At 40.6% G+C, this 121,383-nt stretch overlaps 3 protein-coding genes across 5 annotated transcripts in view; 2 read left to right on the top strand and 1 right to left on the bottom strand.

The window, feature by feature from the left end:
* amd1 (adenosylmethionine decarboxylase 1) overlaps positions 1–3,449 on the bottom strand; it is a 12,680-nt gene extending 9,231 nt beyond the window's left edge. The window contains exon 1 of one of the 2 annotated variants that reach the window (XM_035143774.1): positions 3,114–3,449. In XM_035143774.1, the coding sequence (XP_034999665.1) occupies positions 3,114–3,226 (113 nt within the window). In that variant the 5' untranslated portion in view covers positions 3,227–3,449. Of the gene's footprint in view, positions 1–1,872; positions 3,063–3,113 lie in introns of those variants that run through there. The other variant, XM_035143773.2, reaches the window with a different exon arrangement.
* A 1,325-nt stretch (positions 3,450–4,774) lies between these two features.
* On the top strand, positions 4,775–62,382 carry cdk19 (cyclin-dependent kinase 19). The gene is made up of 13 exons (XM_035143994.2): positions 4,775–5,033; positions 10,494–10,569; positions 26,519–26,629; positions 28,242–28,382; positions 42,269–42,326; positions 43,580–43,711; positions 44,461–44,604; positions 45,001–45,070; positions 45,157–45,229; positions 46,236–46,333; positions 47,014–47,092; positions 53,621–53,857; positions 57,515–62,382. The coding sequence occupies exons 1-13, from the start codon at positions 4,906–4,908 to the stop codon at positions 57,638–57,640; spliced, it is 1,473 nt and encodes a 490-aa protein (XP_034999885.1). The 5' UTR covers positions 4,775–4,905; the 3' UTR covers positions 57,641–62,382.
* A 10,269-nt stretch (positions 62,383–72,651) lies between these two features.
* Positions 72,652–120,413, top strand: tab2 (TGF-beta activated kinase 1 (MAP3K7) binding protein 2). Of its 2 annotated transcripts, none has more exons than XM_035143490.2 (7): positions 72,652–73,033; positions 106,327–106,516; positions 109,576–111,262; positions 114,359–114,519; positions 115,333–115,426; positions 116,146–116,226; positions 118,163–120,413. In XM_035143490.2, the coding sequence occupies exons 2-7, from the start codon at positions 106,415–106,417 to the stop codon at positions 118,300–118,302; spliced, it is 2,265 nt and encodes a 754-aa protein (XP_034999381.1). In that variant the 5' UTR covers positions 72,652–73,033; positions 106,327–106,414; the 3' UTR covers positions 118,303–120,413. The 2 variants fall into 2 exon arrangements, with proteins under 2 accessions (XP_034999381.1, XP_034999380.1); XM_035143489.2 differs by having other exon boundaries at positions 72,655–73,033; positions 116,146–116,241.
* Positions 120,414–121,383: the final 970 nt, after the last annotated feature.

Genomic DNA, 121,383 nt, shown 5'->3' with positions numbered 1-121,383 from the left:
TGGCGTCAATTCTATCTTAATGGATATTGTGGAGCTATAGTTTCTTTATTTGCAAAATGTTAAATATGAAGACCTTTTTGGATGTTGTCGTTAACACCAAATTTGGTATACTGCCTTTGAGACAGAAATTAACATTTCTATCAAAAATGAGCAAGATCGTTTTGAAAACATGGCCACCATCAATCAAAATATCTTGGTTGGGGCTAAGCGACGATGAAGAATTATTTAAGTAGCTGCAATGACTGTTTGGCCTTTTCAAACCTGAATGTTGCCATTTGTGGTTTAATTTTGGCTGAGCCGCATCTTTTGAAGACAAAAAGGACTGGAATCCCTAAATGACAGCATTCGACTACAAAACAGCTAGTTTTGGTTTCGTAATTTCAAGGGACTAAATGTAAACTTTTATTATACAATCTTGTGCTGCACAATGATCATTAAAAGTGTATATGATTCAACACCAGTCATCATAACTTGTGCTTTGTGCCACCATTAAGACATATCATTGAGATGATATTGATAAATGGCAAATATATTTTCTGCTCCAGTTTGTGAAAACAGTAAATCAAGCCAATTCTTCCCCTTTTCATTTTACAACTGCCTAAGAAAAACTTAGCAAAAGCCTGGGCCAATGTTTGACTTCTTCTGGTCAAAATGTGTACATGATACAAATTTGCCTGAGAAACTGATGAAGCTTCAACTCTGGTAGAATGGAAGTTTTGCCCTCATGTATTTTATCTGAGCTGATATGACAAACACATTACCCCTTTATATGAACAGAAAGATGCACCACTAGTTAGGATTATGGAGTTTAGAATCTTATGAATCACATTTTTCCCAATGCAAAGTGACTTCATAGCTGTTGCAACATGCAGAGGGACAGCGTTACTGGAGACCTGGGTCAGCTCCCGTTGCAGAGTGAAATGCACACCACAGGCTATTTCTGGTCACTTAGCAGGATCAGATTTTCCTCAAAGAAAGCGTGATCTCCAGGAAAGGACCAGATCAGACTGCTAAATACTACTGAGTTTATCCATACACATACGAAAGGGACACATGGTTAACCAAGAAGATAGAGATTCCTAGAATTTTGGTCATAGTTGTCATTAAAATAAAAGCAACCAGTAACGCAGACACGTTAGACCACTTGACATGTGCAGATGTTTAAACACTGACAGGCCTTCAGGACTAGTTGCTTGACAAATACTAGAAGATGCAAGCCTCTGTTGAGCCCTAAGACAGGGACAGCGAAGGTAATGCGAGTGAGCGCCACATTTGTGAATCAGATGCCCTTGTGGACTTATTTGGACATTGGCTGACGGCCAGTGAGCCCGGTTCACCGACGGTGTCCCTCTGAGCCTTTAATCTGCCCTCTGGCTGTAAATTAATGCCGCTCCTCATTCATCCAACTGGCCAGACATACGTCTTAAATTGACCTCAGTGATCTGCTTGGTTGGTGATGAGAAAAGTCACTCACAGTGCCGTCAGATTGGGCAGCAGGACTACTACAACAACAGGTGGCAGAACAAAGTGGTAGACATTTCCAAAAAGCTAAACCTAAGGCAATTTAACAGAACATGAAGATGACAAGTTTTTAAACCCAAGAGAGGAGGGATGTGTTGGGGGGATTGATTTCTAACCAGCTGTTGTCATCGTAAATCATTCTGGACATTTTTCAAACATCTCCAGTTGCACAAAGTTAAACCACCTATTTTATCCCGTGCAAAACCGTGACATGATGACTCACCTAAATAATTGTAATCCATTCACTCATGACTAAATGCTCGGCTTGGTACAAGCTCCTTGGTGCTTAAAGCACAGTAATAAATGGATTCTGTGGTGCTGAACGAGGGCAAAGGTCTTTAGACCACTCACCTCCATTTCTCTGAATGTCCTCTTACCCAGATGGACCCTTTTCTTTGAATGCAGCCAAGTGCCTCTAAGCACAGAAGGGAGATCCTCTGACCAATCAGAGTAACTGGGAGGGGAGTGCCTGCATGGCTGGGAAACGTGACCGGAACAACGACCACTAGCAATTTTAGTGAAGAAGCAGCTCTTGGGGCTGCCATGCTATAGAGGGAATAGCTCTGGAAGGACATCTCGTCACCGACCATGGCATCTGCTCCCATGCACTCAATAATAACTCCGCGTCTCTAGCAACATTCATGTCAAACCGGTCTGGTAGCATTTGACCTCGACTCTTCCCTGCCATCAACACGCTCTCATTAAAAAGGGAGAAAGAAATCCTATCATGGTTGACTGGACATTGAGCTTCCAGTTGTCTGATTTGAATGTGTGCGTGTAGCTGGAGCCGAGGCAACACGCGGTGACTACGGGCGACCACATGCTTGACATCCACAGTGAAGTCCCCACGTAGTTGATTTACGCAGATAAAAACACATGTACAGCGAATCTTAAAGACACCACAGCTCCATTGAACCCAGTCTGCCCACGTTAAACAGGTCGTTAAGTACATTTTTGACACATACGTGGAATTTAATCAAACGACATTCCCAAACGGATGTGGGTGGTAATAAAACGTCTACGCACCAATAAGGGGTTAAAACAAGGGATCGAGCCTGGCTAATCGAAGCATTTAAGTTGAGTCACACACACACACCGACCAATAGAACAGCCTGAGACAGATGGATATTTCTTCCAGGAACTAGCTAGAGTTAGCTAGCTAGAAACGGCCTGCCAACTTGCAGCCAAGGCGGCTTTTAAACAGTTTGCCCACTTCGCTGTCGCCCTCCGAACACAAGTGAGGGGTCGTAGTCACACAAGATTATTTGCACTTCTACACATTTCCAGGGTGAAGAATGAATTACCGACCTCAGGAGGGAAAGGGGGAGGTGGCCATTTTTGACTGACGATGTTAGCTAGCTTACTAATAATGTGCTCTGGTGTCAGAAATGTGAGTGCCCGGCTAGCTAGCTTTTGGATGAATGGGTGCTCACAGCGAGGAAACTACCCATCGAAAACCGGAGTTAACCGCGTTTAGACGGTTACATGTCACGTACGAGCGGAGGGGAAAGAGGGCAAGCATGTGGCCGACAGCGTTTCGATATGCTGCCGACTGAGACCGAGGGCAGCCTAGCCGTCCAAATGACACGAACCTTGGGATGGTACGGAGGTCCCCGGTTCCTTTGGTCTCATCCTGCCGAGAGAACCACACCTCCAACAGCTTCTCGGTCCCCTCAAAGAAATGTGCACCGTTTTCTTCCATCATGAGACAACAGACACCCAACAAAAATATTAAACGTCGCTTGTAACGTTTACAGCTTAATAATCCTTCCTCGATCAGTAATAGTGAATTGAGGTACAGTCCTTTAAACAATCCAGGTGTTGATTTTCTTGAGTTGCCGTCTTCCCTTTTGCAGAGAATACCGTGAGCGAGTGCTAGCTAATATCGCCGGCCATACTGTGTAAAGCGCTGAATGCAGATGGCGCGGGGCTTTTATATAGCAGCCGCGGCTACGTCAGCCTTACGTTGAGCCGACCCATTCGCCAGTCTCTGTCTTGTGACATTTGTTTGGCCCGGAGAGCCGTCAGTCATGGCAAAAACAAACCTCGCCTCACGTGACTTTTTGTTTTACGGTCTGCACGGGACGTTGTTGATAAGAATGAGAGAACGGTGTCGTAAATTACATTTTAAAAGTATTACATAATTACATCACAGTTATTCATTTTCATTCAACTCACCGGTTTCAAAATGTGGGACTATTGTATCTGCTTGTCGCGTAAGAAAAGAACCAATCATATTGGAGCGATAACATACAATATTTATGCATCTGTCCATATGGGTTACATGTAACTATATGTTATCACTACCACCACCAGTACATGGTCACTATGCATTCATTTATTGTCTGTACTTTACGCGGACATAAACTAATACACAAGTTTTACTCAAACATACGTGAAAATAATTTCACTACACATAGAATACAACGTTATATCATATTTGTAAAGAGTAAATTAGGACGGGTTTCAGTAAAGGAAAAGAGAAATCTGAATGCATTGTATGAAACACAAGCCGGAAATTCAATTCAGTGACCAAATGTAAAAATATAATAATGATAATACAAACATTTGTATTTGTTAAATTGCTATTATTATTATTATTAAATAACAACAATAATATCAATCATCAGTCGTAAAAATATTATAAATACATATATATATACATAAAATGAAGAAATTGTACTTTCTTGATTCTTGTTGTTCTGGGTTTGTACCCTCGTGGTTGAATGCACTTATTGTAAGTCGCTTTGGATAAAAGCGTCAGCTAAATGAAATGTAATGTTATGTAAAAAATGTAGGTGCCATGCCAGCTGCAGCAATTTGGCTGTCTATTTACACTTTGTGTGACAATAAAACAAAACGGTATATTTTATAGAAACCTTCGTTTATATTTTTCTGTGAGGACCGATTTCATTTATTGTATTACTTTGATTATAATTGGGGTGTGTGCTATAAAATCACTACCAATAAAGGTTTAGGGATCATTTCAGCATTTCTGAAGAATGTATTTTTTGTCCATAGCTATTAACTTTGAAGGAACAGCTCTGGACTCCATGAAATTCAAACCACCGATGCCTGCATGTTTGAAGAGCGTTCATGAGTACGCACAGCGCAACAAACCGCAGCGAGAAACGCGCGTTGTAGTTTCCTTCATCTCGGCTGCCAAGCTGGCGAAGCAAGGCGCCTGCTCAGAAAGAACTACACTACCCAGCGAGCCCTGCGCGCCAATTAGAAACGTCAACGAGCCAGTGAACATTAAGCGGAGCAGACCAAAATCCCAAACAAGGAAATGGTGGGGGAATAAAACGAGCAGATTATTTAATTAATGCATGTAATAATTAATATTTTATTTTATTGTAAATTAAGACGTATTTATGGGTTAAAATGGATTACGACTTCAAAACAAAGCTGGCGGCCGAGAGAGAGAGAGTAGAAGATCTGTTCGAATATGAAGGTTGCAAAGTGGGTCGAGGCACCTACGGGCACGTTTATAAAGCTAAACGCAAAGACGGGTAAGATAACCGTGGACCTTATTGTTTGTGCTCTCATCTCACTGACCACAGGCTGCATGTGCTCAACTCACGGCTCGGCGGTGTTTAGAACGGGGCTTTAGATCGAACCCTGGCCGAAGCGCTAACCCGTGTTTCTGTGTTTTTGTTTTCATGTAACGCACTCACTCACTCACCAACGGTCCCCCCACCCCCACCACCACACTCCTCGTCCTCCTCCTCCTCCTCCTCCCCCCCCCCTTAAACAACACACTAAAGCAGCGGCGGTGGGTTTAATGTTTGGACAAGTGTCTTCTTTACCGTCGCCAGTGAATGCAGCCTGATGTTGATGCACGTAAACCGAAGCCACCGCACGTCACTTCGAGCGATAGTGACAGTTCAGCGCCTTTTGCGTGGACAAGCTGCCCCCTCCCCCCTCATTTTAACACGGTGCACTGCCAAACTTTTTTCCCCTCACGCTCACAGTGGGTAGTGATCGGTTTTTTCGGACACTGTCAAGCATCTTACAGTCCAACGCATGTGCATATAATGTGCAGTGCATGTTCTGAGATGTCCCGCATGCTGTGCCAGCAGTTTCACTCTGTGCTGCTGGCTTCAAGCTCCCTATTCACAATAATACTTGACAGTGCGATTTTCTTTTTTATAGCGAAAGTGAAATGTGTAAGTTTGCCAAAAGTTTAATCACTGTGCCCTGACAGATTGGAAAGAACGTGTCATTCAAGACCTGCTTGGGCCACCGTGCATGAAAAGTTACCTTTTTACAGTGATATGATATTGGCTATGTAGAAACACTCCTTTTTAGTTGTTGTTGCTACACAATTGCAGCAATGCAATATAATTGCCATTTGCGCTAGCCGAAAAGACTATTACAGGGATCGGGCTAGATGTGACAGATGTATATGACCCCCATGAAATAAACACTCTTAAACACTCTTGGCTTTTCAGCAATATAATCAGGCGCTACCTTCTAGAACAACATAATTCAAATGATACAGGGAATGGGTACGAGCCTATGTGGCTGATGATCGGATGGGATTGAAGAGGTGATGATGTGTAGTTATAGCCTCATGTGATATTGAATATTGTGTGATGTAACATGGAAAAGAAAAAAGAGCTGATAGTGGATCAGTGCTCAGCATTGACCAAAAGCCTCAGTTTCACTCTTTGTGTTAGGATATTAAAGTGGGATTGATGCAGCCATGAATCTGTGTTTTGCATTTGCTATAACCAGCCGAGGAATCAGAATAGCCTTTGCTTCATTCAGCATTGACTCATCGAGTTGTAAAGCTGAGTCAGGCAGTGGCCTGTTACCTTCTGGATGGATAATAGAGATGTGACGTGAGGTCAAAAGGTGATCACAGGCAGGTCATGGGCAGCCTCTCTGCAGCAGTAATACCTGGCAGCGTATGTAATGCTGCAAAGTAACACAATCCTAGAGGGTGTTTGATACATTATCAATATACGTGTATAGATTTTATATAGGGTAGCTTACCTGTGGGGTTTCTTAAAAAATCACGGTTGTCAATGTTGTCTTGTTTACTCCACCTAATTATTGTTAAATGGACCCAGTGATTGAGCCCTCATGTCCACCAGATGTGAGTGGACCCTGGTCCTTGTGATGGCAGACAAGGAGTTCCTTCAAAGGTTCCTAGTTCCTGGGGAAAGTTTCTGCATCGGTACCACAGCATTTCATTTTCATATGTGATGATTTAGTCAGACAACTTTGAGGTTGTAAAATCATGATTTTAGCAGAGTAGAGCAGCAGTGTGTGACTGCTGGCTAACACGTTACACATCAGTCACTATTTCATACGGCTTTTATCGTCTGACAATTGACAAAGAAAAACATGCCAATAGGAACAGCTTAAATTGTATTAAAATACTGTAAATGTGAGAACAGAGAGTAAGAGATGAAATATAAAAGGTATGAAACCACCCTTACATTAGGCAGAATGCAACATGATGAGGTAAGCTAATCATCACATTGTGTAGCAGTTTTCAACTACGTCCTCAGCTTTGCACATTGACAGTACACAGTCCGGCCACACAGTGGGTTTTGTCCTAGTCTTATAAAGTTTTCAGAGCCATGGCATTTACAGCTAAATTGCTTTAGATCGATACTGTGATACAATAATACAGCTTGTAGTATGTGCTACTGTGGTTGTTTCCCTAAAAATAAACAACACCACTGAAACGGGAACCTGAATCTGAACTGCTGTACAATAGCTACATTATATTCTCATAGGCCTAATAAAAAGCATTTGTTTCCTGGCTAGGAGAAAGTATGCCCTTGATAGTGTGTGAAGATATATTGTTAAATAGATAGACTCTGTTCATGTATTTCCTCTGGAATTGTGCCTGTAGGAGCCTGGATTCTAACTGTATGGCTCCAACTGTGCATCTGTCTCCTGCAGACATGATGTACATTTCCACTTGACTTACTGCGTGTTGTCGTTTTGCACCTTTATCAGGAAAGGTTCTTTCCTGTCACTTATACACTAGCAAATGGTGAAAATTTCCCAAATCTCCAATCACTTTCAAATGTAACATTCACTCGACAGAATGAATGGCATATTATTATGATATTATCTGAACGGTTTCATTCAGTTCTTAGAATTTTAGCCCTGTCCAGTCATGTTAGGTCTACTATGGGTGTACGATGACAAAAATTGCAAAAGGTTCCAAAGAAAACTGTGTTCAGACATTTGCAGTGCTGCTTGTCTCTGGTGGTTTTTAAGCATAGGGTTATGATGCTGGCATTGAATAGTACTCACCGAAAGCCAGTCACCAGTGCATCCGCAGACCACAGTCTTCCGAACTTTAAAAGAGACACGATGGGACTGTGCGCAAACCACACTGGCGTCATTGCTGATTCTGGCACTGGCATTGAAGACACACACTAACCAGCACAAAACGCTACGCAGAGACCCCAAGGGCCCTCACCAACAGAACTGATAGTGTTGCTTGGTCATGTGTGGCCTATCATTGGTATTAGATTTTGTGATGCGTCTCACAAAATCTGATGGAATCTATTTGTAGCTGTTTTGGCATGTTATGGAAGTACTCTTGATTGGCTGGCTATTTATGAGGTAAAAACAACTGTGCCAAATGAAACATTTTGTTCAGCATGGTCTAAATTTGGATTCTGAGCTTTGAATGTGAGACTCCATCAGATTCACACTGACAACAAAAGAGTTGACAAGCCTTTGGTCATATTTCCCAGATGTTCTTCGGAGTACTAGTAATTCCATGTCAGGAACATACAAAACAGGCCTGTGTTGTTGTGGTCAGCCAATGCCACTGGCTGCAGTGTTTAAATACATTGTGCAGTCATAAAGCAGATGTGATGCAACACAGCCATCTGTCTTTGGTGGTGTTGTGAGGTTGACCTGGTTTGTCAGTGCCTTAAAAGTGCAGAACCAGACCTGTTGCAAAGATATTTTCCCCTGGAAAACACTGGAGAAACCTAATGTTATGTCTTTTTGGAGAAAAAAGTTAAAAATGACAAGAAAATATTTAGCTTTAGATGTTTCTCCCACCATGTTTTCTTTGCTGTTGAATAAACCTTTAGAACTGACAGCTTTAATAATATATTTGTTTACAGACCAAATTATTAGATGTAATGTGCTGCTTTGAGTGCATGTGCAGCTAACCTAGTATTAGATATGTGTGCCTGACAGTTCCACTTAATCCACTCTCCAATGACAATAAGCCTGAAGGGGGTTAGATCTTAAAACCATGACATCTTGTTTGATCTGTGCTAACTGCTATCTGAATGAAGTACTTGATGTCGTCCAAAGACAACTGTGCCTTTTTGCTGTGTTTTAAATAGAATGTGCTTCCTATTAGTCCTTCTTTTCTCCACTGCTCTATGATTAAAAAGGATTTCATACACTGGTACACCGCATATCTCAAATAATACATTTTCATCTGCTGAAAGTGCTAATTCCTGAATAATCATTTTTCACTTATTAGCTGTTTTTAATGCACAAATGGGATTCACAAGGACAAATGACTCCTTAAAATGCAGAGGGGGAAACAACAACAGAGTAATGGCAGGGTAATGTGTCCTGGAAAACCTGGAAAACAGTTGACCAAGTTTTAAAGGTGTAACTCTCCTCCAGTCATGGATCATTTTAGCTCTCGCTCTTTGAGACATAGTTTTTCATACCCCCCACCACCCCCGAAAATATTTCCAGTGTCAGGGTTATTATCTTGAGTGAATTAAACTAACTTTAATCAAAGACCGGACCACTCGATCATGATTGGGCCTAAACTGTCATGACATATGCAGACATGGAAGACAATATCTAATACATACAAAATTACTGTAGCTTGTTCTAACTCTATGTAGAAAAATTATTCGATGATTCACATGTGTTATAGTGTTGATTATGAAATGAAAAAAATGTTTTGCTACATTAGTAAAGTGATTAGAGCTCAACAGGCTGCACCTACAGCGATGGCAGTGGGTTGGGTTTAGTTAGGGTATCAGGGCTCTGTAATCCATTATTATCATATGTAATTGTGGATGTTTTAATCACAGTTTCGGCCTCAGATTCACCATAGTTTCCTTCCTGCAGGCATGAAAACACATGGGGAATAAAGAGAAAGTAGAAAATGTTGCATTGCTGTTGTCAACTAGTGCCGTTTCCGTCTACATACATGTTTTTTACAGATTCATGTAAGGTCACTGTGACCTTTGACCTCTGGAATTGTTTCAGGTGATCTTTGAGCCCAAGTGACAACTGATCAAAAGTTGTAGAAATTTCCTCAAGGCAGTCTTGAGATATGATATTGAAGAGGCAAAAAAACTGTTTTGTGAGACCACCATGACCTTGCCATTGAACTTTGACCACCAAAATCAATTCACTTAATCCATTAATCCAACTCCCAAGACACATTGAGATCTGATCATTTAGGCCACTGTTATATCCAAGTTGAATTTTAGTGAATTTCTAGAATTTCTCTTATATCAAAACATCTAATGCTCATTCCTGTGAACTGAAATGTTTCTATAACACTATGACAGTGCAAGCATGTAAGAGGTGATTTCATTCATAAGTTATATACTGCATGTCTTTTAAATCAGACTTCAACATAGAGGAGCCTTGCAGGAAATGGTACATGGACTTTTACATAGAGCTTTGCAAGTCTTATCGACCACTGAAAGTGCTTTACAGTACAAGTCACATTCACATATTCATGTACACATTCATATAGTGCTCTATACGCAGTGCTTTATCTATCACACACTATTCATACACTGTCAGCACAGCCGTCAGGGGTAGTTGGGGTAGAGTATCTTCCCCAAGGAGCCCGGGATTGAACCACCGACCTTCTGGCGATCCCTGGCTGTTCAGCTACATCATCCAAGAACACAATCTCCAGAAAAGAGTGGGAACCCTGAAAATGTTTGGGTGTTTTCTGACGATGCATCTATTTTCTCTGTTTGTCCCTGCAGGAAAGATGAGAAGGAGTATGCACTGAAACAAATAGAAGGCACTGGAATATCGATGTCTGCCTGCAGGGAAATTGCTGTAAGTTGATTGCACATTTATGCATATGTGTTTATTGCTGGGGCAGGTCACTTTATGAAAAATGCTACTTTACTTTCTTTTTGAGATACACACGCGCGCACACACACACACACACTAACACACAGACTGGCTAAAGTCAACATAATTTGGTCTTCGTGAACAGAATTTATTTGTTTGGAGTTTATTTGCCCACAGAGCAGGGAAGTGAGATCTGATCACTGCAGACACATCCAGGATGCATTCTAATACTAGGTGTGGACTAACATACTTAGGTCTCACCACTTGAGATTGGATCTAGGTCTGAACGGGGCCACTGCCGTATGCTGACACGACAAAAGATTATTACTTACAATTAGTTATAGACAAAAATGTCATGTCTTCCATAGCAGTTTTGAGTTTGCCACATGCACTACTCAGCAGGAAATTCTCCACTCAGACGCGTTCACAACAACACTGACATTTTGAAAGGCAGAATGTAATGTATTACTCTGGAGATCACGTTTTTGTTTACAGCACATCAACACTGGCATCAAAAACTCTCTTGACATCTTCGCATGTGTCTTTTATGTGTGTGGCTCTGCTTTTTCATCCTGAGATATTTGTATTTCTTTCTTTGTTTGTTTTTTATTTTTGTGTCTGCCGTGTGATAGAAACTTGATCCACACGCCCACTCACTAGGGGTGTTTCCTACGGAGGATCTCCTGCCGGGTTGTCACATCAGCTCATTCGAACTTTCTGCAGAGTTTTAACAAGAGGGCTGGCTGGAGAAAGTCCAGAGGCTCGCACATTTGCATTCTCCCCTCTGGTTAATGTCAGGAGATTATCCCATGTTCAGTGTATGTCTGAAAGCATGAAGCTCAAGTTTGAAAAGGGCTTCTCTCTGCTTATTTTCATAATTAACCATCTATAAGACTTGTTGGACGGACGCAGCCAGTCACATGGTTTCCAGCCAGAACTTTTGAGCCAATAGTATTTGTGTTGGAGACGGTGCGGCCTGAGGGTGAGTGAGTGTGCCACTCAGCCAGTCCTCAGAGAGGCTGCAGATATAGAAAGCATGTGGCCCTTCCCTTAATAGGGTGGCTGGCTGTTATGTAAGGGGCTCTGATCTCCACTATAACATGTTTACCTGGACTGGGAGGGATATGCCATATGGTGCAAACACTGTCTGTGACACTATGCAAACACTTGCAGTAATATTGAGCAAACTCGTGGCAGTGCAATTGCATGACCTTTTACAGAATTTTTTTTGTTTGCACCCACCTTTAGCTGCAAATTGAACAGTTGAAAAGATGTTACCTGCTCACAGTAGAGGGTGGTGGGTAACTAGGGGGGTAGAGCTTTTGTTTCCTTGAAATCTTCCTACAGAGAAAAGTGTAAGGCACACACAACACAGAATGAGATTATCATCTTCTTTTCCACATCATTCCTCAAGTCGGCAAGCTGCTTCTCTAAGTGTACATAAAATATACATATACAAAACATGTAACCTACATATTACATAACATTTAATGTGAATCTAGTAAATGGGTTAAGTTAGCATTCAAAAGCTACTGAAAAGCATTGACAACAGGCTGACCATACATCAGCCAACAGGTGCTGGCTACATCTGCAAAGCTGCTTTCATACATGCACTGAACTCTGCAGTTCCCCCTTATTTTCTGTCAAGGAGGTGCATGTCGCAAATGTCCAAGACACTCCGCAGTTTGTGCGGACTTTCTCCGCCTGGCCTCCTAGTATAAAGTCTGTAGAAATCCAGGAGAAGTTGACGTGAGAACACCACATCCCCCTCTGGTTTCATGGCGAGCGAGTTGGGGGAGTTGATAACGTCTCAAACATGCAACAGACGCAAAAATTAAAAAAACAAAACAAAAAATCTCCCGGTGAAAAAGCAGTGACACACACCTAGAAGATGTCAAGAGGTGTTGTCATTGAAGGAAGGCCTCATGACTCTTCTTCAGACACTGTTATAGTACATATATATTATATATATTACATATAGTACAATATAGTGTATAAATTGTGTCAATTATTATTTCAATAATGCAAGTAAAAGCCTGCATCTCTGATTGGCTGTGGTGATTTGCGCCACTATTTATCCTTTGAACAGCCAGGTTTCCATCAAATTGTATTTCTAGGTGAACATCAAAATAAAGAGGTTAATGTACATTTCTATTCTCTACTGTTTTGAAAATTAAAGACTTTTCATTTGTCTCTTAACATGCTATACATGAGTAAGTAATTATTAAAAACATGTGAGAAGAATGCGAAGTATGTAACGTTTTACAGCTTTCCTTGGTTCCTGATTTTTCGGAGAGTCTAAAAAGTGGACCGCAGATCGTTATCATAAACTTTATATGTCCACATTCATGACGACTTGCCCCCCTCATTAGCATAGCCCATCCCTAAAACTACATAAGATTAAGGTTTGGCGATGTAAAGTTATTTGGCCTGTGACGTTGTATGTAGTACCCCGGCCCATACCGTTTGATCGCTGGAGAGGGAAGTAATGCCTTTGGGGAAATTCCCGCAAACAAGTTATGAATATATTTTTTGTACGTTATAGTAGACACCGACATTACAGGCTGCACTCCTTTGCCAGTATCCAACTTGGGGGCCACAATGTTGGCTGTCAATCATCTTAGATAGACGAGCTCAACCCTACTTAAAAGAGGCAGGACCTTTCCTGTGACTGGGCGTGGCTTCCACGGCTGACAAGCCTGGACCAGCTCTAACTATAAGCTTTATCGTAAAGGAAGGTTTTAAGTCTGAAAGTGGGAGATGATTCCACAGGAGAGGAGCTTGATAGCTGAAAGCTCTGGCTCTACTCTACTTTTAGAGACTTTAGGGACGACAAGTAAGCCTGAATTCTGGGAGCGCAGTGCTCTAGTGGGTTGATATGGTACTATCAGCTCTTTGAGGTGTAATGGTGCCATATTATTAAGGGCCTTGAAGGTGAGGAGGAGAATTTTAAATTATATTCTAGATTTAACTGGAAGCCAGTGAAGTGAAGCTAATATGGAGAAATGTGGTCTCTTTTCTTGGTTCTTGTCAGGACACATGCTGCAGCATTTTGGACAAGCTGCAGAGTCTTTAACAACTTACTGCTGGAGCCTGATAATAATGATAATCTTTTTGAGAAAGGACATGTCAGATTTTTGAGATGTTACGCAAGTGGAAGAAGGCGGTCCTAGAAATTAGTTTTAAGTGAGAATTAAAGGACAAATCGGGATCGAAGATCACTCCCAAGTTCCTGACTGTTTCATTGGAAGCAAGGGCAATGTCGTCTAGCGCAGCTATATCATTAGATAATGTATCTCTAAGGTGTTTAGGGCCAAGTATTAGAACCTCTGTTTTATCTGAGTTTAATAAGAGAAAGTTGCGGGTCATCCAGGTTTTTATGTCCTTGAGACATGCTTGGAGTTTAGATAATTGATTACACTTTTCTGGTTTTAGTATAAATGGGTGTCACCCGCATAGCAGTGGCAATTTACAGAGTGTGTCCTGATAATGTTTCCTAGTGGAAGTATATATAATGTGAATACATTTGGGCCGAGCACAGAACCCTGTGGAACACCGTGGTTAACTTTGGTGTGCACAGATGACTCATCATTAATTTGCACAAATTGGAATCGATCTGAAAAATATGATTTAAACCAGTTTAGGGCGGTTTCTTTAATGCTAATTAACTGTTCTAGTCTCTGTTATAAAATTTGATGGTCAATTGTGTCGAATGCTGCACTAAGATGTAACAGGACGAGGACAGACACAAATCCCTGATCTGAAGCTATTAGAAGGTCATTGGTGACTTTTGCCAAGGCTGTCTCTGTACTATGATTAGCTCTAAACCCTGACTGAAAGTCTTCATTTACATTACTTTCCTGGAAACTCACACAGCTGATTGGCTACAACCTTCTCGAGGATTTTGGAAAGGAAGGGGAGGTTGGATATCGGTCTGTAGTTGGCTAAAACCTCCGGGTCCAGGGTGGATTCTTTTGAGAAGGGGTTTGATTACAGATAGTTTAAAGGACTGGGGTACATATCCTGATGATAATGAGAGATTGATTGTGTTCAGTAACGTACTATCAAGAAGATCATAAAGATATTGCTATTCAGGGATCGAGGAATACTGGGTTCGGTGGAGGTGTGACACTCTGTCAGCCTGGCTACAGTGCTGAAGAGAAACCTGGGGTTGTTTTTATTTTCTTCTATTAATGTGGAGTAGTAGGCAGCTTTTGCTTTGTGGAGGGCCTCCTTATATGCTTTAACACTATCTTTCCAGGCTAGGTGATTTTCAACACAGTTGTTGGAGCGCCACTTCCTTTCTAGGATTCTCGACGGTTGTTTTAATTCATGTGTGATGGAATTATACATTAAGAAAGGAAGAGAGAAAACACAAAAACTAAGTTTGAAAATTAACGCACTTTTAAATTTAATAAAGACCAAAAAATCTAGTTACCCAGGACACTTCAGTCCCGTAAGCCTTCGCATTTTTGTTGTCTAAACAGAGCAACTGGCTCACAGATCGCTACAATATGGTGTAGTAGTGCATTAATGTCTCCAACCAATAACATTAGAGACAACATTTTTATTGTAGATTAACATCTTTGCTGACATCTTTGATTAACCAAGCATAATCAATATATTATAAATGATGGCATTATTTCCTTAGTTAACAATGTCTGATTGAGGTTTATACAGCAAATGCAGGTTATTGTTGTGCTACAAAATGTTATGCCTTCGCAAAGGTGATAGCCAGTGGCCGGAGGCATTATGTTTTCGGGTTTGTCCGTCCATCCGACCGTCTGTATGTTCGTCCCATTCCTGTGAACGCGATATCTCAAGAATGCCTTGAGGGAATTTCCTCAAATTTGGTACAAATATTCACTTGGACTCAAGGATGACCTGAAAACAACCTTGTGAATGCAGTATCACTTCGACTCACTGATAAATTTATTAGATTTCACTGGTCAAAGGTCAAGGTCACTGTGGCTTCAAAAATAATAACAGCACGTCTCCCCCTTTGGAGAGGCAAAGTGTTGGCAAAGGGGAGCGCACCTTTGACCAGAATGTCCAATAACTCCAAGGAATTCACAGCCCTAAGCCACATCAACTGGTTACATGTGCAGGTTTAATAACATAACATCTATCTACCAATCTACTTAACTAAGAAAAGTTTCAATATCCTTCATGTAAACATTAGTCACTGCTGGCTGGTGTCAGTGGTGCTTTTTATTAGGTTTATAGATTCACATGGCTTTCTAGCTAAATTGTTTTACATGGTTGATTATTTTGTGATTGTTTAAAGGTTGGTTCAGCTGGTTTCACATGTGTGTTTAACATTGTTTGCAGAATTGGATAATATTGAAAGAGAACTGGAGTTAAAGTAAATAATGAGAGTCCAACCATTTTTGGTTTCATTGTTGTGGTTTAATGTCGTATTGTTGTAGTCTTAATATGGTTGATCATTTTGCAACTGCATTCTTCACCTCGATGAATCTGAAGACCGTATGTAGCAGCGACGGTGATCTCCCAGCAGAGTAAGGCCTCGCTTTACTTGTCTCTTAAACATTACAACCAGAAGATTTTGATCTTGCTTTAAAAAATCTTCTAGACTTGCCCAACAGAACAATGGAGTGTTTATGCCTCCCAAACCACCACCTCGCTTCGTTTAGCAAACTATGCAGTTGGGCAGATGGCATGCCACATGCGGTGGAGTTGAGGCGGGAAGGGCGGAAAGAGGTTGGTTTGGCTGCAGCATGTTTTTTTGTTTTAAAATATTTCCACATTAATGATATTCTGCTTTATGATTGGATAGATGAGAAAGAAAACACTTTATTGGTTGCCAACAGTCTGTTGATCTGATGATTTTAACAGACATCAAATTGTATATTATCCAATAAGACACAATCAAGTGCTCTGTGATGCAAGTAGTGTGTGAGCACCATCAGATAAAATGGAAAAACTAGTAAGTGAATTATTTGGAATCATGTCTATGCTTCTGAAACAGGCGTCATTGTCTTTGGATTTCATTTTTTGGGGGAAACGTTTGGAATGAATATCCCAAGTTTGTTGCTTTGTTGTTGCCACACATTCATGTGTGAATTATATAGTTTCTCTCTGTGTTTTGATGATAATCATGATTATCTCATACCTTGTATCCCCCCCAAAAAATGTACAATTCTTATTGATAAAGGTGATGACATGTAATTTGTCTCTCCTCCCCTTCATATGGAGGTCTTATTTGCACCTCAGCAGGGTCCTTGTGCATGTTTTTTTTCCTTCTATTTTTTGTCACACCACACTGCTTCTTTTCTCCAATATCCAGGCAGTCAAAGCCCCACTGCAGTCTATATGTCAGCTCAACATTGGCTGCAGATTGCATAACAAGGCCTGTAGCCTTTAAACCCCTTTGGCAGTTGTCTTTGTTTAGATAATTCTTAAGAACTTGTGTAAATCCTCAACTGACGTCTAAACGAGGTGAGCTGACCTCTGTAGGAGGAGTTCATCAGCATAGAGCAGTGTTTCGCTGACTTGTTTTTGATCAACTGACAGAGTCCCTCACAGAGACACATATGTTACATATTATTTGGATGGGGATGAGGCTTCCTGTGTGTAAAGAGGAGAATGTTGTGTTTCAGATAAGTTGTGTTCATGAAGTGCGTAGTCCCCCAAAACGGCCCTGCCTCAACTCTCCATTGCCAGTAGCAAAGATGACAAGATGACAAACCAGATTTGAATACAAATACAAATTGCCTCATATCAGGGGTCTCTGCTTATCATCAAGGGGCCCTGAAATCCTTCAGTGTCTCAAGTTTGTATTGAATTGTGTCAGTCATTTTACACATGAGTCCCAAGTCCCTGTTTGATACAATGGCTTTTGTTTCGTTAAATGTCCTGACCTCTTAAGTATTCCCCTTTTTTCCCTGTCTGCCATAGAAGAACACGTGGGTAGATACAGTGTAAGCACTAGCTCAAATAAATGAAGGGTGTTGTTTTTCCATGTGAGGATAAGTGTGCACTCACTCCCCCAGTCACACTGATCTGCTTAAACTAGATGACACAGTCATAAATTGTGTGAGCGATCCTTTCATCTCTAAAAGTCGAAACTTAAAGTTCTGCTCCAGCTTTGAGATGAGCCCTCATGTTTGTTTTCTCACCAGTCTCCACGAGACAACCTTCTCTGGCTCAATCAGCTGCTCATTCCCAGCCTGCTGATCGCTGTGTAAACAGGAACATGTTTTTGTTGTTTGTCCAGGGTGGACGTTTAAAAGCTCAAACACATGGTTGCTAGGGATTGAATGAGCATCAGTTAAATGGAGGAGTTAACTTTCTTCATCCTCAGATTACTAAAGTCAAGTCAAACTAACTCTAGCAAATTTTAAAAACCATTTAAAGCAATGCCCAATGCGCCAGTGGAAGTCTATATATAGTGTATATATATATATATATATCATATATTGAAGTGTGATTTAATGTATATTAATAGATGGCCTAAAATATTATAACTATTTTCTTTATATTTATATTATATTTGTAATTAATACCAATAAAACCATAATGTTGTTGAAATTAACTTAGGAGGCTTGTCAGTGAGTGCATGTGTGTTTCATCAATAACAATAGAGTAATAGGTTGGGTAATTCCTAAATGTGTTTTGGTAATTACAAGTATAATTAAATGTGATTAAAGTAATAGGGTGTAGCTAGCTATATAGCTAATTTGCATCTGCAGTCCTTGGGCAAGAAAATGTAAGAGCTTATACAGTACAATACAACAAATAATGCCAACATTAAAAATAGGAAATATGAAAAAGAATATGAATTTGTTTACAGATGCCTGTATGTATGTATGTATGTGTGTGTGTGTGTGTGTGTGTGTGTGTGTGTGTGTGTGTGTGTGTGTGTGTGTGTGTGTGTGTGTGTGTGTGTGTGTGTGTGTGTGTGTGTGTGTGTGTGTACGTGTGTACGTGTGTACGTGTATACGTGTATACATTAAATATGTGATTATAAATGGAAATAGGGTAATATGCTAGATGATGCCATAGACATATAACATGCTAATGAATACAGTATTACAATAAAAAGTACAGTGAATATGCTTACAAATGTTTTATATATGCATTCCTATTTTTATACGTGTATATAGTGTACATGTACATTAAAATAGATTGTGAATATAAAATAATTTTGTCAGTAATACATTACTGATTGATGTCATGTTTTAGTTTTTTTGTTTTGTGTGACCCCAGCAAACAATCGCAGACGCTCAACATCTAACAGGGAATACTAATAATGTCCCAAATATGACAAAATATAATACAATAAAAACCATACAATATGTGTATACAGTAAATGCATGAGTAAATCTGCTAGTTTATGTGTTGAGGTAAAATAAATGTAACTACTGTTTAATCTGCTTCAGATCTGAAACATCATTGTGTTAGTTCTTTAGGATCCTGCTCTTAACTCACCCTTAGAGCTGCAGCCTGCAGTCCGTCAAAGACACAGCCGAGTCAGCAGTATATGTCTGTGAATACCACCGAGTGGCTGCTGCTGTGGGCGCACTCACGTCTCCCTGAGCCAGTGGCCGTCACTTTATTCATTCTGCAGGGAGACGGCTTGGCGTATATATGGCCCTGCAGACAGAGCAGCAGTGTTTGTTTCTCGCCAGTGGCAGGCGGGCCCTGCACACAGCATCCTGGAGTCAGTGTAGTGGATTTATCGACCTGCTGCTTGCTAGGAGTCATTAATAAATCCCCGGGAGCTGGATGATACAGGGCAGCGCTGCTCTCCTTGTTTCTCCTTATCCTTGTCTCCTTGCCTTTTTGCTTATGAAACCTTTGTCAGCCTAATATTTGAATTTTTTTGAATTTTGAAACATATACCTATACACTGGTCATGTGCTGTTTTATAGCTCTAAAAAACCTGTTAAACCTGTTAATTTTGACTTGATTTTGATTCAGTGCAGTATTCGTATATATATATTTTTTTACATATGATGATTGTAAGTTTTAGACTTATTATAATCAACACACAAAAAAAAGGATTGCATATTTAAACCTGTTATACTTTCTAAAACAAAGATTTCATGCAGTTTTTGTAGACTGACGGAATTTATTGGCTGAAATTGGCCAGTGTATTAGAGATTCATTGGTATCAGCATACAGTATATGCTGTCCAATATAACACCATACAAAAATAGTTTAATTAAAAATGCCTAATTTAAATGCACTGACTCAATTGGGGATACTCTGATCTTATTTTTTCAGTATATCTCTAAAACCCAGCTTATGTACAGTAGGGTTCATTATTTACATTGTATACACACATGCACATACATACTGTGTATAGATAGGTGGATATTACCCATCCAGACCTGAGTATGAGACATAAGCTGCTGTAGCACATGCACTTGCACTGCTACCCTGAATTTTTCATCAACCAGAGGAGCTATATGTGTGAATGCAAACAGACTTTAATGCCTGTTAAGATGACAGGTCATTCTACACATTTTATCGTGATTCATGCTCATTAATCATTGAAAATCTCAAATCCACAGCATAACACAGGCATGCAAAGTTCTGGTTCAAAGACCAAGCTTCACTCACTCAGTAATATCCACATTGGTTCCTACAAGATGTTCCATTGCTTTCAGCTTTTTAAACTTAGAGGTGGCATCAGATGTTTTCAGTCCTCAACATAAAACCATGTTTGCTTCATGTCTTCTTTCCAATCCCTTCTTGCCAATCCCTGCTGCAACCCAAGTTTAAAGCTTCTCACAAGTGATAAGTTACTTCAGTGACCCTGAAAGCACATTTGAGTCTTAAGTAGCCTGTGTAGAGGTAGACTGGCAGCCTGGGCCGGACTCAGTCGTAGCTGTGAATATTTGGAGGCTGTCCAGTGCTTTTCTCTGAGGCCTTTACAAAAACATGACCTATTTTACTCAGAAGGGGGAGAAGCTGCCTGTTCTTTTGTTCTTGGTATGTTCATATTCTTGCCATGCCATTCTAACCACCAGTTTACAGATAGTAATCCGTTTTTCTTTGCTGTTTGGCGCTTTTTGTGTTAAAACACTTTGATATTTTGATAGAAAAGTGGGGTATTCATAGCAAAGTTTGATTTTAAACTTTAAATTCTATTCAGTCTCTTTAGTCTCATTGATGATCAGCATCTCAGCAGCAGAAAACAGAACAACAACATTTGCTGATTTGGTCACAGCTTGCCCTCTCTCCCTGCACATGTTGAAGCATGGCCTAAATGGCCTTTGCCTAATAGGGCATGAAAATGAGTCACAAGATTTTCTGCACATGGAAATGTTTCCCACAGGACACCCGGCTTTCTGTGGCTAAGGCTGGATTACAGATGTGTGATTATGGCCTGCTGCAGGATTTTCCCAGGAGTTTTTTTACGTTTTTTTAATGCATCCTGCTAACTTCCAAAAAAAACTATGTAAATCCTTTAAAAATGTATTTGTTTGCAGCCGAGATAATTATATGTTTTTCATACAGGACTGCTTGGTCTCACAACTTTCAAGTGAGACCAAGCAGTGTAGTGTTAATATTTGCAATACAGGGAAAAGAGATGCTCATTTTGAATGTGTTTTTCTTACTAAGAGCTGATGCCCCAAATATTAACCATAACTGACAAGAATTATAGGTAACGACATGTAAAACAGCACCAACACATTTTAGATGTTAGAGGTTCACTTTTACATGTGCAAATAGCAGCATAAACGATAAAACCTGAGGAATCACACATCATCGCCCACCATCAGCGCTGCTGTGAACAGACTTCATAAAGCAGACCAATAGGCCTACACAGTGTTTCCCATTTATTTCATAGACTGTGGCAAACCGCCGTTGTTTAATTTGTCCGACCACAGTTTCATAATGACCCAGGAAATAGAAATCACCCAGACTTGAACAGTAAATTTGATTATATTAAAGGTTAAATGGTTATGAACAGGGCAACAGGGAAAAATTTTGATTAATTTAACAGAGAGCACACAATGCTGTAAATTCGAGTTTGCCAAGAGGCTTTTTTTCATCTGAAGTTCTCTGGAGAGTTGTTCCAAATTCATCCTCGAAGTAAAAAGTATAACATTTAAATGACAAATTTAATCATCATTTATAAGAATGCAGAACAATAATAAAAACTAAAGATAACTAATGGAAAGATCGTTCTGGAGACATGTGACACTTTATATTAATAATGACAAGTGCAGATATAAAAAGCATGTGCAGTATAAAAACACTTATTAGTCTGATATTGACACCACAGCACAATTAAAGACATGAGTGTATGTGTTGTCATTTTGTTTTACCTTTGATAACTGCTCATAGGAAGACTGCCATGTTTACCCTATCAGTCATTTTCCAGCGTGACTTCTACGCTTCACAACATACTATTGCAATTCTCAGTTTGAGCTGATAAAAGCTTCAGAAAAACAGTGAGTCAACTAATCTGTTCAGTCAATACACAATTATTTGAATCATTTTGTGTTACAGTAGCAGTGTGTTTGTGTTGTGGTGTGAAACTGCTGAGTCAGACCCAAGTCTAATGTGAACAGAAACAATCAGGAATTAACTTGCGATCCTGTGCACAGAAAATGGGTTAAACACTGCTCATTAACCAGCATCAAGCACTGGGCTTGTGTGTGAAAGTGGTATTTGGGCCACATTGAGTCAGTGATCACACGAGGTCTCAGTGGGTCTGTCTCGTCCGGCCTATGGTCGTCAGAATTCAAAGTGGTGCCACAGAGCTGTGGGTTTACAAGCCCTAAGCCCAGGGCTCATTGACACAATGCACTTTTATATCCTGTGGATTAAGGTTGTGATTAAATACAAACCTCATTTCCTCATCCAAAGGCCAAATCAAAAAGCTTGCATATGATTCCTGAATTATTCCCCACAGTTTGCCCCCACTACCCTCTCTGCCCCCATTTCTCACTTCTCCAACTGATTTGTAGCAATACAGTACTTTTGCTGCACGGTTCATTCAATTCTCACAATGTATCTATTGTGTATTTTTTCTGACTGTTCTGGTTGTTTATCTTAGTTCACCAAAATTCACTGGCTTCAGGCAGTGGTGTCCAGATCTATTTTCTATGCTGTAACTGAAAGGGTGTCTCCAAGTTAAGAAGCAGGTTCCTTTGTCTTGAACTCAGTAAAACCATCACAAGTGCTCAGATCAGTATTTACTCTTGTTGGAAATTATTTCAACTTTACACAGTAACTCGCTTGGTCTTTTGGCTCAATCTGTCAGACCATCTAAGTAAAGGTCAGTGTCAAATCCAGTAACATAAATTGGATTTGTGTGTCATTCGTCTCAATACAATACAAATGTTCAACATGGGAAGAGAGAAGCTTTTTGTTTGATTGAGTTGTGCAGTATGCTTAAAGGGATAGTTCAAACAAGGGTTTGAGTCCACAAAACACTTCTGGAGTTTCAGGGGTAAACAGTGTTGCAGCCAAATGCAATACCATTGAAGTAAATGGTGACTACTTCTTCAAACGTAAAAAAAACAACTGAAAAACCCCATGAAATGCCTCCATACTGCTCCTATGGTGTGATCCAAGTGTCTTTAAGCCCCGACATTCAAATATGGCTCAAAACTTCGTGATTTACACCACCAGCCTAAATGTCCTCTGATATCCTCCTCTGGAGCTGCTCATGTTCACACGCACACACTGCACACACTGCACACACCGCACACACCGCACACACCACACACACCGCACACACCACACACCGCACACACTGCACACACCGCACACACCACACACACCGCACACACTGCACACACCGCACACACTGCACACAAGCTCTCACCCAAGGGTGCGCACAGGGTGCGCAGTAGCACCGCTACTTCTGCTATCATTGCTACAGACATTTAGAATAAAAACATGGTGTAAATCACGCAGTTTCGAGTCGAATTTGAATGTCGGGGCTTGGATGACACCACACGAGCAGTATGGAGGCATTTTATGTTTTTTTCTGTTGTTTTTTTGTTTGAAGAATTGATCCCCATTTTCTTCAATTGTATTGAATTTGGCTGCAACGCTGTTTACCCCTGAGAATCCAGAAGTGTTTTGTGGACTCAAACACTTCACCCACCCCTTCACCGGCAAAGTGGTGATTAGATGATGAGTGAATTTTCATTTTTTCGGTGAACTATCCCTTTAAGCACTATGAGACAACTTGTGATTTGTGAATATGAGCTATACAAATAACATTTGATTGATTCATTTTGTGATCATATTGAAACATTATTGTCATTATGTATTATAGCGAAAGGACAACAAAGGTTTTCTTTCACAGACACTAGCAAGAAGAAAAGCAAATCATGTTTGCCCACTGATGAAGTGAACACTATGTCCTTTTGTAATCCTTCACATTCCTGTGAGTGATCGCACTGTGCACCACACAAAATAACACTGATAAAACAAGACTCGTATTGAATTGATTTGAGCTACAATTTTCTCATCCTCCCATAACCATCTGACAAACATTTGGCTGCTTACCAACATTTCAGTTTGTTTGGACGTCTGCAGACAGCTCACTGTGTCACTAGTCAGCTGACTGAGTTACTATCATGCGTCTCTCACTCTCATTCCTCTGGCATGATTATTTTCTCTGACATTTATAATTTTTAACACTCAAGTCTTTCTGAAGCTCATCATCTGTGACCAATCTATCTTTGGCTTAGAGATTTTCTTGCAGTGTCCCTGAGGGTCAAAACACAACATTTCTCTAAACACGACAACATTTCACCTCACGACAACATTTGAGAAAAGCCATTAACATTTCAGATAACGCAACATTTTCGAAACCACAGTGACATTTCATATTACGCAAACAGTACAACAACACCATTTGTTTGTGATTTGACAGAATACGATTTTGAGTTTATTTAGTGGATGTGTAGAGGTGGGTGGCCTCTTTAAACTCTCATTGTCAGGTAACTGATGATGCTTTGGTTATGTGTTGACTTTGAATGGTCAACTCCACAGAAGTCCCTTGAAAGCTTAACTTGCCATCTATAACATATATCAACCAAGTCAACCACATAGTTTCAAATCCAAATATCTGTCCAGGTCTGTAGTATGAAGCAGGACAGTTAATGAGGAAAGTCCAGGTTCACTTCTACCTGTGTTCATCACCATGGTAACAAGCTGAACCAGAGCAACTTAGTTCACGATACAGATCTGAACCTGTCAACAGACCAACTCCTGACTAATCAGATCACTGGAAACCAGAGTCCCTGTCAGGATCTACAAAAGAGTAACGCGAGAAATAATATAGAGCAGCAGATATTTTTTATAGCTGAGTGGAATGGTTTTACTCTTCCACACTTTTCATATGCCCACTCTGGTTTTAAAACAGAGCATCAATTTATCACAATAAATAAATCCCTCACAGCCATTAAAGCTTAATTTGAATTTAACAAAGATTCTTTGATCGTTACAGAATTCATGATTTTGGATAGAAATTATTTAAGACATCTGAACACTTTCTAGATTCCACTGGAAATGATAGTGTCATGAAAGAATATTGAAAAGTACATAATTTGAATGTCCTTAGTTATATATATCCCTATGATTATAACCTATATTATTAAAAAGTCAAACAGAAAATAACACTGGGTGCATTCTGCCCAAGAACTGTTGTCTCCACCTTGTGTATTAAATGAAATGTTATATTTGGACTAATGTATACATGTTTAAAAAATCTGCATATGTGCTCTGGTTTTGGGGTAACATTGTGTTACTATAGGTGAAGTACAGAAACATGACAGCCTGTATGAATGAATAATTCATCCAGTCAGTGGGATTCACTGTTTCAGTTCTGTCTCCCCCTGAATGCAGCGCCCTGTAGACACAGAGGCCTGTTTTAAGGGCATGATTGATTATGGATTGCCTGTGGTGGGTCAGCAAATAGAACAGTGTGAATGGGAGTGGGTGAAACCAATGAACCAGTGACTAAGACAGAAATAAAAGGAGTGGTTGAACGATACGACACAGCGTGTAGCATTACACAGGGTTGAAGTTCTCCATTATGCATCTGCCTCTCTGCTAACCTCCACGAGGCCTTCAGCAGCTGGTCTAACCAGGGGCTCAATGATAAATGAAAAGAAAACATCCGAAGTTTCTGTACAGTTCGTCTGAAAATGGCTCAGTGGAATTAATGGATTCTAAATTTGAAAACCTAGATTCTGTAGCTGGGATGGTTCGATATAACACGGTGTTTATTGTTATCTTATTTGAGGTACTTTGTTGGAGTGAAGATGTCAATGTCTGGAGTGCGCAAAACAAACCTACTGTAGTGAAAGGGACAGTTGAATGCTGGGAAGTTAGTTATTGTTGTTTTGCCCTAATGTCGAGAGAATTTTGTGTTGTGCTCCAAGGCAGAAGTCAGTAAGACGCAGCACTGTAGTGATCCACCTATTAATTCTACGAACCTCTGTCTGTCTGTATGTGTAAGGCATATCTTGTGAACCATTCATCTTATCAGCCTTACACTTGGCATGTATCATGGCTCAAGGAAGTAAAGTGCCTCCTTTGGTGCGATTTGGACACGCGATATGTTTAATATTAATAAATATGGCAACAACACTCTGTAGTAGCGAGTGCTGGTGGAGCAGTGTGCCTTCAGTTTGCAGACCCGCCGGTCCGAGCTGAATCTTCTTCTACCTCCTCAGATACACCACAGCAACTGGCAGCCTGCGGCCCATTATATCTGGCCCACCAGATCATTTTGATTATTTGACTATTTTCATTTCACAATATCGGACTGAGATTCAGTCACGGTTGTCGCAGATGCGGATATTCGTCATGGCAGCAATATTCATAGAAATCCTCTTCAGCAAGTTTTCAGTACATTCAAATGTTATCATATCTTTTCCTAAAATGATCCCTTTCCAAGTTATTCACACAGTCTTCTGTCTTCCAGCTCCTACGAGAACTGAAACATCCAAATGTGATCGCCCTGCAGAAAGTGTTCTTGTCCCACAGCGACAGAAAGGTCTGGCTCCTTTTCGACTATGCTGAACATGATCTTTGGGTGAGTCTCTCTGAACGATTGATATGTGTCTCAAAAAGTTGAACTGAAACAAATGCTCATTAACCAGTTTTGTGTTTGGACCATGTAAAGGTTATTATTGCTTGAAAAAGTGGTGTATTTTATTGAAGAAATTAAATTCTGTTCAACGTATCTGGCAAACATTTACTTGAGTATTCTGTGCACTGTGTGAAGCTCATTCAAACCTTAACACAATATCCCCCAGTCATCCACCTGATTATAAGCTTTACCATATTGCTTCTGAGACATTTCTATACAATATATTTTCACATGTGACTAGTTAATGCACTGTGACACTGAAATAATGCTTGACCAGGAAGATATCAAAAATGTACTTTTCCTGTCACGTCAGAGTCTCAGTTTCGTATATTTGTCTGGTTAAATTGAAACCTTGGGCGGCTGTGTCTGAGGGGGTAGAGAGGTCGTCCTCGAACAAAAACGTCGGTGGTTTGATCACAGTCTTCCCCAGTATTCCCATCAAGATACTGAACCCTCATTGACCCTCATAGAAAAAGTGTTGCCCATAGATGCACTGTATGAATGTGTGTGTGAATGGGTGGATGGCAAGAAACTGTACTGTGAAGAGCTTTGAGTGGTCATCAGGACTAGAAAAGCTCTATGATCAAAATACAGACCATTTACCAATACTTGTTGGGCCATTGTTTTCTTTAGTGTTCAATTGATGTAGTGACACTTTCTAAGTGTGGTAATAGCCTGAGTATACTGTGTTTCAGGTTGAGTTTGTTACTTTAAATAAACACACAGACTTTAAAACTGATTTTGAAGTGTATCTGATGACAGACAGTGATGGCTGACAGATCTAGAACCACTTATCTTAAAGAAAGTTTTAAAGTTTTAAAGAAAAAAAGTGGATTGTGATTTGATCAACAATATGTAATGTATTAATTAATAAGCTCTAGAGATGGTGGTTGATGTGTTTTTTTTACCATTGGACAGAGTCAGGGTAACTGATCCCCCATGAGACTAGAAGTGTAACAGATTGACACACTTTACACACATAATTAACAGCGACCTGCTTAATTTATGACTATATGAATTTACAGTTGTTGCACTGTATGAATGTGTGTGTGAATGGGTGAACGGCAAACTGTACAGTAAATCACTTTGAGTGGTCATCAGGACTAGAAAAGCTCTATATAAATACAGACCATTTACCAGTTTAAAACGTTCCTCTTGTCACGTGTCTTCAGACGTTGTCCAGTTTACCAAACATTCTCTAGTAGCCACACAGTACACACAGATGCTCTTCCCTTTTGAAAATTGCCAACTACCAAGAACAGTAATCAGTAAATTAGATAAATCCATCTGACTCCTTGTGTTGACTTTCCAACCTTGTGTACTATAAACTTAAATAAAGGGAAAACATTTTCTGTACCAACGGCTGCCAAAAAGCTTACACAATAAAATCCCAATACGTATAAATCACAGCATTATAATTGACCCCTAGTTTATCAGGCACCATCAAGATGTGAGGAAGCTGTTTGTGCAAAGGATGTGGCTGCACAGTCTGACCTGACAAGACATGCTTCAGTCCACAAGCACAACTGAGGTGAACCCTTTCTCTGCCTCGTAGCACATCATCAAGTTCCACCGCGCCTCCAAGGCCAACAAGAAGCCCATGCAGCTGCCCCGAGGGATGGTGAAGTCTCTCCTTTATCAGATTCTGGATGGGATCCATTACCTCCATGCCAACTGGGTGCTCCACAGGGACCTGGTGAGTGGCTATATTAGCTTCACTGCTCCAGTTTCTCTTTTCAGACACACTCCACCTCAAGCGCTGACTTCATCTCTGAGCTTTTTCCAAAATTGACGTCACAGAAACAGTATTAGGAGTGCTAGAAGTTTTTCTTGCAGCAGTCGTGTAGTGGCATCACACTTGGTGACATGGAGACTAATAGGGACTTGGAGATGAAAATATGGTAAACATACAACAACCAGTCCAAAGAGAAAATACTAATACAACCCAATGACTTAGTAAGGCATATATAATGAATAATCATGTTGATAAGTGGAAGAAAAAAAAAAAAAGAGGGTTTAAGAACCGACTCTGTCCTATACTTTAATTTACACAAATTAAAAACGTAACAGACTATGAAGCCCCATGGTTTAGTCAATTTCCATAGATTTACTGACTGGTTATCTTTAGTACTACTCTCATGAGTTTGCTCACAAGATTTCCAGTTGGCTAATTTCTGTATTCTCTCTATAGTATCTATGTTCTTGTAGTCATGTCACAAATTTGCCATTGTTATAGAATAACATAGAATTTATCTTAAAGTTAAGGTTAATGGTGTTTGTTGACTTCTGTGAAACTACAATGATCACCAGCTTGCAGCTATCTAATAATCACTATTCATAAAAGAGACATTATTCTATTACACTGCGTCTCTCTCTGCCACATAAGGTATTCCAACTATCAGAGCCGTGTTATTTCAGAGCATGTGTTGTTATGTCTTGGTGTGGTATTATAGTTTCAAGATTTTCGATTGTCTGGAGGAAAGTGATTGTAATTCTTGAGGAGCAGAACGTCCTGAGGTCTGAATGTTGTCTGACTCTTGTCAAACCTTTAACCTGGCTACGATATCCTGCTGGTTCCTGTGAGACTCTCTCCACCTCTGTTTTCCCACAGTGCTTTGGTTAGAGGGAGATTTCATTCTCTCAGACTGGAGCCAGGACACAGCTTCTCATTGTCTGTCTTATTGCAGTTGAGATGGAAGAATGGCAAGAATAAAACTACGATTGTTTTCCACAGAAAGAATCTTGCAGCTGAATTTAAGTTTTGCGTTAATCTCCACAGTCTTAGTAGGCAAAGCTACAATAATGTCAGTGACCATGTTTTTCTGTGTAATGTCTTTTATGGAAATGATAAGATTTACAAAGAAAAAGTCTGCAGTCTTTTTAAGGCTCCTGCCTCATTTGGACTGTTGTGGCAAAAGCATCAGAGAAGTTCATACGAGCAGTGTTGAGGGAGATATTTTAAAAATGCAACTAGTGAAGCCTCAAGCAATTGTCCAATAGTTAAGCGACAGCAAACCACCCCACCTTTGTTGAAGGTACAAGTTACAATACAAGCAGCTCTGAAAAGGTATAACATACTAAAGCTTTTTGGCATCCAGAAACATATCTTGTTAATATAGTATCATGAGCAAATGCAGTCTTTAGTTTATGATTTAAGTTACCACAAACAACACAAAGAAATAGTCTGGATGCCTGCTTGTTTTATACAAAGACAGAGAGGTGTAGGAACTGTGATAGAGCAAGAGATTGCTGGATGCAGTGCAATCGTTTGAGCTATTTTCACTCAAAGAAAAAACTAAATGTAATTTTAGAATTAGGAATTTAGTTGCATGAACCCTCTACTAAGTGGAAAGGATAGCCGGCTGTCAGAAACACTGCATTATTTCAAATGTAGCTACACACTACCTGAACACACTATAAAGATAAATAAAGAAGTCTCTGTCTCTCGCTGCCTGTCAGTCAATTCTTCTCATAACCACTCATATTGCTATTGGGTGTATTGCTAGGAACCAAGGAGGTGCTGTGTTGACTTTAGAAGTTTTCTTGGGATGAGTGTTTCCGAGAAAATGTCTGATAATAACAGTAATAAAAGATAAAACAAGTCATAATTCCAAATGGACAGCTGTAAGTACAGCTGTGAATTCACCAAACACACTGGATCCATTTGGATCCAATCACTCAGACCACATTACGGGTCACATAATTAGTAGCACTTAAATGGCACTTACTTATAACACTTTGTAGTTTTTTTTTTTTGAAGAAATTGTACTTTCTCTATTCTTGTTGTTCTGGGTTTGTACCCTCATGGTTTAATGCACTTATTGTAAGTCGCTTTGGATAAAAGCGTCAGCTAAATGAAATGTAAAAAAAATGTTAAAAAGACACATGACACACATGAACACATGTCGTCACCATACTGAAAGACCACCTACTCAACTGACACCTTCTGCTTAAGCAGGAGTCTGTACTCATTCGTACTCATTCAGTTGGTTTCCGGTTGTTTGTCCACAATGTAATTTTTTTCTGACAAAACCATACAGATTATATGCATTAAACATTTTGGGTAATTTAGTTTGCCTGGAACATTCCATGGAAGAGACTTCTTATTCTTATCATTTCTGACAGACCAGGCCCAGGAAGCACACTGTCTTCTACCTTCATTTAAAAGCGACAGCTGATTTGGTTTCTGCACGTGAGAATTAGGTATGTTTACTGACATACATAGTGAGATTCCCTCCAAAGTGGTCACTCGAGACACATCTGGAGATGTTTTGTTTGAAGCAGTAGCACTTAGGCTCTTTTGGGTTTAGCAGGTCAGAGATACAAACAGGGCTCAGGCCGATGGGTACTTTTAAATGAATCACTATTCTTTATTTTTTGCAGGATTGGAGTGTGCACATTTGCATAGTGTTGGAATCAGGTAATTTCCATAGAAATGTAAACTGATGTGGAGCTTTTGAAAGATTTGACCTAGCGGTAGCATATGCATTGTAACAATAATAGATCAAGGACTGAACTCTGAGGGACTCCATCAATGACACTTTGGGAATGCTGGCTCAGGTCTAGCTGCTAGATGGTTCGAAACAATGGCAACTTTGTAAAGTGAAGAGTTTTGGAATCATTTTCATTACAGCACTGTAATGAAACAAAGTGTGATTCGATTCTATTTCGGTGTTTTATGTGTCAAACTTTTAAGATCTTTAATTGTATATCACATTCATCGCTGTGACTCCCTGCAGCTTCTGAGATAACATCAGATCTTTCTTTGTCTCATTTAATACTGTGTCCTGTAACTCCCACAGTCCATCTGCAAGTGTGGCGTCTCTGCCGTTATCCCTCTCTGCATCTGAACTACTTTTCCTTCCAGGGAAAGACTCTCCCACCCATGACGTGACTATTAACTTTGACAACTCCGTGTTAGCCCCCACCCAGACTGCTAGGAACCTGGGTGTGACACTCGACAGCCAACTCTCCCTTACTGCCAACATTACTGCAACAACCTGCTCCTGTAGATACATGCTGTACAACATCAGGAGAATACGTCCCCTTCTCACTCAGAAGGCGGCGCAGGTTCTGGTCCAGGCCCTGGTCATCTCACACCTAGACTATTGTAACTCCCTCCTGGCAGGTCTACCTGCTAGTGCCATCCGACCTCTGCAGCTCATCCAGAATGCAGCAGCTCGACTGGTCTTTAACCTAAATTCACTCACACTACTCCGCTCCTCCGCTCCCTTCACTGGTTACCAGTGGCTGCCTGCATCCGTTTCAAAACATTAGTACTTGCGTACCGTGCTGCGAACAGATCGGGTCCAGTCTACATCCAGGACATGGTCAAACCTTACACCCCAGCCCGTTCACTCCGCTCTGCTTGCCAATCGGCTTGTTGCTCCCTCACTGCGAGCTAAACACTCATCAAAATCACGACTGTTTGCTGTCCTGGCTCCTAAATGGTGGAATGAGCTCCCCATGGACATCAGGACAGCAGAAAGTTTACACATCTTCCGCCGCAAACTAAAAACACACCTCTTCCGACTATACCTTGAATAACATTTTTAAAACTAACAATTTAGTTTCACTTAAATGGCACTTACTTATAGCACTTTGTAGTTTTGCTTTTTTGAAGAAATTGTACTTTCTCTATTCTTGTTGTTCTGGGTTTGTACCCTCATGGTTGAATGCACTTATTGTAAGTCACTTTGGATAAAAGCGTCAGCTAAATGAAATGTAATGTAATGTAATGTAGTAAAGGAACATTTGTGACTTTGCTTGTGGATGAAAAGAGTGTAAGTAACCAAACACAACACTTCAGATTCTGCCGCAAAACCTTTATTTGATTGCCACCATGACTGCTTTGACGTCAGATGATCCAGAGAGAGGCTATTTCCAGATAATGATCATGGAGGAATGCATGACTGAGATTTTACAGTTTGGTTGAAAGTTAGCTAAGCCGTTGGTTGATTTCTCTGAATGGATGATTTCTCTTAGTGGATGAGTCGGGTTCAGGAGTCGGAGGGCAGAGCACTTACACAGTTCAGGCGCCTGTCTATCTATACAGGGTCGTCCACTCTTACATAATCCTTGGCAATCCCCAATGGTCATGTGGTGGATGGATATCACATTATGTAAACCCCCAGGGATCAGGAGGCATGGCCAGTGTTTTGTACTTTGGAACAATTCAAAGGGCATCTCTGCAGGCATTAAATAATATGTCTCTTTGCCACTGTCATTTTATCAATTACTGAGCTCTTTTTTTGTTCCATTGCAGTTGAAATGTAAGGTTTTTATTGACCTGAGAGGACAAAGTCTTATTAAAAATGCCCTGATTGTCAGCTTGGAGGAATTCAGTCATATCTAAAAGCTGATATTAGACCCAGTAAATTCTTAGTATTAAATACTTTGTATTGCACAAGTTACTCAAGGTGAACCACTCTCACTGGCACAGGACTCCAGGCTAATGTTTTACATAGGTGTCATTGGAGGCAGTGGATTTGGGGATTTATTTTCTTTCTTTGCGTTAACAGAACTATAAATACTAGCAGCTCTTTGAGGTTGGAATTTGTCATATGAGTATTTTGAGCTAATCTTGCTATGCTCTCAATGACAATCCTAGCATACTGATTTTTAACAATAATCAGTATGATATTCAACCTGTTATTTGAGCTTTTTGGTATGCTATTATTTGCTGATTAGCTCCAAACACAAACTACACCTGAGACTGATGGGAATGTCATTATTTTTGCAGGTATTTGGTCATAAACCAACGACTGGACAAATCAGAATTCTAACCTGATGACGGAGCAGCGATAAAAAGTCAGAGGATAACTGGAGTCTTTAGACTTTATTGTCGGGGAATCATTATTATTTGTACCAAATTTAGTGCCAGTCCAATGCTTAATGATAAATGGATATTTTGGTCTGTACCAAAGAGGACTCACTCACTAAAAGAAACAACTGTAATAAGAAAAGTTTTCATGCTTCGCTGCGGTGAAAAGGTTTGGGTATGGTTGAAGAGAAGAGCAAGTAAAAACTGATTGAAACTGTGTTTTTAAACAAACAATCTTGTTATGGATGCTTAGCTCTATTTTTGCTATAGACAAACCAATGATGTCTTGCTACCATTGACCATGGCATGCCTCCACTGCAGCAGAAAAGCAGAAAATTCAATAATTTCTAGAAAAGTTGGGGACACGTGTAAACATGCTCTTCCTTCCTCAAATAATCAGTATAAAACCTAACCACTGGATGGGGGCTTAGTAAGGACAGAAAAGACAAAAAGTTTCAGTCTGCAACATCAGATCTGTAGTACAGCTCAGTAACCAGTGCCGCTTTGGGCAAAAGCATACATTTACTAACATATATTAAATTATTTTAATAGTTTTAACCACCAATTTTGCTATCGTCGACCTGCTACAGTTTTCCATAAAAATATCTTTACACTTCTCAGTCTTTCTCATCAATTGATTTATTCGTGGCCAATGTTACAACATCAATCTTGACATCCACATGTGGATTGTCTATCTTTTTTTACTATACTCAAATGAGTAACATTTTATTTCATTGCAAAGCTGCGCACAATGCATTGACTCGCTCAGCCCCTCCTGGCTCCACTCTCCCACTCTCTCTCTCTCTCTCTCTCTCCATTTCTCACAACACACACACACACACACACACACACACACACACACACACACACACACACACACACACACACACACACAGAGCCATCTATATAAATCAGACTGGCTAAAAACAACATCATGCAGAGACACATTCTTATGCCAGATGTGAACTGAAATACTGACAGCTGTCCACATGTGATCAGGTCATGTTAATACCAGACCTGAACAGGGCCAATGACTCTAGACCTTATTGTCCCTTCTTCTTCTCATGTTATGATGGTAAACAGCTTTGAGTCACGTGGGGCCGCTGAAGAAAGTGAGTCGCAAGTTACGACCAAATTATCTCGAAATTGGATAGAACATTTTTTACTGTCAAAATTACACCCAGGGTTTTTTTATTAGTTTTTTATTTGACTTCATGTGAATCAAAGATTAGTGACATTTGATGTTGACAGCTAGTAGGGGAAAAACCAATGGCGGAAATTGGCCGGATTAACAAACAACCAACAGTCCTGCAGGCTAATCTCAAGTCAAATCAAGGCTGACATTGTAGGGCTCTAAACAGATGTGCACAGCATCCTACATTGACTAAGTAAGCCAAAATACGATTTTACGGCCTCGGGGACATTGCTGATAAGAGCGCCAAAAAATGTGAGGCGCTAAATGCATGAGTCCAGGATGCTGTTAACTGTGAAACTTTGCAGAGGCACTGGATATTGAGGCCAAGTGCAGCTACAACAATCACACCAGAGCCACGTACCAAAGCCTGATGAAAGCTGCCATCCCAGGCCTGTCCTCCTCAGCTTCTTCAGCTACTTGGTACACGAAAGAGGGCTGGAGAACGTAGAGAGGAGAACATACAGAGGCTTACAGGATGTTGTGTGGGGAGGCAGCAAACTATCTTTCTTCCCAGATACGAACTCAAATGATAAAACACTTAAATGATAAAACAGAGGTACACAGCTTCTTTTATCATGCTTGCTTTTCACCACACCAACATTATGACCTGTTAACAGTATAATGTTATGGCTGAGCGTTGTGGGAATGTGAGACACAAAATATGCCATAATACAAAATAAAATTAGTCAGTTATGTTCTTGACCTTATGTGAATTTGTTAATGGTTGGAGGGAATCATAACCACAGTAATAATGAAGAGGTAACACAGCAATAAGAAGGGGGGAGTCCCCTCTCCTTTACAACAACATCAATTGTCCCACAGGAGCTGAAGGTCACACCACTCTTATCAGTGCACCAACTCTTCCGGCCCTTTGTAACTATTTTCACCACAGCCGGATAAAATTCACCGTCAAACTGCGTCTGACTCTGCCCTGATGTATTGCAGTTAGTGCTGTTGTTTTGCTGTCTTATTGCCAGGGCTTCCTGCCATTGTGACCAGACTACATGACTATCCTTCTTTTTATGCAAGCTCGCCAGCGGCAGTCAGTGGCCGGTGGCATTCAGGTTTTCAGTTTGTGTGTCTGTCAGTTCCATTCTCGTACATCTCAAGAACGCCGCGAGGGAATATCTTCAAATTTGGTACAAAAATTCACTTGGACTCATGGATGACCTGATTAGAATTTGGCAGTCAAAGTTGGAAGGTCAAGGCCACTGTAACCTCACAAAGCAAATGTTTTCCTTGTGAACGGATTATCTCTGAAATGCCACGAGTAAATCCTTTCACATTTGGTTTAAACATTCACTTGGACTTAGGTTTGAGTTTGGTAGCCAAAGGTCAATGTCACAGGGGCCTCTCAAAGTGTGTTTATGTTTTCAGCTTGAGGGAATGTCTTCAAATTTGGTACAGACATTCACTTGGATTCAAAGACGAATTTATTGGACTAACTTAATAAATTTTAGGTTCTTGTTGTTGGTCGGATTATCCTCTTTATGCAGATACCTGGCATTTTGTCAGTTCTCTCTGTGAATGTAAGCAATAACAATTGAAAAGCAGGGAGCTACTTATTGCTAACATGTTGCTGCTTTATGAGAAATGTCCCAAAGGCCTTTTATTGCTTTGGAAAAGTATGTGAAAGCCACAAGTCTTACCATGATTTATGTTGTTAATACATGTTAGAGGAAGAGCAAGGAGACTGCCATTTAATCTGCTGTGGTCTGCTTAGCTGCAAGGGAAAGGTGCCCTCACCAGCACAGCTGTAATGGCTTCAGTTCTTCTGCTGTTACATAACTGTATGCGTGTGCTGGTGTGTAACATGTTGTGCTTCTATGCACTGCAGGAATCAGGCATGTGCTTTACATTGCACCACTGCATAGTGCTCAGCCCCCACTTGTACTGCCACTCCTTCACTCTTCCCTCCCTGTCCCACCCACCAGAGGGTCTTGCCGTACCTCCTTCACCCTCCCCCACCCCTAAGCGCCGGCAAGGGTTACATAACAGCCTTCAGCTATTACTGAGCCCACCGTCCTCCATGGTTAGCTGAGTCAAGATGCTGATATAGCAACTCTACTGGCCAAAGCAAAAAGCACACACCTCAGTGGACTGTACCAACAGTCACTGTCAGAGGAGAGGGGGGGGGGGTTACTGAAGGTGATCTGTTGCTGCAGTAAATGCAGACTAATCTACTGTATAAGCACATTACTGTATGCCTGGCTGTTAGGAACCGTCTGTCCCACACAGTCAGACTGCAGCAACACCGGGCAGATGATGATGCTGTTCTCAGGACTGATTCATGAGGAACGGGGAGGGGCCACTACTTTCAGCTAGCTATGTCAGAATGATACAATTTATCAATAATATACAAAAAAAATCTTTCTTCAGGCCTTGCTTTGTTTCTCATTTCATTTGTTTGGATACATAATTTCATATACATATATAAAGTAATGACTGATCATTTCAAGTAAGGATTGGTGGAGAGTGCATTCTTGAAATGTGATACTAATTTTTACTTCTATGCAGGATTCAGGTATATCACCATTTAAGTTAGAACAGTATTGATGGTTATGGGATATTCCGAATATACTTTTATCATGAGGGATTGAAGTGTGCAGACTTTCACACCTGTAGTTTGGCTCACTTGGTTCTGATTTAGGAAAACGTGATACACTGTAGGCTTTCAGTTGTTTCCTGTTCACATTTATTACGAATGAATTATTATTTTAAATGAGCCAAACTTGTCTTATAATTGAATTTAGGCCTAATGCAAGAAGATTGTTATATCCTTAAACCTTTTAGGAGTTATGTTCATATGAGCATTCCAAGTTGCGTTCACTAAACTAATTTCAGTCATCTGAATTCTATTTTAAAGTCGATGAGTGAACACAGCAGGGGATCCCCTGATGGATTCACCGCGAGCGAGTCTAAACTGTGACAGACAAAAAAACTAAAGGAAAATAATAATCTCCCAGTAAAAAAGCGGTGACACACACGTAAAAGACACCTACGAAGATTTCTAGAGAGTTTGTGGTGATAAGAGCAGACAACGGTGTCGGGGTGCTTTAAACATGATCATGTGATCTCCACAGCGAAGTTAAAGGGAAAAATGAAAATTCACTCATTATCTACTCACCCCTATGTCGATGGAGGGGTGGGTGAATTTTTTTAGTCCACAAAACACTTTTGGAGTCTCAGGGGTAAACAGCGTTGCAGCCAGCTGCAATACAATTGAAGTATTTGGGGACCACTTCTTAAAATGTAAAAAAACTACAGAAAAAAAACCACAACATGCCTCCATACTGCTCGTATGGTGTCATCCAAGTGTCCGGAAGCCCCAACAATTCAAGTTTGACTGGAAACGGAGTCATTTACACCAAGTTTTAAGCCTAAAATTCAGCTACCGGAATTAGCAATGAAAGTGGATGTAGTGATGGTAACGCGCATCCTGCGCCTTCCCTTGGCAAGAGCTTGTGTGCAGTGTGTGTGGGGTACCTGTCTGTCACTAACCGACCTTCTTGCCTGCCCATGCACTCACTCTGCATGACCAGAGACTCCCCAAGCCATAGAGGTGGGGAGGCATACACTGCTGAAGCAGAGACGATAGCCAGGAGTTATTGAGTGAGTCTTGGAAAAGTTGGTTTCTAGTCAGGCAGTCCACGTTCATGATTTTTGGGGGGTCGAGCTTTGATTAGAGGGGTTGGCATATTGTAGCCTGTTCTTCTAGCTTTTCCAGGCTTACCACCTAAAAAAGGACTCAGTAAATTAGCAAGGCACAATGATATAATCTTTTAACCAGACAAGGTAAAAACGTAGTCTATTGCTGAAGTGTATATGGGCGAGCAAAATATTTGACGGTTCTTGCATTCATCAAAAAAAAAAAGACATTAAGTTGGTGTCTTGGTCATAACTCAGTTATGAAATTCTACTGCACCGTGTCTCTCTCCTCTCAGTCTGTGCACGTCATGACACCTGTAGTTTCTAATTCAGCCGTGAACTCCCCTGGGCAGACATGCAGTTCAAACTCAGTGATGATGTAGTAGTAACTGTTCATGCCAAAACATTTTGAAAGACCAATGGTCAATGGGAGAAGTCCAACAAGTTGCCACCCAACGAATGGAGTAACTCACTTACTGATGCTACTCACAGCTGGATTTTGCCAAAACAACTTCATCCTTCATTCTTCTGGTAGAACCATACATGGCCTGTACAGACAATAATTCCTCCCCCATATCAACCTCAGTAGTGATCCCAAACAATTATCAACAAACTCAATGCTCTTGAAAAGTCAACTCAGCCTTCAGACCTTCACACACTGTGCATCTAAGGCAGGTGGCCTGGGGTTTTCTCTTCTTTCTTTAGTAAATGTGACTTTCCAAACTCCAAAATGTACCCCTTACCACTTGCTTCAAACTCGACATTCACACAGGACATTTGAACTGAGCTTTTAGGATAGCCCTTTTTATCAACATGCTGCTGTAGTAATCTGCCTCTAGCTGCGGACCTGGCCTAGTTGTTGGGACAAAGATGTAGATGGTTTTGTTAAAGAGGGCCATGTCCCAGAGGAGTGGGTTTGCTGGTCCGCTCTGGGATGGTGTTTATTTTCCCTTGGCTCCTGATCCATTTCTGGAACCAACCGACTGTAACTGATTAATTTCACTGGACGATTTCAAGGGGAAGTCTATATTTTGAAGCGTGAAATACAATTTGGTGCATATTTTTAAAAAATAACTAGTGCATGTCTTAAAATCATTCTCCATTTTATCTGGTTCCTCTTTTCCCATTCCATTTATATTTTTTTGTTTTTCATGTCGTCTATTCCATCAGAAACACATTGCATGCTCATTTGGCATCTTTAGAGGCACTAACACTCACTCAGGTCTTTTACAGAAAACTCTCAAAGTAATTACTGTTTTTTAAACAGCTTACATGTATACATTCAGGCCGGGCATTTTAACTCAGTTAGGCCTGTTTAGAATTTGAAAGAAGAACTGGTGAGCCTGAACTCGTCGGGCCTTCTAAGAGACGCTTGCCTTTGTGTTTGCCGATCGCTGCGTGTCTTGTTGTGGGCGTGAATAATAGACCTCATTATTAGTGCTGTTTCTATAGCAACAAGGCATGCAAGCCAGGAAGATCTGAGTCAAGCGAGCCAGAGCGTTCACATTCACACACACACCCAGGGAAAATCCACAGGCCTTTTGACAACAAGCAGACACTGTATCTGGCTGCGTGATGGAGTCACTGTAAACTTAAAAAAACAAAACACTGTGACTTTGTTCCTGTGATTAAATGTGCCGCTGTTTGTATGATACTTGTGGGATATTTGGTAAACAACTCTGTACACATAACCCAAATAATATGGAAGTGTAATTGTTGATTGATGTGAAGAAAAAACACACCACTTCTAATGTTTGTGTGTGTCCATGTGTAGCGTAGGTTTTCTAAATTGAAAAAATAAAAGAGTTGGGCGCCAGACAGGGCTTCTTCACCTATCAAAAAGTTTAATGTCTCCCGGTAAGAGAGTTAACCCGGATAGCTTATTTACCTAACTACAAAAGGCATCAAAGAAAAAGAAACCACAACCAATCAATTTGGTTAATCAATATATATTCAATTGAATTATTCAATCAAGTTAATGATGATGAGAGGTATGATTAATAAACAGACAAAGAACTCATATTGACCAAAATATCCAGTAATCAATAGCAAACAAATTCATTTCCAAATAAGAACAATGAACCGTCCATTAAATAAACATGAAAGAAGTTTCCATTAAGAGTTCATGGTGAGTATAGTCCGAGTTCAGATGAAGTGTGGGATTGTGTGTGTGGGGAGAGTGTTCAGGAAAAAAAACTGTTTGTATATAATATTCCATTGACCTCATTGTGACCAATGTGGTGAAAATCTCAACCAATATCCCTCATGTGGCTGATTTGATGAGCAGAGGGTACAGGTTTTTGTTTAACCTTATTTAACAACGATGACACAAATAATGTGATGATGAGGAATCCATTTATATGACCACATAAATCCAAAGCTATTCTAGTTTTATTCGTGTCATAAAAGCTCATATGCCATAGAATGTGAGACAACAGCGTTCGCATCATAGTGCCTTTCGGGAATTAAAAATGAAATGCAATTTTTTACTAAAAGTTGGAAAGAAGTCAATGATTTGAAGGATTGATTCGATTCTGTGAATCAGCAAGCAGTGCACAGTCGTGTGTAATGGCACAGCCTCCTAGCACAGCCCTGCACAAATCCGAGGCTGCAGATTCATCTATGTACAATGTTCTTTTTGCCTACAGATGGCTGCAGATATTTATTGACTGAAGCAGATACTTTTTACCTACAATAAAAGCAGCTGTGGGCGATAGACACTGTAAGCAGCACTCATTCTAATTTATAGATAAATGCAGACTGACGTTCCTGCTGTATTTAATATTGATTTGAAGTAATAATTATAATAATAATAATCCTGCTAAGAGATGGATCAGTGGAACTACGGCTCTCTGTCAGACCGGCTACAGTGCTAAAGAGGAACCTGGGGTTGTCTCCCTTTGATTTAGTTGCAAAGGTTAACTCAGCTTTTTTTAAAGTTCCTCAACCAAAATGTCACGAACACAGCCAGGTGTTTGACCCCATTCCTGTGTGCGCAGCAGGATTCCACACGCAACAGCAACAATTAGCTTAAGTTTTAAGTCTAGTTGCTGTAACGATTCAGGAACTATTGTGACACTATTTATCAAGGCCTGGTTAAGTGAGAAAGTTTTGGTGTCAGGGGACTTTAAACCCAGCTAACTGTAATGTATTAAACAGAAACTCAAATATATGCCAACACAGCAATTTATTAAGAACCCTCCCCCAAACTTTAGTTCACAGAAAATAATGTCGGCTTTAATGTCCATAAGGTAAATCCAACCAGGGGGAAAAAATCTCCAGAGGCAGCTCGCTCAGTCCATGTAAAGGTCCTCCCTTCCAAATGCAAAAATGTAACCCAGGAACGGCAATGCATTGGGGGGGGGGGAACCTCACCGGCTGAGGCACAGGGGAATAGTAGTCCAGCCAAGACTTGGGAAAAAAAAGCCTTCTGCTCACTCGTTATGGTCCTTCACTCACACTGTATTCTGGAATTCCTCGTGGGTAAGGTATCACCGTAACAATGAAGCAAATATCCTTTTGTCCTCAGATGCAGAAACCCAGGTCTTTTCTTTTGTCTGTTCCCCCTCAGTAAAAACCTCCTGTCTCCCCCAAACAATTCACCTGCCTTTGTCCTCCTAAGCCCAGCCCCCTTACACCTGACTGGGAGTAGAAATCACCTATGAGAGTGATAACAGCAGGAAACTACACAGAACAGCCAAGTGACCGCTCATGTGATGAGGATAGAGGTTTAACTTTGCAAGGATTCAGTACTAAACCATCTAAAATACATATAAACTTCCTCTTACACTTGTGGCAGTGCCACAGTTGTGTTGGACTAAAATTACACATGTATAATAACTCTAACATATTACTTACATACTTACATATACATATTTTGTATGATACACAGTGTCTAATATTTATCTTTCTCCAGAAACCAGCGAACATCCTGGTGATGGGGGAAGGCCTTGAACGAGGAAGAGTTAAAATCGGTAAGGTGGATTGACAAAATATTTCTGAAAAGCGCTTGGCTGATCCTGAGCTCGACATGATACAGATACTACTATCTCCATGACAGTGGATCAATGAGGCTTTTGACTTGTTTGAGTGTGTGACAGCAACAGCGTTTAACCTGCTGTCTGAGAGGTCGACAGGGAGCTCAGATCAGTGCTGTTGCATAAGCCAGTTGGCCAGGGGACTGTTGAAGGGTAATGCTGCAGTGCTGCAGTCTATTTTTAAACCCTATACATCTAGTAATAGTATAAGGTTTTTGTTTAAGTGCAACTGGACCCTCAAATTGTGCTGATAAGTATTTCTCTGAACTGAGTGGCTCTACTATCTCTATCTATGATCACTTCACTCTTACTCCGTGCTACAAAATTATTAATAAAAGCTATTGTCACGTTAGAAATATAAAAAGGGTTTTGTAAAAACAAGTACTTTTACATTAAGAGAGCCTCAGGGATCTCTGAAGTTGAAGACTTGAATTTGAAATGATAGCACTACAGGAACTGAAAACACGAACCCTCTGAAACATGTTTTTCTGTGAATATACAATATATCTGTGGACATGAAGGACACACATTAGCTAGTAGTTTGGTGTGAGAAGTGGTAGTGGAGACGTTCAAAATAAAATGAAAAAGTCCTTAAGAACTAACAATGAAATTGTTATTGTGTTTTCCATATTAATTATTGTAAACCAAAAATTGTATATGTACAGTATAAAAATCCAAAGGCTACATGAACCTCAGCTGTACTGTCATAATGTTAAAACCCTTAAAAGTTTGCAAACCGCTGACTGTTCTAAGGAAATGCTATTAAATGAAGGCCACTTAGGCGACTGTGTCAACATTTGATCCCTCTGCTCTTTACTCTTTTTTGCATCTTGGACAGCCAGAGAACACTGAGTGTGTATTTTGTAAGAAAATCAACCTGAAGCTAAAAAAATTAAATAAAGAGTACAGAGTTATAGAATTTAGGAAAGTGAGGGGACATAAACACACTCTGAGGCAAGGAAAGCGAAAGCTCTTCTCTTTTGACTGAAGCTTGGGTGCCAACTGGTTTCAGGTGTAGCTGTCAAATCTGCATTTCAGGCCTCAGGAAATGAGCATGACAACGACTAAAAGGCTCGTCTGGATGGGGATTGTTTCGGTTTTAAAATGCCATTTCAAACTGAAAACAGATTACTGCAGGTGTAGCCTTTGTTTGCTGACTACATCTACTGTGTCTTTTCTTCCTCCTGCAGCTGACATGGGTTTCGCCAGACTATTCAACTCTCCCCTCAAGCCACTGGCGGACCTCGATCCTGTAGTCGTGACTTTCTGGTACAGGGCCCCTGAGCTTCTGCTGGGGGCCCGGCACTACACCAAAGCTATTGGTGAGTGCAGGGTCAAATGTGCAAAGTATGCAGAATGTGTGTGTTTCACTGACTCTGGACTTAGGCCTCTGAAAGTTTGCAGAGATTTGTGTTAGTTGATATTTTGAACTTGTTTCCATAGGGTCTCAGTGTAAACAGGAATGCACATTGCTGACTTACAAAGCCTATATTTATCATTCTTGGAACACGAGACAACACTGTCAGCCTGTTGTCACTTTGGTTCACACAGTTCATACAGCACCTTCTGTGTCTCAGGCACCCACTGTATTTATGATTCTATGAATGTGTGTGAACTGTAAAAGAGTTAGATATTAAAATGGTAAATGGTCTGTAGTTATATAGAGCCTTTCTAGTCTTGATGACCACTCAGAGGGCTTTACAGTTTTTTGCTATTCACCCATTCACACACCCATTCATACAGCACATCTGTGGGCAGCACTTTTTCTTTTAGAACGGCACAGCCATCAGGGGCAATTTGGGGTTCAGTATCTTAATCTTATCAAAAGTCAAAAGTATTGTTTAACTATCCTCGGTCAAGCCATTTGACATCTAATTAATTCCAGTTTATATTTTTTGTTAAAATAGTTTCAGGCAACCTAATTGCCAAGTTTTCACATTACTTTGCAAACAAACAGTTGTCATTAACACCAGGAAGACTAATTTGCTGGAGTGAATGTACCTCAAGAACACTGTGTGTGTGTGTGTGTGTGTGTGTGTGTGTGTGTGTGTGGGTTGTGTACGTGCTTCAGACATTTGGGCAATTGGCTGCATCTTTGCGGAGCTGCTAACGTCGGAGCCCATCTTTCACTGTCGCCAAGAAGACATCAAGACCAGTAACCCCTTTCATCATGACCAGCTGGACAGGATATTTAGCGTCATGGGTTTCCCTGCAGGTCTGCACAAAATACACACAACTAAATCTCCCAACACATGTGAACAATGACCAAGGCCTGCTGTGTTAGCCTGCTGCTTAAGTTGAGGCTTCACATTACAACCTCTGCAGTTACCAGATCAAATGTTTCATTGAAAGATGAGTGAGCAGGTAGAATGCAGACTCACTGATGTATATTAGCTGGACAGGTTATTAAATACAGTTTTTTAAAAAACTGTTAATGAAAAATATAATAATATATTATTTTGTGTGGAAATTGATTCTAAAGAAGCAGTGAACATAATATTCAGACCATTTAACTTTTAGCACATTTTGTGTTGTGTAGATTTCCTTCTAATTAAATAATTGTTGTGATTGTTAAGCCATAAGCATGGTTGTGTGCTTTTGTATTCCACAGATAAGGACTGGGAAGACATTCGGAAAATGCCAGAGTACCCCACACTACAGAAGGACTTCAGGAGGACAACGTGAGGAGACGCTGAGATGATCATCATCACAAACTCATACAATGACACATTTTTAAAGTGTACTGCTGTGTTTTCTCACCCAACAGGTACGCCAACAGCAGCTTAATCAAATACATGGAGAAGCATAAAGTCAAACCAGACAGCAAAGTATTCCTGTTGGTATGTGCACACACACACACACACACACACACACACACACACACACACACACACACACACACACACACACACACACACACACACACACACACACACACACACACACACACACGCACACACGATGGAAATATATCAAATGATAGACTGACCGGATTGGTTCACTTTTTGCAGGACAAACCTCCACAAGATTCTTTTGTCGCCAAAGTCACAATTACATTTGAGAGCAGTTACTCTTCATTGTCATTCAGAGCTGCAAGGTATTCTTGGTTTGGAGATCAAGTTATAACGTGAAGTATCCAATGTATTTAGTACAAGTGGAACAATATTCACTTTTTAAAACAAATCTACAAATATTCTCTTATATGGGGAACTCGTATCCAGACATGATGATGTACTCAATGCACTCTAGGGATCAATTCTTCAAGCATAGAAAAAAAGAGTATAAGTCTGCTACCAGTAGCGATGCTAACGTGCAGCCTCACGCCCATGCCCTTGGGCGAGCGCTTGTGTGCAGTGTGTGCGGTATTTCCGGTGTGTGCGTGTGAACGTGAACACCGCTCCAGAGGAGGATATCAGAGGACTTTTAGGCTAAAAACGTGGTGTTAATGACGCCGAGTCAAATTTGAATGTCATGGCTTCCAGACACTTAGACACCACAGGAGCAGTTTGGAGGCATTTTCTGTTATTTTTCTGTTGTTTTTCTACGTTTGAAGAATTGATCCCCAGTTAGCACTAAGCAAATCATTGAAACGTATATATAAACCACACAAGTGAACAGTAATAAAGCAAATTCAGTTTCATTTTTGAAGTTTCAGAAAGAAAGCTGCAGCATTACCATAGGCCAAGCAAACAGCCCATTACAGACAGGCAGGTTGAGAACGGGCGCTGCACTAGTTATTTCAACTGTAGTTTAATTTGTACTGAAGTAAAGCCAAAACAATAAAAACATGTCACTGTACCAATACTTTCTTTGTAACACTGTGTGTGTTGTCCTCTCTGTCTTCAGCTTCAGAAACTCCTCACCATGGACCCCACCAAAAGAATCACATCAGAGCAGGCACTGCAGGACCCATACTTCCTGGAGGACCCACTACCAACCACTGAGTGAGTCTTAGGCTGTATCCGAAATCACTCACTATTCACTATATAGTGAGTTCACCATTTTGTAGTGCTGTCCAAATGTTTAGTGAAATTTGTATACCCTATATAGTGGACTGATTGTTTTTCAAAAATGTATTGTGAACAACTGATGGTCACTAACTGAGCAATATATACCATCATGCATTGCGCTGGCTTCAGAGAGACGAGAGGAGAGAGGGCAGCAGCCTAACAGCACAAACTGCAGCCAACAAGTTTATTTCTACATTAAAAGATGGTCATTAAACAAGCTTCTTACATAAAAGTATTAATACTTAGCGTAAAATGAGGATTCTACATTTACTGTGGGATATTCCACCTGCCGATATTGTTGTTGTTGTACGTAATCCTGCAACACCGATGCAAATTTCCAGTGAAGTGAAGTCAATGTAGTGAGGTAGTGGTTATTGAGTGGGTGATTTCAGTCAACTAATGCAGGAAGAATTTGTTTGTCGTGGTTCAGCAAAATAAAAAAAAGGCTACACTCCTTTACACATGACAAACCAGTGTTTCAGATTTTAAGCCTCCTATCTTTCCAACTTTTTTTTAGGCAGGAATTTGTTTTAGGTTGGTATTATGAGCCTTAGTTTTACATTGTGTTGATAAAAAGATGTTTTATTCTCTGATTTCTCTCTTACTGCCTGTAGTGTGTTTGCTGGGTGTCAGATACCCTACCCAAAACGAGAGTTTCTCAATGAGGACGAGCCAGAGGAGAAAACAGAGAAGGTAATAATCCACAGTCACTGTCTCAGCGAACAAGTCACAGCATGAACACAATTCACAACTCCACAAAGCCTTCGAATTTCATTCTGTCAGTCCACTGCTTTGCTACAGTCCAGATATGTTTGAACGTATTGACATTCAATCAATCAATCAATCAATCAAATTGTATTTGTATAGCCCATATTAATAGATCACAATTTGTCTCATAGGGCTTTAACAAGGTGTGACATCCTCTGCCCTTAACCCTCAACAAGAGTAAGGAAAAACTATTTAAAAAAATAAAAATAGCTATTAACAGGGGAAACACAGAAACCTCAGAGAGAGCCACATGTGAGGGATCCCTCTCCCAGGACGGAGAGAAGTGCAATAGATTCCATGTTTAACGGAGAACATCAGTATTTACAACATTGATTAGAAGAAACAGTTTGTAACATAATGGAAAGTAAATGAATTGAGGAGTTCTTGTCAGTAATGTAATGTAATGTGAGTAGGCATATTGTATATCAAGCAGTCTTGTTGAAAATAATAGTCCACGATCAGCTGCCACCATGATCAGGATCCATCGTCATGATCCACTGCCGCTATCCACAATCACCTGCCAACACGATCCGCGATCCACCAATACGATCATGATGGTGGTCAAGTTTGTCAGACAAATTCTGTAAACTCTATGCAGCATTGGGCTCATATAATAAAATCACAATTTGTAATATACACTCATAACCAAGCAGGTTTGTTGAGGGGAGTGAGTCACTCCTGGAGTGTGTGAGCAACGCAGTCACAGAGAAGTGTGTCATATTAGCAGTAGTCATGTTACTTCAGTCAGCTCAAGTGTGTACGTAAGCTCAGGTTGCAGTAGAGTAGTGTTTGAAAGGAAAGCGAGCCAGGATAACCCAGTTTAGACCTAAGAGAGCCAGGAGAGACCGGTGTCATTGGCCTTCACCTAACTCAACGCCTGCTTAGGCAGGTCTCCATGGTGTCGAATTAAATGATGTATTGGTTGATTAGATCTTTTTAGCTGTGGTGGGCCACCACAGAGAAATATTACACTAGCAGGTACTGCCAATGGGCAGACACATGCTGGCTCACTCTCACTGATAGGTTTAGCACAGTACAGTTTCACCTGCACTAAAAATGACATTGTTACATCTCTTTAGACCTTATAACTTTAGAAAGAGGAAATCATTCGAGATTTAAATTTTGCCCCTCTTGGTGTGTAAGATGGTAAAAACATAGGATCAGTATCCATAAGCCGCCTTTCTCTCCCCTGTTTGAGGTTCTTAAGTAATCTTGTAAAGAAAGCAGCTGTGGAAATATTTTACCAGGGCGTTGTCATATGTTTTCATAACATATAGGAGACCGAATGGCAGTCACCACAAGACAGAAAGGCCAGACTGCAGTTCACAGAAACCACACATAAAGAAACTGAAGAGTTGTGGAGCAAAGCTCTATAAACCGATAAAGTGATGGAAGCGGAGGTATACAGGAGCATCCTCTGCTCAGATTCAGTCAAATATATCAAAATGAATTTGATGATGTTTCATTATTCAGCAGGACAAAGATCTTAAACATGCAGTCAAAGCAACAAAAGAGCTCTTCATGATGAGGATGTGCAATATGGCAGAATCGTATGAATATGATGATTTTGTTTAACTTCATGAACATGTGTTCAATTACTTCTTAACCCCAAAGCTTTGGGCACTATGTGTATAAAAGCCTTTATCTCACACAGAGTTCTTTCTATATCAACATAAACATGCTCAAATTAAAGCAGAGACTTAGATTTGTATCTATTATTTTATTTCCAGTTGTATGTGCTATGAAGCTCATAGCCTGAATATTTTTTTTTAAATGGAACTGAAACAGTCCAAATATTTCCGGCCTTGAGTAAAGAGGCAGTGAGACCTACTGTGTCCAGTCTGAGTCTGTTTCCACATTTTGTGATATCAAAGACTATACAGAGGTTATTTTTCAACAATACAACAATGCTGGGGACGGCTTATCCATCGCGGGCACTGATAGTTAAAACTTAATGAAAATTATAACTGCAAGTATATGAAATTATTTGGATGTAATCCTGTATTGGCATTTGCAGTGTGCGAGCAGCTGCATCTTTACATAGTGACATTTAAATACATCCCTGAAGAATTGAACTAGTTAATAGAATTTATATCAAAGCTAAAAGCTCGGGTGCGACACACAGCACCAGTTTGAGGATGGAGGCCTGTCATAGTGAGTAGTGAGCTCATATTACTGTCCACAGAGAACGGAGAACACAAGCTGAACAAACATGAGCAGCTGATTCCAGGCTGGCAGTGGTGAGACCAAACCTGTTCAAGTGAAGGTAGCAGGGGTTAGCAGTTAGCAGCCGTCACATACTGTAATCGCTGGTTAATTTGAGTAACGTGACATAAACAGAGCACACAGACCACAGTAGCTTGGATGTGGAATCATTGTCAAATACCTTCTGCAGTTAAGTTAAGTTAACTTTGTTTCATGAGAGCAAGTTTGGTCAGATTCACCAGCTTTTGTTGCTTCAACACAACCCACCCTCCAAATACTGATATTTCTGTGCTTTCATATTTACATCTGTCAGTATCACTACTTAATAGTCTTACTAGATCATCATTTAGAAAAATAACAACAACAAAAGTGATAAAACATTTTAGTTCTCATTTTCTGGGCCTTTTTTTTTTTCGGCATCAGATGCAAAGGTTTCATCCACACTAAGCTACCAGGTTGCTCTAAATAAGCATTTTAATGAAAAACCCTTTTCCTTGATACAATTGTGACTGCTTAGCACTTATAGTACAGAGTTCATGGTAGCTCTATATATACTTTATGTAAAGGTGTGTTTCAGGTACGGAATCTTAGCTGATGAACACAAGGTTATTGTGTAAAAACAAATAGAGACTTTCAAAATAAAACAGGAAACAGGAAACTCAAGCATGCAAACATATAACCAAACACAGAGCACAAACACAAATCCAGAACCCCAAACACAGTGAAAACAAGGTTAGCGTGCATAATATAAAAATCTATGCAACATATAATCTTTGAAAAGGTCCAAAACAGTCACAATTCTGAGGGAAGAATTAGAACAATACAAAACAAAGTAAAACGGCAAACACTCATGCCGGAGAAAAACAATGTTTCTGCTTCAGAAATGACTGAAATTCAATTCCAAATCAATTATCAACAGACTTACTACTTAATGTAGTATGAAATGTTTAGTTGAATAATAACTATTAACAACTTCATCGTACCACAGCAACTAAGATCATCAGGCACTAGCATCTGTTATATTATCTCAAACAACTGTGAAATATATATATATATTTCACAGTTGTTTATATAAAGTATACACTACCGTTGAAAAGTTTGGGGTCACTTAGAAATTTCCTTATTTTTCAAAGAAAAGCACTGTTTTTTTCAATGAAGATAACATTAAATTAATCAGAAATACACTCTATACATTGTTAATGTGGTAAATGACTATTCTAGGTGGAAACGTCTGGTTTTTAATGAAATATCTACATAGGTGTATAGAGGCCCATTTCCAGCAACTATCACTCCAGTGTTCTAATGGTACATTGTGTTTGCTAATCGGCTTTAGAGACTAATGGATGATTAGAAAACCCTTGAAAACCCTTGTGCAATGATGTTAGCACAGCTGAAAACTGTTTTGCTGGTGAGAGAAGCTATAAAACTGGCCTTCCTTTGAGCTAGTTGAGTATCTGGAGCATCACATTTGTGGGTTTGATTATACTCCAAAAATGGCGAAAAAGAGAACTTTCATGTGAAACTCGCCAGTCTATTCTTGTTCTTAGAAATGAAGGCTATTCCATGCGAGAAATTGCGAAGAAACTGAAAAATGCCTACAACGGTGTGTACTACTCTACTCCTTCAGAGAACAGCACAAACGGGCTCTAACCAGAGTAGAAAGAGAAGTGGGAGGCCCCGGTGCACAACTCAGCAAGAAGACAAGTATATTAGAGTCTCTAGTTTGAGAAATAGACGCCTCACAGGTCCTCAACTGGCAGCTTCTTCAAATGGTACCCGCAAAACGCCAGTGTCAACGTCTACAGTGAAGAGGCGACTCCGGGATGCTGGCCTTCTAGGCAGAGTGGCAAAAACAAATATGATATCTGGACCATACAAAAAAAGAAAGATTGATATGGGCAAAAAGAACACAGACATTGGACAGAGGAAGATTGGAAAAAGTGTTATGGACAGACGAATCAAAGTTTGAGGTGTTTGGATCACACAGAAGAACATTTGTGAGACGCAGAACAGGTGAAAAGATGCTGGAAGCGTGCCTGACGCCATCTGTCGAAGCATGGTGGAGGTAATGTGATGGTCTGGGGCTGCTTTGGTGCTGGTAAAGTGGGAGATTTGTACAAGGTAAAGGGATTTTAAATAAGGAAGGATATCACTCCATTTTGCAACGCCATGCCATACCCTGTGGACAGCGCTTGATTGGAGCCAATTTCCTCCTACAACAGGACAATGACCCAAAGCACACCTCCAAATTATGCAAGAACTATTTAGGGAAGAAGCAGGCAGCTGGTATGCTGTCTGTAATGGAGTGGACAGCGCAGTCACCAGATCTCAACCCCATTGAGCTGTTTTGGGAGCAGCTTGACCGTATGGTACGCAAGAAGTGCCCATCAAGCCAATCCAACTTGTGGGAGTGCTTCAGGAAGCGTGGTGAGACATTTCTACAGATTACCTCAACAAATTAACAGCTAGAATGCCAAAGGTCTGCAATGCTGTAATTGCTGCAAATGGAGGATTCTTTGACGAAAGCAAAGTTTGAAGAACAAAATTAATATTTCAAATAAAAATCATTATTTCTAACCTTGTCAATGTCTTGACTATATTTTCTATTCATTTTGCAACTCATGTGATAAATAAAAGTGTGAGTTTTCATGGAAAACACGAAATTGTCTGGGTGACCCCAAACTTTTGAACGGTAGTGTATATATATATATAATATATACCTTTCAGCATATTAGCTATTTCATGTAATTTTTTTGTGTTAACTGTTCTGGTGGCTGGTCGTTTTCTCAGTTGTGCTCACAAAGTCATATATTTATTTCTCAAGCTCTTGAGTTTCAGCCTCTGTAGCATCTTGTCAGTTTTAATTGGCTTCTCATCACGGTAGGATGAACAATTTCTAGTATTTCAGGTGATTGATCATCTCACTGTGTCAGACAAGTCTTGTAAGTTTTTCCTTCAACTTTAAAAAGTACAGGTTCAGTGAGAAACTGTGAACAGGAGTGGTTTTTAGGAATCTGTAACCCTTTAGAAGCTCCCTCCTCTCTATCTTTTCTCTGTCACTCTATCTTTTCTCTGTCACTCAGCTATTTTTACAATGTAAAAAGTCACAACAGAATTCTGCTGTGACTTTGCCTGAGGCAGGGATACACTGCATGTGCAGAAACAAAGTGCAGCGAGAGGCTGACCTCTAGTACACTGGGCCTGTCACGTCTCATTGTTGCACCACGAGAGACTGTGAATGACATGTTAGAAAAAGGTAGATAGGAGCTGCATCGTCGTAAAAAAAAAAAGCAAATTTCTGTTGTGCAATCAGAAGGGAAGGTGAGCACAGAGGCAGAGACAGATGTCTCCTCAGCTCCTGCATCACATTAGTAGCTGAAAACACCACGTGATCTGAGTGACTTTCAAACTAAAAGTGAATATAACTTATTTCCCTAGTGGTCCTGGCTCACGATAATGACAAAGTCATGTTCAGATTTGATTCTAGTAGATATCAGTCATTATATAAGTAGCATATTGAATATAATGCTTAGCACTTCACTCCCCAAATCATAATATACATTATCTCAAGGCACCTTTCATCTTTCCATTTCAATAACGTTTTTACACCTTAAAAAAATCAGACTGAGAGGAAGTGGGTCCTTCTAGACGTGACAAAATGTTTCTCTAGCACACCAGTATGTGTGTGCCCATCATACATAAACCCTGTAAACAATGTTTTCTTATTCTCAATCGGTGCCCCATGTTCAGAGGCTTGAGTCCCGCATTAGCAGCCATAGGTTCTGAACCGGCCGTTTGGCTCACTCTCCTCCTTTATGCTTAACTGTCCTGTTAAGTAAATAATTTAAAAGCTATGTTTACGTTCAGTGTTACTCACCAGAACCCACAGTGTGTATCCTAGAGCTCCAACAAATGTGTTGAATGTATATCCTTGCTTTCCCTTTGCACACACACAGAGGAATCGAGTGACATCATTATCAAAACTGTGTCAATCTGATGCATTAGTGCATGTATAAGCTCCCTCATGCACATTTGAGCAAGTAACCAAAATTACTTCAGATACTTATTTTGGGGGTTTTAATCAGATTTCCTCTCCACCACTTTGTCTTGGTTATAGTAATACTGAAAAAACTACATGCAATAAAAAGGCGCAGTGTAGCATTCACACTTACCGCTCAGACACACATCCATTCAGCTCCAGCTGCCCCTTTATTATGTTTGCTAATCTGTGCTGGTTGCTGTCTGCAGAACCAGACCCAGCAGCACCAGCAGACGACAGGCCAGAATCAGGCCCAGAACCAGCAGCAGACCACAGCCCAGCAGGCGCCCTCCCAACAGAGCTCGGCCCAAACAAATGGGACCGGCGGAGCCACAGGGGCAACCACTGGTGGGGGTTTACAACACGGCCAGGACCAGGGGCCGCCCAACAAGAAGCCTCGGATCGGGCCCTCCTCAGGCACAGGGCTGTTACAGTCAGAGTACCAGGTCAGTATGCTTTTTATGCTGGCAGCTTCAAGAAGGAAGTGGTTGCTCATTTCTTACTGTCAACAAATCCCATGTGTATCTAAAGCCTGTTTAACATTACATTTCATTTAGCTGACGCTTTTATCCAAAGACACTTACAATAAGTGCATCAACCATGAGAGTACAAACCCAGAACAATAAGAATCAAGTAGGTACAATTTGCATCAAGAAAGCCTTCAAGTGCTACATGTAGGTGCCATATAAGTACTACTAAAGTGCTACTTTTTTGTATTTTGTATTTTTTTTTTATCCAAGGTATAGTCAGAAGAGATGTGTTTTTAGTCTGCAGTGGAAGATGTGTAGACTTTCTGCTGTCCTGATGTCAATGGGGAGCTCGTTCTACCATTTAGAAGCCAGGACCCTGTTAAAGCCCTATGAGACAAATTGTGATTTGTGAATATGGGCTATACAAATAAAATTTGATTGATTGATTGATTGATTGAGGACAGCAAAGAGTCGTGATTTTGATGGGTGTTTAGCTCACAGTGAGGGAGCAACAAGCCGATTGGCAGATGCAGAGCGGAGTGGATGGGCTGGGGTGTAAGGTTTGACTGTTTTATCATTTACTGTTATGTATGTCCTCTGTCACAGCTCCACTCTCACTCTGTTCACCCTGACTGACTGACCGCTAAAATAAATGGCGTGTATATAAACCATGGTATCTATGATGCTGTGAAACATTGTGGGTTATATTGCAAATGAGTTAGTAAAGCAGCTTCATGACAGGACTAGTGTGTAAATCTTTTAGTCATATCATTCACCAGAATGGCCATAAATCAGACATATCCAAATTATGATTGAATCTACAGTTACATGCAAATGTTTGGGCACTCCTGAAAAAATTCATATTTTCTTGATTTTTTTTGGGAGTAAGAAGAAGCAAATAGAACCCCTGCAGCAAGGAGCCAAGAATATGTCCAACATCACTGCACAATTCCTTATTCAGTTCTGTCATTCCTTGTTTGCCGTTGGCTCTATACAGCTTTATACAAAGACACCCATTATTGAATACATATTCAGCTCTTTGTTTATTTCAAGAAAGTTAACCTAAAAGATAAGATAGAAAATAATAACTTTAGTATGTATTGTTTTTAAACTGGGGTGCATAGGAACAGAATACATATTACACTTTTTCAGATATGTAATACATAAAGTACTGATAAAACACTAAAGTGCCACAGTTTGTCATATTCACTCAACTGTGAAGAGTCAGCAGCCAATCAGATGCGCGTGTGTGTGTGTGTGTGTGTGTGTGCGCTGTGTGTGTTGTGTGCGTGTGCACGTGCGTGCGTGCGTGCGTGCGTGTATGAGTGTGTTAGTGTGTGTGTGTGTGTGCGCGTGAGTGTGTTTGCCTGTTGGCTAACTGATAAGGATTGTACATTCCACATAGTCCTGACAGCAAATCACTGAGGTGCCTACTCGCTCTTGTTCCCGGCCCTGGTGTCTGTTTTATCTTCAGCTCGAGTTTTATCACGAGGCCAGAGAGGGGGGGATTTCTGAGTGGGGGAGAGTGTGATGAAATGAGGGCAGCGACGGGGGGAGCATGTGTCAGTAAGCACTGCACAGAGCGGTGCAGTGTGATAGAGGTGACTGGTTTGACCTGCCCGGCCTGTTCGACTGTGCTCTCTCCTCGGCGAGGCCACACGGGGTGACTCTACATGTATGTATAGCACACCTAGAGATACACACTCAGCTGGTGGGTTACTGGGACGACCCATTTGAAACTCATCTTGCAGTAAGTCCTGTCTTCCTGTGTTGCAATAGTGTCCCAGAGAGTGCCATTAAACATTATGCTCATTGTGGAGGCTGCAGATTGTGTTGCTTTTGGAATTGTGATGCGTTCTATGGACAGATGGATGTTTTTATATCAGTGAATGTGACATAAATAAGAGTTGCACATCATACAATTCAACCAATGGCTAATTTCAATATATAAACATTGTGTTCATGATGAAGGAAGGGTTTCTGGCAGGACAGCATTTGTTTTAGCTAAGTGTTCCTAATGAAGTGCATACTGAGTGTATATAGCAGGGGCTGAGGCTGCATGTGAGACAGCTGGTGACTGTCAGGCTTCAGCAGATGTATAAATAAATCAGTTGAGTGGCCTGGCCTACCAGAAGGGTGGCTAGCTGTCTGACTGTGCGTCACTGTTAGCGTCCTACATTTACCCTCATTGATCCCACATCCCACTATCCTACAGACTATCCCACCATGCACCACTCTCCAGTCATTCTCCTGAAGGATGCATTGTTGCACAAGTGTAGACCTGAAGTGCCTGTTCCTCACAGGCAGCTTCTTGTCATCCTCTGACTCTGCGGAGCTCTTGTATCTGTGAGTTAATGGATCTGGTCCTGGCCTGAACTGTTGGTGTTATTGTTTAAATGAGAGCATCAAATTGGGGGACAAGTGAGGACAGAGACAGACTTCTTGAAAAAGAAATCAAAGCAGCAAAGGCCAAGATATTCAGATTTTTTCACTTACTTTGGGTCAAGCTCCTAAACACTTGACCTACAATTCCCATAATACAATTTCCTTTCCCCTGCCCCCAGTGTGCATCTCAGGCTCTCTCTTCATTCATAGTCTCTCAGGTAAACTCAAGACCACCGTGATGTCACTAGGGTCACTCGAAAAAGCTCCTTTATATTCAATTAATTAATAATATATTGACTAAGAGTAAAACAAAATCTGCCCCTGTGACTGACATATAGTTTATTAATTAGATTGTATAGGCAGCTTTTTACTGTAGTGGAACTAGTTTGGAACAGTGTATGTACAGTAACATCATTGATTCACTGACTTCTACATTTTATTCTGAAAAAAAGCAACTATAGCTATTGTAATTGTAGATATTAAATGAATACAGTGAAGTATTTCCCTCTGCAGTGTAGTGCATTACAATAGGCGCATGAAGTAACATGAAATGCAAATCTTAAGTACATTACTTTCTTTCCACCACTGCCTCTAAAGGAATAGATTCAAAATTTGTAATATCTCTGTCAAGAGTTCGATGTTAAGATCGACACCGCTGTATCTTGTTTAGAGCCGAAGTCAGGATGTGATGAGCTGCCCAGAGTCGGTGGCCAAATGCTGGGGACAAAGGATTCCACCAAAAACCACAAATACTTTAATTGGGGAGTAATAATTTAGTTAATGAATAAATAACAAGTAGATTCTTCATTAGGTGAATCAAATGTTTCAAAATGGCAGTGCCAGTTTGAAACAGTGTACATTAAGTTCTTCTTGTGGTGCTGTTATTGACCTGCGGCAACGGATGCTACCACTACTCTGTCCACCTCTCCTCAGGGGTCATGTGGGGATAAATAACATCAGAAAGCTGCTGTAATAGTTTTGCTAGCATGATTTTATTTTTAGTTGATGTACTATTTTTGTCTTTTATAACAATTAATAAAACAAATATTCCTTTTTAAATGTTATTTGATTCCTCCTGAGGGGTCCTGATCTCTTGTTTTGGAACCACTGCATTTGACGACCTGTCAACCTGCTCAAAACCACATTATATTGACTACACACACACACATGTCAGAGATAAGGTGTCGGTTGAATCGAGCTGCTCACTGCTATGTTTTCTTTCCATCCTTCTCTCTGCCTCTCCATCAGCACTCCGGCTCCCGCCTTGGTTACCAGAGCAACGTCCAAGGTTCCACCCAACCCCAGAGCACCATGGGATACTCATCATCATCCCAGCAGAGCTCCCAGTACACCCACCAAACACACCGTTACTGAGGCTCCCAGACACTCGTAAACCAGCAGAGGAGTCTGTTCCTCCTCCTTCAGACAACCCTCAACAACCTCAGCAGACGTCAGCCGACGCCCTCGGCTCTCACTTCCTTGTCGGACCTCGCTCTGTGCATTACATCATTCCAAGTCAGCCAACCTCCTTTCCAACCCTCCCCTGTCTCTGACCTCTTACCCGACAGCCTTCAGCAGCACTTATACATGAAGGCAAACAAACATAGGAACCAAAAAATGTAAGGAGAAGTTCTGCCTCATCAGGCTGGTGAACTATTTGTAACTCAACTGAAAGTAATGTAAGATAGATGTGAAGGCATCACACACAGAGACTCAGAACCATGGCACTTACAAACACAATGCTCCTCACGAGGAAGAACTGCAGATGTGTTCATATATATATATATATATATATATATATGTACATTATCTAGCACCTTTTTTTATTCGTTTTTTTTTCTCGCTTGTTTGCTAGAGTTTTCAAGTTTACCTTGATAGTTGATGTCATTGTACATATTGTTACATATGGAAACTATCAGATGAAATGAACACGAGAGGAGAGGGCCTTTCATCCTGTCATCTCTAGTGTACTATTACCTTGGATAATCAAAAGAAAGGCTAAGCCTGTCCTTTTAAGAAGGAGTCAATGTTTCTACACAGAGAATAATCAGCTCTTTAGCTGATGCTATTGCAGGGAAATAATAAATGCGCAATTTCACTTAATCTTATTATAGTATTTCTGTATTTAGAATTCTCTCTATCTAGATCTGGATTTGGAAAGTAAGATTAGTACACAGCTCTGTATATTCTGACTTACTACATCCACTACATGTAGAGATAAGAATCATCCGACAGCCAGGCTTTATGTCCTCTGACCGCCACAGCGGTTTCAGGGGGTTGGACACCGTTTGTCTATGGTCAGCAGAGCTGTTGATGGACACTTTGTTGTGACACCCATCTTATCATGGACCCTAAAGACTCCCAAGGTTTGTGAACACGAATGTGCACATAAACGTACAGGGCAGCTAACAGTACAGCCCCCTATATGCTTCTTGAGACTGTTACTGCCTGATGTCAGATTGTTTTTTTTAAAGGTTCTGTTGTCATTATCATTGTTGCCCCGTGTGTGTGTGTGTCTGTGTGCGCACACGGCAGTATGTTTTTTTTATGTTGTTTATCATGTTACCTACTAGAACTGCACTGACTGCTGAACCAATCCGCAAAACGCTGGAACAAATGTGGGGGGAGTTTAGTCTCCTTTTCCACTCTGACCCTCTGGCCGAGCACGGAGCAGACGTTTCACAGAGACTGGGCACATTTAAAGACAGTGGGTGCATTTTTTAATACAAGCCAGAGGTCATCAATGTGCGCTGCCCCTACAGCAAGAATTCTTATCTAGTTTGTCCTTTTTTATCATAATCACAAAACCACCAGCAGCCAGCTAGCTTATCATAAAGACTGATAAAATGGGAAACAGCTAGCCTGGCTTTGTCTGAAGGAGACAAGATCCACCTGCGAGTGCTTCTAGAGCTGATATACACTTGGTATTGTGTTTGTTTAATCTGTACAGAAAAAGTGTCAAAACTGGAAGACATTACTTTGCCAATAAATAGGCAGGAATATAACGTGTACAGTGGCAAATTTGGCAAAATATCCCATCCTTATACTACTTGTAGTTCCTTTTCATGCTACTTTTTACGTCTACTCCAATACATTTCAAATATTCTTTGCTCCACTTTATTTAATTCAGAGCTTCAGAAGCTAGAACTAAAACATTCAAGTTTTTTTCTTTTTAAATCAAGTTTTATCTTTCAGAAGTTCAGACACAGGTTCAAATAGTATGACGGCATTTACAGTAGAGAAAAATGAAAGTAAGGGTTTTAGGACGCAGCTATAGTCAGAATTGTATTTTGAAGATTGAGGAACTGTTAGAGACTGAACTATGGGAAGTACTTCAAATGAGCTGCACCACAACTATAGTAAAATGCTACAGAGATTATCATACACCACTATAAATACTCATTCAGTATATTCTATATATTACACTATGAAATGGGCCACAAAGTACATTTGGTTATTAACACATATTTACTTTTACATATTTACTTTTATTTTTACATATGTGTCATTCCCCCGCATCATATTTGCTTCACACTATTGATTCCCCACAGTGTGCTCCATCCTCACTGGCCCTGCCCAGTCACATGACCGGCCACAGGGCAGGTTGTATTAAAGAACGCACCCAGTGACTCAACTGTTTCTGCTCCTGCAATGTGCTCCAGCAGGACAGACGTGGAGACTGCAGGAGTTGGAGGGAGGGGGTGGCTGTGTTTGTCAGACGTGTCGCTTGCAGTGGGAAACACTGACACTCTGTGGCTGAAGAGAGAACTGGCCCTCTGTCGTTGGTTAAACTGTAAATGTACAACCAGAGTAAAGCAGTCTTCATCAGAAAACGCAGTTTTAGTATCAAACTGATGTTATTGTTGTGACCAGAATTCCATTATTTTTTACAGATGTAAAAAAGCCGCCTGCCTCGCTCTCAGTCAGACAGTGGTTATTTTTATTGGATGTCATCATCTTAAAATATCTCAACATGGCTTTTTGTTCCATGCATTGATGAGTGTGACTCCTCCGCTCCTCTACACTGTGTCGTTCAGGTGGATCAATTACTGTCCATGTCACAGGTCAGAGTCTCTTCCATCCAAACTCTGTCAGTTCTGTAAAATGACAGACATCTAGTTCTTTCACTTTTGGCAAAAAACAATCTGAGATCAATACTGATGAACTTCAAGGATTTAGGTCCAATCGTTTTACTTTGTTCTGAACAACACATTTGAAGAACTCACTTAAGTGCTTGGTGGACTAACAACCTTTGCAGAACAGATACTTTGGGTTTTTAAGTTGCATTCATTTCCTGTTTTTCACAAGTGTAACGAGGGCAGTGTAACGAGGACCAAGCCTCCTTATAGAGAGCCAAAGTCCGGCTCCAGGTTCGACTCTGATCCTGCAGCTTGTTATTTCTAAAATATGTAGTGGTGATCCTGGGTTCACTATCATTATTATAAGATAAAAGAGCACTTGTTATTAGAGGAGGAACCTCGCATGAAAATGCACCAGAATGGATACTTGCATCATAACTTGTTTAAATGTCTACTATGTAGGCAGCTTCACTCTGGCTCTCTATAAAGTTGATACGTATTTGCAAACAGTTCCTTCTCTGGCCACCTGAACACAACCCTTCTTTTAGCTCTGGTTTGGTCTCCCCTGCTTCTTTAGCTGCCACTTTTTTGCCTATGGCTGTAAATTAAGGTGACGAGAGTGGCAGGCTTCAAAACCAAAACGATGGGCTAAAAGGGGCTAACATGCCCAACAGAGTGCAGCGTCAGTTGATCATTTTCTGTGGGTCCTTCACTGTCATGGCACCTTTCACATTACACAAAGTAATGTCATCCATTGTCAGTGTAAAAATATCTATTAGTGCAGCTTTAAGGACAAACTCCAGGTAATGAAATGTACGTGTAAACTTATTGTTTCATTGTTTCCACTCCTGTGTTGCGACAGTCTGGCAGACACACCCAGGTGAACACGCCCCGTTGACTCACATTTGATGGGGATTCAAACCAGCAGCTATCCGAAGGTTTTCTCCTCCCTTTAGTGTGTTTGTTTGAAGTCACTCAGTGAGGATACATTCAGACACTTAGTTGTAAAGGTTCTCTATCCACTCAAACAAGGGGTCACAAGTATTATTGAGCACACGGCTCTGTCGGACAAATTACTGCCAAACAACTCCTATGCAAAAATCTAAGTAAATCCCAGTGTAAAGCTTTCACCTGTGCTTAGGTTTTGGCAGTTGACAGGTTTTGTTATATTTTGATGGGTGTATTCATTTCTTGTGTAATACTGCATTTAGTAGTTCAAGACAACACTCACTTATGTCCTTTTTTTCACAGCATTTTCAAATATTCTCTAAATGAACCATTGTAAAATATATATATGAAAAATATACAATCATATTTATTATTTCCATTCATCTTTGTAAAATACCCATTTTTTTTAATGTCCTCTGCCTTAACTCTAGTAGCTATAGAAAGGGACCTCTGTCAGACAAACCGGACATCACCAGACCTTATTTCTTTTTATTGCATGTCTCTATGGTCACATGAAAGCATGTCTCCTTACTGAATGTGTTGATGCTTCCTCGATGTACAGTAGGATGAAGGTCACGTTGTTTTGGATCAGCTTCTTGTGCTCTGTTTCATGCACATATTCCACAGAATCACCATTTCTACAGGAATGATAATTATCCACGTTTTTATTTGTGTGGATGGTGCCTTTTTCACCCATTTACCTTCTTAAGAATTTTTGTTTTTGTAAGCGTGTGTGTATATATTTTTGTAATTTCACATCTCCTTTGTTCGCTCTTTGGGTTTTTACTATGTAGCATATTGTTATTTACACAATGTGGATGCTTGCAGATATATCTGTGTTTTGTTTCACATCATCGTGTCCCACCTCTGAAGACTGCAAACAATCCTGACGGAGGATTATCTCTTGTTCTCTCTGATAGATATCGTCCTCACACATGACTTAAGCGCAGTTATTCATATGTTTTTGAGATGCTGTACATAAAAACACATTTTAAGAATTTTTTCATTGAGATATTGATACAAGAATTGTCTTTTAATGCACTGTCGTTGCTCAAATATTTAGTGGTAAAATAAAAAATATATATTTAATGTTTTTTAATGTCTTGCTTTAGACACTAATATTCTGGCAGTGCTTTGAGAGTTATAAGGCAGATGATGCTCCTGTATGTGTAGATATGGACGGACATACATTAGTACACTCCTGTAGGAAATCTAGTGCACCACTCGCCCATTTTCTCTTCCCTTTCACATTTCCTTCCTTTTAATAGTAATGCATGTGCCTGTCTTTTTCCAATAGAGAACAAAAGCACTTATTGTCTCCCTCCTTACAGTTTGTACAGACAGACTGACACTCCACCTGCAAAGCTCAGTTTCTGCGATGCCTTCAAAGCCCCTCATGTCACTCAGATGAAAGTTGTTTGGCTACAAAATGTTACAAACTGTGGTCCCATTGACTTTCCCATCAGATCATCTTTTGTAAGAGAGCAGTTGTGTAAGACATTTTAGTACAGTGTTCTCAAAAAGAAAAACTTAAACAACTGTTCAATCAAATATGTTCCAATGGACTTATTTCCCCAAAGCTCTGTGTGAGCTGCATCAGCTGAATGATTTGCAGGTTGGGGTGTCTGTCTTTACTTCTATTCTCTCTCTCTCTCTCTGTGTGTGTGTGTGTGTGTGTGTGTGTGTGTGTGTGTGTGTGTGTGTGTGTGTGTGTGTGTGTGTGTGTGTGTGTGTGTGTGTGTGTGTGTGTGTGTGTGTGTGTGTGTGTGTGTGTGTGTGTGTGTGTGTGTGTGTGTGTGTGCGTGCATACATACAGGCGGGTGTGTATGTATACAAGTTTGAAATATAGACATGGCCTAAATGTATTGTCTTTTCATAGCATTTATTGATAAGGCAGCAATAGTTTGACGCAGGAATATTCAAATAAAGAAAACATTTATTTAGTTGCTTTTTTGCAAACTTTCACTGTACAAATGACTGTTAAATGAGAATAAAATACATGTATATTTATTTTATATCCTCTATTATAATAAAAAAAACTCTTGTCTCAAACACATTCATTCATACAGTAGTTGTTGGAAGTGTTGCAGCTCTGTTTCACCACTTGATGTCACCCAAGGTTGATGGTTTATTTACAAGGAGGCAGCCGCCTTCTGAGTCCTCCAGCCCTGTCCACTTAAGAAACATGTTATCACACACACACATATACAATGATATATATATATATATATTCTGCTGACTCTTTTCTTAAGAACACTATATATTTTAAGACAGACCTACTTTTTCTAATCAAATGCAACATTATGAATGAGCATCATTGTTCTGAAATGTACATATTTCCTGCAAATGTGTCTTTTTAAGCTTTAGTGCTGTGCAGCAAAACATGTCAGGATTCATTTAGCTCAAGTGCGTATAAAATCATACACACATAAAATATACAGTATGTAAACATTATCCTATCAGCAGTATGATATGGAACTGTGTAGAATAAGAGGATTTTTACGACCTTTAAGTTTAAAGGAGGGGGAAAAGTGGGAAACTATGTTCAGGAAATAAAGGTTCCAACATTCAAGTAAGTAAGTAGTTTCTTTAATTTAATACAAGCTTAGGCTGTAAACATTTACTGTTTACATCCTCGCCAGGAAAAGAGTTTAGGTTAACAATGTTGGAGGAAGTTGATTTTGTCATTGTGTAATCAGCACATGGTCGTGGGAGAGACGATAACTTCTGACTCTCTTCAAAGATCGTCTCTAGCATTGGATTAAAATGTCCTCCTGACGTGTCTCCAGCCATCATCTTCCTCCAGTTTAATAGCTTTACCTCGTTCTCTCAGTTGTGTGTCGTGTTATAATGTTTCTAAACAAAATGAATAAAACAGCAACTTGAAGAAACGGTATCACTGTTACTTTGAATTGTCCACAGGTATCATTACATAATATTAATGGGAGGCACTAAAGTTACTTCTAACAAGTTGATTCAATCTAAAAACTATTTGACAGTAAACACATTTTCATTGAAACCTCTTTCCCTACATCTTAACAGCACATAATCCAGAATAACATGAACAGGTTGTTCATAGAAAAGTCACTTTTTTTTATTGCAGTTGGTAAATCTCAGCAATAGAACCTGGGCAAAACTACAACTACCTGAATGAAGGGGTCCCATGAGGGGCAAGTTGGAATATGTTGGTGTGTTTTTGGGTGAAACAACCCTTAAATGTTATTTGTGCCCAGTGATAGAACTCTGCACAGAATAAAAGATCAAATTCTTATTTACCCATCCATGAAAGGACAGCTGTTACCTTTTTTGTCAAAGCTGTAGCCTAATGTTATATGAGATACACAGTTGTTCATGAAACATTTAGTCTGACTGATAGAGAGTTAAAGTACGGACCCTGTTCTTGTTATCACAAACACTATTGTTAGTGAATATATGTGGAGGATCTGAGCACTTAGATTCACCATCAACACATTCCAAACGATGCGTCAGGTAAAAGGCTACATGCAGCATAACATTCTTTATGGGCTGGTGGTGTGACTAGTGAAGCCAGTGGAGGCAAGCTGAGACTTAGCACCAGCCTCGAGAGTTCTGGCAGAAGCAGCAGATCGACGGCCCCGCCTGCAGTGGTGCTCCCACCACTGAAAACGTATGACTCGGAGAGAGCACAGGAGACTGATCCCTTTTTCTTCCCTGTCTGTGCTGCTCCTCGGGTCAGCTGAGTAAATGTCACTTCTGCGGTCTCTACATGCTATCTACATGTAAACTGCACCTGTCGTACGAATCAAATCTCTGGGGTCCTGAGCTGAAGAAATGCTTTGGTCTATTTAGAATCAAAATTGAGTTTAATACATTTTATCCACAACACTATTGAGAATTATCAGTGCCTACATGCAGGTACATGTGACGGACAGAACATGACGTGACACAGCATGAAAAGGGGCTGGTATAATCACTACATGACATTCCAACAACACTCGCTGATGGGACAGAAGCATGGTGAAAACACGAATGACACACACTATAGTACGACATGAACATCAAACAATAGAGTTAAACTTAGACAGACACAGATTCTGACAATAACTACAGAACAGGTGTTTAAAGGACACAGAATCCCCTTTCAAGGATGAGGTGGACAACATTCTTACTGTCAACAAATCCCATGAAAAGACAAAAAGCAGCAATATGTTTCTGCATTCCTATGTTCCCAGAATCCTCTGGGCTTGGAGTGCCCAGAGGATACATGAATATATTCCACGTTTGATTCTCTGATCAGTTATGATGGCAGTATGAAAGTGTAAGTGTGGGCTGATGGAACAGTGTGACTTACTAACGCGTTGTATCAGGCTGTGGAATAAAATACATGAATTGTTGGTTTGGGTGTTTTCATTGGAATATAGAACAGAGTCCTTTAAAGTGCAAAGTACACGAGTATCTGATAAGCTTAAAGCTGACCTGACGGACCAGCCACTGTCCGTCCACACTGTGTCCACACTCCTGACTGAGGCCCATTCACTTAGCAAACACCCAGGTGAATTTGTACTCAGAAAGCTTCTTGGTAAAAAAAGAACCTAACTTTAACACCATTGCTGAGTGGGGCAGAACATGGGTTAAATCTAATCCATACACTGTTGTTAATTTGAAAACTTGTGCGCTGGTAGGTGTCAGCAAGAATGATCAAGATGGATATGTCTTCAGCTAATTGAGTTATTATTTACAGACTATGTGTGGTTTTCATAACGGCACTGTCCGAGCTATGCAGCGCTAACTAACTTCCCTCAGCTAAATGCACATCAACAGCTTGCTGGTCGTCCTGAACTCCTCTGGATCAACGGAGGAGTGATCGAAAGGCAATCCAATATACCTAACGCTAGCACAAAGGATGTATGAGGAATATGGAAACAATACAAAAAGTGAAATAGAATGAATTGGAAGGATATGAAATCTTAATCACAATTATTGTCAGATGAACAATAAGGCCAGGAGACCACACATGGAGTAAAAACAATGCTAGCTTGGTAGAGGTAGGGTTGGTAATTTGTTTCTGAAACACTTTATTTGTGGAAATCCTCTTCAAATCCCGACAGCCATCAATTAATAAAGTTGTACAAAAAAAAAGCTAATATCAGAGACAATAGCCAGACGTTGGTGAGCAAGTCAAGGAAACGTTGTCTTCTATCAGTTGGTGTGTGTATCAATTGCTGTTTTTAATACATGTCACAGAATAAGCCCACTCTGACCCTGCCATGATCCCAGGTTACATTTTTACAGAGGATGCTGTCAGCACAAAATATAGGTGAAATGTTCATATTTGCATTCCATGGAATCCTGCTCATCATCACTGTGTGTTGTTTAAACCTCTGACTGCAAGAGACGGATCCAGACGGTTTGATAATGGAAGAGCAGGAAAGTAATGAATCAGCAGCTGGGTCAGAGTAACCCAACCAGCTGTTCATCTGTGACTGAACCGCTTCCTACTCCCTTTGACCCAACAGCAGGAGCAGGAGAAACCGTGTGGTTAAAGAAACAAACCAGCACTTTTTTTCATGTGTACAAATGGTGGGGATGCAAAAATGATCTTAGGCACAACAACAAGGGTCAGTTCACTCAAATTACACATGCAAAACAAAAGTACTACACAAAAAGACGTAAAACTTACCTCCAGACACCGGTATCCAGGTATGGGGACCGGCTTGTGTGAAGCTGGTGCTAAAGGGGCAGTTTAAAATAATCATTCACTTCAAACTAAAATTCATTGTCTACTTACTGCTGTGCCTAAATAGAAAAATTTTTATGTCCACTCAAATTGTTTTTGCAGCATAATTCAAGTGTCTCAGATTCAAACACCAAAGTTAATATTGTAAGACTAGAAGTTTGCGATAGATACAAAGTTGAGGACTCACCAACATTATTACCATTTATCAATTCAAACAAAATATCTAAGCTTCATTTTTGGTAATTGATTCTGAGCTAAACTGATTCTTGACTAAAACATAATAAACCTCATAATTGCCAGATAAAAAGTCATATGATCACCAACGTCACTAGACATCATCCTTTGGGGACCATGAATTTCTACCAAAATGTTTTAATCTAAAGTGCATTTACAAAGTATTCAGACCCCTCTACCTTTTAAAAAAAAAAAAGTATGTTGCAGCCTCGAAAAACAATCAGGGGAGAGGACCCTCAGTAGGAGAGGTGACCAAAACCCCGATGGTCACTCTGGCTGAGCTTCACATGTATGGGGCATACAGGGGATTTGTTTCCTAATGTTCTATCAGCCATTCATCAGCCACAATAGCAGCCATTTTAGCTCTGCCACAATAGACGTGTCCTTTCTATTCACTTTATTTCTAGTGGGAAAGTGCTGGACCCATCCACACAGTGTCAGTTTGACCTTAAGGGTAGGAGATCTGCGTCTGGAGCTCTGCCATCTCACCACTCACTCCCAGTCTGCTCTCAGAGCAGCGTCCAACCACAACTTGATGCTTACACTCCACAGACCTTGACATTTCAGTTACCTCTCAGTAATAAACTCTCCACTCTGCTCTAAAACAGGCCCAGACTGATTGTGTTGTTATCTGTTACATCCAACTGAGTCTTAGGTCAAGTTCTACAGTATTTCTACAGATATTCAAACATGCATTAGTGTTGCACGATACCATCAGTTGATTTAATATTGTGTTAATATCTTTTTATACGATCCATTCTTTTATCTTGCAAGTTTTCATGAAACTATGCAGCTTATCCTCCCTGCAGCTTACTCATTAATTTGTCTGATGGAAACTTTCTTTCAGTTCAGGACAAACAAGGTGAGCAGTACTTGACCAGGTAAAGCTACAATCAGACATCAATCAGAGCGTTGCTGAAGTAGAAGTGATATTTCTCTGTACATCTCACAACAGCATTCTACAAACTAATGTGGTTACCAAGTCAGTTAAAGTTAATGAATACATTTAAAAAGGGAAAAATCTAAATGTCCTGCAGCTTCTTTAGGCTTAATGATAGAGGTATCGCTGCTGCCGAGAGCGCAGAGCCTGAGAACATGCAAAGAATGTAGCTCACGTTGAAACTGGAGCTCATTGGTCCACTTTGGTTGGGTGTAGGATACAACACTACACATGATTGAGCAAAACAGCTTCTTGTTAAGGTGTGGAATAAAAACCACTAAAGTATACATGGAACAGGATGTCACAGGTTAAAGAGTCAAAGAAATATTATTTATAAAACTGAGGTTTGACGTCGGTAACTTTTCAGCTTCCTGATTTTGTATTACTTTTAATGAGCGAGCTAAAACAAATCAATCATTAAATTATTCATAACCTTAACATAATTAAAGAGGAACGCTAAGAACATTTATAGTTAATGCTGTTATGGACAGGTGTGTGTTGACCACAATATAAAGACACTACGGTTGATACATTTACGCAGGTACTTATTTTGAGTACATGTTTCTGTACCTTTTGCAATGGTCTGTATTTATATAGAGCTTTTCTCGTCTTGATGACCACTCAAAGTGCTTTACTGTACAGTTTGCCATTCACACATTCACACACACATTCATACAGTGCATCTATGGGCAGCACTTTTTTCAATGAGGGGCCATTCGGGGTTCAGCATCTTGCCCAAGGACACTTCGGCATGCAGACGAGGAAGACTGGGATAGAACTGCCACCATTCTGGTCACAGTCTTTTCCAATGTTACATTGATTTTTTCGCATTCATCCCCAAAGCTATACATAAATGAAATATTAGCAACCGATGAAACTCCTCCTGTAGACTCTGCTCTTGAGGCTAATAATGCGCTACGATCATTCTGCTGTTAAGAATTAAATAAATAACCTAAAGAGCATGCCTGTTGCAGATATGATGATCTATACTACTGTGGAAGATTGATTTATATACTATGGCCTAATTTCACAGCTTTCAAAGAAAGAAAATAGCCATTAAAAGTTCAAATTAGCTGGTCATTATTATAAACTATGAGGAATTTGATAACATGTGGGGACCTCTGCTGGTCACTATTGACCATTTTGTCACTATTTGGGAAGAAGGACACAGACTATTTCAATGTATGTATTTAATTAGACAACAAATGTGTGCTGCGCCAGGTAAACCTCCTCTCATATACTGTTATTCATACAATATATTCAGCAAACAGTAAAATTAATGCATATTTGCCGTATCATGAGTCCACCTAGAATTCACAAACCAACAAACAAAATCTGAATCTATACCACCTGATATATCTGATGTGTAATTTTCTCTGTGTTCCCACTCACTGGGAATGACTGAGTTTTCCCTTTAAACCGTTCTGAACTTACAAGATGCAGCTGGGACTGAAAATAAACCTGTGGATCAAAAGTCAATGTGCAGGAGCTACTCTCTTAATCAGTTTCAAGGTTCCAATAATAAAACATGTTGTTGTAATCTGTGTGAGTGCACTTTGTTTTTTCATTTATATGACACCTTTGGAAGTTTGAGAACAACTTCCTGCTCTCTCTGTTGCCCCTGTGTCGAGGTTGTTAGCACTGGAGTGGCTGCATAACCTGCTCAAAATGACCAGTGGACAAGCACAGAAGTGCACTTAAGAGGGGAATAATGACTGGAGACCCTCTGCAGAGCTAAATCTAAACTGCTGACCCATGACAAGCTGTCCTCAGACTGTGAGAAACAGGCCTGTTTCCATTCCAAGACTGTGGGTGGCCGGCCTCGTTCCTCCAAAAGGCCTGAGGAGTGTAGCTGATTACAGCAGCAGAGTGCAGCAGCAGGTTTTTATGTCTGCTTTCTTAGACTGCTGCTGCTGTGTACATGTTAAACTTTGGTGTAATAGCATTGCTGTGAAATGTTGAATCATTTCAATGTTGTGCTATGAGCACCACTGTGTATAATACAGCATTATTCACAAGGTTGAGTCACTGGAAATTCTTACGAAATTTTGATTTGTTTGAAACATTATTCTCCCCACGCCTCCAGCCACACCAATATCAGGTATTGTCAGAAGTAATAAATACTCATATTGTGAAAGGACTGGTCAGAGAGGATAAGAGGCTGCCCTGTGCAGTCATTCTGTTGCTCGCACTGAAGGGGATTTCTGCTCCCGGGGCTTCAAACCTAGAGTCAGGGAGGTCACGGTCTGTGGGAGATAGCAGTTTGTGTGTGTGTGTGTGTGTGTGTGTGTGTGTGTGTGTGTGTGTGTGTGTGTGTGTGTGTGTGTGTGTGTGTGTGTGTGTGTGTGTGTGTGTGTGTGTGTGCGTGCGTGTGCATTTGAGTCACTGCTTTATGCCGACACAAGAGACGCCATATGTTTCCACCCAGTTCACCGAAGAACAAATGCGGCATCCTTTTTCATGAGGGTTCCCACATGCATCTGTTTTCTCCCTCACCCCATGTGTGGGTTAATGCATCCAGAAGCAGTGAGTAGTAGAAGTGGTACACATCAATGTCGTGGGAAGAAAAAGTAAATGGGACACCTGTTGATGGTGCCCACGCCGAATGAAAAAAAACTAACCTCATGTCTGATGGCAACCAAACAGAATTCTTTGAACACTCGAATCTCCTCTCTTTAGCAGAATGGTCATGACATATACCCAAACACACATGAACACAGCTCAACAGGCTCAACCCTAACTTCCAGCTACAGACCAGTAAGCCTGATTAATCGTGAATCACCAGCTAACAGATTGGAAACCACCTCCTGATGGATTTTTACTTTACCGTATGCATGACAACTAAATTCTAATGGAAACATAGAAGTTTCTGAAATACGAACAACATATACTTCTCCTTTTGATCAAATAACATCAAAAACTCTCTTGAAACAAATAATGAAATCCCATAATGCCCTGAGGATTTACGTGATGTGGCCTCAGCAACCAACCACCAGGAAAAAATGTCATTGACATCAAATATTATCAAAGCATATTTTTATTGCATAACAATGTTTATTAGTTAAGATTTTTTCAAAATACAAATTCCTCTGTTGCATTGAATTTTTTATTGTTTCATAGTTACAATAAAATCATCCAGACGGGGCTTTCACGTACAGTGATATCATTTGGATTAAATTTCTGTTATGAATTCACATTAAAACCAAAATGTACATAATAAATATATAATTGAAACATAAAACTAGTAAAAGTTCATTCTGACAATGGAACCCCCTGAAAATACTGTTACAAACTCTGAACAGCTTTAAGAGCAGCTGTTTGCTCAGTTGTCATCCTACATTCCAGAAAAAGAAATGAAACTTAAATATAAAGTTAATTGAACTGAGAAAAGATGAGAAAGTTGTAAGAACACACTGTAATTGCTCTCTGGCAGCCCCCAGTGAGTGGACGAACCAAGTGCTTTAACAATCTTCCAATACAGAAACACATTGTGTTTTGCTCTCAGTTGCCAGATTCTCCCTCTCCGCTCTTCAGGCTTGCCTTCCAGCACTTAGCCTAAAGAGCCTGTGCACATCCCAATCGAATCTTGTCAACTGTTTACAAAGTTGGATAAGTCAAATCAGATAGAGGGTAAAAGCCTCATATTTATAAATCAATCATTACCATTAATCCTGTGGTCTAGCTTGAACAGAATCCTCTCCACAAATTGCTGAGCAACAGCGACGTGGAACATGAACTTAGAGTCAGAGAACAAAAGTGATTCATCTTTAAAGACTCAGGTTTACCAACCTATCTGGACTGTGAGTGTTTTACACAAGCAGGACAACAAAGTACAAACTTCTGAATCGGTTTATGAGCTCCTCTCTGGTCAGAGCACTGATCTGCTGCTGTGATTGCAGTTCACACCTGAGTATGTTTCCTTTCCTTTTGGAGACGAGTTCATACTTTTAGTGACTAAATATAGCAAATCAACTAGGAAGTCAATAAGTGATAAAAAATGTAAATAAATAAGCTGTTTTCTGACCAGCCCTACTTTGTGAAGTAGAAATGGTTTGAGCTGGTGTGAACCAAACGAGGGGGTGTTTATTTCAGTTTTTTTCTTTTTCTTACTTCAATTGTCTTGGATGCAACGCTGTTTATCCCTGAGAGGATAATGAGTGAATTGTCAATTTTTCGGTGAACTGTCCCTTTAAACAATGCAATGAACACAACACTCGTTCTGTAGCTGACCTCTGACCTCCAGCCTCCATGATTAAAGGTAAGATATGATACAAACATATATTTTACACGTTGTTGTCACTGTCTGCAAGTCAGACCGACACCTCCTTTCTAACACCTCCCGCTTCTCTCACACACTCCTCACACCAGAGTCCTTCTCACACTCACACTCCATCCACAGCACACCTCGGCTCACTCACAACTTTCTCCTCCCTCCCACAGCACAACTTTGGGAAAGTGAAAAAAAGAAAAAGTCACTCTCGCGATAATAGCGTGCTTATGCAGCCGCCATATTCTGTGACAGTATTTTGATTCGTATCTGCTGGAAGTGAGGAAAAAGAGAAAAGTGAAGGGCCGTCGAGGGGAGGGGGGGCTGAAAAAGAGGAGCTGTCAAAAAGGTATTCCCGAGTCTCTGTCAAGCGGCGGAGGGCTGAGGCGCCGTGTCCCTCCCCTGGCGCTATTTCGAGGACACTCAAGGCCCGGGGCCTCGGTGCAGTTGGCTCTTCGTCTGCCTGGTAGTAGCTGGAGCCCTCCCGGCTACTCCTCTCCCAGCTCCGCGGCCCTCTGGAGGTCCGGCGGCGGTCTCGGGTGTTGAAGGCGGCCCGGGGAGCGGCGGCGGCGGAGGAAGCAAAGTAAGTTGCATTTAGTTAGGCTCCGCGAGTTAGCGACGGAGGAGAAACCCGCTGTAATAGCGTTACTACGAAGTGTTTAACGTGTTTTACGTGTTGTGCGATCAGCGCCGCTGTGTACGGCCCCACGCTGTTTGAGAGGAAAAAGTTCTCAGATGTGGAAAAAGTTTTTGTCTACAGCAGACAGCTAGCTTGGTTAGCTAACTTAGTTAGTGTTGGAGGCTGCTCTCGACTCGGCCGAGTTACAAATCAGTCTAAAGTTTCAAACACGTTCGTAAACTTCCACCCCGAGTCTGGTTCAACAGGAATATGTGTGAATAGACATGTTGTGTCTTTTTATTTTAGTCTGGCGCTGACTGACGCTACATGTTTTGTAGCCCATGTTGGGCTAGTTTTTCCATTGAGCTCTTCGTTGAAACGTCGCAGGAGCAGCGGTGGATGGAAACGTTAAATCACAAAACTGTAGCTCCACTAAAGCTCCAGCACGGACCGTGCTGTTTCTACCAGGCGTCACAATAAAGCCACTCCAGTCAGCCATTTATTCCTCTGCTAAAACACTGACGCTATTTTGTGGAACATGGGAACTTTCTCATGAGTCGTATCCTAGCAGGCTAGGTGGTCTGGTACTCTGCTCTCCTTTTCATGGATAATGCAAACGGAGCTTCCACAGTGAACGTCGGCTTAGATTGTAATGTTGAACTAAATGGACACACTATTCACAACTGCGTGTGTGTGTCTGATGTGTGAGGTGTGGAGGGCGTCACTTCACCTGTTCACTCTGTCCCCCTTGGATCCGATGATCTATCTGTGTGTGGGGCAGTTGAGATTGAAACTGATGAAGGAGACGCATCTGACACCTCCTTTGTTTTCTCTGTATAGTTTATGTGAGGGATCTTTATCCTGATGGAAACGGACCTAACATGATAATGTCTTCTCTGTCCTGTTTCTTTTGTGTCTGCGAAGCAACTATCAAAGTTCTGGGATGAGCCACAGGCTGCAACATTTGTCCTGTTTTTCTGCGAACTTGCTCGAGACATGGAAGTTGTTTCGAAGCTTTGATGGAACATAATCTAGTCCTAATTTAAAAACCTTTTCCTGGTTTGCAGAAGGTCTTTGTTTTCTTCCCTTTCCCTTTTTTTACGTGTGGGTTATTTTCATGCTCTCCCAACCGTATTTAATCATGGTGATTGCAACACAAACTTGGCGATTGGGACACCATGTCAGATTATTTACATGCAGAGTGTGGCAATAAAGCCTATTGCAAATCATTGTGTTTGGCCATTTGTGGTGGCCCACTTGGTATCAGGATGTGTTGATGGTGTGGTTCTCCATGTCGTATCACTCTGACTGGTCTTCATATTAACATCAGTCGCCAGTCAAATTATGAAAATTGTTGGTTGTGGCTCTGTCGGCTCAACCAGACATTTTGGCAGGTAATTGGCCTATGTTCATATGTTCATACGCAGTATTTTATTCTTACGACAGCATTTAAGAAATGGAAGTGTACTTATAGCACTTCTTGACTGTGGTTTTTGTAATGCTGGCTTCTTGTTTTACTCTCTACCCTCACAATCATTTCTCTGTCGGCCTCTAAACACCTCCAATCTAAACTGTGTTTCATAGCTAGACTGTAGGGGTGTATATCATTCATTAGCAGCTTGTGCCTTTCTTGACTTGCAGTCAACATTGCACTTCCTGACCAATAAGCTGCCATGGCCAACTGTTTATAGGTGCAGACCCCTAACTGAAACCATGTGTGCCTGTAGCTGGGCAAATATGTTGCTAGGAAGCCTTGCTGATTTGCCACTCTTTGGAGACTCCGCAACGATTGCTCAGAGCGTGTATGACAAGGATCTTGTGCTTATACAGAATGGCAGGATGCTAATTGCTTTGTTTGGATGTCATTAGCCATATGCCACTAAATCAACATGACTAATGCACAGATTACAGATCTAAACTTTGAGTGTGTTACCTAAGTTGCCTCAGTGTTTGTTGATAGAGGTGAAGAAGCAGGCTCAGTAGTTGTGTCCTTTCTTACAATAAATAAGCACGACCAACACTTGTGTTTGAGAGCTTCTACAAGAAGCAGAGTTTGTGGCATGTTGTCGTGATGTCTGTGCCAACATTTAAACAGTCTTTCCTGAAAAACCTGTTTCCTGATCTTTTTATTTGCAGTGTTGTGCACAACTTGTCATCACAGAACGAAGGGTGGGGGTGTGTAGTTTGTTCCTTACTCACAAGGGGTAGGATAATTACTGCATATGAGTGTGTGTGGATGGAGCACAAATGCTTGTAGTTTGGATCAACAGTGCAGAGCCAGTTTAACCCAGGATATGATTGGTGTACCTTTCTCCTTTTTTGGGTGTCAGGACATATTCTCTTTAAGAGGCTAAAACCTCTGAATGTATGCGAGTATAACTTGATATTCTCTCAGGCAGCTCTGTGCTCAGTGACCTGTCCACTTAGGTTCGTATTCAGTGTGTGTTTTCTTCAAAGTAAGAGTGTCAAGTTTAACCCTATAATGCCAAATGGGAATCAATTAGGTGGGAGGGAAGGATCTATCACATTATGCCCATAGCTGTACATTTCAGAAGAGGGCATGGTGTTTTTAACCCTCCCCCACTACAGTGTGTGGCTGTCAGGAAGAGAGGCTCTTACTGGAGCCCCCTCCCCCTGTTGAGTTCTCCTGACTTCTTCGCTTTGAATGGAGTCCTCCATTACACACACTGCTCATGGTCCTCTTCAGTTCAAGCTTTAAATTGTATGCATTGAGGTGCTCAACAGTCCACTACACCTCTAGCTGTTACCTTCTCAGTGCTTGGTCCCTTTGCAGTGTGTGTTTTGTTGGCTTTCCACGCTTGCAGGGGCTTCACAAATTATCCACATTTATGACACTTGCACAAGTTCATTTTAAGTTTGTGTATCTGCAGAACTTTATAGTTGTAAAGACTATGTCTTAGTTTGATTAAATACAGTTGTATTAAGTAATTTTTGCTACATGGAGACAGAAGAACTTGATGAACTTTGAAGCTGGCGGCTTCGACGAATTATAATTTTATGGTTATCCATTAACACATTGATGATACATTGCATTAACTGGAATTGTGTGCAAGCCACCTTCTGCAATATCTGGGTCTTTGTGCATGCTTGACTTTCTTGACCACCTGGTCACTACTACCCTTTTTACACTCAAATTAGTACATGTATACATGTTTTTCAAACACAGGTAAACCTGCTTAAAGAAGGTTGTCTTTCCCATTGGCTTAAGACTAATCATCATGATCATTACATGTCATTTGGCGGACGCTTTTATCCAAAGCGACTTACAATTAGTGCATTCAACGTCTATGAGGGGCCATTTAGGGGTTGAGTATCTTGCCCAAGGACACTTCGGCATGCAGATGGGGAAGGCAGAGGATCTAACCGCCGACCTCCTGGTTGGAGGACGACCGCTGTACCCCTCATTTTCCCATTTTTTCTCCCCCCGCTGTGTCATGTTTGGCAACAATCATATTACTACATATTAATTTGAAAATGCATCAACTTTGCTACAGATACGCCTGGATGGGCAAACTGTGCTGTAGACAATCATTGTTCGTGGCATTGTTCGCTGATTGGGTCTTTTCAGTTATGACGCCGCTTTCGCTGATTTGTCATGCTCCTATCACATGACCCTCTTCTGGAAGTAAACAACTGGCATTGACCCTGGCTACCAGTGTAGAATGCAACTTTAGTAATCAATTACAAGTGTCGCTGACACTGTTGTCTTCGTGAACATCTGTTGTGCAGGTAAATTCTGCATTTTAAACTGATACAAATGCTAAAATGCTTAGGAGATGAGCTTATTTGTGCAATGTGTGTACACCGGCAGGCGGATGCCTTCCAGTCAAACACCGGCACGTGTATGCCCAGTGTATGTGAGTGTTCATATGATATGCGTATGGATAGAGATTAAAACTGATACAGAGCTAAAACACTTGTGGGCAGAGGTAATTTTAAATAGAAAACGGTTGTTTTCAAGTAGTATAGATGTACGTGTACATGGTTGGACATCAGGTTTAATAAATAATAGATGGCAGCAAAACGGCCAATGACTTTGTTACAGTGGTCAATTTTCTTTCTTTACGTCTTTCAGGGTTTTCCCCAGGTTCCTTACAGGCTTGTGTGCAGTAGTTGCTTTGGGTGAGGGTGACCATCCATTTTTTCAGTTTCAGGATAAATAAATTTGCTTATTTTAGGACCAATAAAGTATCCTCTCTCTCCAGAGCCTTAGAAAACTCTTTGCATTGTGACTGAGATGGCTAAGAGTCACAGAAGTCACTGAGTGACTGAATTTAATTTGATAAAATTCTTGATGATTCAGTTATGGATCTACTAGTTCCAGGAATCTCTGTCTGTATGTGGAACGCATATCTCAAGAACCATTCATGTTATCGACTTCACACCTGGCATATGTATTGTTAAGGGCCCAAGGAAGAGCAGTGTCCTTTGGACACGCAATACGCTCAATATCAATAAAATATGAATAAACAGGCAGCCAGTGCTCTGCATCACTTGGCACCTGGGACTAATAAAAAAAGTGGTGTTGTAAGTTATGACAGGGTGTTCAGGGTGAACAGCTCATTGTGCAGCAGCGGTGGCGCAGCTTCATGGTTCTGCAGACACAGGTGGTCTTAACTTGACGTGGCTAAATTACTGCAGGTCATTTGAGCATTTCAGAAAGAAAGCTGCACCCAACATTACCAAAGGCCAAGCAAAGAGCCCATTCTAAACATACCTGTTTTGCACTGCACTAGTATTAAATATATACCAATTTTGTGTTAAGGGCTTCTCAGGATTTATTCTGAGAACTTAAATTTCACTTGCACATTGAAGGCTACACACATTTCCTAGTTATAAAACAGTGGGCTGAGGATTTGTTTTCCTTGCAAATTAATGGAATAAATGCATGCTTTAAAAAATGCATGTCCCATACAGACATGAGATTTAATGATCACTTAGAGCACAGACAGGACAGAAACTAATAGTCAGTTCACATATTCATCTGCACTGTTTGTGTTGACAAGACATCAGCCTGATATGTGCAGACAGCTGTTAGCTAGTATTAGCTACACAGCAGGGAGACACTGAATAAAGTAGAATCCACACACTGTTGAGTTGACTTCCACGGTGTCATATCTCGTAGCCAGGGATAATATGTCTTCAGCAAACACAGACCAATAGTCTTGGAGCTGTGTATATTATAGCCAACTTTCATCTGTTAAATTTCAACTTACAATAACCTATCTGTGCATGTTTTATTAACTTGGTTTCCACAGAACAGACATTTTTCACATTATTCAGCCGTAACTGAACCACTTGCATCAAGTAAACATTGCATGCACATATCATTTGGAGCAGATGTGCATGTTTACTGAGAGAGCACAACTGTGATGAATGATTTGGGGGTTTCAAGAATCGATAGTGGATCATTTGAATCAGAATCTGGATGAATTGGAAAATGTATATGTACTTTACTCCAGACTGATTTACAGCATGCCGGCCAACAGTTTAAAAATACAAACATTAAGTCACAAAAAAAGTCAAGCATCAATGTTTAATGTTGTTTTATACTGAAATCACTCAAGTGGAAAATGAGTAGTCATGACTAAGAGTGTATCTAAGGACTCCATGCTCATTTTTTATTTACCAGACAACTGTGATACCCTCTGCTATGGACACACTATTTTACACTCATCCACAAGTGAGACATTTGTTTAGCATAGGTGATGACAAGCCAAGTTTTAAATGTCAAAGTGACTAACTGCATAGATGTTACAGCAATGCACAGGTTAGCTAATGCTGATAAGGAAATGAAGATGCATGAAGATTAGGTAATGACTGAGAAAACTGTCAAGGGTTTAGATTATAAAGATATGGATTGACGTAAAAGACTGACCTGATGCTCCCATTGCACTAAGCCACTGTATGTAATACTCAACACTAGGGCTGCACGTTATATCAACAATCTATCGTCATCGCCATAGCAACGTGCGCCATAGATGTATCGCAAAAGACGGCAAAAATTGCAATAAATGGTGTTTCATGCCCCACGCATTCACACTCTGCATGTTAATATATTTGGCCAATTAGATCGAGCTCTGCTGCCCTGGACAATAAAATATATTAAAAACATTCAGATCATTGACGGGTTTTTCGTCAGTGAATCATTGTCGGAAGAAGAGAATAGAGAGAAAACAGAGAATTTGAAAACAGAGATTTGATGGAGCGATGCACACAGACTCTGTGTGTGTCTGTCTCTCTGTCTCTCTCTCTGCTGACGTCTCTGACTTGCTACAGTTGATTTGTTTTTCGCCACAATATCAACACTGAACATCACATAATGATCGATACTTTTATTAATGAGTTAAATCTTTCTTCAGAGCAGCGCATTCATCAGCTGTCCCGCTAGCCCTTTTCTTTCTCTCTCTCGCACCCCCACACACATACACACACACACACACACACACACACACACACACACACACACACACACACACACACACAAACAGTGTGATCGGACACATGTATAAACTCAGTCTGAGTAAAAACAACAGACTTTATGAACTTAGTAAATGTATGTAGAGCTGGAGGAGGTGGCGGTGCGCTCCCTTTGGTTTGAGGCAGTTGGTGCAGCGCACAGTGCGAATGATAGAGACACAGAGAGGAGCATTACTGACAGAGCCGCTAAAAAATAAAAAATAAATAACTTCACGGTCCAAAATGTATGAAAAGACTCAAAATTAACAGTGTGAGTGGACTTAGTGGAGCTGTGCAGGGCTCCCTGCTCTCTGCCCCTGACTTGGTGGCACTGCCGCCGGGCTGTGCACCTTTTCCTTGCTGTGGAGCTGTCCGTGGTCTCTGGGGCCGTAGCCAGGGACTGTTTGTTTATTTATCAAAAATCATATCGTCATCGCGATATTAAACATTATTGCATATGATATGTTTTCCTAATATCGTGCAGCCCTACTCAACACATGTTTACTGTTTTCCTGCCTCCTACTTGATTTGGAAAATAAAGAGTAGTGCCACAGACGTTTTACTTTCTGGGCACATTAATGTGGGTGTTAGTGCCTTTTGCCTGAACAGACTGTGCCTGTTAGTGCGTGGCATTGCTAAATTACATTGGCTAATGGGATGGGGTCTGGACATCCGCTCGTCCGGAACACTTGACAGTTTACACCGCACATTTTAGGGCCCTCAGAAATACACCTGCCAAGGTTGAAGTTGATGGGAGAGGTTTTTGAGGAAATCGAAGGAAAAATGGACTCAAAGACAGATATTTCTGCATGTAGTACATATTATTGTATTTTTTGGATGCGTTTACATTTAAACATGGTCCCTCCTCTGAGGAAATGGCCGTTTAAAGCATTGGAAGTTTGAAGGATTGGAAGTCTAACACTAAGCTGTTTGCATACGTCGATGGAGTGTGGTGACGCATGGGCTCATAAGCTGCTTTCAGACATGCACTGAACTCCTGAGATTCTCCGCACATTCTCCGTAGGAGTTAAATGTTCGAGTGAGAGCCTCTGGACTTTCTCCGCCTGGCCCCCTAGTATAAAGTCTGCATAAAGTTGGGAGAATCCCATGTGTGCAGTTCCTCTGCTGGATTAACTGCGTGAGAGGGGGGGGGGTTGATGGCTTCGAAACACGCGACAGACGCAAAAAAATAAATCCATAAATCTTGCAATGAAGAAGCAGAGCCACACACATAGAAGACATAGATGAAGATGTCTAGAGAGTTTGTGGTGATAAGAGCCGATGAAGTATCTGTGTGTTGTCAAAAATATCACGTGATCAATGCAGCAGAATGAATACTTTACTTCCTGCCTCTGCCTGCTGCCCCCGGCTCCACCCCCCCCCCCTGAATAAGTGCGTCAGTGCAAAGAACCTCCGGATGCGTTGTGCATGTGTGAAAAGCAAACTGCTCCGAACTTTATCCGCAGGTCATGTCTGAAAACGGCTGTATTGTGTCAAAGATAACATTTTTGTGTTCTCTGCATCGCTGTAGCTGGATTTGTCAGACTTTAGTAGCTTACAATTTGTAGATCTACAGTTGTAAGTGAAGATCAAATGTTCGTAGAACCGAAAGCATGAAATTAAATGAAGGGGGAAAAAAAGCTTTTTTCAACACAATGCAATTCGGGTAAATGTTGCTTCAGGAATCTCTGTTATTAGTTCTTGTAACAACGTGCACATCACATGTAGTTCCACTTTGATGGCCCTCTGTTGTCATACATTTGAATCCTTTGCATACTCTGCAGCCTCTCTCTTGATAAGTGCATCAGTAAACAGGAGAGGAATGAAGAACCACATCCTATACAAGACTGAGTGTGCATAACCCTCCCCCATTTCTGTGCCCTTGACCTGGCCTCTGGGTTTCTTCTCTGATGCTTTTCTTTTCCTGTAAAGTCACTGCCCCAGCTTCTCTAAACTGACATCCTCTGTCACAAGCAGAACAGACCACAAGCTACTTGGGTTGGTTTAATACCTCAAGACTTTAAAGCTTTACTTTTTGCATTCATCCATTTTTTTATTAGACAACTGCCTCTTTTATGCAGGCATCCAGCTATATTGCCAGTTTGCCATTTAATAGTCCTTTCATTATGCTGGCTCTGCTTTTTTACACTGAACTAGGGATGGCACAATGAGGACATTTTCCTACGGGGTAATACACTCACACAATACCAATGTCAAAGATAAAATCATTAAAAGATGTGTCGACTCAAAGTCTTTCGTGCACTTACTTTGAGCTATCTTTGAAAGGTGCTTTAACGTGTCACTTTGACTCCGAATTGACCACCTTACCCTTCAGCTCTCCTCTCATCATGTTATTTGACCCCGCTACTCTTTGATGTGTCGCTGCTTTGCTGCTGCACTGAACAGACACGTTTAGGTTGTAATTGTATGTATTCAGCACAGATTGTTTTGTTGCAAAATGCTACACAGACCTGTCACAACCTGATTTTTCACAAACACCTGAAATCCAAATCATGCATCATGTGGATTTCAATCTAATGCTTTTGCAACAGAATGACAGAGATAATTCACTCTATTCACTGTCAGATATTTTATAATGGTCGACTAAAAGCCATTATAATACTATTCTACATTTGTGAATTGGAGGTTATATATTTTTGAATTCACTATTAATCTTTAAAACTTGATGGAAGCTTTTTGTTTGCAATAACTGTTATTTTCAGTGATGAATGCAAGAAAACAGAAATGTTCCCATCTCAGTTATGTGTATGGATGAATAATTACAAACTTAAATTGCTAACATCATTATTCATTAGCCTAAGTTTGGAGACAAGGCTACCATATTACCAAAGTTTAATGACAGGTGAATAGGTCAGCTAAATAAATCCACTCAAAATAGACATCCTGTGTAACGGCACTGAAACGCAGTGGAATAATTAAAGAGGAGCTTTTCATGCTAATGAAGTGTTTTTCAAGTTTCCTTTACAGAAACCCAACTATGAAATAGGATAGTAGGGCAACTATCAATTGAAGGAGTATAGCGGAGCTCCTCTGCCGACTCCCTTTGGATGTACCATTTATACTAATTGGAACCAGAGTTGCTGGTGTGTTAAACAGGCATGTTTGGAAAGACAGCAGTGCAGCTCTTGAGACACTCGGACTTTGTTAGTGGTATCTGTGTTATTCTCGATTTTTCTCTATTATGTGATTTATTGGACAATAAAAGCTGGAGAGCTGTAGGATTAGGTTGCTCTTACTTCTGAGTGACAAAAAAAATGTGTTGTCACAACAGCATCATATTGGCATACAATTTGCTGAGTCCACACAAAACTTGTTTAGTTCCTGTTGTCCTGTTTTCAGTGTGGTTTATTTTCACATAAAGCAGGATTCAGGAACCATCAGGTTTTACGATTGAACTTGACAAAACAGGGTCGGTTAGAAAATGGAATTAACGAGAATCAGATGTAATTGATAATTTATTTTACAATCAGCATTTTTACATTTCTCATTTGATTGTTAAAAGTTAATGTTATCACCATCTTGGTTTATCAATAAAAACTAAAGCTGCCAGCTGTGTCACATTCTTCCACACAAGTTAATAGCTGTTTTGAATTTTCAAGCACAAAACATATCTCAGATTTCAAATTGGCTCGATGCGACTTTTCCTAAAACGCACCTGCAGAGCAGACCAGTGCTTTTTACCACTGACAAACAGGCATTAGTAACCATTCAGTTGCTCATTGACTTTCTCTTCCATCCACAAATCCACTGATCTTTCCGGTGTTATGTGTAACTGCACTGCTGATATTTGAATCTAACCCCTGACGGAGGAAGATGGTTCAGTGGTTATCTTTGGCCTATTTGCTCTTCACAGTAATGCCGACCATAGCCTGTGTAGCAGGATGTGTGTGTGTGTGTGTGTGACACCAACACTTCTTCTCATCGTGCATTGCTCTGAGAAACACCTCAGTTTCTGTTTTCACATTTGGGGGGGTGGAGAAGCCAGCAGCATATCATTACAAACAAATAGTGTGCCGGTATCAAATGTGGTTTACTTCATAGTTTCTATGAAAGATGTAATCACACCTCTGAGGTAGTGGTAATGTTTGAATAATAAATAGATTTGTGTTTGTTCAGTTTACTGTAAACTGGCTCCTTTTGATGGTGAGACATAGACTGTTTTCATGCGCACAAGTATCGCGGATATGAGGCTTATTCCAGTTGTGATCATATTTGGGATATTGTAGTAACATTGAGAAATCTGGCTATTCATATCCCTGCATGATAAATACAAATATTCTGGTCACTTATAACTGTGTGCTCTTTGCATGTGCGTCAATGATGTTTACTGTTACCATGGTTACAACAACACAGCATACCGGCAATGTTGATTCCTGGATGGTGGCTATTGAGAATGAGTCTCATAGCGGGCTTAGCTTACTTAAATGCCAACATCCAGTTGCAGATTTGGCTTATCCACCTTATCATTGTACAATACAAAATTTGTTGGACCATATATTGTCCCAGAAATTATTGCAATAAATGATATTATTGTCATCCTTTTTATACCACTGATATAATGATTGGAGCATAATCATACAAGTACAGAGCAAAGAGCAATTCACTTTTAATCCTAAAGAAAATTCAGTCTGAAATTTAATTAGAATAAAAAAATATTCTTAATGAATAGCACATAAATAAAAATAAACCACACACAGCCATGAAAATAAATAAAATGGACTCTGGCTCTGTAACAAAAAGTGCTCTTGTATAAATATTAAACATTTGGCACAGGATAAGGATTTGGTACTGAACTCTGAATTTTAAGGGTACCGGGTATACGTGTGTAAGATTGAAAGAGAGAGTATACATTAGATAAAGAGCGAGAGCGCAAGACCATGTGACTCAACCCTGGAACATGATCAAGCCAAGCTCATTTCTGATCAGTGCAAACAGTCAGAACAATGGCGAGTCAATGGTGCAGACACACAGGGGGCCATGCACGGTGCCAGGGCACAGACCCAGGGACTGTCAGAGTGCACACTTCCCGGCCACAGCTCCACCAAGGCAGACACCCAGGGAGCCATGCACAGCCCCACGCTGTTTGCTTACAGAGTTCATTTGGGTCTTTTCATACATGTTTGGACCATAAAAAAATATTTTAGCGTTTTTACCGGATCTGTCAGTAGTGCGTGCGCGCGGCGTTACCTTAACCTTAGGTAAACTCCATAAAGAATAAACAGTCCACCTGACTCTGACACCTGATCTCATCCTGACTTCAGAGACCCTAGTGGCATAAACACGCAGACTTTACAACACACCTTTTGTAAAGGTACAGACAATTCTCTCTGACCTCCACACTCACTGCTCTGAAGATACTAGTCACTTCTGTGCTGGTTCAGATTATGCAAGGACACATACGCACACACGCAACAAGCTGCACCTGCAGCTGTGGCATTGTTTTGGGTTGGGCAGGGAGACGTGTTGCAGCTCCGTCTTTGCGTTCCGTCTTCACATTTGCGACACAAAAACGTGAACGTCTGGACCACGGCTTAGGTTTTGGTTCGAGAATCGTTACAGCCCTCGTATATTTACAAAGTCTGTTTGAGTCCTATGTAAAATATGTACAGGGCACTCACGTACACAGATTTTTGGTTGCATGTGCAGGCTGCCACCCGGAAATGTTACACTGCTTACTTCAAAAAGCCAATAATGACGGTCATACTTGTGTGTATGTAAACAAAGTCATGGAGAAAGGATATGATTCCATTTACACCTGGCATTACAATGTTTTTCGTCTACAGATATGATTTTAATCTGATTCTGGTATTTAATTGAGATCTCATCATTCTGTTCAGGGAAAGAAGAAAAAGCCAGTTGTGCTATGAATCGCCAAATTTGCCTTGTATACTGTTGTTTGACCAAAGTGAAAGCAACCAGTTGGTCTCGTCTCCACTCCATCAACAAGTGTCTTGACTGCTGTCCATAGATGAGGACTAAGAGGAGTGCTTGGTATGTTTACTGACTAATTGCTGCTTCCTGCGTAGCAGCTACTTTCAAATAGTCATATTCAAACCCACATAGTTGTAGACATCTGCACTTAGTACCATCCTGGATCTGATCGCTCAGGACAGATGTGAATACCAGGACAACCTGTGGAGGTGGTTTGGCTGATAGGATCACAATCCCACTTGTGTCCTTTTATACCTGTACGTCCATCTGGTCATATTTTGTCCATTTCAGTCCAGTCTGAAAAACAGAACACATTTTAATGCAGGTGTAAATGGAGTGACAGTCATGCAACTGGCAATCACATTTTTTCTCTACTATACATTAACTGTGTCTCTGAGTCTTTACTAGGTATGAGACTTGATTTGACACAGATACTATAGATTACATATAAGCTGTGTATATAGTTTAGGGTCTGCACGATATATCGAAAATCTATCGTCATCGTGATATCAACGTCCACGATAGACGTATCCCAAAAAAGCGATAAATGGTGTTCCATGTGCCACGCTTTCACGCTCTGCATGTCATAACATGGTATGTCAGACTCCGGCTAAAGACAGTTCAGGTTAGTATAATAAATCTATTTATCTGTGTAGATGATCATGATTACTGTTAATGCAGATTGAATAAGGAGCATATAGTTTTTTTTCCCGCCAGTTTTCTGTTGGATGAATATTGCAGACTGTCTTATCACTCCTGTGCTTATCCTGTGGGCAGGTTCTGGCCTCCTAACTTCTGCTTGTAGCCATATCACAGAAAGCTGGTCTTATTTTGTGTCGTTTGTAAATGCCATTCAGAGGCTGATCTGTCCTTCATCATTTCTCCCACAGTCTGTTGATGGTCTTTCATCTCTCTCAGGTTTTTTTGTACTCACGGATTGGAAAGGGCTTTGATCTAGTTTCCTATCAGAAACAGCGTGGGCCTTAGGCTCTCATACTCCCTTGCTCCCTTGCAGCTTCACTCTGAAAACATATTGTCAGGGCGTGGTGGACAACGGAGTCCACCCAGAAGAACAGCTTTTGTTTGTTGTGGTTCAGTGTAGCTTTGCCAAGGGCAACTGCCTCCTGTGTGGGAAATTCTGGTCTGTTAAATTAGATTGTACATTTGTCCATGTTTTGCAGCATTTTAGATCAACTATCAGACACAACTACCTGAGCAGAGGAAATACCAAAAAAACTGACTTGCCATAACATGCATTATAGGGAATCTTATTTTTTTAATCCACTGCAAATTGCACAGCAGAACTGCAAAGACACACTAGTAAAGCTTGTGGAAGCCTCACTCCGATCAGAATGTCCCTCTTCCCAACTTACCTGAGTCCATCCTCCCTCCAAACCCCCAATCCTGTTTAGAGGTGTCACAACACATCCTTTCTGCTGTGGTACTCTTTAGAGAAATTTTCTGCCTTGGGTTCTCGTGTGTATCTGTGTGTGTCCTTTGGCAGATTTTTGTGTAGCGTATCAGGCAGGCTGGCGCTGGCACCCTCCAAGGCACACCTGCTGGTGCCATTCTAGGCAGAATCACGGCCACTGTGTTGTTCCTCTCAGCAGGCACCAGCCTGTGCACATTTCACATGGGCCAACTGTGGGTGTATGGTAGAAGAGAACCATGTTCGCATACAAATTTCTCATCCTGCATTACTGCGTAATGAACAACTTGTAGTGCCCTAATAGTATAATGTCTACTAATAATGTTTTATAATTAATAGGGTTCTTGACTAAATGTATTCCTGGGAAGCTGCTCAGATACTTTGCCTTGAAACATTCTCTATCATTTGCATTTTCAAGTCAATAACAAAGAAAGATTGATGACAAAGCTGACAAAATATATAGTCTCTCTTGCATTTTGTGACTCTACCCTGGAAATCTAGTTTGAAATCTATTTACTGATTCTAGAAATATCTGCCTGTCTGTATGTACCTTACATATCTAGAGAACCGTTTGGGGGGTTAGGGTTATCACACTTCGGATGTGTATTGTTTTTTTCAAAAGCTCTTTATTTTGTTTTTAAATGCAAACCTTATTTTACTTGAAGCGAGAAAAGAGCATTTATTTTATTATTAGAGTACACTCCAGATGAGTGTGAAAATTTATAATAATCATTGTTGAAATACTATTGAATTGTACTTACTTTATTTTATTTGTTAGTTTGCCAGTTTTTGACTTCATACAGACATTGATACAAGTACTAGGCTACAGACATTCTTAGATGTCGAGATGCTGATCTCAGTCATGGCAACAACAGTAAGAGAATCATTTCCTCTTTAGCAATTTGTCTTCAAAATAAAAGCGCAATGTTTGTTCTGTTGATGCAATGCCTTACATCGAGCTGAATTACAGAGCTTTCATTTCACAGCAAAATGAGGTACGGACTTTCTCCGGAGTTTGCCTTTCACACATGAACAACACCGCAAGCGATTCTCTAGTCCGGTACTTTCAAAACATCACAGAAAAATGGCAGTTTAGCAGGCAGAGGCTGGATGTAACACAAATTCTACCGTGGAGATCACAGTTTTTTTTTTACAGCATATCAACACCAGAGTCGGCCCTTACCACCATTAGCACTCTTTACATCTTCGTCGGTATCTTCTACGTTTATGACCCCTCTTTTTCATCCTGAGATGTTTGTATTCTTTTTGTATGAGGATCTCCTGTTGTATTCTAGTTGTATGTATGTTGTATGGGCTCACACAAACATTATCCAGAGTTTTTACTATGGGGGATGACAGAAGAAACTCCAGAGAATGTCTCAAGCCTTTCACTTGGACATTTGCCTTCTCACATACAGCCCCCCTGGATAATGCCAAGAGATAATCTGGAGTTCTGTGCATATCTGAAAGCATCTTAAAAGAGGTTGAGAGTAGTTGGATTTTTTTCACTTTTGTTTGAGCCGGACTTCCTGTTTCCCCATGTTACTAATTGGTTCAGTATAGCCATGTCAGCCCTGACATTAGGGATAAAGACTTCGGTATCTGTGCGAGGTGAGACAGACAACTAGTTTATTTCCCAAAAGTAAAAGCTATACTTTTCAATAAACCATGACTTTGAATTTGGTTATATACAGTAGGGGAAAGTCTATATTGTCTAGGTGTTGTTGAATTGTCCTTTCTAAAATGATTTTTAAGTCCCCTCTGTGTTCTTTGTAAGATATCCTACTATGGCAAGCCTCAACTTCAAACTGCTTTAGTATGCATTATTATGCCTTGTTAACCTGCAGCAGACCAGAAGAAGCACTAGAGGAGGTATGAGTAGTGGTAAATGGTATTTATAGTTTAACGTTTCAAATGTCGCCGAATTGAAAACGCCTTTAGGAGACAAAATATCACTGGATATTATATTTGAATTTCAATGGTTTAAGTGTTTGCTAATTTGGGTGGGGCAAATGTTTACCTCAGTGAATTGAGGCATCTGGGCCCTCATTCATAACCGTTGCGTACGCATTTGTCAGACCTGATGAATGGAGAATGTGCTCACTTGTACGCAAACTTTAACCCATGCGTACAAACGGAGACAGGAAAGTAGCGAGGCTGACGTGATGAAGAGGTGAATCTATAGAGCTGTGATCATGGATCTTTGTGCTGAACTGAGTCGAGTATTGCACAGATCGACCCGATGAAACTGAACCATCCCAGTACAAACATAAATACTCACCACTGTGGGTTCATATTAGGATATGATTAACAATGTATACTTTTCACTATTCTCCTTAAAGCCCCTTTTGGTATTAATATAATTCTGTTAAATTTGATAGATTGGGGATATCGCAGCTGTCTCAGAATTTAATAATCCTGCAGTTTTGGATGATTAAAATATGTACAGGCGATACAATAAGAACCCTCACGTTCTGAAGATGAGAAACAATCCTTTTTTTTTTCCAGACACTGTCCTCTCTTTCATATTCACTCTCAATAACTACATTAACAGCAGCTGCAACACGTTACCACTCAGTGCATTTTCTTTTATTAATGACTTCACTGCTGTGGCCACCCAACAATCTGCCGTTCTTCACCTCCATCTCACTAACAAGCTCCTCGATGTCAGAAAGTTGCGCTTCTTCTTCTCATCGCTTGAATCCATGATTCACCATAGAAACCGATTGGTCAGCAGGTCAATTTAGTATTCATGAGGTGCTTTGCATTGACCATTTATGGTTGAATGTGGGTGTGTAGAGGGCGGACTTTGAGGCAGATCCACGTACGCACATTTCCAGGTGGAGTGTGATTTTATAAAGGGAACATTGCCTTTAGGTGTGCATGCGCACGATTTTATAAACCTGATCTTTTTTTGCATATGCCATTTTCGCTGTTTTATAAATGAGGCACCAGCTCTTGAACTTTACTGAAGTGTAGACAAAAGCTGTGCTGTGATCAATCAATCAATCAATCAATCAATCAATCAATCAATCATAACACGTATCTTTGAAATAGTTGGAGAAATATTTTCTATTTAAGGGTGCACTCTCTGCTCTCACAGAGGCACAGACAGGTGACCTGCAGGCTCTTAAGTGAGCTCTGATGTCATAGTGAAAGATCCATTTAGATCCATTTAGGAGCTGAGCTACGAAATCTCTGGTGGGATTTGAAAATGTCTCACAGCAGCACACTATCTACAGACCTTTTAACATAACATTTTCTCCAAAATTGATCAGATTTAAAAAAAAAAAAGCACTTGTCAACAGAGGTAGTTGACAAGTGGTTGCTCACTGAACACACTCACAGAGAGGGCAGGTGCTACGCTGTGTTTTTTCTTGCCCACTGAGGACAGTGAAAACTTAATAGGTGTTTTGACTTCCTCTGACCCACTGACGCATTGGGATTTGTCCCAGTGCTGCAGATGGCTAGTCTGACTATGACAGACGGGTCAATGGGTTGGTGTGTTTGAGAGAGAGAGAATGAGTTGGGCTGCACACAGCTCTTCATAGAAGCAAGGGTTTAAAGTTAAGTTAGAGATGTATTATCTTATTATATTTATTTGCATTATGAGTATGTTTGTATTGTTGTAGTGTGTTTGTATTATAAGAAGTGTGAAAGATTTTAAAATCATAATGAAACTGTGGCATGACAAATTGGACTGTGGGGAGCTGCCACATTTGGGCCCAATCCTATTTCACAACTTCTCCATAGCCCTTAGCCCTTCCCCCCTGTTTTGCGCGTTCACGTGTAGGGGAAAGCTGTCCCAATACTTGTTGGGACAGAGGGGTAGGACCAAGGGCTGTAAAGCCCTCGAAACTGCGATTTTTCAGACCCACACTTCAAACCGAGGGCTACGAGAATTTCCCAGAATACCTTTTGCGAAACACCAGCAAGATCCTTTAATAAGGATTTTAAAATCACAGTAATTGTAATATCTTTGTTTAATATCGTTTCGATGTATTATGATAATTTTTCCACAACAACCGTAAAAGAAATCGCTATCATGTTAGCGTTAGCATGCTGGCGTGTGCATGCTGGCGTGTGCATGCTAGCGATTTTTTTTTGTGTGATAATCCCGTATTTTCACAAAATTTCATGTCACATCCCCCCCTCTTTGAAGATACACATTGCAGACGATTTAACCAGCGTATAGCAATGATGTTACTGAATTAAACTGCTCCTCTAATAACAAAGCATCCTGGCAGGGCTGCCTACACACCACTGCTAGTAGCCTGAAGCAGTGTGCTTTTACACACATACATGATACATGAAATAACGCCGAGCATCCAAGATTTTCAATTTCAAATGTCATTGATTCACCTGCATTAGCATAGATGTTATTTGATGATATAGGTTTGTGACTTAAGTAAAAGCCAGATCTCAACAATGTTATTACAATGACATCCCCTGCAAAACTTTTTGTCGAGTCTGTGTAGATCGACGACTATTGATGACGTGTTGGGTTTTCGCAACGACTACTGATGATGTAACAGCTGGAATTGGAATTTGTACTGGAACTGTAAAATACTGCACAGCAATTCTAGAGACAAATAATTTCTGATCCATTTAATAAATTCCAAAAGATAAATTGATCACCAATGGGTGACTTGGTTGGACAGCTGTGATGATACTGTTGATGATACAATGTTGTATTACAAGTCAGTTACCCTGATGTAGGTGAGAAGGGTCTGCTCACTGAGGGCAACAAGTATGACTTGAATGTTTTGACAGGGCAGGAATAAGACTGAAAGGTATCCCAGCAGCAGAGCAGTCACGTGACTTGGCTGCTATTTGTCTTTTGGTTGGCCTTAAGGTGGGGAATGATACTCCTAACAGCTGCTGGAAGCATTTCCGGCTGAGGGTTTCCTCCTCAGCCAAGCACACAGAGGTCCAGCAATACACTGAAGCAGGGATGCATTATTCTCTGCTGTTCAACCACTAATACACACTATGTGCTCTAAACTTTAAAAGTAAGGAATGTGCTCATCATAGCCAGCCTTTACACTAACTAAACAGAATAATGTAAAATAAAATCTCTCTACCTTTATACTTTACTGTATGTTTGTCATTGCCTTATTTTAGCTTCAACCAAAACCTGGCACAGCTTACAGTGTGGTTAAAAAGCCTTCAGAGAGGCCTCGTTTTCTTGTGTAGACCAGATAATGCCACAAGCAGTGGAGCAAACTGATGGAATGAGCTGACCAAAGACAGAAGTGTGGCTAATGCATGCTTCAAAGAGCATGATGACATACAGTAAGTGCATTTCGTAAGGCAATAAAGGGTAAAGAGTTGGTTGGTGCATACTTGGCATGTCATCACTAAGCGGCAGAGTGTAAGCAGCCTCATTGTGTTCAATTGCTTTGCAATGAGTGTTGAGAGACAGTGCTACCACCCAGGCTCTAGCTACAGTCAGCCTCAAGGTCACCAGTTAGAATCCTAGGCCAGCTGAGTCTGGTGGCGGAATCGCCTGAGATGTGCTTTCCTATTCCTCATTTGCTGAAGTGGAGGTGTCTTTGAGCAAGGCACTGAACAACAGAAAATTGTAAATGGAGAGGAAAACATAAGTGAAGATTGTACCTTCCAAACTATGGCAGATGTGATGAAGAATTCCCGTTACAATATCGTATACGGTGTAAGATCCAGTTCTAACATTCATTATTCTGGAACCATAATTTCTGCCTGAAAAATTACTCAACTTGATAATTACAATAGTTGTGAATACATTTTCTGCCATTTAATTATTCAGTTTATCGACCAATTGTTGCATCCTTAACAAATATTTCTGATTTCTGTCTAAGTGAAAATACAAAAAAGTTATGATTACACCTTTAGCTATAGTTTTGACTTGTATGTGATTTCAAAGTAGTATTTCACAGTTGAAAACTACGCTTAAATGACAAAATTAAGCTATACTTAAAGGGATAGTTCACAGAAAAATGAAAATTCACTCATTATCTACTCACCACTGTGCCGATGGAGGGGTGGGTGGTTGTTTGAGTCCACAAAACACTTTTAGAGTCTCAGTGGTAAACAGTGTTGCAGCCAAATCCAATACAATTGAAGTACTGGTGATACATTTTTCCAAGTGCTTTGTGAACTCAAACACTTCACCCACCCCTACATCGGAATAATGGTGAGTAGATAATGAGGGAATTTACATTTTTCGGTGAACTATCACTTTAATAATTTCTCTTTTGATGTAAGAAATAATTGACAAATTAATCAGTTAATAATAATGTCTCATAACCTTTGTTTTCTTTAATCTGCTTTGATATGATTACCAAGAAACAATCCAATACCAGTTTAATAGAATGGTAAATGGTCTGTAAATGGTTTATATAGCTTATTTCTAGTCTTGATGACCACTCAAGTACAGAAAAAGCTTGAAGAAGCTGTTGTATGGTTTGACCATTGGACAGTGCCATTGTAGGGCACCAGGGTATTGGTGAGAAAGAAAATGAAATGCTGGTGAGTATTTTACGGATAACTACAGGTAAATACAAATCTTTAGGGAACATTAGGCGTTTTTCTTTGGCTCTCTCTGTTTGTGTGTTTGCAATGTTGCAGTGCTGTAAAAGAGGGGTGTGTGTGAGGGAGACTTCCCTTTTGAAGGTGGGGCTGTGGAATGGGATTGAAATGGAAGTTATGTATGGTATTTATGGCATTTTGTATGCTGCTTTGTTATCTCGGGGACTGGTGGAAGGCTGTTAAGGTACAAACCAGGATCTGCAGAGTACAGTGCATGTCTGAAAGCAGGAATATAGAGAATCTATCAAAAATCCCCACAGTCTGTGTCCTCCCAATCCAGACTGGTATCAGATCAGTTTTTATATAACTTGGGTATCCTTCCGTCTGTGTGGGATGACAAAAGAGAGTTCTAAGAACAACATTACTGGACGTCAGTGCTCTTCCACAGTGCAGTGTTGCTGGGATCAGGAACAGCAGAGCTTCTCTGCAAATCAGTGAGTATCTCTATTTGTCCAGGGGACTCACTGCCTGCAACACTTCTTTGTTCACCAACCACTTAAGCTGTTTCACAACCTTTTTAAAACGCCAAACATCCTGCCTTCACATGCTGAAACACTTGAAATGGGGGTTAGAACATAGAAGTATCACATTTGTCTCCTTCAATTATAAATGCAATTGAGCTAAAAATAATAATCTTGCTATATACTAGGGCTGTGTACTGGCAAGGACTTCTTGATATGATACGTATCACGATACATGCATGGGTCACGATACGATATATCATGATATATTGTGATTTTATGTGACACACATTGTGATATGTATCAATATTTTACCTAAATTAAAAATAAGCTGACATTTTTTCTGTACCAACTTGGTAGTCTTATATGTACATCACGTAATATTGATAAATCTTACATTCCAATATATTAGGAACAATATTTACACCGAACAGTGAACACACTGAACTGAAATGCAATAAACATCATACAAGATAAAGTGCTTATTGTGCCACTTAAATGAATAGCTTACTGGCCTTAATTAAACTTTAGTATTAATGAAGTAGAAAGGTAAAAAAAATTAAAATTGGTGCAACATGAATGAAGAAAAGGATTGCGGTATTCCCTTTTGCCCAAAAGAAATACTTCAACACCAAGAATGTACCAGACTCCCAGGCCTCTCCTTTTGGACGCTTGACCTGAGCTTCCGGTATGTTTACAAATGCTAATGGGAGAACGTATGCTGCTTGTTGGAGTAACAAAAAGATACTCAACATCTGCTTGTTAAGCCAATGTTTTTGGTTGCAGTTCCCTCCAGCAAGGAGATTAGAAAGCTAAATTTACTGGACCGTGCCAGCTTACTTTTACCCTACTACTACTAAGAGCTGGTGTGAGCAGTGCATGTGCTAAGCTAGTCTTGAATGGGAATATATGCAAAGTTTGTTTCTCCTGCTGCAACACAGCAACTTCTGTTTCATTGGTGCATCCTGAATGTTAAAAAATAAAAAATGTTTACACTATCATGGATTTTATATATATTGGAAAAGAAAAATCCATGATAGTGTAAATATTTTTTTGCACAGTCTTACTATATACTCTAAGTTTATGAATTACAATACTTAATTGACCAAAACGGAATAACTGAAAGGTTTGTAGTAAGTTAAGGCCCTGTTTGTATTCAAGAGCTTTTGTATTCACCTAACATCCTCTGGGCTTGTGACTCAGGAGCAAAATTACTACTTGACAGCCAGTAAATGGAAGCTTTGGACAAACAAGTGAGCGCAGGGTTAATCATTCCAGTGATGGACAGATACCCGCCAAAACCTTAAACAAAGTCAAAAAACATACCTGCCACAACCTAAATTTTACAGACTTTGGCTCAGTTCTTCTTGCTTTGAGACTTGGGTCAGGTCTTTAGAAAATTGCATATAAAATTTGTCAATAATCTATTCACTTCCCAAATGATCAGATTCAATCAAATTTTGAGATACAATTTATCTTCATTAGTGACATATTTGTCAGTGTTTTGAGTGTTTTTTTTGCAGTTGTCAGTGAAATAACTGTGTCGGGTTAAAGCAATAGGAAGAGTAGGGGCTTTTTGTGACTCGTAGCTGAACTGTATCTCTCATCCGCCTCAGTAGATAAAGGAAAATCCCTTTGTCTGTCTTATTAACCCTTCCTGAATCCCACCAACAAAATTTGTGTAATTTGCATCCAGCATTCAGATTTTTTCAGCATGTGATGCGACACACCTTGTTGTTGCAGCATGTTGTTTTGGGCAGAACATGTGAAGAGTTTCCTGGACAGAAATGAAAGATATTGTAGTGGCTGTCCAAATACAAGATGATCCACTAAGACGTGCAGTGATGGGAATAATATCAATAACAGTATCTGGAGCAGAAAGCCAACAACTATTCAGTGTTTGGTCAGGCCAGAGCCCTGCTGCTATACTTTACTGAATGTGTGCTATCCTGTGATACAAATTGCTCAGTCATGCATCCAACTGTTTTATATAACAATTTTAGAGGTTTGCATTGTAGTTTTTTTTTCTCCCATTGTCTCGACTTGGATTGGTTGGGTAAAACATCCACCCTCCTCTTGGCCTGTGGCAGTATTTGGAAGAATACTCCACTGCTGGCATTGAATGCCAACACTTTGTAAAGCTTATGGCTCCTTCCAAGCGCACTATCCCAATAAGGTGTGAAAGTAATGTACATGGTCACATGACTTGGACACTGCTCTTTTGCTTAATGTTTTATGGCTGGAAAAACAGCCTCAATCATGTAACCTATCTGTCCTGAAAGTTGGTTTGGAAAGTTCAGCTTATGGATTGTACTGTACCTTCTCAATGAGAGTCTGTGTTGGGGCTTGTCAACTGGCAATTAATGTTTCCACAATGTAGGGATAAACACTGCACCGTGGCCTGCTGATCCTGCCATTGCTACATGCTTGTTTCTTTTCACTCAATAAGTTTTGCTTTGTAGCTCACACCCTTTTTGGATTCAAAGTTTCTTAGAAGAAACCAACAAAAAAGCTAAGTGGTTAAAGGGATAGTTCAACCAGATATGAAAATTCACTCATTATCTAACAACCCCTATGGTGATGGAGGGGTGGGTGAAGTGTTTGAGTCCACAAGAGTTTTTTGTAGTTTTTCCTTACCCTTGTTGAGGGTTAAGGGCAGAGGATGTCACACCTTGTTGAAGCCCTATGAGAGATGAGTGTCAAATACATCTAAATCTGAAAATGTCTATTTACAAAATACTAATGACAGCAGGTGAAATTCCACATTTTTCTACAACATAAAGAATTTCGTCAGCCATTATTTTTTAGCAGAAAATTGTAAATTATTATTTTCTTATTTCCTGTATTGTTAATTATCTCATGCCTCTGTTTTGCTGTTTCTTATGTCCCTCGTGGTTGTAGTGACTGCAGGTGGAAGCAGCTGTCAGGCTTTATAATGGAAGACACACAGTTGCTCTTTAAGAAGCTGCTGGATGAGCTCAGCAGTTTGTTGCCCACAGAAATTTTGAGTTGAGGTGGTGGGAGGAGGAGGAGGGACGGGAAGGACTAAAAAGTGGGAGGGATTTCAGAGCCAGCTAGTGTCTGAACCCAAGCACACAGTCACACTCAGAGAAGCAAGCTGCAGCAAGCACAGCTTCACATACTTACCTCTTCTAAATACCCTTCTTCTCCTCTTCCTTCCTTATAGGGTCAAAACAGACACAACCAAATGGGTGGCTTTTTAGCTGTTATTCGTTTGTTATCAAAAGGGAAACAAATGTTGTCAAAAGTTGGACTTGCAGTTTTATTGACTTCACAGAGAGCCCAGTATAGAGGCACTCCTACATGTTTGTAAGACCTCCCATTCCCACAGTGCCCTCGGAGTGCTTGGTCGACCAGGGGAGTTGGTGCCTTTGCCTGCTTCCAATCAACCACCAGCTGCAGGCTGTGGTACTGAAGAATTTTTTATTTCCTACACACACACACGCATACACACACACACTCCCACCACCATGCACATACACATGCTTGCATACAAACACTCATACCCCTGTTTTCAAAAGAGGGAAACTAAAAGCAGAGCAGGCTGTCTTGCAGAGTTAGTCCCAGCTCAGTGTGTACTTTGAGGCCCAGGCACAGTTAAGTACAATTTGGGTTCTGCACACACAGTGTGGTTTGTTTGTGTTCTGCAAGCATTGGTTGCAACAAAAGATGTGCCTCATACTGTATTTGGCTTATGTGCAGGCTTATCATACTAGCAGTAATAAGTGTTGTCTATTAATGTTGTCATACGCATGATGAATTTAAATTGAGTAAAATATTGTCTGAAACTGTCAGTAATGTGATGAATCTTTCATTCAGTAAATAAACTGGTAATCCTCTCATGTTTGCCCGCCCTTTCATCATGAAGTGTCGGGATGTTTTAAGATCATCTAGTTGAAGATGCACAACTGTTTCAAGTTTCCATTAATGATACAATTGTAGTTTAAGTAAAAGTTTATGTGACATTAACATGGTGGGAAATCACTTTGATTCAGTGAGTCACGGCTTTTGTGATGACTTAAGAAGCTCTTTTGTTAAGATGAGCCTTCTTAGTAAAGTTTCCATGCCTGTGTTTCTATGCTCTGTGGGAGGTAAGGGTAAGGCCTGTGATTCTTCAGAGTTATTGAACCAGAATGAAATGTAAAAAAAAAAGTAGAAGATTTGCATTCTTTATGAACAAAGAGTATAAGTCGCAGACAGAAAAATGAAGACAGAATAGCTTTAGAGAAAGTTTAGCAGCTGCTGTTACCTTGTTTCCATCAGGGCTGCAACCTGAGGTGCACCATGCTGCAATTTGCACAGCTAAATCTGCATTACAGCTCAACAAAATTGGCAGTATTCCAACATTATGTACAAAAGGTACTCTATTAATCTATTACCATTAAATCAATTTCTTGTGTTTTTTACAAGTACATTCCTTCCATTTTTAGGCATTATGTACCGTTTGATATTTTGAAGTGACAAATGTCGAAAATGACCTATCCAGTCTAAACAACGTGTGGCTTTACCCATTCATATACCCATTCATACAACACTTCTATAAGCACCTCTAGATCAAACCCAAGGACACTTCAGTATACGGAAAAACTTAAACCATTGACCTTCCAATTAGTCGATGACCAGCCCTATCTCCTAACCCTAACCTTTAAGTGGTTGTATTAGCTTTGTTTCCTGTTGTGAAAATAATGAAAGATCGTGACTCGTGCTGTAATTGGATAGCGATCCTTTGAGCAGTAGCTGCTTGCGTTTCATGTGTCAGTGAGTGCACTACACGTACACAACTATGTCTAGCTTCTTGGAAGAGTGGGCTGCCTGCCAGCAGCCTTAAACAGCGTCCACTGCCAATTAGTCCTTTTATTTGTTCAAATTCTGCTGGACCAAGACGCTGCACTTAAGATATTCCACTGAGCTGCCCCTTAAAACTACAGTGGATGCTTCTGATCGAAGCTCAGATGGGATCCTTACTCTTTCCATTGTATTACATTTTTTTTCCCTAATTTAACTAGCATTTCTGCAGAAGACACATTGTTCGAAGATGCCTAACAATCACGATCAGACATTCCAGTCTGAAGATTGCATGATGGCATGACATTTTATTGTGTGTTTTCTCTTCCAGTAATGTGTAGCCTCTTTGTTTTCATTAACTGGTTTTGTGTGGGCTCTAACACCAGCCACAGCATCAGGTGCTGTGCTGATATATCTGCCAAAGGCTCCTGTTGATTATTTATCCACATTTTAGTTGGACTTAAATTGATTTAGACATTTTTAGGGGCATTTACCCTGGCAGAGTGAATGAGCCCATTGATGTAGCATGGCATGCCCGCTACCTCCAGAAATGAGTGTGGGGTTGTGGGTCAATGCTTTGGCATGGTGAATAACAGCCTCAGCAATAGAAGCTTTGTCTCTATCTTTGCTGGCAGCACAGCGCTGCCTCAGGCCCGGTTCCACAATCGCCTCCAGGGACAGCAACGACTAATCTGCCTCCTTCAAAACCTCCCCCACACATAGGCCTGCTGCAGGGCTGTAATTATGTACAGTGAAGAGGTGCGGACCTTTTTGTTTTTGAAGCCGAGATACAATCTGACCACACTGTCGACCTGTAAAAGGGTCAGCCGCCAAGTACACAACAACGACCGGCCATAACATTTACAGTCACATGTCATCCTTTCACCCCAGGCTGTCGAGATGGTGTCCTTCGTAGACGATTGGAGGAGTTTTTGGGCAAAAACCTGTTCTGATTTTAAGGTCTCGTTCTTAGTATGTAAAGTGCCCTGAGATGCTGTATTTTATATTTTGGCGCTATACAAATGAAATTTTATGTAATTGAACTAGGAGTGGCTTAAGTTTATTAGATAGTCATCAACATGATGGTCCAGAGTTGAAACTAGGAGTTAGAGTTCTAGGCCCAATCCCATTTCACCCCTTGGCCCTACCCCTACTCCTAGTTTTGAGGGTTATCTTGCCCCTTGAAACGGAGTCACAAGGGGTAGTGGTTGAAATCTTACATTTGTGGGTCTCTCTCCCAGCTTGCCGATGATTCGCAGGGCATTCTGGGTAATATTAGGTTTGAAGTAAGGGGCGGAAAATCTCAGTTTCCAGGGCTATAAAGCCCTACCCCTTGGACCTACCCATCCGTCCCAACAGATATTGGGACACCCTACCCCTATACGTGAACGTGCAAAACGAAGAGTAAGGGGTAGGGCCAAGGGGTGAAATAGTCGTAGTCGTAGTCTTTCGCCCGGGCCTGTGTGAGCGGTGCCTGTGCGTCACGGAACGTCTTGCTTTTCATGTAGCAGCACGTCTCAGACTATTTTCTCTGTGTATGGTTCCCATCAAAAAGTGAAAATGATCTTCAGTTGCAATGTCTATCTGTCAAATATGTCACAAACACATTTTCAACACTTCCTGTACCTGTTTCGAGGTAAAAGTACTTCAGTCTTTCTTTTGACTGAATCCATTTGTTTTAACAAGGTTTTGATTGTTATTGCAGGACCTGAAGATGCACAACCAGTGTCCTGGCATTTAGGTCCATGTATATAGCTGTACTTTTATTCAAGGAAATACAGTAGTCATACCAGAAACCTCACATTGCACCTCTGCTGCAGAGTGCAGACATGCTGCCTGTGTGAACAACAACCACACACAGCAGATCTGTGGCCCAGCCGTCGTGTGCTGCACCCCCACAATACAATAAACTGTGTCTGCCTCTAGGGGTGGGAATCTCTGGGCCCCTCACGATTCGATTCCGATTCAGAAGGCTATGATTTGATGATGAAACGATTATCGATGCATCAAAGAATTTTATTTCCACACATGATATATCACTACAAGAAGTGTGCATCTTCACTAGCCTTATGATTTGTGCTTTAAAAAAGTATTTAAGACTGTTATTACAGTAATGTGCTGTAATTTACAAAGAAGGTTTTCAATTAAAAAATCTGACCAAAACAGTCTGTCTGTAACAGTGGTCAGTGCTCTCCACATTGATTTAACATTCATTCAGACTTGTGTGCTGCATCTTTAGCCTTTATTTTATTAGGGTGGCCCCGCCTGGCCCCCCTTGGCAGCATTGAGGCACATTACTCCGCTGGTCAACAAGAGATTCTGCTCCAATGTTCTTTCTAATCACTCACACAATCACTCACACTTAGAGCTGAATTCATATTTATGTTCCTGGATAAACGGGGCATTAAAAAAACTGCGTGGTGTGATAATCTGTGGGAAGTAGTTTCCTCCCGTCTGCAGCCTGTGTGTGTGTGTCCTGATAACTTCTGATTAGTGTCGGTTAGGGCTGGGCGATAAATCAATATCGATAATTATCGCGATATAACCTTTCCGCGATAGAAATTTAAGACATGTTTTGACGGACAGAATGAACAGCCAATGAGAATAGTGCCAAACCAATCATTTGGCTGGAATAGAGTTACGCCCACATCAGAAGGATGACTGCACGATGCAGTGACTGAACATAATCATGTTTTCAGCTACGTTCATTGTTTCAGCCGTTTTCCACCGTTGAATAATTATAACCCCGCTGATTCAGGATCAGGACAGACGCTCATTAAAGTTCCGGTAGTCCTTTGTCAGAGTCTCTGTCAGAGTCTCTGTCAGAGTGTGCTTCCTCCTCACTCCTCTGACCTGCGCTCACTTTACACTTTAACAATAAACACCATCACTGATCACAAGTTATTATCATCAATCAATCAATCAAATTTTATTTGTATAGCCCATATTCACAAATCACAGTTTGTCTCATAGGTTTTATTAGGACACGTACAGGACTGAAGTTTACTTTGTGTTTGTTTGAGTCAGTCCAGAGTTTATGAGACACATGTTTAAACCTGCTACACACCACGAGACATGACGCGCACAGTCAGGACATCAGATTTAATATGACCGGAACGATCCGGAGTCATGATCTGACATCATCGATTAATAACTATTTTAGAATATAGGACTAGATGGTGGCTATCCCATGTGATTATCAGTTCGTGTGTGAAGAGGGACAGAGACGAGCGGACACACACACACACACACACACACACACACACACACACACACACACACACACACACACACACACACACACACACACACACACACACACACACACACACACACACACACACACACACTCCTGCAGACAGAAGTTCCTTCCGCAGATTATGACGCAGCGCTTTGTTTCTTCTTTGTTGCAGAAGAAACGACGCCCCGTTTATTCAGGAACATAAACCAAATCTTGACGCTTCTAACAGGCGACAGACGCAAAACTGAAAATACAAACAAAATGAAAACAAATATCTCCCGGTGAAAAAGTGGTGTCATACATGTAGAAGACACCGACAAAGATGTCCAGAGTTTGTGGTGATAAGAGCAGGCACTGTCTGTGTGTTGTCAAGAAAATCACATGATCTCCACAACGGAATTAATACATGACTTTCTGCCTCTGCCTGCTTTACTCAGCTGCACCACTTCTCACCTGAATAATGCAGAGGATTTGCTACTGTTGTGAACACATCAGTGAAGGGAATCTCCTGCTGCGTTGTAGGATATGTCTGAAAACGGCTATAGAGAAATGGGCTGCACATAGATGCACTGTATGAATGTGTGTGTGAATTGGTAAATGGCAAAAACTGTACAGTAAAGCGATTCGAGTGGTCATCAAGGCTAGAAAAGCGCTATATAAACACAGGCCATTTAACATATTAACTACACGATGTCTAGAGGCAAATTCCTTTTGCCAATCAATTTCACTTTCCATCCCATGAATATGATCAACACCTTTTAAAAAATGTGCCAAACTTAGCAATGATACAAATCAACCAAGCAACTTGAGAGTTTTTTGAGAGTATTCTCAGTGTTTGTGAATAGAGCTTCAGGTGTCTCTGTGTTAAGGCTCCTTCTTACAGCTGGCACCCTACTATTGACAGCAGCCAAATGGCACCTCCTGTTATCAGCTACTCACAGATGTTTTGCAAAGCTGATTTATGACTTTTCAGTTGTGACATTACATGTATTTAACGCCTAGATAAGACAGACACATAGCTGCTTGGATAAAAACATTTCTCTTGGCAGAAATAGGATATGAAATATGATTTGAAACACTCTTGGCTGTTCTTCATCATTAAACAAGTGTATTCAAGTGTCTCTAAGTTTAGTTCCGGATTGTTTTAATTCACTTTCTCTGAAGTTTGCCAACACTGCACCACACTATATTGATCTGTATAGACAGGAACAAGGTTATGTTCCGGTCTTTTGAATACCTGAAACTCCCACAGGAAGCTGTTTCATAAGACTGCGGTCAGAAGAAAAGTGTGGGGTAACACAAGACATGGCAAGTTCTCATGTCTGTTCTGATCCATGTCACTCTTGTCTGTCTTTCTAGTCCCCAAAAACCATGTCCTGGACACACTGCTATAAATTTGGTTCCAGGAAGTAAATTACACTAAGTTTTTTTCTCAGCCACAGGCTGCTCCTGTGCAGTTGCACTTGGGCAAGGAGTGCGTTTGCCTTGGCCAGCACCCAGGAATGAGTACTTTATGCACAGAAGGATAGGAAACAACCAAGCACAACTGTTGGTGAACACCCTACCAGCAACACATTTTTCTCAATAGCCAACGTTAAAAATGTACACTCACATGTTAGTTAGCTACAGCAGCTAAAAATAAGTCTAATGCTGCAGTGCTGCAATACATCCCTCTTTCATGAAGGTTATAATAAGTTTTCTGAAACTGTTGTAGAAAGGCATGGATTCAAATGTTTGTCTTTTTGTGTTTCTGATGTGTATTCCATCCCGTCAGTTGCAGTGAAGGCAGACTAAATCAATAAACCTTCTTCCCCCTGAAGCAGAGACTAGATTTTGCATCTTGAAGCGCCGGGTAATAGTACATCCTGAAAAGGAAGGTTTTGGAGCTTTGCAGTTCGATAGATACTTAACCTGCTCTCAACAACATTTCAGTAAGTGTATTAAAACATTTAGCAAATCTCGAGAAATAACCAAGTGATTTTCTGATAATTCACCTTAATGATTATTTGACTTACCTTCAGCAATGTAATTATTGTTTGATTATTATTCTTATTTTGATATTATTGTAATAGTTATTCTTCACTAAACAGTGTGCAGTATCACACCAATGATACAGCAAAAGCACTTTCCTCTCGCATAAATAGTAAATGGTTTTGTATTCATATAGAGCTTTTCTAGTCTTGATGACCACTCAAAGCTCTTTACAGTACAGTTTTACATGCAACCATTCACACACACACATTCATACAGTGCATCTATTAGCAGCACTTTGTTGTTCTATGAGGGGCAATTCAGGGTTCAGCATCTTGCCCAAGGATATGGGCATGAAGATGGGGAAGACCGGGGATCGAACCGCCGACCTTCAGGTTGGAGGACGACCGCTCCACCCCTCAGCCACAGCCATAAGGGTATAGACTTATTAGCAGCATTAAGTCTGTTGATTCTTGTTTGGTTTGACTGATATATTGGCACAAGATGATTTAATAATAACTACCAGTGAAACACAGAACTAAGATTTTTGAAGAGCTTGAAAGAGAAGAAAGTTAAAGTTGATTCAAGAGTTGATGGGAGAATATATTATAAGAGGTGTGGAAATTTCTTGATTTTTACGATGCATCGCGATGCAGACATGGACAACTCTGCATCGATGCAGAGACGGAACATAATCAATACATTTTTACCGCTACGATCAATGTTTAAGTGATGTCCTGCCGCTGAATAATTATAACACCGCGGCTTACAGATCAGACAAACGCTCATTAAAGGTCCGGTCGTCCTGTGTCAGAGTCTCTGTCGGATTCTGCTTCCTCCTCACTCCCCCTCTGGCCTGCGCTCACTTTACATAAACACCATCACAGATTACAAGTTATAAGGACATGTACAGGGCTGATGTTTACTTTGTGTTTGTTTGATTCTCTACAGTCAGGACATCAGGGTTAAAGTGACGGAACGATACGGAGTCATGATCCGACACCATCAATTAATAACTAAATACACGTGATTAACAGTTCATGTGTGAGGAGGGACAGAGACGAGCGGGGACACACACACACTCCTGCAGACAGAAGTTCTTCCAGTAGATTTTGACTTAACGCAGTGTTTTAACAGATGAAATGACGCCCCGTCTATCCAAGAACGTAAACATGAATTCAGCAGGTTATTATAAAGATCAGTTCTTAGTGTGAGTGATTAGAAAACATCAGAGGAACACAATCTGTTTTTGACCCGCGGAGTAATGCGCCTCAGTGCAGTGGTGCTGCTAAGGGGGGGCCAGGCGGTGCCACCTTTATACAATAAAGGCTATATTCAGAGTTTGTCCTTTTAAACCTTAGGTGCAGCACAGAAGTGCAAACTGAATGGATGTCAAGTCAGTGTGGAGAGCACTGACCACTGTCATAGACTTACTGTGGTCTGATTTTTGAATTGAAAACCTTATTTTGTAAATTATGGCACAATTGTAATAACAGTAACAGTCTATAATACTTTTTAAAGCACTTTCTAAATATAAACGGAGTTCATGTTTGTCTGACTGGTCGTATTAATTGATGAAAAAGCAGCCTTGTGCAGTAATATAGAATATTGTGGATGTGATACATTGAAATGCATCGTTGTGAATCTAAACGTTGACTGCTGAATCGTAATCGTTTCGTGAGGCTCGTAAAGATGCACACCTCTATATATTATAGCCTCAAGGTTAGTTTGAATGTGTCCATTTTCCAACAGATAGCTGGTAAACAATATTTATGAATTATATTTTTGCGTATTTTCAGCCATTATTGGTGTAGAGACACTTCACCAGGTGGTTTGTCTGTAAATGGTGTTTTGTTAAGGAGCAGAAATATCTACATTGGCAACTTGGAGCACGAGCACAAATGAAAATGCTGCACACAAGTTAACGCATCATTGTCCTGTTTAAACCTGAATTAATTAGTTGCACTGTATGTGCAGGAAGTATGCAATTGGGAAAGCCTTTTATTGTGGTCAACTAAGGCTTAATGGATGATTACAGATCCATGTGTGTAAGACAGTAAGTGGCAAAAACAGTGCATTGCCCTGCAGCTCTAGAGATCATTCTGTTGTTGTAAATAGCATCTAAGCGAAGAGGTCTGGACTCCACTGTGGACATTTCTGGAGCTTGTCAAGTCTTTGTGCTCCTCTCTCTTACTTTTCCATTGACTGATATGAATATGTGAAGCTTCCCTTCTGAGTATGGACTAGAGAATGGTTGGCGTCTGTGAACTTTTTAATTAAATCATATGTACTTATATGTACAGAATTGTCATCAGGTGCTTTCCTGTCTTTGTTTGTTTCCATTCAGAAAATGTTCAAGATGAAGGCAACTTGCTGCCACGATTGACGCCCCAGTGCGCTGAACTGAACAGAAGTCCTGACGCGGTAACATACGAATGGCCCAGGGAAGCCACCAGATTGACATTCAGGTTTTGCATGACCTGCGCCAGAAGTTCCCTGAAGTCCCAGAGGGTGTTGTCTCCCAGTGTGTTCTGCAGGTAAGCAGGTTGAAACCCTCCGAACCCAGCAGAAATTTGGTTGTATTCACAAAATAAGAATTTACAAAGCATTCACAAAGAAATAAAGATTTTAGTAATCCTGTAAGGGCATAACAGCAAGGCCAGTCGTTCTTCACTTCTTGTGATAATTTCTCTTACTCCCTGTTAGACCTGGTATCAACATCTGTCCGAAATATCTGGTCACAGGTAGAAATTTCCAAGTTTGTCAGTTCACACCTGGCATACAAATGTGTCTCCTCCCCCCACTATATGCAATTAATTATGTATGTCACTTCTGTTTTGGAAGACCATATTATGTTGTTTTTATCCAGTCTGACTATACAGATTAGTCCGTTATTAATGTGTTTTTATGCATGTCTATGATACAGATGTGATTAATTTAAAATATGTTAGAAGAACAGCCCCCTAGGCTTTAGTAAATGGGTAAACTGTGTACGCCTGGGGACTTTAGCTTGGTTGTACCCTGTGTAGTGTTTAGGTTATTCAACAGCACCTGAAGGCGGCACCAAAAACCAAACTTAAGGGGTCAATGTCTTTTGCAATGCAAACATTGCTATAGCAGCAGAGCTAGCGCCACCGAACTAGCCAAATGCCTGTCAGGTTAGGGCTGGGCTCTGTTAGTTTTCTCTAGGGCTCGGACAGGCTCAGACAGAAAATGTGTCCCCAGCCGCTGTCTCTCAAACACACTGACCTGTCAATTGTTAAGATGTAGACCCCTTAAAATATCCAACATTTTAGTTGTCTTAAAAAAACTTGTGTCATTTATATTTATTCAATAATCTTCTCTTAAAAGCAAACAAATCTGACAGAAAACAAAGTATGCACTACAAGGCATTTTTCCACAACAAAAAACAGCCCAGTCTGAACTGCTTTTACCGTCCCATACCTCTCCAAAATAATTTAGTGTGAGCTTGTTCCAGTCAAGTAAAAGGAAAAGATCAATCTACATTAAGCTATCCAACAACAAAATAAATGAAAACCAAAGTAAAATTCAAGTAACTTTCTGGAGGAATATCAAAACACTGTTTAAATTCAAGTTTAGTCTATCAAAAATAATAATCTTGAAGTAGTCTAGTTTTGTATTAATGTCTGTATGAATTAAAAAACTGTCAAATAAAATAAAGTAAGTATAATTCAATAGTATTTCAACAATGTTTATTATTAATTTTCACACTGAATTGAACTGTACTCTAATTATAAATAAATATTATTTTCTCATTTCAAGTAAAATAAGGTTTGCATTTTTAAAAAAAAAGTGCTTTTGAAAGGCATCTTAAAATAAAGTGCTTAATTAAAAAAATGTTACTACATTTCACATATAAACAATCTCTACAAACATTATCAACTAAACAGCTTTAACTTTCCTCTTTGTTCCCACTGTCTCTTGTTCAGTGAGAAAAGTGAACTTTACAATCTGCTGCCAGGATTTACTACCGTAAAGACGGAAAAAGCTGCACAGGTTAAAATAAGACTACCGTAAGTGCGAGAAAAAGTGTGCAGGTTGCTCTTCAGGTGAATCGATGCCTTGACTGCAGCCACCTTCCTTACGAGGCGTCAAAGCACGTTCTGCGAGTCGATGTATTTATGTAATTGATTACATCGACGCGTCACCACAACCCTAATCAACATTAAAACCAACAGCGTTACTTGTGTGACATAAGCTTCAATTTTAAAAGATAACTTAAAGCTAATTATTGTAAAATAGCAAAAAATAAGTTACAGAACCGAGGGAATAATAGTTTTTAAGAATATCTTCTTATAACAATGGGCCTAGCACCAAGTACGACTGCAGTTTTCATACAATGTGCATGTCGCTGCAGTGAACATGACTCTGCTGTCAGGCACATAGAGCACACTGGAGACCATTTACAAAAAATAGTTGTGTGTTCACCTTTAAATGTCCCAATTATGTCCCAGAATGGAGGTTAGGATACCAATCGGTCTGATTGCTGTTTACATACAGTAAATACTGCAGTGACACTCGTGCGTAATGCTGCATGATGGATGCACTGGCACTGATAGAAAAGTACGCAAATTAAATGATTAGCTTTGAAAAGAGTGGTCAACGACCACGACAATTTCCTGTCCCATAATGATGACTGAATCTTAAGCTGATAGAGAATCTATAGAGCTGTGATCTTGGATCTTTGTGCTGAGTCCAGTATTACACAGACCTAACAATGGAACCAAACCATCCCAGTACAAACACAAGTTCTCATCTCTCTGGGTTAATTAGCCGACAGTTTGATACGAATAACACTGTATAATTTTTACTTTTGGGAAATAATACAATTCTTTTACAGTTAGAGATTTGGGATATCACAGCTGTCTCTGAATTTAATAATCCTGCATCATATTCTGATGATGAGAAAAATATATATTTTTTAATCTGACCACTTTTTTATTTCTTGCACTGTCCTCTCTGTCATATTCACTCCCACTCGCTTTAATTACATTAACGCAGTAGCAACACGTTACCACTTTCTTTTATTAATGATATCACTGCTGTTCCAACCACACAATGGCTTCCTTCATATCCAATTCACTAACAAACACCTCGATGTCCGGCTCAGTAAATTGTGCTACTTCTTCAAATCACTTGAATCCATGATTCCATGATTGGTCAGCAGGTTAATCTAATACTCACGAGGTGCTTTGCATTGACCATTTATGGTTGAATGTGGGCGGGTAGAGGGTGGGATATAAGGCAGGGATCATGGCCTTTCGGTGAGCGTGCGCACAGTTTTATAAATCTGAATCTTGTTTTGCGTATGGCATTTTCGGCCATTGTTCGCATATACACTTTTAGTATGAATTCTACGCACAGTTTTAATTATAAAGCCATTGAGTCTAAACAGGGCCTGAATGATAGGATCTCAAATGTGTCAACAAGGTGTCCTGGGTGTGTTCACACCTGAACTTGGCGCTGTCCACTTTTGATTGGATCACTTATGACTGTGTCTGAACAGGCTCTTACGTTGGCCCATGTGAAACATAAACATTGCATAATATTTCCACTCTCTCTCTTCTTCCTTCAGAACAACAACAACCTAGACGCCTGCTGTGAATACTTGTCTCAAGTCAGCCCGGGCTACCTATACAGTGAAGAAGGAAATCTCAGCTTTTCTGACGATCCCAGCTTCACCAGGCTCCGTAATCACATGACCCAGCTGAACCTGGGACTGCAGTCTCAGAATGTGCATGTGGCCCCGGTTCGGGACGGCCTGAGAATGAACGGCAGTCGGACTCTGGCTCACAGCCCGAGTGACGGGCCCCTCCAGACAGGCCAGGCCCCAAATAGTGACTTCTTTCAGCAGGAGTCCCAGTCAGCCTCAGTGCAGGTGCCATCCAGCCTCAATGTGTTTGGTGGGATGGAACCCACGCGCAAACCGCAGCCTCCACAGCACCTTGGACTTTACCCTCTGGGTGTCAAAGGAACAACTATGGGTGCCCAACAGACGCCACGCTACAACCCCTTTACAGTGACGCTAGCCCCCAATATCCAGACAGGCCGTAACACCCCCACTTCCTTGCACATACATGGCGGGCCACAGTCGGGCCTCAGCAGTCCACAGGGTAACTCTATCTATATCAGGCCCTATGTTAGCCAGACCGGTACAACTCGGCAGAACCAGCAGTTAGGAAGCAGGGCCCAGTACAGCCCCACTTCCCAGCCCCAGCAGCAGATCTACCAGATCTCACACCCCTCCTCCCTGTCTGGCTCCTGGTCCGGCCCTCAGCTCGCCTCCTCTTCACATACCTCACAGCACCAGACCCAGGGCCACCAGACCTCTCATGTCTACATGCCCATCAGCTCCCCCACAAATCCCCAGGCCCCCTCCATTCTTCCCACTGGAAGCCAGGCCTCTTCCTCCGGTGTCTCCTCATGCTCATCTTCCTCCTCCTCTGTCATGCCCACTTCTTCTACCATCAGCCAGTACAACATCCAGAACATCTCCACTGGCCCACGGAAGAATCAGATAGAGATCAAACTTGAATCTCCTCAGAGGAGCAACTCCACAACCACAACAGCTGTGCTGCGGACAAGCAGTGGGCCCCGTTCATCCTCCACCTCCTCCTCCTGTCCCGCCTCTTCGTCCTCCTCGACGGGGGTGGCTACTGTCCCCACCACCCCTCTGTCAATCGGATGCCCAGGTCTGAGCCGCAGCCAGCCGACTGTTTACATCTCTGCCAGCCCACCTACTGCTGCTACCACTCCCTCTGAGGAGGCTGTCGTGGCCTCAGGCGGCTCCCGCTCCCAACCCAAGTTTTACATTTCTGCCAATGCCTCGAGCGACTACGGTGGGGGAAGGAATCCTCCCACAGTCTACATCTCAGCCAACCCACCTTTGCAGGGGCCATCAGGGCCCAGGAACATGGGAGGCCAAGTAAGCATGGGCCCCGCTTACATCCACCACCATCCACCTAAGTCTCGTGCGTCTGTGGGAGGAGGAGGCACAGCTTCTTCCCCTCGTGTGGTGGTGACTCAGCCCAACACCAAATACACTTTTAAAATCACAGTGTCCCCCAATAAGCCACCAGCTGTGTCCCCTGGGGTAGTGTCTCCTACTTTTGAGCCCAACAACCTCCTCAGCCTACCCTCAGACCACCACTTTGTGGAGCCAGACCCCCTCAATCTTTCAGACCCACTGTCAGCACACGGGGACAGGCCGAGTGAGCCTCGCAGACTCAGCATGAGTTCCGATGATGCGGCGTACACACAAGGTGAGCAATGCTGTGTATCATCACTGTGTTAGTAATCTTTCTAGTAGCCTGTCACTTCTTATTTCCCAGTGAAAACAAAAGCACAAGACTAAGCATTAAAGGCCCAGTGTGTAAGATTTAGGTGAGAGGAATCTATTGGCAGAAATTCATTATAAAATAATATCAGTGATTTTTTTCACTAGTGTGTTTCATCTAAATTGTACAAATTGTCATTTTCTTTATCATGGAATGGGCCCTTTTATATTTATATATTTTATATTAACATCGTGACCAGGTCCGCTCTAGGGAGGACGCCATGTTTTTTACACTAGTCCAAACTAGTCAAACTAAACACCTTTTGAGTATTTATGACAACTGAAGTCTACCATAGGTTCTCTTGCATGTTTGGAAGGGGAGGGTGAGGTGAGGGGTATTCAGCTGCAACTTCACCACTAGATGTCACTAAATTCTACACACTGAACCTTTAATGATTGCCTAAGGAACGTTTAAGTATTTATGTTCATACTCAATAGAAGATTCTAAATACAATATTAAATTACAAACCCTGTAAAAAAACAGCTTTTGATTATGTTTTTAATGCTCAACGTTATTGCTAGCATTTTGAGGAAGCTCAGCTCAGCTCTTTTTCTTAAAGGCCTCCAAATACATGCCGTAGATAAAGAGGTAACAACACAGCTTGTAGCAAGCAAAAAAAAAAAATTCCAAACTAGTTTGCACGGTGAATCCTTTTATGAAGTACACTTCTGATGTTCTGTTAGAACAGTTTGCTTCACTGTTTATTGGTTGTTTAGCAAATGTCAAGTGGCCTGAAGTGTGCACTTCCTCTGTAGCCATTCGTGCCTTGTTGAGGCGAAAGGCCAGATTTTTATAAATAGTAAATATAGTTCTTTGCTACCAGCTGTAGACCTTAATGGTTTTTCCACTACATCCTGCCAAGAAAGCAATTTTACAATAAAAGTATTCTTCGTGGTTTTAGGAGACACTTTCCATAACATGACTGTAATACATTTCTTGAGCCAAGTTGTGTATACTTGCTGTCGCTAATGTTCAGTCAGTGAGGAAATACTCATTTGCATTTCCATCTCCATGAGGTAGATAAGAGTGACTCGCCGAGTAAGGGCTTGTGAGATGACTATAGTGTGAGTCCTCTACACTAAATGCTGTGTTTTCTCCATTAGCCCCTGAGACTGGCAGATTCTGTAGCATGAGTCAAATGTATCAGAGCTCACTGTTGTTGCCTTTTTTGGGCTTTTGACTGTATAAGTCACTGGCTGTGGCTCCAGCACTGCAGTGAGAACAACTAAGAGGGGCTTCACACTAGACGAGATGTTGCCTCTGCTACCGACCCTCATCAGCCCAGTTTCCCTTTATTTTATCTTTTCTTGGCTTGGGAATAGAAAATGTAATAAAACATTTGTGTAGCTGTGCCATATTTCCCATACATTAATTTATTTGTGGAGGCCCAGCATAGTATCAACATTGATGGCCACATATTGATTTTATACAATGTGGAGCAATGCGGCTTTTGTTGAGCTGTTGTTCAGTGATTTATTTGTCACAAAGTACTTTGCAATTATAATATTTGCAGCTGACTTCCTGCCACAAATCAAATCCAGAGATGCTCCTGTCACCACATAATTGTTAATCAAACATAAATGTATTAATTGTCCCCATTCACCTTTTTCTGTCTGACAGCAGAATAATAATAATTATATGATTATATTATTATCATTTAAGCACTCATAATGTATTTGGGTCAATCAAACAACCTCACATCTGGTGCCAAAAGATATAAGCCTTGTTTATGTTCATTAGTGGTTTGCTCCTAACACTTTCAAGCTACCATGTATTAAAAAAACTTACAACATAGGTTTATAAATGAACAGCTGTTAAATGAAAAATAATCGCATGATGTAGGCTGCCATACTTTGGCTCAGTTCTATAGAGCTCAAGTTCAATAAAAAACAACAACAGCAGTGAAAGCAACAAGTAAGTGAGAAAGTCATGATAAAACAACCTGAATGCAAGTTTTGTACATGTTTCTGACATGTACAAAACGGGTAATTTAGAAAATAAGTGTGTGAACCACAGAGTCAGAGATGTAGGCTGTCACAATGACACAAAGTAAAACTGTAGGTCTTAACATGAAGTAAACATGTGATTAACACAGCTGCTTGAAGATGTCTGGCTGCTCCACTGATTTAACACTGATTTAACACTGATTTAACACAACCTGATAAACACACAGAGTAAAAAAAAGTTCACACTGCTGTGATGCCACCACCAGACACTGCATCCAATTTATTTTCGTAATCCTCTACGACAATGTCTGTACTCAACATGTAATAACTTGCTTTGGTTTCATTTCTTTCCCTCTCCAGGCTCTGTCCCCGTTCTCCCCACGTACAAACACAACATACAAAATCTCAGTGCCATTTCAAAAGATGTAAATTTGTTAAAACCAACCGAAACGAGCAACATTTGGCCTTTTGTGTTCAGTATAAACATTTACAGTCACATTTTTGACATTTAGCTGTTGCACTCTCTCATTATAGTGTGTATTGAGGAAGCAGGCAGCAGTTCAACTTGAGCACATTGAATGAATGAATGAGAAAGGGGCTGTAGAGACAGGAGTAGATCATGTGCATGGTTCAGGCTCTGTATTAAACACTATGTTCTACAGCAGAACTTGCCTGCAGCAGTTTGCTCACTGGGGTAAGAATGATCTCCTCATTTTACCACAGTAGGTGATGAAACATATTGAAAGACAACAGGAAGGAATCTGTGTAGTTCCCCCTTCTCTCCTTACAGTGAGTTGTTTTGCACAGGCAATTATGCTCAGAACTGGTTTGGCTGGTGTTTGTAGGTTGTGTTTGGGGGTTAGGGTTATCATTTCCACAGAAATGTACCTGAAAGGTTTTGTTGTCACCAACAATTTTCGTTTTGTTCCCCGCTTAGATTTTCTATTTTATAGTTATCAATAAAACAATATTGCCAATAATATTTATAACATTTTGAATTTTTTATTCACTAAACAGATTTGCATTGTCTGTAAAAACGGTAACAGTCTCTGTGTGCTCTTGCTTCTTCCTCCAGCGTTGTTGGTCCATCAGAAGGCGCGCATGGAGAGGCTGTGGCACGAGTTGGAGATAAAAAAGAAGAAGCTGGAGAAGCTAAAAGAGGAGGTGAACGAGATGGAGAACGACCTGACCAGGAGACGGCTGGAAAGATCCAACTCAGCCTCCCAAATTCCTTCTGTAAGCTCAGTTCACAGATTCTGACAGACAGAAATCAGATGCAGTGTGATATTACCAAGTTGGTTGTCTGCTTCAAAACTGGGATACTTTTTATGGCAAGATGTCGAGGGCCTCTCACCAACATCATTCAATGCCACATTAATCTATTTACAAAACAAGTTTGTAAGGATTTTTGCAGTAAAGGTCTGTGATTAAGAGTCTTCAGACATCTTCTTCATAACTGCAAATACATGTTTTTCTGGTTATTACCAAGAGATAAATGGAATCTGGGTCACTCCACCACTCTTGTTCACATCCGTGCTGATTACAGGGTCTGTTTATGATTTGGCTGATATCTCTCCACATTTTCAGACTGACAGAGCACACAGTCGAGATCAAATTCACTCCACAGTTCAAACAGCAGCAGCCTCTGCAGCTACTTCAGAGAACATATAATCACAAATTGAACATGTTTTTAATATTTAATGTCTGCTCCGTTTCATCTTGGTCTTAGATTTACAGCCGTGAGTTTGTTGAAACCTCTCTGGTTCAGATGATGTGCTCCTGGCTTTTTGTCGAGTCAGCTGTTTTTGCCAGCTAAAACAGTCTGAGTGAGCAGAGGAAGAGATGGGCTGTGGCAGGTTAATTCGCTGCTGTTGCTGAGCTCAGTAGCTCTTTGGTTTAGTGTTGTTTACTGAGGCGAGCCAGCGCTGGAGAGTGGAGCCGCTCTCCTCCTTGACTCTGTCGTAGATCTGCTCCGCTCTCAAAACCTTGATGTCTTAATGTCTTGTGTCTGAGGACAAACTTTGAGCTTCTGGTGTCCTTCTCTGTCAGATCGAGGAAATGAAGCAGTTGCGATGCAAAAACAGGTTACTGCAGATCGACATCGACTGCCTCACCAAAGAAATTGATCTCCTTCAAACAAGAGGTAAGAATCTGTCTATCTTTCCTTTCTTTGCAATATAACATTTAATACTGGTATTTTGGAATTTTCTACTGGCATCCAGCTGATGTGCCGATCTGTTTTGTTTAATAATAAAGTTAACAGTAAGTTATTAAGTGTGACTCTGGACCTGCAGCTGTAGCACATAGGTCAGGCCTGCTCACATCCTCTTGGCACACAGTCATGGTGCTGCCATTGTACTGTAAAGCACCAGTCCTTCCTGAATTGCATCCCTTTCCTGGTTGGTAACAAGGGATTTATTGGTCCCCTGGCAACACTCTGCTGTTGCCACCAGCCAGCTGGTTTACACAGGTGAAGGAAGGTCTGTGGCGACACGAAAATGGGATTTATGCAGATATCAATTCTGTGTCACACTCATCTTGTAAAATGTATATTTTTACAAAGTAGAATTTAGATTTATGGTAAATATAGAGAAGTGATGGATATTGAGGGAATCATCCAGTTGAGGCAAACTCTACTCTCAGCATCTGTGTGGTTTCCACCTTTTCATGAAATTAATGTGTTTACCGCGTGTATTTGTAGATGTATATTTTTTGTATTGCTGTTAAACTCTGCACATGATAATGATTATCTTGCTAGTCCCCGTCACCGTCCCCTCTGCAGCACAGTGATGATTTGAGTGGACACGTGTGCTCTTACTCCAGGTGTTAACTTTTTGGCACTCTGCTTCCTTCCATCTGCAGGACCACACTTTAATCCCAGTGCAATCCATAACTTCTATGACAACATTGGATTCCTTGGTCCTGTCCAACCCAAACCCAAAGGTACTTTATCTATTGGTAAGTTTAATAAGGTCATCACTCCAAAATGTCCTTGTCGACATTCCTTTCAACCATTTTATTTGATGTATTATTGATCCTATTGATAGATTATAACTAACTACATCATGTAATATCTGTCAGAACTCCAGCTTGCCTTGTTATTAAAGCCACGTTTACAAGACTGGCACTTAAAGAAGGGTTTCTCTGTAAAGCTGATACTACGTACATTTTTGAGGCTACAGTGCCAAATTTGAATAAACAAGCGACCAGCGCTCTGGAGCAGTCAGTGGGGGTGGTACAGTATGCCAACAGTCAATCTGCTGACTCAGTTGAACGTGTCTTCTTCTATGTCCTCAGATAAATTACAGCATTGGTCAGAAACTGGCTGCCTGTGGCCAATAATATGTCTCTCCAGATCATTTTGATTAATTGACTATTTTCATTTCACCATATTGGACTGACACAGACATTCACGAATAAACCGGGTACTGATCTCACTTCCTCTTTAGTAAGTAGTCATCAAAGTAAAAGCACAAGGTTCATATTGTTTCTTAAATGCTTTATATGGACCTGAATTACAAAGCTTTTATTTTGAAAAGTTCTGAACTTGGGTCTGAAGATTATGTTGATTACTTAACAGACCTCTGAAACAGCTGACATGCAATGTATGAAAAAATAAAGCAAGTTAAGTTATTCATTCATTCATTAAGCCACGCACGTGACCAGTAATAAATCAAATTCAGTTTTATTTTATGAAAAACATTGACTATCAACTCTTCATTGCAGATAAATAAAAAGCGCTATATTAATAAAAATAATCTACCATTTACATAATTTATACGTCAATGGCAATTTGGGGTGCAGTATCTTGCCAAACATTGAGGTTAAAAAAAATGTGATGATCCAGCGCAAAGCCAGACCCAAAGAAGAAGAAGCACATGATGAGAAATGTGTTGGTTGCAGCTCTCCATCGATTTTTAACATAAATTGCTACAATTCTCAACAGTTCCTGTGTTCCAACTAAATATTTAACCTGAGTAACGTTAGCAGCCCTCACAGTTAATGTTAGCTGGCTACTTTCAGCCTATGTTAAGTTGTCGTCGATTGTGCACAGGAAAAAACTCTGACGCATTTCAGAGTTGTTGTACAACATTACTTTATAATGCCACAACATGGTTTAATCAAGTAAACGCACACGTGTTTGTCATTAACAACTTTGTGCTGCAAAGTCATGAAACAACAGGTTGTTATGCCAATCACCACGTGTGTTGTAGCTCACAACTTAGTGTTTTGTGTTTCGTGAGAATTGTTCTGAAATAACTCTGTGCTATTGCGTCGGCAATCGAATGATGATTCAATGATTACTTAGAAACTAGTTGCTATGGCTAAAGGTGCCATCAGTTGTCTACTTATAAATGACTTGTTTGACATTGTCGTCAGTGTTGCTGGTGCAAGGTAGGCCCTTCATTACCGAACAGGTTCTGTAGGTCAGACTCTTTGAACTCTCTGTTGAATGGCATGCCTCTCAATCAGCTGGGTCAGTGTGCTGCTGAAGGGATAGATCAAATCGCTCAATATATAAATGGTTTGCAATGATGATGATTTCATGCTCCCTTGGAAAAGTTTTTTTTTTTTTTTAAATAAAGAAATACACTAACGTATATTGATACATGGCGTTCACTTACTGTTAGGGTATTTGGTATTTTATTTGTAAATACATTTGAATGTGTCTTTGCCCATCCCTGGGTGATGTCAGCAGGATGCCCTATGGGTAGAAAGCAGAGCAGTGGAGGCAGTGGGATGCTCTGAGCAGTGTTTTCTGACTTGACACGTACTGTACATAAACACTGATGCCGACCAAGCACATTTCTTTATGGCAACAGTGTTCCTATTTTATCCTGCACTGACCCTCTTCTTCGTCTCCTCGTTCTTGTCACAGACTCGGGCAGTAAGATCGTGAAGCCCGTAGCAGACCAGGAGGAGGACGAGGGGACGCAGTGGAGCTGCACAGCCTGCACCTTCCTCAACCACCCCGCCCTCAACCGCTGTGAACAGTGCGAGTTCCCGCGGCACTTCTGAGCCAACCAGGCTGCGCCGCGCCGCTATCTCCTCTGCCCACCTGTGTTTCACCAGACAAGAATAGAAAAGGGGCTCCCTCCTTCTCTTTCTTTTTTCCCTACGTGTATGAAAACTGGGACAGAGCGTGGTCTTTGTGCATTGTGCGGCCTCCTTGTTTTATTTTTCTCCTCTTTTCTGTTTCCTCTATAAGGTTTTTGTTGAATGCTGTCCACTGAAGGCTTGACTGGATAGTGTTTACAACTTGTTTTTTTTCCTAAAGGCTGCCAGAGTCGGATGATACCTCACCTCAGAGACTCGGAGTGCGTGGGGTCACTTCCCCCTTTGTTTCTGCTCCACGGGTGACACTTGCGCCCTGGGCTACCTCGCTGCTCCCAATTACAGTATTACGAGCGTGGCCCTGCAGTGTGACGGCACACACACACACACACACACCCACACACCCACACACCCACACACCCAAAAACACACACACACACACACACACACACACACACACACACACACACACACACACACACACACACACACACACACAACACAGGTGCCAATGTGCCTTTTGCTGAATGAATACATTAGTTTTTCTTCCTTTGTGGTGGCATGACTGGGGGATCGGGAACTTTTCAGCCACCGCTCTCCTTCTGAAGGGCAAACTAACGGACTACTCTTGGACTTTTAAGTTTGTTTGCTGTTTTTCTAGAGGATGTCAAAGGGGGAACAAAAACATGCCTCTTGTCCTGCCCCTTCAGTTTCCTTCTTCTGTCTCTTCAGTCATGAGTTATTGAAAAAAGAAATTAAGTTGCATGCTTTGTGTACAGTACACGGAGGCAGAAACTCCCCATGAGCTTTTTACTGTACATAATTTAGAATGTGCCTTAAAAGCCTTCTTCCTCACACTATGAATCACTTGTATTTCCTGTAAGTATAGCTTTATAGACTTTATTAACTTTTTTTGTCTTGTTATGTTTCCCTCTTTCAAATCAATAAGCACCGTGCTCCCTTTTTAAGCTTTTTACTTGATATCTGTGAGAGTTGAAGCCTTGCAGAAGGAGAGGAACAGAGCAGTCATCATGAAGCTACGCCTGCCAGGTCCGTTCATCGCTCGTGAAAATGCTGAGTTCCCTGTGTACGATCTGCAGATGCAGCAAAGTGGAAGGCCATGGAGGAGTCTTTATTTTTTTTATTTTATTTTTTTTTTATTTTCTTCAGGACACCAAATATGTTCAGGACTGTCGGGGAGGGAATGGGACAAAAAGCAAATTACAAACTGCCATTTTATCTGACAACTGGAATGTAGGTTTAATGTTTGGGGACGAGGACACCTCAGTGCAAAGAGACTTTCATTTTCAAGTAGAATCATGGTTTCACTGCAGAGTAATGTCATAGTGCTCCTGGAACAGCTGATTGGATGAAAAGTGTCCATGTTGCTGGGCACCTGAATTGGGTTTCTGTGAGGTCCACAGATCAGTGAATGTGTTTCTGTTTAAATTGTTCCTATAACACAGAAATATACATATAAGTCCAACATGTCGCCGTTTTTGCAGACAAGGCAAAAAAATAAACAAAAAACAAGACCTCATGTTTTTAGCAAAATATAAGCACTACGTTACTGTCCACTTAGTATACTCTTCCTTTTATTTGGCTCCATTCATCCTCCTAAGTGTGTATTGACAAAGGGGGGTCCTAAAGTTTCCTTATTATCATTAACTTACCTTAACTGTGGAGTAGTTACCTTTTTTCCACCTTTGTGAAATGCCTTGCATTAGTGCCTTTATTCAATTTGTATTGATAATCTATTTTGTCACATCCAAGTGCCATTTTTAAAACCAAACCCTTACTATTGTATAAACCCATTTAAGAGTAGAAGATGAATTATTGTCTCTTAAGCACTTACATCAAACCTTTTCCTTTTTCCAAACCAAAGAAACCAGTTTTCAGCTTTATCTGCACCTTGGTGTGAAGAGGCAGTTTATTCATGTTTTATTAAATGGAAAAAATCATTTGGATATCTAAAGTGTTTTTTTTTTTTTTTGAACATTTGATTTTAGCTGGGAAAACTTTCTTTGTAACGGATAAGTTATTTGTAAAAATGATAAAAAAAAATCTATTCTGAATGTTTGCGTGTCTTTGTGATGCTCCACTCAGATTATTATTATTATGTCTGGTATATTATTTTATCCACTAGATGGCAGAACAAAGGTAGGCTCATGACAGATATCACCTACCACCAGCTAAGACTGTCATGGACAGATATTAATAGGTCAAAGATTTTAAAGGGTCACTGCATATTTTACACATTTAACAACATTTCATTATATTTTATGTTTTACACTGATATGTTGCAACTTGTCAATAAGTTGGGTGATGTCATCTGTGGAGGAACTTTGTCGATTCCTTGGAAATAATTCTCTGATGACGTCATCAGGTTTCTTTTGGTATTGAAACAAACAGATAATAGTGGAGCTGTGAAAAGTTATCAGGTGAGTCAAATGTGTATGTGTGCATGCGACAGAGAATCCATAGATTAATACATATCTGCACTTTTGATGATGAAAGTTGAAGACTTAAACACTGGTCCAATCACATGGTCATATTAACATGAGAAAAATGTGAGAAGGATGCCAGTGCTCTGAGAAAAGGTAGAATAGATCGAGTAATGAATGTGTTCTATCATCATTAGTTTTAAATTCATTTTATCCATTTTTTAAAACATTTTATGGATCTTTTGGGGAAAAAATCAGTGAAATGTGGTGCAGCTCCAAATAAACATCTGGATCTAGTGAATTTGAATGTGGTCTCAAAGGGGGGACTGTTTGGAGGCATGTGCTGGACTGAGTGCCCCTGTAGTTGTCCACTGAATTCATTAGCCCGGTCACCAGGTGGAAATAACTGTCGAGGAGTCTGCAGGTCCAGGCCCTGAGGCTGAGATACCACTGGCTAGATGGCTGCAGCTGAAACGGGCTCTGCCTCGGTGGCCGGGGTCTTAAATAATGCCAAGGCTTTACTGATATATTGTTCTGGATGGAGGAGAGATTCCATCCACTGATACTCTGGATTGTCTGCACAACTCTCAATATCTCTTAG

Source organism: Hippoglossus stenolepis, chromosome 20 (genome assembly GCF_022539355.2).
Source record: "Hippoglossus stenolepis isolate QCI-W04-F060 chromosome 20, HSTE1.2, whole genome shotgun sequence".
Classification (NCBI taxonomy): domain Eukaryota; kingdom Metazoa; phylum Chordata; class Actinopteri; order Pleuronectiformes; family Pleuronectidae; genus Hippoglossus; species Hippoglossus stenolepis.
This window is presented reverse-complemented; position numbering and strand designations above follow the sequence as displayed.

What these genes read in the sequence shown, in the direction of transcription:
- cdk19 (XM_035143994.2), top strand. Translation starts at nt 4,906, where the DNA reads ATGGATTACGACTTCAAAACAAAGCTGGCGGCCGAGAGAGAGAGAGTA. An exon ending in ATGCTGAACATGATCTTTGG is followed by an intron (nt 26,630 to 28,241) that starts GTGAGTCTCTCT and finishes TCTGCCTCGTAG; the next exon opens with CACATCATCAAGTTCCACCG. An exon ending in CAGAGGAGAAAACAGAGAAG is followed by an intron (nt 47,093 to 53,620) that starts GTAATAATCCAC and finishes TGCTGTCTGCAG; the next exon opens with AACCAGACCCAGCAGCACCA.
- tab2 (XM_035143489.2), top strand. Translation starts at nt 106,415, where the DNA reads ATGGCCCAGGGAAGCCACCAGATTGACATTCAGGTTTTGCATGACCTG. An exon ending in TGATGCGGCGTACACACAAG is followed by an intron (nt 111,263 to 114,358) that starts GTGAGCAATGCT and finishes TTCTTCCTCCAG; the next exon opens with CGTTGTTGGTCCATCAGAAG. An exon ending in CAGCCTCCCAAATTCCTTCT is followed by an intron (nt 114,520 to 115,332) that starts GTAAGCTCAGTT and finishes CTTCTCTGTCAG; the next exon opens with ATCGAGGAAATGAAGCAGTT.